We start from the raw sequence: 139,954 nt of genomic DNA on the forward strand, positions 1-139,954 counted from the left end.
ATAAATATTTGTTAGATGAGGAAAGAAAAATCCCAGCTAAAGGCGTGGATGGCCGCCTTATTCTCTCTGCCCGTGGCACCTGCAGCCCCCAGTTTAAGGTTGTTTACTAGGGCCTAACCATATCCACGAAGATGTGGGGGTGTTCATTACCTTAATACTGCCTCAGAGAAGTCCTGTTCCCCTTTAGTGATTTAGGGTCCCAGCCTCCAGGGGCTCAGAGATACTCTGGCTGGTAGCCCTCTGAGGGGAAGAGTATATTGTGAAGAGATCCACCCAAGCGGACTGGATACTCACTTTGTGGTCTAGCTGCTTTCCCACCCCCATGCCTCAGTTTCTCCCGTGATTTCCTGTACCTAGAGGGATGAATCCGTGGGAAGGAAAGAGCTCCTCTGACAGCATGTGATAGGATCCAAAGTGTGATAATTATAATTATAACACAGGATGCTCCCCCTCCCATCCCCCTGGCCCTACCCCACCCCTGCCACACTGGATCTCAAAGCAGCATCGGGGTGGGGCTGTTCCCCTGGCATAGGCGGGGACCTGGGTCCTGAAGAGGGGAAGGGGTTTGCCAAGGCGGAGGTGGAGAGAAATTAAGGAGATTTGGCATCCAGCCTGACCCTTAAATCTGCCTCTGACCCGCAGGAAATAGCCCTTGAGGAAGAGGCCACTATCCTAATCACTGCTGAGAGGTAGGGTCCAGAGAGGGGTCTACTCTATGGGCAGCGTTAGAGCCTAGATTGCAACCCAGGTTCAGGATGGGAAGATGATCATTCGAGATCTCTGCCTGCTGACCCTCCGTCACCATCTTCTCCGGACTGACACTGGTTGATTTAGACATGCAGGCCTTCCTAAAACAAATGCACTCACTCCCCATTGGGGTTGTGAGCTGCCCTAGCATGGCTGACTGGGCAAAAGTATAAAACGAGCCCGACCTTTAAGTACTTCACAGAGGGCAGCTGCCATCCTTTCCCTCGGTTTAACGAGTTTACTGTTAAATCTCGGGCATGCAACAGGCCTCAATCAATGGCTCTTGAATTAAAGCTTACAATTTAGTTAAGGAGATAAGATGTGCACAAATTATGAGTGCACAAGCTATAATAAAGAGACTGGCAAGGACCGAGGAAGACGAGAAGAAATGTGGGAGGAGCCAAGAAAGCTTCAAGGGAGATATGGCCTTTGAGGTCAGTTTTGAGAGATGAGCAAGATTGACAGGTAAGGGGACTGAGGAAGTGGCTTGGTGGTAGAGAGCTTAGCTTGTATGCACAAAGCGCTGGTCCTAAGCCTCCGCCTAAAAAACAAACAAACAAGAAAACCAGAACAAGTAGAGTTGGGGAAAATCTCCTACATTAATAACCTCCTCCGTTATTGATACTTCTTTCTTCTTTTCTATGCTTCTGGACACGAGAACTGTGTAACCTCTCTATTCTCTTCCCCTGGGTTTATTTCCACATGCATGTGTCTTTTTAAAGTTATTATTATTATTATTTAAGGTAGAGCCTTATATAGCCCAGGATAGCCCAGAACTCTGCGTAGTCAAAACTGCCTTCACCTCCCAAGGGCTGGGCCTGCGGAGATGCACCAGCATGTCTGGCTTTTACCTGTCTGTGAAATTCCAGTCTGCCAGCGATCCCGCCTCCCTCTTTCAGGGGATAGATATGTACCCCTTCTTCCGGCTCTCTAGCTGTCCCTTGGTTACTTTTATTCACCCAAATTGGAAATATGTGATCAGATGAGCATAAGAGTTACAGGGGTACAAGGATAGAGTGAAATCCTCGCCAAGTCCAGACACAGTGTCCTCCCCATGACCATGGGGGTACACCATAGAGAAGGAGGAAAGCCCCCCTGTTTGGGTTGCACTGATGCACTTTTAAAACTCCTGCCATGGGTTAAGTTGTTGAGCGAAGGTTCTGAGAGGAAAAGCAGGAATTCACAGGGCTAATCTCCTGGTCAGCCCCTCTTCCTCTCCCATGCAAGGGTGGGCCAGAGGAAAGCAGTGAAGTTGTTTCTCAGAGGGTTCTCTGAACTAACTTTCTGCTTCCAGAAAATCACTAGACTAACTTGACTGTCCTCTAGCAAGTCCATCCTCCTATTTAGGTCTTCTGAAGCATGAGGTAGATGGGCCAGCAGACCAGGGACCTCCTCAGTTCTCTGATTCTGTGGCTCCAAAAGTTGAATCCTTCAGGAGTTTGAGGAACTTGTCAGGGACCCCAGGAAACAGCTGACCTGGCTGTCATATGAAACGGTTGGGTGCTTTTTCAGACACATCTGGTGCTTCCGTCTTTAAGACACCCAGGCCTCCTTGTTCCACGCCCCCTGCTAGAGGCTCACCACCACCCTCACGCTGCTGTCCATGGCCTCACAGGTAAAGCCCCTGTTGCTGATGAGATCCCACTGCCCGCACCCAGATTCGTCCCTTCTTCCCTCCCTCCTTGGCGCCCATTAGCTAGCCCAGGCCGTGGGGGCGGTGGCTGCGGAGTCTCCTCTCTGTGCCAGGCCCGGCCCCCAGAGACGCACCTGTTCTGACCTGCTTAGCAGGTTCCCAGGTTTCTGCCTTCGTTGTTGGCCACGGCGTGGGAAGCAGCTCTGGGGGAGCTCAGGGCTCCCGATCACGGCTTCTTGGGGGTAGCCACGGCTGGGTGGGTAGAACTGGGGCCTGGGTCCCCTAGTGGAGACCCAAGTGGGATAGGCAAGCACGTCAGTGCCTGGGGACTCCGTGACTTCTTGCCTTCTGGGTCAGAGCTTTACACAGCTCCAGAACCGGCTCCCAGGGAGAACTCCGTGGAACTCAGAATCACTGGCCAGGTCTGCCTTTCAGCCAATGCCCCTGTCCCTGGGAGCCGAGATGTGGGGCCTTGAAGCCTGGCTGCTGCTGTTGTTCCTGGCATCGTTTACAGGTAGGACTTGCCTGAACCGTCAGGACTCTTGCTTCTGAGCTCTACCTGGCAGAGACAGGCACACACACACATACACACACACACACACACACACACACACACACACACGAATGTACCACATACCCAAACATTCCCTTTCCTTGGACTCCGGATGGAGAAGACAATCTCTCTCTCCTGTTCATTCCACTTGCCATCAGTGCCCTCAAAAGAACCAATGTAGCTCTTTCTTCTCAAGTCTCCTCTCTGTCCCAAGACCAAGCCACTTAATGTCTGCAGTCCCTAACTACCTCTGCTAAAGCCTTGCTTGCCAAGGCCTTTGTAGATACACACGCACACGCACACACGCACATACGCACACAGGGCAGGTGGGCTGAAAGGTGGACTCCGAGGACCCTGCTTACCCCAGGGTTTCCTGAAGGCTTTGTGGCCTACCCACTGGGCTTCACACCTGCCTCAGCATTCACCAGGAGCAGGAAACCTGGTGTCTGGGGAGTGGAGGGGCATTTCTGTCTCCTTCTCCTCTCATAGTAATATTCTGAGCGCAGGATTGGGGTGCTCATTGTGGGATTACAGGAAAGTCATGAAACTCCTCTCACCCTAGCGCCTCTCCCTCCCTGGCACACACTAGTAGGTGGAGAATAATGGTGTGTGTTTCTTACACAATGGGGGGATGTTAAAGGGTAAAGGGTCTTCTAGATGAGATGCGGTCCACTTTTATTCATTTATTATCTTTCCATTTCCTCTGTTGAATGCCTATACTTAGACTTTCTGCTTGCCTAATATAGTCAGAACATACATAAAACATCAGAATGTATCATTGTCAGAGCGAGAGGGACAGAATATGTGTGCAAGGAGACCAAAGTAGGATGCTATTGGCTGTTGCTGGGGAAGGAGTAGCTAAGAGCTCTTTTTCCTTAGAAAGACAGGGCCTTGTCTGCAGAGGACAGTAGGGTCCTCAGCTCAAGAAACAGAAGCAGGGACTCTCAGTTGTCCAGCAGCACTTGGTGACTCTCTCCCCACCTCCATTCTCAGTTGAAGCACACACACAAGGCATAGATGGAGAACAAGGCATAGATGCCTGGATTGGAAGGCTTGAGGTTGCCCTCACTCTGGTCTTGTAACAGAAGAGTCAGTGGGTCACTCTCCCACTAACTCCCACTAACGCTAAGCTCCAACCTCTGCCACCTGCCCTTACCCTCAGCCCCTGCCCTTAATTTCCATTTTCCAGATAGCCCTTTTCCCTGGGTTAAGCCAAGAGGGTGGGGCCTCCTGCTGGGCCAGGGAACCCAACTGACACTTTCCTGGGGAATCTACCTACCCCTGAGGAATGGAGTCATGCTGTCTCCGGACTTGGGTAGGATCAAAGAGATCACTACTCCAACTCCTTCATTTTAAAGATGGGAAAACCAAGAGAAACAGATGGGCAGGTGAGAGCTGCAAGATTACTCAGTGTAAAAAGCAGAACCAGGGTTAGGGCCTTGGTCACCCGACTCCTTGTTAAAAAAAAGAAAAAAACCAGGATAGTTGAGAGCATGTGGTACTAGAGGCTGGCTACTAGATACTAGATACAATGGTAAGGGTAGTACTTCCCGCCTTCCTTCTCCATGAGGCAAAGCTGGTCTTTCTAGTAGAAGCCCAGAGAAGAGGGAGAGAACTCCTGGCTAGAAGATTGCCCCAGACTTCACCCAGGTCTGGGAGAAGCTAAGCTGAGGAGAAAGGCTGGCTCCAGGATTGCCCAGGATGCTAGTAGCTAGTCGGGTGTCACTGAACTTCTGCTGCCATGACCTGTGCAGAGATGAAGGCTGTTCCCAGGAATCCCTGGAAGCTCGCACTATGGGGCCACAGCCCAAGGACTAGAGAGTCCCATCCCCTTCATTTTGGCTCCCTTGTGTGTATGTGTAGGCATCTCGTTCATGGCCCTAGGAACCTAGACTCATTTTATATCTCTGAACACCCCTCAGATTTGGAAATCAAGAGCCTTGAGTTCTGATCCCATTTCTTCCATTAATTTGTTAGGTATTTTTGAACAGCTGAGAGACTGCATCAGGAGACCGAGAAGGACTGGAGGGTCTCTGCAGACCTTTTGACTCTGAAATACTAGGCTTCTGTGATTGGTTGTCCAGCTCCTGGCTTGAAGTGTTGTGGTGGCTGAAGAATTGATCAGTCTCCCTGTGGCTGAGAGGACCCTTCCCAAGGACACAGCCTTCCTGGCCCAATTGCAAAGTGACACCTGCCCCCCAACTCCAGGACCATTAGAGCACTGAGCCCTAGGGCCCTGCCCCACCCCTGACAGGGAGAGGAGCCCAGGCTTGGGAGGCGCCTCCAACACCACAGCTCTTTGTTTCTCCTTAATGGGATGAGTTTCCGGGTGAGGTCCCATCCCTCCTCCCTCCCCCATCTCTTGCCCTGGGGCTGAGGGGCCTGAGTCTGCAAACTGTTTTCCTATAGGTTCCCAGTTTCTAACTCTTTGAGTCTTGCGGGGCCCCTGGGAGTAAGCTGGTCCATGGATTCTAAATTCTGTCTTCTGACGGTTAGGATCAACTTTCTGTTGAGATTAATTTCCTAGAAAGGGAGGGGCCCCATCCCTGCTTTTCTGCTCCCGATGACAGAGGAGGGCAGGCCCTTTCCTGTAGGGCCTACCCAAACCCAGAGAAGCCAGAAAGGGAGGTTTGCTTCCCCGCCCAAGTGTGGAGAACCAGGAGAATCCCAGGGAAGCCCTTGGCCCCAGTGACCCTGGTTCCATCCTAGCATTTTGTATTGATGCAGCGGGTGGGGAGGTGGGGGTGGGGTGGAGAGACCCCCAGCTACAGAGATAGCAGTGATAAGGTTAATGTGCACAGTCCCATCTTCTAGAGTATAGCCTCAGACTCCAGGGGTCCTGGGGCCACTGAGGAGAGCAAGTCCTGTAGGGAGAGAATGCCTGTAGAATCTGGACTCCAAATCTTGAAAAGACTCGGCAAAGAAGGGATGGAAATGAAAAGTGGCAAATTGAGTCAGGAGCACAGAGAGCAGAGGAACTTTGGGGTCCAGATCTGGAAACAGAATCTAAAGCAATTAAGTTTTAAATGGGAGGTACCCACCTGTTTTCTGGAGGAGAATGGGGGTACCATACCCTATCCTTTCACTGGAACAGGAGCCAACAGGGTGCCTGTGGCCTGAGGACCTGTTCCCATGGCTTTCTGTGCCACCCCCGCCCCCAACACGTCTCTCTAAAACTGTTCTGAAAGCTAAGGTTAGGGCTGTGATGTGGAATGAAGCTGGCTAGACACAATGGGAGAAGGGATAGGCAGAATTTGGGTGTTGGTGGGGGAGGCTAGATCTCAGGGGTTTGAGAGAAGTTGAATTCTAGGTCTCCCACCCACCCACAGCGGTGACTCAGCAGGGCTCAGACTCTGGCTCCTGGGGGGTTTAGGGGACTTATCTGTGCTGAGAGCTGTGTCTAAGGCAGAGCCGCCTGCCTCATGAACTGTCCGTCCTCCCCATTGTTCCTCTTTCCCTCTGTTACTTACGTGGCCCCCCTCCCTAGACACTAATCTGTGGGTGGGCGCTTTGCCCAGCTTGGGAAGCTCTTGTTAAGCTGGGGGGCTTAGGAAAAATGAGGGGTATGTAAGGGAGGTGGGTGAAGGCGAAGGGAAAGTTTTTGGTTTTCAAAGTCCCTCAATTCCAAGGCCAAGGTTATGGGCAGAGGAAAGTCCAAAATAACCATTTGCTTTGTCTGTGTCACCTGTCCTGGGTGGACGGGGACTAGAAGCTTCCCTCTCATGTCTTCTCTTACCTCTAACACACCTATGCCAGCCTTCTCTGGTGAAGCAGTGAAGGGAGGGAGGCAAGAGTTAACAAAAAATATGAGACCCTAGACAGCCTGGACCCCTCCCCCTAGCCCCAGGCATACCCCCCCCCCCCTGCTTCCCACCGAACCTGCACCAGACAGCTCTTACCCCAGGCCTGGAGCCAGAGCTGGTTTTTCTGGTGGTAGCAAGTAGCAAAGCCCTGACAGAGATTCCCAGGGAAGAATCTCTGCTTGGGGGGTCAGAGTCCTGAGGGGGCCCAGGGGTGTGGCCATAGGGGGTAAAAAGGGTGGGAGTCCCTTTGTAGGAACCCAAAGAGAAAAAGAGAGGGAGTCTTTATTTTGTTTGTCAGGGAGGTTCGGTGGCAATTTCCCATCACCTGGAGGGACAGTGACCTCATCTCTGGTTACCTCCACCTTTAGCCTGAGATGAATCTGCCCTGAAGTCTTGGGGTGAGATGGAGAGGGAAGCCAGGGGCAACATTAGAATGGGCAGAAGCCCAGAGCCACACGCTGACCAAATGCAGCTGAGCCAGACGTGCGGAAGCCAAGATAAACGCCATCAAAATATTTACTATGTGTGTGGAGTTCCGTAGTAGGGTGATGTGGACTGTGTGTTCAGAGGGTGAGATGTATATGTCATGGTGCGTGCATATATGTTCATATGCTAACACATAGCTCTTCCCTCTGGGTACAGAAAAGTTAGGATGTAGATTTCCCCGAAGAGAGCTGTGAACACATATATGTACGAAACACCCCCAGGTTCTTGCAAGGAAATAGTTTCACATTCATACGAACTAGAAAAACTGGCCTAGCCCTCATCCAAAGATTCAGACACAAAAGACTCGACAGTTATTACCTTTGTCACACAGACACACCTCAAGGACCCCAATGTGTGTACATCCTCTTATGCACCAAGAGAAGACACTGATGGATAAAAGTCCCTCAAAAAAAAAAATCTCATTCTCAAACACATTGCTAAAGTTGGGTATCTGCAACTGCCAGCCTCAGTTTCCCCTTTTGAGCTTAAAGGCCAAGACTTACACAGAAAGGAAAGTAGGAGCCAAGGGAACAGAGTAGGGTGTAGCCAGCTAGCCCAAGCCAGGAATGGAGGACCTGTCTGGGAGCGGGCGGGGTACACAAAAGGCAGGGCCCCAAAGAGGCCTGAGGGGGCCTGGCCAGGGGTGGGGGAGGCTGAGGGCAGGGATCCCGTCTGGCCAGTTGGGCCTGTTCTCTCCCTTGCGCAAGGTGGTGGTGGCTGTGGCTAGGTCTGCTGCTCTGTGGCAGCTTCTGAGTCACTAAGGCTCCTGACCAGCGTCCTGGTGCTCCTTGAGAGGAGGGGTGGGGAGAGTCAGGAGGAGGAGGAGGAGTGCCCAGGAAGCTAGAGGCCACCAGCCTCAGCAAACTACACATGCAGCAGTAGAAGGGTCTGTGGGCTTGGCCTGGCCTGGCTACTGCATGCCCATAAGGTGACCTCACCAGGCAGGCGGTGTGTCTCCTTCAGCCTGGTGACATCATCATGCTGACGCCAGGCAGGCACTGGGTGGGGGAGAGGAGGAAACAATCCTGGCTTGCCCTGGCTTGGAAGCCTGGGTTCTTGGGTCCATTTAGCTCAGGACAAGGATCCTTGGCCCCAACTTCTCTTAACTCATCTCTTTTGATTTAGAAGATGAACTGAAGGCCATTGGAAGTGGGGATGCCTCAGCCTAAGATACTTTCACTAAATAGCGGCTTTAGGACAGTGTGGGTTTTGTAGGAGCAATTCCAAAGGAACTTTCCTGTCCCATTAGGTTCCTCAGTCTGCAAAACTGGGGCTTGTACCTTCAGGATGAGGATTTCGGACTCACAGGTTAGGGACATTATGGATGGAGACGCAGGCATGTGATGGGTACCCAATTCTTACTGTGCTTTAAGGAGGTATTTTGGGGGACAGAATATGGATGACTTGTAGTGGGGGCAGGGGCCAGTGTAAGGGCTTGAGAGATGATGGTTAAGAGCACTTGTTCTTGCAGAGAACCTGGGTTCAATTCCCAGGACCCACATGGCAGTGACCAGCCACCTGTAACTCCAATTCCAAGACATCAGATGCTCTCTGCTAACCTACATGGCCACCAGGCACATAGTATACATATATGCAAGCAAAACATTCATACACATAAAAAAATAAAAAAGTAAGTAAAAATTTAACGATGGAAATATGGGATCTGCCAATGTCACAGAAATGTCTTTGGAAGGATTTCTATCTCCCGGTGGGCAGGACTTGGGGTCCCTGTGACCTGCATCCACATTATTGTGACTTAAACCTACATCAGTGTTTTGCAGCAGAGTGAGCTGAGAGCCCATATTGCACCCCACCGCCAGGCTTTTTTGACAGCCTTACTCCCTTTAGTGCTAGGAGGAGGTACCTGGGAGGGGTGCAAGCTGGACTCCCAGGCTGGGCTGGGTGGGACCCATGTCAGCTTAGGCAGGTCAGGGCCCTGGTATCTGGCCCTGCAGGTCTGTCCCGTCCAGTCTGGGGCCCTCCCAACTCCCAGCAGCAGCATCCTTCCCTCCACCCCTCCCATCAGGGCCACAAGACCCATTCATCAGTCTCCCTGGAACCCTCTGCCCTACTCCATGCTTCGTTTCCTCACTACATGCCTGCCTGTCTCCATCGCCTTCATCCTTTGTCTGGTCCAGAGTTGCTCCCTCTGGCAGTGAACCCAGACTGCCAGTTTATCTTACCCCCGCCCCAAGGTTGCCATGCCAACACTTTCCCTGCCTCAACCAAATAAGGGACTGTGCCTTCCTCTTGGTTCTACTTTCTTTCTGCTGCCTCTTTCATGCATCTGCTCACTCATTTGTATATTCTTTTTGTTTTTGATTTTTGTGGGGATTGAGACATTGTTTCCCTTTTGCTCGGGATGATGGCCTTGAACCCAAGATCTTCTTGCCTGAGCTTCCCCAAGTGTTGAGATAAGAGGTATGGGCTACCAAGCCTGGCTTTGTTCACTCATTCATTGATTCACTCAGTCAATAAACATTCATCAGCGTCCAGTTATGTGACAGGAAGGAGACCACATACCACTGACTGAGCATGAAATCAGAAACCATGTTTTTAATATGTGATACATGACCCTGTTTCGACTCTTTTGAAGCTCAATGCCTTGGGGAAGGAGAACACGAAAACAGAAAGTCTGATCTATAGGTTAAAGCGCTATGATTGAGGCTAAAGCAGAGTGCTGGCAGAGCACAGGGGCAGGGCACTCGAAGCGGCTTGAGGTGGGGGAAGGGAGGGAGGACTCAGGAGGAAATGATGTCTAAGCAGAGTCTTAAGGCGTGAGTAGGTGTTCTCCAGACAGCGATGAGTAGGAGCAACCAGACACAGGGAGGAGAGCATTCCAGGCAGGGGTACAGTGTGAGCAAAGGTGACAGACAGCAGGGTGTGGGGGGTACTGGCTAGAGGCAGGGATTATCAAAAGTTGGATGCTCTAAGTGGAAGCTCTGGCCATCCCAGAACACTCTTCTGCCCTGGCCCGGCCCCTGACCCTGGGTTTTGTTTATTTATTTACTTATTTTATAACCATAGGCTTTCCCAGGCCCAACCTTCTTTATAAGCTACTCATTCTAGATATCCAGTTACCTTTTCCTGTTCCCCATCTCTCTCTAGTCAGTGACCAAATCCCCACCAAATGCCCCCTTTTATCTGCCCAGTACCACCTTGCCAGGCTACGGCCTCATGGTATCTGCCTCGGTCTCTTTCCATGACCTGTTTTCTGGTCAGACTATATGTTGTCACCTGCTTCATGCAACTTGCTAGCTAGGGAAGCTTTGGTGACTCTCCACTTCCTACTGACCAAATTTGAATTCCTTTTCCTGGCATGGGTAGTCTTGGGCTATTCGGACCCACCCTACCCCAGCTATGGTTTCCCTGCTGCTCAACACACACACACCCTTAGGTTGGGTCCTCTTCTCTTTGCTTCCTGAACCAGCAACCAGCCTTTCTACTTCCTTAGGTGTTTACTTACTTGATCCTCTATTATCAATGCCTTTCTAGGTCTCCCGGGCCTCCTGATCCCGCTCAACTCACTCATGAAGCCTTCCCTATGACTCCCACATGCCTCAAACAACCTAGGACCCAGACACCAAACACTAAACCAGAAACTACCATTGCAAGTCAGGTGGGGTGGTGTATCCAGTAATCTAAGCACTCCGGAGGCTGGGGTGGGAGAACAGTGAGTCTGAAGCCAGCCTGACAGGCTACATAGTTAGACTGTCTTAAAAAGAAAGAGGAAGAGGAGGAGGGTGGAAAGAGGAGAAAGAAAAAAAATTATCATTGCACGATTCTATGCCTGTCTGTTAGTAGCTAGATGATAGATAGATAGATAGATAGATAGATAGATAGATAGATAGATAGATAACAGATGGATGGGTAGATGGATGGATGTCTATCATTTGTATTTCTTCCTCCTAAACAGACCTCGAGTTCCATGAGGGCAGGAAATGGATCTTTATTTGCCAGTAAGGTTATGTAATGGACGTATCTAAATTCAAAATTTCCAAATGCTTCCTATAGCTGCTCATCAATTACCAAAGCACTAGTCCTTCATCCCTGGTCCTCTGATTCTGGCTCAACATTCTGACAATTGCTGTGTACCTGCCCTGACCTCATCTCTCCAGGCCCCTGACTTAGGGGCCCTTTTTGTCTTCAGTGACTTGCTGGTTCCTGCCCCTAAGCCTGTTCATGCCATTCCTCCCACATGGAAGACCTCCTTCTCTCTGGGAATCCAGGACTCTCATCTTCAAGCCATGGGAAAAAGCGTTCCCAAGGGCCTTATCCTTCCAAAATGGCCCATCCCAAGCCCCAAACATTCTGAACATTTTCAACCGCTCTTCACCATTCCTTCCAAAAGCACTTGCTTTTACTTTTACCCCACTTCGTAGACTGTGCCTCCTGTGAAATTTGTCCTTGGTTTCCTGTTTCTCTGGGCAGAGATTCCATTTCCTGGAAGGCTGTGAGCTCTGTGAGGGGCAGAAGCTAGGTCTCTGGACCTGTTATAGTTTCTTTGCTCAAATAGAATTCTAGACGGCAACAGGGTGAGTCTTCCATAAATCATCTGTGTGGCCTTAGGGAAGCCACTTCCCTCTGGGTCTCAGTTTCCTCCTCTGTTAAATGGTGATAATAACGCCTACCCTCTTGGGAATGTTGAGTGGATCTAATGAGGTAATGGCTAGAATGCGCTTTGCAAGCACAAATTGCTCCTGGAGTTCCGGCTGCCTTTGCTGTCATTATCATTTTGATTGCGTTCCTTTGGTTCTGGCAGCCCCCCCCCCCCACTCTGACTTACTGTCTACCCCCTGCAGGCCGATGCCCGGCGGGTGAGCTGGAGACCTCGGACCTAGTGACGGTGGTGCTGGGCCAGGACGCAAAATTGCCCTGCTTCTACCGAGGGGATCCTGACGAGCAGGTGGGGCAAGTGGCGTGGGCTCGGGTGGACCCAAACGAAGGCACCCGGGAGCTGGCCCTACTGCACTCCAAATATGGGCTTCATGTGAGCCCCGCCTATGAGGACCGCGTGGAGCAACCACCGCCCCCACGAGACCCTCTGGACGGCTCCGTGCTCCTGCGCAACGCTGTGCAAGCAGATGAGGGCGAGTACGAGTGCAGAGTCAGCACTTTCCCCGCTGGCAGCTTCCAGGCACGGATGCGGCTCCGCGTTCTGGGTTAGTAGAGCCAGCTGGGCACAATCAGAATTCGTGGGTGTGTGGAGGGGAACGGAGACAGGACGGGACTGCAGAGATGGATGGGGCAGAGGCAGAACAGGCAAACATAAAAGATAAGGCCATGTAGGGGTGAGGGAGGAATACCCAGTCCCTCCCACCCAATCCATAAATTCTCTCCAAAATCCGCCAAAGCTGGGGAATAATACATATTTTAGGGAGCTTGTCCTTCCCACGGTCCGAATTTCACTCTGTGCACCTTTGTCCTTCTGGAACATGGGCTTATTCTTTCGAATAGCTTTTCAGAGAGCTGAGAACTTCTGGCAGACTCCACTTAAATGCCCTCGTTTCCAAGTTGCACTTACTGGTTCTAGGAAAGACACCAATGCACCAATGCAAAGCTTTCTTCACCATCCTAGGTGCTGCGGTTTTACAATGTGAGAGTCACAGATGTGAATATGACGCCCAGCTGTGATGTGATATGTGAGCAGGGGAGCGGTTAATAGGTCAATACGCTCCTTGATTGGGACTTCAGTGGACGTGATCTAAGACCACGATCACGTTTATTATCTATCTATCTATCTATCTATCTATCTATCTATCCATCCGTCCATCCATCTATCGGTTTTTCGAGGCAGGATTTCCTCTGTGCAGCTTTGGAGCCTGTCCTGGAACTCTCTTTGTAGACCAGGCTGGCCTTGAACGCACAGAGATCCTCCGCCTCTGCTTCCCGAGTACTGGGATTAAAGGCGTGCGCCACCACCATCTGGCTCACAATCGCATTCTAAACCACTGCTTTGCATTATGGACAGTGGTGCTGGTCAACCTGTTCCTATGGTCAAGGTGTCTTTTCAATTTTGTGGTTGGGCTATTTTGAAGCTAGAATTTTTTTTTTTAAAACAATTGTGCTTTGGGTTATTTTGAAGTTAGAAATAAAAAGCCTTCATGTTTTTGCTTTGGATGGAAGTTAGTAGCCTAAGTCTTGGAGGGGAAAAAAAAAAAACAAAACTTGAGTGAAAAAAAAAAAGCTGGGCATAGTGATAAATATCTATACTTACACTGCTCCAGAAGCTGAGTCAGGAGAATGGAGAATCTGAGGCCAACACACACCCCAAAACAAAATCTGTGACTCTAGGCTTTGTCACTTAAGAGATGAGGACCTGGAGCAAATCCCTAACCCTCCTTGAGCTTCCTCATCTGAAGAGCAAAGCATAATAATACCACCTCACTAGTGTGTTAGCAGAATCAAATGAGATAATGCATGAAAGCACTTAGCATAATAGTTGACACATGGTAAGCAGTGGTTATTATTGTTATTATTACATAGATAATATCTAATTAGTTCTAAAATTATTTTATTTTTTTTTAAAAAATAACCTATGCACGTTGTAAAAAATTCTAATAGCGAAGAAAGATGTAAAGACACTTGAAATTAGACCACTGATCTAGCACTTTTCTTAGTAAGATAAGAAAGGGGGACTGGAGCTCGCTTCGGCAGCACAGATACTAAAATTGGAACGATACAGGGAAGATTAGCACGGCCCCTGCACAGGGATGACAAGCAAATTTGTGAAGCGTTCCATATTTTTAAGACAAGATCTCCTGAGTAAACTGGGAGCATGGGACCATGGGAGAGGGTTGGAGGGGAGGGGAGAGGAAGGAAGGGGAGCAGAGAAAAATGTTTAGCTCAATAAAATCAATAATTAAAAAAAGGGGGGGCTGGAGTTTGCAGCTGGGTAGGACTGAGAGAGGCCTCCTGACAGCGGATCTTTCATACACTCCTCTCCCCATCCACAGTGCCTCCCCTGCCTTCACTGAATCCTGGTCCACCACTAGAAGAGGGCCAGGGCCTGACGCTGGCAGCCTCTTGCACTGCCGAGGGCAGCCCAGCTCCCACCGTGACCTGGGACACAGAAGTCAAAGGTACTCAGGCCAGCCGCTCCTTCAAGCACTCCCGCTCCGCTGCTGTCACGTCAGAGTTCCACCTGGTGCCTAGCCGAAGCATGAATGGGCAGCCACTTACCTGTGTGGTGTCTCACCCTGGCCTGCTCCAGGACCAGAGAATCACCCACACCCTCCAAGTGGCCTGTGAGTATTGGGATAGATGGGTAAGATAACCTATGTTCTGAAAATAGTTCTGAAAATAGTGCTAAGACACTGTGACCCTGAACCACGCCAGGAGGGTCAGCCTGAGAACAGAAGACTTGGGGGCCAACCTAGATGCCCTGGGAAAACCACTGTGGTCTCTGTGAACTATATTTCAAGTGCTGGGATTAAAGGCAAGCCCCACTGCCGCCTGGTGTCTCTGTGAACTTTGTAGAAGAGACTGCCTTATTTTCACAGTGTTGATGGGAGAATAAAATATAAATATGATACTGAAGGTATTTGCATAATATACAGTTTTAGGGTTTGGAGGCAGACTTGGGACAAGCCGCCGTTCTGCTATTTACCAATAGTTATTTAATCTTGTTAGACTTCATTTTATTCACCAGAAAATGAGTGTAATTATACCAACTCTACAGGATTTTGATGAGAATTAGCGTCCTTGAATGCAAAGCATCTCACAGATTTGAAATCCTGTAAGGGTTCAGCAAATGATAGTGTGCTCCGAGCGTTAGACTGCAAGCCCAGATTACACCGCCATTTGGCACGAAGTAGGAAATCAACACACGTCTGTTAGGAAAATGAACAAACTGGCGGATTTTTAGGCCCTTAGTGAGCACCTGCTCCGTGAGTTAGCAGTATGCTAGGTGTCACCCGAGAGTCAGAAAGACTGTGAAACTCCCTTACTCCTAGGGACGTGCGGGCTTTGCAGCACAGGTCAAACAAAATAAACTCTGAGCTTGGGGCGGGGGTGGGGAGCACATGACAATGTAGTCAGGAGCTGTGGGTGAGGGGAGAGGGAGGTTGTTTGTGTAGGACAAGAGGGGATTCATGGATTAAAGCATCTTCCTCCTCCCTCCTCCCACTCCAGTCCTTGCAGAGGCCTCTGTGAGGGGCCTTGAGGACCAAAACTTGTGGCATGTTGGCCGAGAAGGAGCTACACTCAAGTGCCTGAGTGAAGGACAGCCCCCTCCCTCATTCAACTGGACGCGGTAAGAGCCTATGCCTGCAGAAAGGCCTAGCATGGGACTAGCATTCTTTTCTTTTCAGGATGAACCCTATATTAGTTAGGGCATATGTTCAGACCAATATAAAAATATGCAGCCGGGCGATGGTGGCGCACGCCTTTAATCCCAGCACTCGGGAGGCAGAGGCAGGCGGATCTCTGTGAGTTCGAGACCAGCCTGGTCTACAAGAGCTAGTTCCAGGACAGGCTCCAAAGCCACAGAGAAACCCTGTCTCGAAAAAACCAAAAAAAAAAAAAAAAAAAAAAAAAAAAATATGCATAGTCAGCAAATATTACTGGTGCGGTCCAGGGAATGTGTGATTACCCATGGGAATATGTAGATATCTTCTTGGCTTTTCAAAACCCCTTAGCTTTAAACTATGAACTAAAACTATGGTAGATATGAATCTTTTAACTATTTCTGAGTGCTAAAAGTGCAGTAGACAAAAAGACAGCTGGCTATAACTGCTGTTATACCAATGCTCCTTATAACCATCATGTTGCTAGCACCCCAGAAACACCCACCCCCTTCCACCAGCTCCTTCAAGAGCCCTTGTCTTTTCTTCCAAAGAATTACAAAAGGGCAGGATACCCATGTATGTGAGCCTATGATAGACATGTTCTTACATGTGGACATATGAACGATACATGTGGCCTTGTGCCTAGGGCTAGGTTTGTTTTCTCTGCCATGTAACATCATAGGTGTTGGAGCATGCAATCACAGTTTCCAGGTACCTCTGAGGCCAGCTAGGAGTGGAGTGTCCTGTTGTGTGGACTTTGTAGCATGTATTCCTGTTACCTGGTGCTAGATGACGTGATGCCTGTGGGAGCATGTGGGATGGCACGCGTGTGGATCTTCCCCAAGTGTGTGTGGGGGTGCCCGGGTCAGGCTGGGCGGCAGGGAGAAAGGACCTCTGCCTAGACCTGCCTAGGGTAGGGAGGGGCACCGTGGGAACAGCCTGAGGCTCTGGATGACGTCATGGGGGAGGGGGATGAATAGCTGCCTGGGCACGTTGGATGGTGGCAGCCTTAGCCTGCCCCAGCCAGCACCCTTCAGCTTCCCTGTCCTTCAGGCTGGACGGACCTCTGCCTAGCGGGGTGCGAGTGAAGGGGGACACTCTGGGCTTTCCCCCACTGACCACTGAGCACAGTGGCATCTACGTCTGCCATGTCAGCAATGAACTTTCTTCGAGGGACTCTCAGGTCACCGTGGAGGTTCTTGGTAAGCACAGTGGTTGGGGAACAAAGACAGGGAGGCTGAATCGGAGCTGGGGATGGGCAACAAGAAGCAAGACAGAGAAAGAAATGGGAAGGAGTGTCTTTGGGGATGGTAGATGGGGCTAAACTGAGTGGGTAGCTGAGGATGTCTTCTGTGAGGATAATATTTGGGTAGCAACGGGGTCTGGGGTAGATCCAGAAAGGATCTGGGCATGCGCCTCAGACACAGCCTGTCTCCAGCAGACCCTCAAGATTCAGGAAAGCAAGTGGACCTAGTGTCGGCCTCAGTGGTGGTAGTGGGCGTGATTGCTGCACTCTTGTTCTGCCTCCTGGTGGTGGTGGTGGTACTCATGTCCCGGTATCACCGACGGAAAGCACAGCAGATGACCCAGAAATAGTGAGTACTGGCTACATCGAGTGGGTGGAGCCGAGCTGAGACCAAAGACAATGAAGTAGGAGGTGAACCAGAACAGAGGAGAGAGGACACTGGGTAGCCTATGACTGGACAGCTTGTCCACCAGAGATGGGCAAAGCCTTTGGGGAAGTGAGGAAAGCCTGGGGCCTGGACCACAGCTGGATGAGGAGGCATAAGCCTGAGAGAAACCCAGGTCCATATTCTCCGGTGTCATCTACTATGTGTACTTTAGCACTATGTGGCACACGTATGCTCCAGCTATTGTACACGGGCTCAGCCAGGCTAGATTCGCCGTAGGAGGCTGTCATTGCTCTCAGGTCCTGACAAGGGGGTGTCTTTCCCAGTGAGGAGGAACTGACTCTGACCAGGGAGAACTCCATCCGAAGGCTGCATTCTCATCATACAGACCCTAGGAGCCAGGTATGTGCTAAGGACGGGTGCCTGTGTGGAGCACGGGTTTGCTTGGGTCTGGGCTCCTCCATAGATAGGAACATAGCCCTATACTGGGTCTGGCTGCTTACTCATAGCTGGAGCTGAGCCGAGGCTGGGATATTAGCAGGGGTTAGATGCTTTGGGGCTGCTGGGACTCCTCCTTGCAAGGCCCTTTCAGCACTGGGTTGGGGGCTGCTCTAGGAATCCACCACCAGTGCTGGTTCCAGGGTGGGTTTTTGGGAGTGAGTGTGGGAAGGGGGATGTTTGTGTCAGAGAGACAGGGAACTACGGGTTGGGGGAAAGGTGATCAGGGAGGAGGCTGGTAGAGGGTGAGAGAGGTGAAGAGGCTGAGGGGAGGAGGCTGGACTCTCTTCTGACTCCTCCTCCCCTATGTCTGGGCTCCTGCAGCCGGAGGAGAGTGTAGGGCTGAGAGCGGAGGGCCACCCCGATAGTCTCAAGGACAACAGTAGCTGCTCTGTGATGGTGAGGCCCCCGGCCCCACCGGTGTCCCCAACACTCTCCTGGCCCCAGATGTGGTGTGACAGCAGCCCCCTCTACCAGTCCCTGCCTCTCATCCCTGGCTCCCATGTGAGCCCCGCCCCGCATTTCTGCTGTGCCTTCGTTCTCTGTCTCCCCATCCCTATATATAACACCTGCTCTTGCCCTCCCCACCCCCAAATTTCCAAGCCCCATGCCTCCGGGACAGCCATTACCCTTGCTTTACCTGACCTCTGACCCCACCACAACCCATCCCTACCCTACTGTGTCTGCCTGTTTGATCTTGACTGCTGACTTATCCTCTGCCCTCGGTCTCCAGAGTGAAGAGCCAGAGGGCCGTAGCTACTCCACGTTGACCACAGTGAGAGAGATTGAAACACAGACTGAACTACTGTCTCCGGGCTCTGGGCGGACAGAAGAGGAGGAGGATCAGGATGAAGGCATCAAACAGGCCATGAACCATTTTGTTCAGGAGAATGGGACCCTGAGGGCCAAACCCACAGGCAATGGCATCTACATCAACGGGCGAGGGCACCTGGTCTGACCCAGGCCGGCCTCCCTCCCTAGGCCTGGTTTCTTCTGCTTCCATGGGGGATTTCAACTCTTCTTAGGGGAACCCTCCTTAAAAGCCTGCGTTTCTTTAGGAAGATACTTCCCACCCCACTGACTGCTCCACTTTTACCTCCAATCCTGGTCATCAGGAGGGCTCCATTGATTGAGTGTCTCCTATTTGTGTGTGTGCGTGTGTGTGTGTGTGTGTGTGCGTGCGCGTGTGTGCGTGCGCATATGTGTGGCATGCATTGTGCTGTCATGTTAAGAGTTCCAGCGAATGGTATGTGTGCCACAGGATTTGTGGCTGTGCGCAGAACATTGCTAGGGTGTGGCTCGTGCCTAGCATGCCTCATGTGTGACCTCTGCCTGCAGATGCAGGTATTATCCTCAGACCCCAGAGCAGTATTAGTGATGCAGAGGTTGGAAGGGAAACGTGGAGACTGTGGGCCAGATCCAGGTGTGCGGGCATAGCTGGAGCTAGAATCTGTCCTCCAAAGTCGGGGAGCTGTGTTCCCACCCTTGGGGGGCAAGTGTGAAGCAGGCCTCCAGGGGTCTGCCAGAGGCTTGAACTGTTACAGAAGCCCTCTGCCCTCTGGTGGCCTGCTGCACACACACCATACTGTCTGTAAATTAACCTCCAAGGGAGCCTCCTGAGGTCCCCTCAGGCTCCCTTAGTAAGAGAAAAAGAAACTTAAAAAACAAACAAACAAACAAAACCCTTTTTGTTACTGTGCATGCTTCTTGCTGGGCTTAAGCAAGGCCAGCCCACATAGGCATCAACAAGACTTTTTAGCAGACCCCACGGCAAGAGGTAATTCTTATGGTTCTGGAAAGTTCTCCTCCTAGGGCATCTTCACCCAAAGAGGCTCTGGGAAGGAAACTGACAGCTGGCGGAGTCTGGAACCAGTGGTGTGAGGTATAAACACGGGGAGAAGAGGGTAGAGATAGGGTGTTTGGCTCCCATGCCTTCAAATCTTCCCTGAGTTGTGTCCACAGTTCAGACCTTCACAGAGTTGGGACCTGGTGTCCAGGGCCCCTGGTTCAGTTGTGTAGAGGGCAGAGGGTAGCAAGGGAAGGGAGAAGTTCAGGTGAGGTTTGAGCTGCTGTGGGCGAGGGTGACAATAGCTCCTTCCCCAGGGTTTCTGAGTCATTAATTTGGGGCTCTTCTGGCATTTTCTATGTGTGGGGCTTGGGATTAGATGTTTTTCTTTAGCCTGCCCAAACCTACTCAGCCAGAATACTGAGATTTACTATTCCAACCTTGTTTGGCCTGCAATCTGGTCTAACGGAGAGGCTTTCATCCCATTCCCATGGACTTGTGGACCCCGAGGATCTGGGGTCCTAGTATGTATATTTTATGTAAATATATGTATATTTGTACATAAAATGATATTCTGTTTTTAAATAAACAGATAAAATCTTTTCTGTCTGATTCCTGTCTTGCCCCTTGACCTGGATAAGTCACAAGTGCGATCTCAGTGTCTTCCTTCCTATGCTCCTGGGCAGGGTGAGGACCCAGGTACTTGCAGCTAAGAAGGAACAAATAGCTTTCAAAACCCTTTTAGCCATTTCTGAGTGCCCTCAGGTAGGAGAGTGTAGACGTGACCTCCTTTAGGGGAAGCCAGTGCCTTAGTGTGCAAAGTGCTTCGAATTTGACTGTGCTGGAAACTTCCAACAGCTGTGTGGGGTGGACAGCCGTGTAGTCTTCTACAAAGAAACTGAAACTCAGAAGGCAGCTGGTCTGTGTACTCATTTTCAAAGGTATGGCAACCGAGGCACAGTGAAGAAACGTGGCTTGACCACGATGACAAAGCCACCAGAGGCATCCTCCATCCTGAGTATATTCTGCCTGGTCCTTTCCCCGAATTTGGGTCTCTGGAGATGCCAACCACCTGCTCACACCCCAGGCCCCATTACTCCACCCAAGCGTCCTGACATCACCTCCCTTTGTGACCAATAGATGAAGTTCCAGCAATGATGAGGATGTGAATGTCAGCTACCTCCCCCACCGCAGGCTCTGTGGTTGCAAAGATGCTCTAACAGGAAGCGGGTTTGAGGAGCTGCACAGCTTCCTGCCCCCCTAGAGCTTCACAGTGCGAGAAAGGGCCAGGGCTCAGCTTGGCCACGAGATACAGCTTCATGCCAGGGTTCTGGTAGCTTCCTCTTCCATATCCACTTCCGTGTGGCCCCGAGTGGGCCCCAGAGGCAAGTGCTGCTGTCCGTTGCCCAAGCCACCCTCCACCTCCAGTTTGGAGCCCTGCCCTTCTAGGGCTGGGCCAAACCAAACTACTGACTGGGATTCCATGGGGGACTGGTAGGTCAAAGGTCTTGGGGAACAGAAGTGGTGGGGCCAGATCCTGGGGGCTCTGGCCATGAAGTCTCGGCAGAAAGTAAAGAAGAAGGGCTGCTCCAAGGAACGAGTGTTTGGGTGCGACTTACAGGAGCACCTACAGCACTCGGGACAAGACGGTAAGGAGGCCAACCGAGCAGGGGGCAGCGGAACGGGTGGGCGGACTGGCACGCAGGCACCGAGCTTGTCTTCTCTGGCTTGATTTGATCTGTTGGGAAGAATCAACTCCTAGGGCCCCGTGGCCCAGGATCACCATCCATGAGACCTGTGCCCAGGAAAGACAGGAAATGCAGCTCAGAGGAGGCAGAGAGGTTCGCTTCTGTAATAGTTGTGGGGCAGGTCTCTGAGAGGGTGAGGATAAGAACTCCAAGGGGACGCGAAGTGGGGGATGGTGGTATTTATAAAGTCTAGAGATGCTGATGAATCAGGTGAGGAGACCGAGAGGGGGACAGAGGGTAGGAATGGAGGTCCTATGTCAGGAGAGTGGCTGAAGGGATGGTTGATAGAAAAATAAACGGAGGTGGGATTGGGCCCAGTGGGTCTGAGGACATAGCTTGAGGAGAGTGGAGGGAGGCATCCTAGCTGGAGAACAGCACCAAGGGACAAGGACCTGGACCTTCTGCACCTTTGCTGGGCCGCGGGAGGGTGTGGGGGAAGGAGAGACCGTCTTCTTTAGATTGCTTGCAAAAAAGAAACAGGTTTGCAGTAGAAGGCAAGGGGAGAAGCCGCTGATGTAGGGGACACAGAAAAGTGAAGGAGATGGTTTAAGCCCTGGTGTGAAGCTGGGAGTAGAAGCTGCAATAAAGATAGGTGTGGGCACTGTCTGGAGCTGCCTCAGTTCCTTGCCTGGCTTACTACGCGGTGGCCTTGGAAAGCCAGCCTACCCAGGGACAAGCCCTGGCTCAGTGCTCTGCCTAACATGCGCTCAGAACCATGTCTTATTTGATTTGAAATTGAGCTATCTTGACTATACTGGCCAGCTTGTTTTCAACACACTGAGAAACTTACAAAAAAGGGCATGATTCTGCCCCCCCCCACTCCACCCCACCCCAATCTGTCATTTCCTCTTTGTCCCCTTCTCTGGTTGTGGTGCCTGCAGAGAAGGGAGGGCGATGGTGGTTCCCAGCTCATTTCCTGCTCTTAGCCCCGCCCCTGTGTCCCCAGACACCTCCTTCCCCTTTTCTCCTCCATCAGAGGGCCCCATCCCTACCAGCCTCCATTAAGGGAAAGTCCAGGCCCCAAGAAAGAGTGTTTGCAGCCGAGGTGGACTTTTCTTCTCTCTGAGCACACCTGGCTCCTTACTATTATTCCACTGGCCATAATGATTCTTTAACAAAAAAGTATCACACCATTTACTTATATATTTTGTATGCATGTTGGGAAGGGGCAAATTGGTTCCCCTGCAGGTATGGAGGTCAGAGGACAACCTGAGGGAACCAGTTTTCTCCTTCCATCATGTGGGTCCCAGACATCAAACACAAGTCATCCGGCTTGGTGGCAAGTACCTTCATCCACTGTACCACCTCACAGGTTGTGTTTCGTTGTTGTTGTTGTTTTTCAAGACAGGGTTTCTCTGTGTAGCCCTGGCTGTTCAGGAACTTGCTCTGTAGACCAGGCTGGCCTCAAACTCAGAGAGATACGACTGCCTCTGCCTTCCGAGTGCTGGGGGTTAAGATTAAAGGTGTGCACCACCACTGCCTGGCAGGCTATATTTATTGGTAGTATTAGTGTCAGTGTGTGTATGTGTGTGTGTCCACATGTACCACGGTACATATGTAGAAGTCAGACAGCAACTTTTGTTTTTTGTTTTTTGTTTTTTTCCGAGACAGGGTTTCTCTGTGGCTTTGGAGCCTGTCCTGGAACTAGCTTTGTAGACCAGGCTGGCCTCGAACTCACAGAGATCGGCCTGCCTCTGCCTCCCGAGTGCTGGGATTAAAGGCGTGTGCCACCACCGCCCGGCCAGACAGCAACTTTTGGAAGCCAGCTCTCTCTTCCCATCATGTGGGTCCCAGCGTTGAACTGAGGTTTTCGGGCTTGGTGGCAGGTATCTTTTACCTCCTGAACCATCTCACCGGCACTAAAGGATTTTCTTTTTAATTTTGAGATTTTTTTTAAAAAAATTTATAGGCATGAGTTTTGTCTGTGGATGTGTGTTTCACATGTGTGCAGTGCCTATGGAGGCCAGAAGAGGGTATCAGATTCTCATTGGAACTGGAGTTCCCATCGGTAGCTGCCAAGGGTGCTCTGAAGAACAGTCAATTCTCTTAGCTGAGGAGCCGCCTAGCCAGCACTAGATAATGATTCCCGACAGAGAGCCGTACATCTTCATTGGACTTCATTGGGGATGATGTTCTTGTAGTTCCTGGTAAACCCTCAGTTCAGCCTCCTTATCCTGGTTCAGCCCTTCCCTGTGGTTCCCATCCCCCACAGACAGCCCAGACTCCCCTTCTGGGACTCTCAGGGCCACCATTCCCAGCTGGTAAAGATTTCTTTCTAGAGATCCAGGGATAATGAAAGGCCAGCGGCTCTTGGTTGCAGGTGAATTCAGAGCAAGTGAGAAATTACTTGTCCCTTACCAGAACTTCACCTGCGCTGCAGACTTGAGAGATGACTCTTGGGTATCTCGGGTATCAGTGAGAACTCCTCCCCTAATCCAAAACATCCTGGTACAGAGAGATGGAAAGTGTTAGGGAAGAGTGAGGCCGGTTGATTGCAGCTTCTCTCTTTAGCTCAAGATCCAGCAAGAAATTGAAGGTCCTGGTAGGCGAGATCCATCTGCTTCTGGTGTACTGATTCTCCCAGGTCATCTTAGTTTTCTCTACTCTTACACCCTTGCTTGACTTTAGACCTCTTCCCTAACTCTTCTCCCCTAAATGGATCTTTCCCTGTCCCTGAGCCCTGCATACACTCTGATAACTTGCTTGTGTTTCTGATTCACTGTCGGTGCTTCTTTGACTCCACCCATACCCTCCGCATCATGTTGACTCCATCACCCCAATCTTGTCTCTAGATTCCATCGTCTTGTCTCTGACTTCATTTTTCTGATGTCTATCTACAGCTCCACCAACTCTCTGACCCTGTTATTTTTAGACCCATTTCCTTTATGACTCAGGCTCCTTAAGACCTTCCATCTCTGTAAAGACCTACTCCAGAGGTTCAAAATCAACTGAGAAGAATAGGGCAGGAAAACCTGGTTTAGATGAAACCTAGGAATTTGGAGGAGAGAGGGAGATTGATGTTTGAGGTGCAGTCTCGCTATGTAGCTGGGATTACAAGTGCGCACTAACCGGACCCAGCCGGCAGCCTATTTGTGAGTCAGTAGAGCAATATGGTGGCCAAAAGAATGAATGCAGCATTTGGCACCCAACGGCGGAGCAGCAGCTTCAACAAGCAGGGCAGCCTCATCTCTTCATTTAGTGCCGAGAACTAAGGACAGGGGACCATGGAAAAGCGAGAGCAGGACCCGAAGGCATGAACAGTGGCTAGGCTGGAGTGAGGTGAGAAAGGTGACAAGAGCCCAAATTTTAGGAACCACTCACTCCAGAGACATTGTGCAAATGTCCTGGGTCCCTCATTCTAAGGATTAACACACACACAACCCTGAAAGCAAAGACTTCCTTAAATTTTTTTTAATCCTCCATGCTTTTCTTGTTTTACCCAAGTTCCGGGTATGAGCAAAAAGACAAAGGATCTGAAAAGCAGGTCACAGGAAGAAAGATGAAAACCAGTGATCGGTGGGATTATTATCTATACCTTTCGCCCTGGTTTTCTGTCATATTTGTTCCACAAAAAGCTTGGGAAGACAGCTGGCTCTCTGTGCGTTTGAGGTTAGCCTGGTCCACAGAGTGAGTTCCAGGACGGTCAGGACTGTTAAACAAAGAAACCCCCATCTCAAAAAATGAAACAAACAAAGCTCAAACAAAAAGCTTGGGTTGACTCCTGAGAGGCAACACAACAAACAAATCAATGACTGAGGAACTGAAGTGAATGGAAATTAAGAAGAGTAGGACCCAGAGACGCACATCAGATAGTTCTATGTGGCTGCTAGGGGTGGGCCTTAAACTGCGTAGTAGTTAAAGTCATATGAAACTCACAAGCCTTTTAGGGAACAAAAATTTAGGTAGCTGAGAAGAAGCACAACTTTCCCCGACACTGATAAATGCAAGGAACTTCTCTGGTGACTTCCAGTCAACAGGACTCAGTGCTCTGTGAAAGGCAATGTTCTTTATCAAATCTCTAAGGGACTTTAGTGATTCAGACGTAATTCTGAATTAATTCATTGTGTAATCTAACAAACATTTGAATACCTCATGTTCCACCACAGTGAGAGATATGATTCTCTGACAAGAGAGTACCATTTGTCAGGAGGTATAGATACAACCACTTACAATAAAGTGTAGTAAGTACTGTAAGATTGGGGGCTGGAGAGATGGCTCAGTAGTTAAGAGCATTTGCTGCTCTTGCAAAGGACCTGGGATTAGTTCTCAGCGTCCACATAGTCTCACAACTGCCTGTAACTCCAGTTCCACCCTAGTCTGACGCCCTCTTCTGGAATCCTCAGGTACCTGCATACATAAAGTGCATGTACAAGATGCTCACATATATAGATACAAAAAAAATTGAGATGAGTAAAGGACTGTAATATATATACATATGTATACATACACACATATATACATATGTATATACATATATACACATACATACAAAGGGTTCAGAATCAAGTGATTTTTTTTAATTTATTTACTTTTTTTTATTGAGAAAAGGAGAAAGAAAAAAAAAGTTTCCCCCTCCTCCCAGCCTCCCATTTCCCTCCCCCTCCTCCCACCTTTCTCCCCCTCCCCCCACTCCTCTCCCCCTCCCTCTCTAGTCTAAAGAGCAGTCAGGGTTCCCTGCCCTGTGGTAAGTCCTAGGTCCTCCCCCCTCCATCCATTTCTAGGAAGGTGAACATCCAAACTGGCTAGGCTCCCACAAAGCCAGCACATTACGTAGGTTCAAAACCCAGTGCCATTGTCCTTGGCGTCTCATCCGCCCTCATTGTTCGCCATGCTCAGAGAGTCCAGTTTTATCCCATGCTTTTCCAGTCACAGTCCAGCTGGCCTTGAGCTCCCAGTAGATCAGCTCCACTGTCTCAGTGGGTGGGTGCACCCCTCGTGGTCCCGACTTCTTTGCTCATGCTCTCCCTCCTTCTTGTGTGTGTGGATACATGTGTGTGGCTATTTGAGGTTAATATCTGGGCTCATTCTCCATCACTCTCCAGCACATTATTTTTGGCAGCGTCTCTCAGTCAAGCCCACAGTTTGCTGATATGGCTGTATCACCAGCCTGATTGCTCTGGGACATCTCCTGTCTCCACTTTGTGAGGACAGAATTGCAACCCATTTGCATGAATTCACATGGATTCTGGGGACCTGAATTCCAGAACTCTTGCTTTCCAGGCAAACACTCTTAATTGCTGAACCACCTCTCCAGCCCTTGTTTAGTTCATTTAGTTTAGTTAAGGTTTTTTGTTTGTTTGTTTTCTTTTGTTTTTTTAAGATGATCTCATTATGTTGTATGTTGGCTCTAAATTCCTGGGCTACAGTGATTCTCCTGCTTCAGCCTCCCAAAGAGCTAGGACTATAAGCATGTGCTACTCTGCCCAGCTAGGAGGCTATGCTTGAGATATTTTGAGTAACAGTTTACCAGGCAATTGGAGGGGAAGGTATATTCCCAGACAGGAGAATAAAACAAGTGCCTTCGTCAGTTCTGGGTTGCTCCAGCAAAACAGCTCAAATGGAGAAATTATGGAGAAGTTGCTTTTGCTCATGACTACAGTGGCTGAGGTTTTCAGAAAGCTTATGCTAGCATCCTGGCAAGGGACGCCTGGGTATGTCACAATATGGTGAGGTGGAAAGAAAACTATCTGCATACAGAAGGACCAGGAGCATGGAGTGGCATTGCTTTTGATAACTCACTTTCTGATCCAGTCATGAAAGACCCACTCCCGCCCAAAGAGGTAGCATTGTAAACCTTGGTGGCACACTTTTTTAATCCCAGTACTTGAAAGGTATAGGAGCATCTTCAAAGGCCTGTCTGAGCTAGTAATAAAGACCATCTCTCAAACAAGATTATACACACATTAAAAAAAAAAGCCAGGCCAGGGGATGATGGTGGCGCATGCCTTTAATCCCAACACTTGGGAGGCAGAGGCAGGTGGATCTTTGTGAGCTTGAGGCCAACCTGGTCTACAAAGCTGGTTTCAAACAGCTAGGGCTGTTACACACAGAGAAACCCTGCCTCAAAAAACAAACACAAAATACCAGGCAAACCCCCCACAAAATTCAAGAGACAGTAATAATTCATTCATGAGGAGAGAGTCCGATGACTTGATTATCACTCACTAGATCCCATTTTCTTGACTGTTTCCCATCTCAACACCACCACTCTGAGATGCTTCCAGCACACAAACCTTTGAGAGAAAAAGCATGTCCCAGCCACATCACTGAAGAATGGTACCCAGGCTTGCTTATGGATTAGCAAAGGGCTCAGTCATAGAGTTTGTCAGGACCTGGTTTGTGAAGGTCTTCTATCCCAGGCTGAGGAGCTCATATTTTATTCTGTGTCTTTAAGATAAACACTGGGTACTCGGGTAGGGTAGGCTGGGTGTTTCTGTAGCCTAAGATTAAAGTGTGGAAGGGGGCGTAGTTTGTAGGTTTGAGTTAGGTTGCATTCACAGCTATCTTTGTCTGCATGGCTTTCTTTTTTCTTTTTCCTTTCCTTTCCCTTTCTTTCTTTCTTCCTTCCTTCCTTCCTTTCTTCCTTCCTTCCTTCCTTCCTTCCTTCCTTCCTTCCTTCCTTTCTTTTTTTCTTTCTTTTGAGGCATGGTTTCTTGATGTAGCCTTGGCTGTCCTACAACTTGCTTGGTTGACCAGGCTGACCTTGAACTAAGGGAGATCTGCCTGCCTCTGCCTCCTGAGTGCTGGGGTCAAAGACATGGGCCACTACCGCCTGGCTACATGGCTTGCTTTCTTTTATTTTTCTTTTTTTCTTTTTTCTTTTCTTGGTTTTTTGAGACAGGGTTTCTCTGTAGCTTTGGAGCCTGTCCTGAAACTAGCTCTGTAGACCAGGCTGTCCTCGAACTCACAGAGATCCGCCTGACTCTGCCTCCCAAGTGCTGGGATCAAAGGCGTGCGCCACCACTGCCTCGGCTAGCACGGCTTTCTATAAGGGATTCAATACTTGTTTTTGAGACACTATCACAACTGCTACTCTATCAAGATAACACGAGAAATACCACGATAATCTTTAAGGAGATTAGTCTAATAGCACAATATTGGCCCAAGGTCAGGAGAGATAATATAATTTTTTGCATTCTTTAAAAAAGGTTTATTATTTTGTTTGTATATTGTGTGGACACACATGTGCCATGAAGGGCATGTGAAAGTCATAGAACAACTTGTGGAAGTCGGTACTCTCCTTTTACGCCTGACCACATGATCAGGCATGGTACTTTCCAACGCCAAACTGAGTAACTGCAAGTTTTCTTACTGGAGAAAGTGCCTGAAGCTAAACCCCTTCAGCTGCGTTCCATTTCAGCTGGGATAACCAGGGTTCATTTGTTCATGGCTGGCAGAGTGTTACATAAATGCAATTTGGGTGCCAGTCTTTTACTTTGCCTTGTCTACCCCACAAAATTGCTGTTCCCTTTAAAAATTCTGGGGTATGTCACAGGGTGGTGGGACAAACCTTTAATCCCAGCTCTTGGGGGCTGGAGGCAGGTGGATCTCTATGAACGCAAGGCCAGACTGGTCTACAGAGCAAGTTCCAGGGCATACAGGGCTACACAGAAAAACTCTGTCTGGGAAAAAAAAAATCTGGGGCAACAAATGATGACAAAGAGAAGTTTCAGTTCCAAAGCTGCGGACCTGTTCTTCCTGTAACTACAGCACTGACAGCTGAGTGCAGGGCAGGAGGGAGGCTCGGCAGTTAAGAACACAAACTGCTCTCGCAGAGGCCAGGGTTTGGTTCCCAGTACTCATGTTGGGCAGCTCACAATCACCTGTAATTCTAGCCCCTCGGGGATCCTGGGATGTTTCTGCACTCATAAGCACATGCACGCGCACACACACACGCACACACACAAGACTATTAATGAGATGCCATTGGTCTAGTCAGGCATTGGTGACACAAGCCTTAATTTCAGCACTCAAGAGGCCCAGGGCTACACAGAGAAACTCTGTCTTAAAAAACAAAACAAAACAGTTACCATTTATCTTATTTCTCTATTTTATGTTGTGATTTGGCCTAATAATTTTATTTGTGTTTTCTTGTGTTTTCTAATACAGATACTGATATTTAAAGTTAGATTGAGGTGGTTTTCTTTTGTATTTCTTTCTTTGGGGGGCGTTGTTTCAAGACAAGATTGTGTGTGTGTGTGTGTGTGTGTGTGTGTGTGTGTGTGTGTGTGTGTCTGTGTAACAATCCTAACTTTCCTGAAATTTGTTTTGTAAACCAGGTTGGCCTTGATCACAGAGATCAGTCTGGCTCTGCCTCCCCAGTGTTGTGATTAAAGTCATGAGCCACCATTGCATGGCTCTTTTGTGTTTCTTTTTTCTTTTTAATTTATTTATTATGTATATAGTGTTCTGGGCACCAGATCTCATTACAGATGGGTGTGTGTCATCATGTGGTTGCTGGAAATTGAACTCAGGACCTCTGGAACAGCAGTCAGTTCTCTTAACCTCTGAGCTTTCTCTCCAGCCCATCTTTTGTGTTTCTTAACGATTTATCTGTTTTTGTTTTGTTTGAGGCAGGTTTTCTCTGTGTAGTCTTGGCTGTTCTAGAACTTGATTTGTAGACCAGGCTGACTTCAGACTCATAGAAAGATCAGCCTGCCTCTGCCTCCCAAGTGCTGAAATTAAAGGTGTGTGCCACTATGCCTACCTTAATTTTTTTATCTTTAACTTTTAAGGCTTTTGTTAACTGGATTTGTATATAAGATGTTAAATATCTATAAACTGTTAAAATAGAATGTAAGGTTATTGTAAATTATTTGATGTTCTACAACCATAGCCCATCATTTTCTGTGTAAATCTAAAACAATAAGCTATAACACTGAGTACATATCATAAAAAGGGAACTGGGGATGTAGCTTGGTCGGCAGAGTGCTTGCCTAGCGTGCATAGGCCGGCCCTGTGTTTGATCCCAGTATCACACAGACCAAGTATGGGGGCACATGCTTATAATCTCAGTATTCAGGAAGCAGAAGCAGTAGGATCAGGAATTCAAAGTCACCTTCAACTACACAGCAAATTCAAGGTCATCCTGGGTTTGGTAAGACTCTCAAAAACGAACAAATTGAACGTAATGGGCACACCTGTAATCCCAGTACTCAGGAAGTAGAGGCAGGAGGATCAGAAACTCAAGGTCTTCCTCAAGTATACAGCAAGCTGAAGGCCAGCCCAAGATCCGTGAGGCCCTGTCTCAAAGCAAACAAATGAACAAACAGAGGTAGAGCTGTGTTATGGAATATTACTTTAACCAGGCAGAGACGTGTTAATATTTGTTTATGCTGCATTTGTTTAACTATGTAAATATATGTTACATTTGTTTATGCTGCATTTGTTCCAGGATGTAAAGACGTGTTGCTGTTTCACCTTGACTGCCTGAAGGCACCTGATTGGCCTAATAAAAAAACTAAATAGCCAATAGCTAGGCAGTAGAGGGATAGGCATGGCTGGTGGGCAGAAAGAATAGGTGGAAGGAGAGGGAAGAGAGAAAAAGAGTGAATGAGGGAGAGAAAGAGGGAGACACCCAGGGCCAGCCAGACAGCCAGACACAGAGAAGGACATACAGAATGAAAGAAAGGTAAAAAGCCCCAAGGCAAAATGTAGATGAAGAAAAATGGATTAAATTTAGTAATAAGAGCTAATGGGACAAGCATAAGATAAGGCTGAGCATTCATAACTAATACTAAGTCTCTGTGTCATGATTTGGAGGCTGGTTGGTGGCCAAAATAAAGCCTGTTACAGAGCTGGGGCTCAAGAGATGGCTCAGTGTTTAAAAGCACTTGCTGCTCTTGCAGAGATCTGAATTCAGTTTCCCAGCATCCATGTTAGGCACCTCACAAGCCCTACAATTCCAGCTACAGGGATATCTGCTGTCTCTGGCCTCTGCAGGCACCAGTCCTATATGCAAATTCCCTTGAGCAGACACATACACATAATTTTTTTTAAAATCTTTATCTTTAAAAAAGAAATAGAACTAAGAGGGTCAATATTAAGTAGCAGTGAACTCTTCAGTACAGGAGAGACTTCAGGACTATGGGATAAAAATATTATACAAAGATAGGTGAGTTGGGTCTGATCACCTGTAAGAATCTTTCTAGTGAGTTTTTTATTTCACAAGCTTTGCACTTAACCTTGATGAACCCTCTTCCATGATGCTGCGTCTCTCAGACCCCTTATAGTCACTAGCTTTTCAGATTTTCTTTTCTCTGCCCATCTGTGTCCCCAGTGCCCCAGGTGCTAAGGAGCTGTGCAGAGTTCGTGCAAGAGTATGGAGTGGTGGATGGGATCTACCGCCTCTCAGGGGTCTCCTCTAACATCCAGAAGCTCCGGTGAGTCAGACAGAGTGGACAGGCTCTGTGGGCCAGACAGTCATGGTAAAAGCTGCTGGGGAGAGCTGGAGGAGGGGTAAGGGAACGTGGGAGAAGGAAGCACAGAGGTTAGGTGCTATTCCAGCGAGAGGCTCTGAAGTCTGGTCAGGCAAGGTGGGGACCCCAAGCTCACTCCCCCAGCAGACATACTCTCCCCGTTCCCACATATGCAGTCTGCTTTTAAAACACACACACACATACTTGCATGCACATACACATGATTTGCATACTATAAAATTCACTATTTAAAAATGTTTGCATCAGTTATATTTAGTATAATCACAACACTGCAATCATTACCATTAATTCCAGAACATGTCACCATCCTCTCTACATTTCCCCTTCACCTAACTTGACTTTCTGTCTGTATAGATCTGTCTCTTCTGGACATCTCATAAAAAGTAACAATACAATGCATGTTTTCACTGTCTCTTCACTCTGAGTCCTTTCAAGGTTCACACATGCTGCAGCATGTACTAGTATTTTATTGCTTTCTGTAGATGAATACAATTCTCCAGCATGGCTATGCATTTTTTTCTACCCTTTTATCAGTTGATGGCTCAACAGGTTGTTTCCACCTTGGGCTATTATGAATAATTCTACTACAAACATGTACAAGTTTTCATGGCTGTATCTCACTTATTATTAATGTAAACCTGAGTGGGATGGCTGGGCCATATGGCAACTCATGTTAAACTTTTCAAAGTAACTGCCAAACTGTTTAATATAACAGTGTATCACTTACATGTCTGCCTGCCCTATATGAAGGCTCCAGTTTCTCCGCAGTGCTGGCAACATTTGTTACTGTCTTTCTGATTGTAGGCTTCCTAGTGGGTGTGTATGATATGTCATTGTGATTTATGTGTGCATCTCCCCAGCTACAGATGAAGTTGAACACCTGTCGTGCCTTCCTTTTGGGAAACGCCTATTCAAATCTTATGCTTCTGCTTAATTTTTTTTAAATCATTGAGTTGTAATAAATTATATGTTCTGAATGTCAAAGGTTTTTTTTGGTTTTTTTTTTTTGTTTTTTGTTTTTTGAGACAGGGTTACACTGCGTAGCCCTAGCTGTCCTGGAACTCACTCTGTAGATCAGGCGGGCTTTGAATGCACAGAGATTCGCCTGCCTCTGCCTTCTAAGTGCTGGGATTAAAGCGCACCATCATGGCCTGGCAAAGTACTAGGTTTTAATCAGATGTATGATGAGCAGTATTTTCCCCTCCCCATCTGTGGTTTGTGGGTTGTTCTCTTCCTCTTCTTCTTTGTGGTAGCGGGGATTTTGAACCCAGGGTTCTTTTTATTGATAGTATCCTTTGACACATAAACGTTCCTTTTCTTTTCTTCTATTGTGTATGGTATATGCACGTATATGTTTGTGTGGTTATGTGCATTTGTGTGGAGGCCAGAGATCAATGTTGCCTGTTTTCCTCAATTGCCTAATTTTAAAAATGAATTTATTTTTATTAAAGTATCTTTATTTTATGTGCATGGGTTCTGTGCCTGCTTGTATGCCTGTGTACAACGTGTGTGCCTGGTGCCCAGAGACGCCAGATGAGGCCCAGAACTAGAGTTACAAACGACTGTGGGGCATCATAAGGGTGCTGGGAACGGAACCTTGGTCCTTTGGAAGAGCAGCTAGTGCTCTTAACCGCTGAGCATCTTTCCAGTCCTCTCCACGTTTTTGTTATTATTAATGTTGCTGTTGTTTGAGTCAGGGATCTTGCTGAACTTGAAGCTTTCAGATTTGGCTAGACAGAATGGCCAGCAAGCTCCTGGGATTCCCCAGTGCTGTTCTTACAGGTCTCTGCTGCCTTGCCTGGCTTTTCCTGTGAGTGCTGGGGATCCGAACTCAGAGGCTTAAGCTTATGGGGCAAGCACTTTATCAACTGAGGTGTTTCCCTAGCCCCTTGTCTTGCTCTCTCTCTTTTTCCCCCCTTACTCTGTAACTTAGAATTTATTACATAGCATAGGCTAATCTCAAATTCACGGAAATCTTCCCGTCTCGGGAGAATTTGTGTCATCCATTTATCTATCTTCTTTTGGTTGTTGGCACTTTGGGTGCCATATCTGAGCACCTGCCAGCTAATCAAATCAAGATCATGAAGACAACACCCAGGCTAGGCAAAGTGGTATGTGTTTTGAATGCCAGCATTTAAGAGGCAAAGTCAGATGGATCTTTGTGAGTCAGAGCTCAACTTGGTCTATATATTGAGTTCCAGACCACCCAAGAACTATATAGCAGGACCCTTTCTCAAAAAAAGAAAAGGAAAAAGGAGAGATGCATTTAGGTCCATCGCCTGTGTCTATTGAGTCCGCTCTACCTCTTCGCTGCTAATCATAGATCCCTAGTTAGTCATGTGCAGATCCACTTACTTGTCTCTACTCATCTTTACATTCACGTCTACATATCCACATATGCAATTCCTAATATTTCCTGACATACATAGAAAATATATGTAAATACTCCAGTGAACGTATATAATGTATATACATGTGAATATGCATACATTCCAGCATTCTCCCTCCAAGTCTCACCCATGTGGACCATGACCTGCCTGCAGCTGACCTCTATGGGTCCTGCTTCTCCCTACATATCCCCCCGTCTGACCTGTACCACGCCTGACCACTCTGCCCCTCCCCAGGCAGGAGTTCGAGGCCGAGCGGAAGCCGGACCTTCGGCGGGACGTATACCTCCAGGACATTCACTGCGTCTCCTCCTTGTGCAAGGCCTATTTCAGAGAGCTGCCAGATCCCCTCCTCACTTACCGGCTCTATGACAAATTTGCCGTGAGTTGAGAGGCAGGGGGGTGGGAGACAGGGTTCAAGGGCCACAGCTTCCGTTTCGACACCCCAGTTGTGTCACGTGCCAGGCACGGTCCTGGGAGCCTGACAGTTAAGCATTACTGAGGAGAAGAGCCCTCCTTCCCAGACCTCGTCAACCCCCTGCCACCTCTGCCAGCCTCTGTCCCTCTTGTCTTCACTCTCTCCCTATCGTGTTTCCCCTAAGACCTGCAGACCTCACAGAGCACAGCGGTAAGACTTGGGAGGTAAAGGGCAGGCTGTCAGAGCTGGGAGGCCTTGGAAAGCACCTAGACCAGAGTTTCCCTACACTTAAGAGAACAAAAATGCTGTTTACATAACAAAAAAAATATTTTCAGGAATGTCCCTCCAGTTACAGCTATAACTGTATTTAAATCTTAAACAGTTTTGGAGGAGAAAACACATGACAAAAATGGTGTCCTGATTTGAGTAATACTTTTTTTCCCCCTTTTCTTTTTCTTTTTTTGGTTTTTTACACATGGTTTCTCTGTGTAGCTTTGGAGCCGGTCCTGGAACTTGCTCTGTAGACCAGGCTGGCCTCGAACTCACAGAGATCCTCCCAAGTGCTGGGATTAAAGGCGTGCGCCACTATCACCCGGCTTGAGTAATACTTTTAAAGTAAAGTTCTAGCTTCTTCGGAGGTTGAGGCAGAAGGATTGCTGGAGCCTAGAGTTTGAGCATAGATTGGACAACATAGCAAAGTCCCATCTACTTGCCAAGAGCTTGCATTTTATTGAGTGCAACAACATTGAGACTCAGAATAGCAACCGCAGCCTGCTCAGTCCATCCAGACCAGCCTGGGTGGATCACCTTCCCAGACACCTTTCAAAGGTCTAGCTCCACAGCTGTACCGAGGTGGACACTGAGGCAGGGGAAATGGCAGTGAGTTGCTCAAGGTCACAAGACTACGCGTAAATAAGATTCAGCAATCAGCTGCGTGGTGGTGGCTCCTGCCTTTAATCCCAGCACTTGGGCGGCAGGTGAATCATTGTGAGTTCGAGGCCAGCCTGGCCCACAAGAGCAAGTTCCGGGACAGGCTCCAAAGCTACAGAGAAACCCTGCCTCAAAAAATTTTTAAAAAATTCAGTAGTCATTTGTGCGCCCAAAGGTCCTAAGCTTGATTTCTGTGGTTTTGGGGATTGAACCAGTGCTCTTCTGCATGGCAGGAAAGCACTCTACCACTGGGTTACATCCCGATCCTTGTTTCCTGCCTCCTGCCTCTGCCTCTAGAGTGCTGGGGTCAGAGGCATGTGCTACCATGCTCAGCCTGAGGTGTTTCCACTGTTTTATGGTGCCTTGAAGATCTAGGCGGGGCCATTGTGGGACACAGCAATAGATGGTCCCTGAGAGTTTAATTTGGACCTCTGCGAAGCAAGCAGGTCATCTGTGAGTCAATGTCTCCCTCTTATACCCTGGTCCCCAATTAGGAGGCAGTGGCTGTGCAGCTAGAGCCAGAACGCTTGATCAAGATCCTTGATGTGCTCCAGGAACTCCCTGCCCCAAACTACAGGTGTGTGGGGTTCCGCCCTCTGTACTCCAGAGACACCCCAGCCCCGGCCCTCCCTACAGTCCCAGCCTTGCTGGCTCTCCCAGCTCTCAGGTCAGCCCACCCCTGCCTTGATGTTCTTTTGGGTGATTCTGTTCTTGATTTCTGCAGGACGCTGGAGTTCCTTATGAGGCACTTGGTCCACATGGCCTCATTTAGTGCCCAAACCAACATGCATGCCCGAAATCTGGCGATTGTGTGGGCCCCCAACCTGCTCAGGTGGGTGTATGTGTGAGCAGTGTGGAGCTGCTCGGAGACTTGGTGTAGCAAGATACACTCGATGTGGTTGTGAGGGTGCACTGGAGAGGATTTGGGGGTCTCATAAACCCAGCAAGACAGGGAAGTTCAGCAGTGGCTAAGTAGTATAAAGTCCACCAACTTGGGCCTTCACTGAGACCAAGTGAATTTCTTAAGAGCAAGACTTGCACTGTGCTGTGGAGGCTGGAGACTAGAATATTGGTCTTTGCCAAACATTTACTGAGAGAACATCTTACAGTCTGTTCAGGAACTGGCCTGTCTCTGACTCATTATGGCACAAAGCATTATTAATTATAACAATTCTTGGTCTTCCTTTTGCGGTACAGTGCAAGGAGTATGGCAGGACATCGCAGATGGCTTTCTCGGGGGAAGTGGTATTTGAACTTGAATCATACCTGTGGCTTAAGAGGTAGTTGTGAAGGTAAAGACCAGGGGCAGAGGTATAGAGCATTTCAGAGGTTAGGCATTTGTAATATGACTTTGACACTAGCACTTGGGAGACGGAGGCAGGTGGATTTTTGTGAGTTCAAGGCCAGTCTGGTGTACACTGACAGTTCTAAGTCAGTTACAGCCACAGCTACGTAATGAGACCTGTCTGTCATTTGTGTGTGTGTGTGTGTGTGTGTTTTCAGGAAGACTTTAGATAGGGAAGTGTTTTGAGTCTTGGGAGGGACTGATTCCACATCTTTACAGGTCTAAGGACATAGAGGCCTCTGGCTTCAATGGGACCGCAGCATTCATGGAGGTGCGAGTGCAATCCATTGTCGTGGAGTTCATCCTCACCCATGTGGAGCAGCTCTTTGGGGGTGCCTCCCTCTCTGGTTAGTGTCCTTTCTGCCCGTTACCCATCACCACTCTCTGCTGGGAAGAGCTTTTTAGTTGCTTTATGGTTTTGACTAAGATCAGCTCTAGAGAGCCTCACAAGTCGCTTCATTCAGACCCCTCATTTTGTGGGTAGGAAGACTGTGTCTCTCACAGAGGGCAGTACGTGATGAGCACCTGCAGAGAACACTGGAGAAGTGTTAGTACAGCTAGGGCTTGGGCAGGCCTCTTCCGTGGGCATTCTAGCACATAGATCAGTCTCTGCAGCACCACCTTGGAGGACAAGGCTAATGTCTTGGGATCTCCTGATCCTCTTCGTTCTTGAGAATACCCTTCTGAAATGGATAGAGAGGATCTATCTCCAAGAACCTCTGAATATATCCTTAGCTTGGTAGTTTGTTGTGGGGGGGATGGACTGGGGACTTGAGGTTCCTTTCTTGGTTCTGTTATTGGCTGGCCAATTCTTTTCGTTCTCCTAGCTGGTGCAGATGTGGAGAGTGGATGGCTGCCAGGGGCCCGGGCATCAGGCAGCTCTGAGGACTTCATGCCCAGGCCTCCTCCCTACCACTTGCCTAGCATCTTACAGGCTGGCGATGGACCACCGCAGATCCGGCCCTACCATACCATCATTGAGATTGCAGAACACAAGTAAGGCCTGCTTCCCGGGACTTCTTCCCTTGCACTGAGTCACCCAGACTCCACTCCTAATTATATCTCCATTCTCTGCAGGAGAAAGGGATCTTTGAAGGTCAGGAAATGGCGATCTATCTTCAATTTGGGTCGCTCTGGCAATGAGACAAAACGTAAACTTCCACTGCGGGCTGAGGACAGGGGTAGGTCTGGGATGATGAGGAAATGGGGCTCTGGTGAGGGCGTGCGAGGTCTTGGTGCTATGCACATTCATCTTTTTCAGAAGAAAAAGCCAACAAGGGGACACTGCGGCCCGCTAAGAGCATGGACTCACTGAGTGCTGCAGCTGGCGCCATTGATGGTGAGGACAGATGTTAGTGGCTATGTGTGTATGCGCTGTGACAATTACAGCACAGGCTTGGGTGTCTATAAATGTGGCCAAGTGTGTCTAGTAATTTTAAAAGAATCACAAATAATTATATATCAGTCTTGGATACACACGGCAAGTTTTACAATAGATGAGCCTGTTGTCTAATCTCTGGGTATGTTCATGAGTATTTGTACATGGAGACTCTCTGTGTGTGTGTGTGTGTGTGTGTGTGTGTGTTAGTGGTAGCTAGTGACTGTATCTACAGAGAGGGAAGAGGATCCATCAGGTATGTGTGACCTTTAACCTGCTGACTGGGTGGATAATTTGCAGTAGAGGCCAAAAGAAAGCTGGGTCTGGTACCTTCCAATTATCCTACCTCTAAAACCTAAGAAAACAGAGCCGCTGAGTCTGACCTGAGCTGTCAAGACCCTTTGGAGCTGAGGCTGCTGAATACCTGACCCTCTCTCTCTTCCACAGAGCCAGAGCGACTGGTGGGGCCCAGCAGTCCTCAGTCAAGCTCACTGATATCTGAGAGCTTGGAGAATAATTCTATGGATGCAGCAGAGGGTGAACAGGAACCTGAGGCGGAGGCACAGGGCAGTGCGAATTCTGAGCCGGGAACTCCACGAGCTGGGCGGTCAGCTATTCGGGCCTCGGGGAGCAGTCGTGCGGAGCGTTGTGCCGGTGTCCACATCTCAGACCCTTACAACGTCAACCTCCCGCTACACATAACCTCCATCCTCAGTGTACCTCCAAACATCATTTCTAACGTCTCCTTGGTCAGGCTTACCCGTGGCCTTGAGTGTCCCGCCCTACAGCCCAGGCCAAATCCCACCTCAGGTCCTGGCCCCGGCCCTGGCCCTGGCCCCCCAGGTGAGAACTTGGAGATTTCCCAGGACTGGAAAATAATCTAGAACTTTAGGTTGAAGCTGTGGGTGCTGAGGACGTAGCGTTGGAAGTTCAGAGGTCAGAGATCAGAGGCTTCAGCCCTTAGGCTTTGAACACAGTCTTACGTTGCCTGCCTAGATTTGGGGTTTGGGGATCCAGTGATATTATTAGGTTATATGAAGTGCACAAAGAAGGGATCTCTGTCAGGCTTCAAATCACTGATTTACCCCCAAGAATAGGGGCCTGTGCCAGACGCAAAAGGGATTTAGTAAGGTACGAGTAGGGGTAAGAACAAAAGTTGCTGTTAAGAGTCTCAGCAAATTAATATTAAGAGCTAAATATCACTTATCAATTCATGCTGAGGGCTGTATTAGACACTTCACAGGTATTAGCTCATTTTCTCATAACATGAAGATATAAGTATTGTTATTCTTACAACAGTAGAACCTGAAAGTTATCTTCAGCAATTACTACTGATTTAGGTAGCAAGAGCTAGGATGTGATTCATCCTCAGATTCCTATGCCCAAAGTGTCACTGATGAGAAAGCTGGGGTTGTATAAGGTCGACGTAAATAGAACAGTTAAGTGGACGGAGCTTCAGATTGTATAAGGTCGAGGTAAATAGAACAGTTAAGTGGACAGAACTCAAATTTTGTCTGCGCCACTTATTAGCTGCATAGCCTTGGACAAGCTGCTCTGAGCTTCAGTTTCGTTAAAGCCAACGGAGGATGAAGAGTTGGGGGCGTAGCTCTGTTGGTACAGTGCTTGCCTGATGTACAAAGCACTGGATTTTATCCCCAGCACCACATAAACCTGGTATGGAGGCTTATGTAATCCAACACTTCGGAGGTGGAGATGGAAGACTGGAAGTTTGAGGTCATCCCTGGCTCCATAGTTTGAGATCAGCCTGGGATACAGGAGACCTGTGTCAAAAAAAGGGTGTGGTACAACATCCTCTATAATATTTCTTTATTTTTGGAGGGTATTTGTGTGAAGGGGAGTTGCCTGTGCAGGTGTGTACATGAATATAGGAACCAGAGGACCACCTTAGGTGTTGTTCTTAGATGTCCACATTTTTTTTTCTATGACAGAGTATTTCAATGACCTGGAACTCCCCAAGTAGGCTAGAGTGGTCAGCTCCAGGGACTGACCTGCCCCTCTTGCCTAGCACTGGGATCAGAAGAGCACACCAACTTTCTGGGGATCCAACTCAGGTCCTCGGGGCTGGAGAGATGACTGCTCTTCCAGAGGTCCTGAGTTCAAGTCCCAGCAACCACACAGTGGCTCACAGCCATCTGTAATGAGATGTGCAGGCACACATGCAGATAGAACACTATACATAATAAATAAATTAAAAAAACAAACATAGGTCCTCATATTTGCATACACTCATTATGAACCAAGCTATCCAGCCAGCCCCTATAAGTAACAGTTTATTCTGTAGGGAAAATATAAAGATTAATTATAAAAATATCAAACACAGTCAGACAGTGGTGGTGCATGCCTTTAATCCCAGCACTCAAAAAGCAGAGACAGGTGGACCTTTGTGAGTTCGAGGCCAGCCTGGTCTACAAGAGCTAGCTCCAGGACAGGTTCCAAAGCTACAGAGAAACCCTGTCTCAAAAAACAAAAAACAAAACACACACACACACACACACACACACACACACACACACACACACACACATCAATGCTTAGAGCTGGTGGTGCATGTCTTTTTAATCCCAGCATTTAGAAGGCATAGATATCTTGATCTCTGGGAGTTGAGGCCAACCTGGTTTACGTAGTCAGTCCAGGCCAAGTAGTGCTATGTAGTGACACCTTGCCTCAAAAACAAAGAAATACACAAACACCCCACAATGCTTGGCACTTGAGTGAGAATAAAGAGAGCTGTCAGCAGTGAGCCATTCTGGTCTGAGAGGAGAAGCCATGTTGACTAGTACATACCAGGAGTGTTGGGCCCCTAGAGTATCAATGTGAGGAATACCCATACCTGAAAGCATTGGGGCTGACCTTGACTTTTGGATTTCTGAAACTACTTTTCTTCCAACAGATGAGAAGTTGGAGACAAGATCAGCCCCAGGTCCCCTGGCTGACTCAAACCCAGCAGACATGACTACTGCCCTGGAGGACTCCTTGTCCCAGGAGGTGCAGGATTCCTTCTCCTTCCTAGAGGACTTGAGCAGCTCAGAGCCTGAGTGGGTGGGGGTGGAGGATAGGGAGGTGGCCAAGGCAGAAGCCGCAGGAACAGCAGGAGCAGCAGGAGCAGCAGGAGCAGCACCTTTCTCCCTTGGGGAGGATGACCCTGGGATGGGCTACCTGGAGGAGCTCCTGGGAGTTGGGCCTCAGGTAAGGAGGAGCTGTGCTGGGTATTTGGGTAGTGTGTAGCCTAGAGAGTGGCTAGGGCTACCTGGTCTTAGACACAATGTTTTGCCTACAGGTGGAAGAGTTTTCTGTAGAGCCACCCCTGGATGATCTGTCTCTGGACGATGCACAGTATGTCCTGGCTCCTAGCTGCTGCTCCCTCGATTCTGCTGGTCCCACACCTGATGTGGAAGAAGAAAATGGGGAAGAAGTCTTCCTGAGTGCCTATGATGATTTGAGCCCCCTTCTGAGCCCTAGATCCACGAACTGGGAGGGTATAGGGAGTCTGGAGGAAGAGGCAGCAAGATGTGGGAAACAACCTCCAACACAGGCTGAACAGAAACAGGCGTGCCGGGAAGCTGAAGAGGACAAGGAAGCTGGGCCTGGAAGCACATCGGCTAACAGGGAAGATGCTGAGGCAACTCCAGAGGCTGAGATGGAAGCTGGGGAAGCTGATGAGGAAGGAGGGGAAGGGGAAAGAAGTCAAAAGGTGATGGGTAGTTTTGAAAAGGGGAATAGTGAAGAGATAGAGACCGTGGAAGGAAATTCCAAAGGTCAAGAGGTTGAAAGTATAGAGACCAAAGATACGGAGAAAACAAGAGAAGAGGATAAAGACAAGCAGGAAAGAGAGAGTGGGAGAAAAGAAGGAGCTGAGAAAGGAGAGGACACCCCCGTAGAAACTGGAATGGATCCAGAGCATCCGGTCCAGGAATACCTGCTTCCTGGAGAGAGCTGGGAAGTGGTACACAACCAAGAGACTGAGAAAGGCAACAAGGATGAGATCAAAGGACTGAGTGGGAATACTGACCACCAGTCAAGAGAAGACCAAGGACATAGTGCAGATGGTAGAAGTCCAGTAGAAGATAATGATAATGGGGAGGAAGAGGAGGTCAGCAAGGAAGAAAAAAGTATAGATATAGAAACTGAAGGCAAGAGAGCTGTTGGTGACCACTTAGAAGAGGGGGCCCTCTCTGAAGAGCCAGGTGTAGAGTTCCTGGAGGTTGACAGTACAGAAGAAGTCAATGAACAGTCTTCTGAGATGGAACAAGGCCCTCCACAGCCATCTGAACCAGAGGGGATGGAGGCTGAGGGACAGCTCAGTTCTGAGGCATGTGACTTGAACTCTTGTCCCTGTGGTTCAACTGGTGGTGTGGGCATGCGTCTGGCTTCTACCCTAGTTCAGGTCCAACAGGTCCGCTCTGTTCCTGTAGTACCCCCCAAACCACAGTTTGCCAAGATGCCCAGTGCAATGTGTAGTAAGATCCATGTAGCACCTGCAAACCCATGTCCAAGACCTGGTAGGCTTGATGGGACTCCTGGAGAAAGAGCTTGGGGGTCTCGTGCTTCTTGGAGGAACGGAGGTAGTCTTTCCTTTGATGCTGCTGTGGCCCTGGCCCGGGAACGCCAGAGAACTGAGGCGCAGGGAATTCGGCGGACCCAGACTTGTACTGGGGGTGGGGATTATAGCCTCAACTCCAGAACCTCTCCCTGTAGCATGATTCCTGCCCATTCTTCCCGGCCCCTTAGCTGTCTGGAACTCCCACCTGAAGGCACAGAAGGGTCTGAGCCCAGGAGTCGGCTTAGTCTGCCCCCTAGAGAGCTTCACCCCCCTGTCCCTCTTATGTCCCCTCAGCGTCAGACATATGCCTTTGAAACACAGACTAACCGTGGGAAAGAAGGGCTGTGATTAGGATGGGACAAGAGGAATCAGAAATTTATCGTCAATCTCTGGAACCCTCACCTAGCTGTCGTTGCACCCTTGGCAGCTGAAGTTCCAATTCCATAGGCTTGGGTCCTCTAGCTACTTGTTTTGACCATGAGAGGCCTTGGTGGGTTTACTTGAGTTTGTGTTAGACACAAAGCACTTATCTCTTAGCAGAGTCTTAAGAAATATAAGAAGATTTTATTCCCATGAAGTTGTGATTATTAACCAAAACATAGGGTAGGTAGAAACTTATTATTTTTCTTAAATTTAAATACATGGCGGGGGGGGGGGATTCCAGTCAAACTCCTGCCCTCTTCTGAGGCTGTGAACATCTCTTCATAGAAGCCCAAGGCAGATGTGGAAAATACAGGGCCAGATACAGAATTGCTTGCTTCTGTTTTGTTCCCAGATCCTTAACTATCTCCTGACCCTTTTAGCTCCAGATTAGGGGAAACACATCCAAGAAGCTCTTTAAAGTCCTCAGTGTTCACTGAAGGAAATGGATGGCATCTTCTGTTTTCAATTATTTGCAGAGGAAGTCCTGTACAGATCTCTCTGGTCTTTCTTTTTCCCATTAGAATACCCTCCTATTTCAGGAACGGGATGTCTGGTCATCACTCTGGCCCTGGCACTGTTTCTCTGCACAGGCAGGAGCTAGAAGCCTCATTTAGCCATGGTGGCTGTTTGATAATAAAATTGAATTTTTTATACTTAAATAGTGTATGGACTTACTCTTATTAAAGTCTTGGGAGGAAAGGTATCACATTTGAATGTTGCCAAAATGTATATATCTTGTTTAGATATTCTTTCTCGGTTGTCATGGGAACCTGGAGCTAGAAAGTAGAACTAAGTTCGTGGTGGTCAAGAAATGAGGAAGAGAAACCTGTATTTACATAATGTTCATCTAATGCCAGGAACTGGGCTAGATTTATGTGCATAAAAACTTTGCTCTTGAATTTATTTAATCTACTTAATTTGGTAAAGTTGGTATTAGTATTTCCATTTACAAATGAGAAAATTAATCTGTAATTAACTAAAAATACATGCTTATCAAAGATCTCAGAGTGAAGAAGCAGCAGTTTCCAGTGACACACGCCCTTAAACTTAGGCACTCAAGAGGCAGGGGCTGGGGAATCTATGTGACTTCAGAGACAGCCTGGTCTACATAAAACAGTTCAGAAAGACATAGTGATCCTGTCTCAAAAAAAAAAAAAAAACCGCATCAGTTGAGGATTTAAGATCGGGGTCTGAAATGGTTTCAGAATCTGAATTCTAGCTATTATACGTCACTATTCAAAAACCATCATGGGTATCACCCTGAATGAGAAAAAATAGTAATCAAAATTGTCACACATGATCCTTAGAAAAACTGGAAGCTATGAAGTCTTTGGGGGGATTGCTGACGCTAGTACAAAGGAATATACCCAGATCTACGTATGCCCAGGAATGTCCCAATGTCCACTTGGAAATCCCTCAAAATGATGCCCTGATCCAAGATGGCGTCCCAAATTGCCCTTGTTAAAGATGGCGCCGAAGAACGCCGTTTCTCCCCCTACTTCCTTTTAGCGGAACTAAAAAGGCTCCGCCTAGCACCAAGATGGAAGTACAGTTTAGACTTTTTTCTGGTTCTTGTTGAAAAAGCTGGAACTCTAGAGACGTCCCCAAAGATACTGCTTCTCTTCGGGGCCCGTAAAAAACTCGCATCCCCACGCCGGCTTCAGCGCGCCTCGAAGTTCGAAGCGAACGGAAACCGGGCGGTCGTGGGAACCCAGCGGTCGGCTGGGCGGGTCGAGGAGATACTTCCGCCCCTCACCAATATGGCTGCAGGCTGCGATTGCGCATGAGCAGTTGTCTATGGAGAGACCTAGATCCAAAGAGGGAGAACGCTGCCGGGGGAAATTGGCGACTGAAGCGGCCTGGGTCGGTGAGTGCCTGGGAGCCAGCCGGCGTCTGGAGACGAGGTGGAGCGGCCAGGCGGGGCAGCTTTGGTGTTGCTTCATTGTGTCAGGCCAGGCAACGCCTGGGCACGGAGCCTTTGTTTTGGGGGAGGGGGCCGTGGCCAGCTCTTTATCTCCTGCCCTGCTTTGTGGGCCGAGCTCGCTCCCCGCGCCGGAGTGCACACGTCCCACCCTCTCCGCAGGCCTGGAGAGGTCCCCGGCGTCCTTTTCCGTCTCCTCTGCGGAGCAGCCGGGGCGCGGGGCGAGCAAGGCTGGGCCGGCGGGGTCAGCGCGCGGGCTTCGGGGCTCGCGCCTGGCGGGTGCTCGGCTCCCCAAGCGCCTCCTACTAGTTGGTGGGCCTGCAGGGTGACGCCTCATTCTCCGGCCAGGTTCTGGCGCCTGAATTCTTTCGGAACTTTATCTTTTTGTTTGTTTGTTTGTTTGTTTGTTTTGCCTTTGCGTCCATACTTGGCGAGGGCGTTTGCTGGGCCCGCCTTTTGAGCGTGCCAACCACAACACCCTATGCTGATTTCCGTGTCACTTATTCTTAATGCTCAGGAAACGCTTCCGGATGTCCAACCAAGGTTTGAGTAAGTAGCCTAACGCCGTTGCTGGGTGGCCTCAGAAGTTGCACTGTCTGACAGTTGTGGGTTATACAGTTACCTCCTGTGCCTGGCCTTCTCTCTGGCCGCCTCCTGCAAGCCATGCAACTAGCTTCGGAGGTGCCCTTCCTCCTGGCGTTTGAGGATGGAGACCTAGTGGTCCCTAAACACTGGCGCTGCCTCCCTTTGCAGCCTTACTTTGGACGGGCAGTTTCACTTTCAGTTCCTCTTTGTTGTTGTTATTGTTACCATTTTCTTTGCACGCGGGCTTTCTAAAGTGATTCATCCGCTAAAGATTTTCTTTGGATTAGCAAGGTTTGGAGGACCTTATTGGTAGAGAGTTTACAAAAATCTTGCCCTTTCTTGCTGAGATTATTTTTATTGCGTTGTACTGTGCAGCTGTTTCTGGAGGCATCTGTCTGCTCAGTTCTTTGTTTTTCCGGTTCTCTGGCCGGGTGTCAAGAGTTCTAAGGCAGAAACATTGTAGATGGATTCCTCCCCCATTGTCTTTTCTCCTTCAGAACCCTGAGCCTGGATTCTCCCCCCCACCCCCCAGGCTTAGTTGATTTGGAGTTGTCATGGCAACATTTTTAGCAACTGTGTTTCTCTACAGGAAGTCTTGATGAATAAAATAAAGAAGCCTTGAATATGTTGCACTTGGGCTTTAGAGCTGGTAACAGATGCTGTAAATCTGGACTCCCCCAAACCAACAGCCCTGACAGTAGAATGGTGCCCAAGAGCCAAATCTAGGTTTTGTGGTTCCTGATGATTTTCCAGTGGCAAAAAGAGGTTCTGGTTTTTCCTTTAAACTTGAGGACTGGAATTTCTTTTTTCTTGTTATTTTATTTTGAGACATCTCACTTTTGATGATCTTCACATTTTGGAGGCTCTCACTATATAGAGCCCTGGCTGTCTTGGAACTCAGTATGTAGATCAGAATGTATTGGAACTCAAAGAGATCCACCTGCCTCTGCCTCCTGAGTGCTGGGACTAAAGGCGTGCACCAAAACGTGTGGTGTGGACTAGAATTTCTTTAGTTTTTCCAAGACAGGGTTTCTCAGTGTAGTCCTGGAACTTACTCTGTAAACCAGGCTGGTCTTTAACTCAGAGATCTGTCTGCCTCTGCCTCCCAAGTGCTGGAATTAAAGGTGTGTGCCATCAACACCCAGAATCAGGGAACAGGGTGGGTGTTATTTGATCGTGGTGGTCTAATATGGCCCTGCTATTCCTATGAAACTGCTGTCGTAGCAGACTATAATAGCTTTAGTAATAATCCATAATTGCTTCAATAATGCACCTTGAAACACATTATTTCTCAGCCTTCCAGTATAATTATCTCCTTCCTCTCAGAGTTTGAATGACTAAGGAAGAACAGCCAGGTGGTGGTAGTGCCTGTGTTTAATCCCAGCACTCTGGGAGGCAGAGACAGATAGGATTTCTATGTTGGAGGTCAGCTTGGTCTACAGAGTGAGTTCCAGGACATCCAGAGCTAAATAGAGAAGCCCAGTTTTAACCAAAACCAAAAGAAAAAGAGCAAAGAATATTATTTTAAAAGTTGCTTTTAAAAAAGTTCTGGTACGCTGGGCTGTGGTGGCGCACGTCTTTAATCCCAGCACTAGGGAGGCAGAGGCAGGCGGATCTCTGGGAGTTCGAGGCCAGCCTGGTCTACAGAGCTAGTTCCGGGACAGGCACCAAAACTACAGAGAAACCCTGTCCCAAAAAAAAAAAAAGTTCTGGTGTGTGTGTACATACATGCATGTGGTCTGTGCACCTGTGGAGGTCAGAGCAGAGCTTTCGGGACTTAGTCTTATCTTTCTTGGTTTTTCAAGATAAGCTTTCTCTGTAGCTCTAGATTGTAGTAGGTTTTGACCGCCAGCCCCCAATCATGACACAGAAATTTATTATAAGTTATGAATGTTTGGCCTTATCTTATGCTTGTTTTTACTTTCTTTTTAATTACTTTGTGTGTCTTTTACATCATGTATCTTGATCCCCTTTATTTCCCTATCCCTTTGAATCTGCCCTCTGCCCCGCACCCCTCCACAAATAAAACAAAATTTCAGAGGAAAAGGGGGAAAAATTAAAAATCTCATCATGAAAGCTTCAGTGTAACACAGTGCGTCACACAGTACACCCCTTTCCCAAGTATCATTGCTTCACTTGCAAGTGTTCATTGCAGAGAGTCATTAGTCTGGTGCCCGGCGTCTGGTTTCTGCTATGCTCTTGATGCTGGGCGCCCACTGGAACTTATCCTGCTGTTGCTCTGTGTTGTGGAGATCCTGCAGTTTGGGGTCTGCAGGTTAGGTCCCTTTACGTGCTCCAGCAGATCATAGATGAGGTGGATGTTGGGCTTATGTTTGTTTCTTGTTAGCTCCTATAATTTATAGTATCCTGTTTCTCTTCATCTATGTTTTGCCTTGGGGCTTTTTTTTTAATGTTGTGTATCTTATTTTGCTTTTTCCTCTGTGTCTGGTTGGTTGGCAGTGCCTGGCTTCTGGCCCTGGGTGTGTCCCTCTCTTTCTCCCTTATTCTCTCTTCTCCAAGCCTAGATTCCTCTTCCTCCTTATTCTATCATCTGCCTGCCAGCCCTGCCTATCCCTCTACTGCCTAACTATTGGCCGGTCAGTCAGGTCCCTTAGGCAGGCAAAGTGAAACAGCAACACATCCTTACATAATTAAACACATGCAGCATAAATAAATGTAACACATCTTTACATCATTAAACAAACGCAGCATAAATAAATGTAACACATCTTTGCCTAGTTAATGTAATATTGCACATCAATAGATGTCCTGGAACTCACACTGTAGCCCAGGCTGGCCTCGAACTCACAGCAATCCTGCCTCATTTTACCTCCCCAGTGCTGGGATTAAAGGTGTGGACGTCTACTGCCCAGCTTGCTAAGCCGTCTTAACAGCCTGATTTTTCTCTTTGGTTCAGAGGACAACTTTAGGGTGTCGGTCCTTGCCTTGCTACCTTGTTGGAGACAGAGCCTCTCCACTGCTGCATTCGCCCCCCCGGCTTCCAGGGATTCCCTTACCTCTCCTGCTTGTCTGTCCATCGAGGCGTGCTGTGACTTACAGGTGCTCACGACGGCCTCCCTGCTCTCACCGCTGCGCCCTTTTCTTGTGTAGGTTTAGGTTTCCATTCCAAGTGCTTTTGTCCCTGAGCCATCTCCCAGTTTATGGTTTTTTGTTTGTTTGTTTTTGTTTCTGAGACAAGTTCTTGTAGCTCAACCTGGCCTAAGACTTGCTTTGCAACCCAGGATAGCCTTAAATTCCTAATTCTTCTGCCTCAACCTCCTAAGTATTGGGATTACAGGCATGGGCAAGCACACCTGGTTCTTTCCTCTCCAAGGTCTCATTCTGTAGCCAAAGCTAGCCTCAAACTTGCACCAATCTTCCTATCTCATTCCCTTGAGTGTTAGGATTCTCAGAGCGAGCACCGTGTCTCATGAGAATTGTTTTTCAATCACTGCAGGCCAGCCCTTGCCATCAGAATTGGGGAAATTGGCTGTCCTTTGCAGATAATTAGTTTATTTTCCTGGCTGTGTCTTCTTGGAGCCTAGGTTCCAGAACTTGGAAAACTGTTCAGTTGCGTGGCCTCACTGTTAACTATAATTTCCACCAGGATTTAGCTCTCAGACCTTTCAGTCAGGAGATACGAAGATTTCCAAAAGGAGACCAGATCCTCGGATGAGCTCCCTCACAGAGAGATGAAGGGGTAAGTGGACAAGTGGTGTCTGGGGTGAGAGAAGGATGACCGTGGGAATGCAAAGTGGCTAAGAGTTTAGATTCAGGCAGAACTGGATTTGGGTCCCCCAGCTCCATTACTCTGTGATTTAGTTTTAACTGTAAAGTAGGTATTATTATTGATTTCATATGTTGTTATTAGTATCATCCATTGGGCGGTAGTGGTGCATGCCTTTAATCTCAGCACTTGGGAGAGACAAAGGCAGGCTGATCTTTGAGTGTGGGGCCAGCCTTGTCTACAGAACAAGTTCTAGGACAACCAAGACTACACAGAGAAACCCTTTCTTGAAAAACCAAAAAGAAAAAAAAGTTATTATAGCCTAATTCTATGTACATAGCAAACACTTAGTTCACTAGTTTTTTGTTGTTGTTGTTTATTTCATTTTGTTTTTGAGGCAGAATATATCTCTACATAACCCTAACTGTCCTGGAACTCACTATGTAGACCAAGTTGGCGTCAAAAATCACAGAGATCTGCCTGCCTCTGCCTCCTGAGTGCTGAGATTAAGGGCGTGCGCCACCGTGACTGGCAGCAATTATCTGTTGTTTCCTGGCAGTAAACACTGTCGTTCTCTAACCTGACCTAACATCTGTTGTGGATGCTCCTGAGTTTGGGAGCCGTGTTACTAAGTCAATGAGCTTCTCACATCTTCCCTTTGTTTTTGTTTCACCACAAATAGGCAGCAGAAAACAGCTGAAACCGAAGAGGGGACGGTGCAGATTCAGGAAGGTGAATGCTAAAATCAAGACCACGCACCCATTGTAGCCTCCCTCCCTCCCTCCTCAACTGACTGGCCCATCTCCTGTGTACCACGGGTCTTTTAAATGCAATGCAAGTAGAACAGGGAGAAAGGCAGTTAACTCATAGATCTTTCTTTACCTCTTTTCTTTTTTTAAATTGATTTTATTGAGCTCTACATTTTTCTCTGCTCCCTTCCTTTCCCTTCCTCTTCAACTCTCTCCCATGGTCTCCATGCTCCCAGTTCACTCAGGAGATCTTGTCTTTTTCTACGTCGCTCTTTGCCTCTTTTAATTTAGGTGCAGTGGCTACTGGAGAGGACCCAACTAGTGTAGCCATCGCCAGCATCCAGTCAGCTGCCACTTTCCCCGATCCCAACGTCAAGTACGTCTTCCGAACTGAGAATGGGGGCCAGGTAAGGGAGGGGGCCAGGTGACTGCAGATGTTACCTGGGCTTGGGCTCAAGGGAGGTGCCTGGACACATTTGGGGAGCTGTGACTTGGAGAATGAGATGGAACTGTACTATTGGGGTGGAATGTTGGTAGGAGGCTAAGATAGAGGTTGGTGTGGGGCTTGGATATGCGAAAGCCTCAAAATGAGGAAAGAAGGGACAAATAGCTGAATCTGCTTTTGAAAGGTCCCTGGGACTCAATCCAAGAGGCACTTTTTTTTTTTAATTTTTAATTTTTTTTTTTGTTTGTTTTTGTTTTTGAGACAGGGTTTCTCTGTAGCTTTGGAGCCTGTCCCTGGGACTAGCTCTTGTAGACCAGGCTGGCCTCGAACTCACAGAGATTGGAGTGCTGGGATTAAAGGCGTGCGCCACCACTGCCCGGCCCAAGAGGCACTTTTTGAGAGGGCCTAGGATTCTGGATACTTACTCTTGTCTTTTCTTCCCACCCCTCACCCCTCTTCATTGCTTCTAGGTGATGTACCGGGTGATCCAGGTGTCTGAGGGGCAGCTGGATGGCCAGACAGAAGGCACTGGTGCCATTAGTGGCTACCCTGCCACTCAGTCTATGACCCAGGTATGGGGACAAGCTGTGAGAGGACTAGAGAGCTCAGCACTAAGAGAAGCTACGGAGCCAATAGGAAGGAGGGGTGGGGTTAGAACAGTGGGATGCATCTTGGGTGGCTTTAACTTTAGGAGTGGATTCAGATGTATTCAACCTTCTGACTACAAATTCCCAAAATGATTGTTTATAAATGTTTGTTTTCATTTAAAGGGAGGATTAATTATAAATGGTTAATGGTCACAGTTAATCTCTTTTAAGAAAGGGGGGAATATAATATAGAAATGATACATTACATTGGTATGGACTTTGGTTTATTGATACAAATTTACGGTCAATTTTGTTATATGTATATTTTGACTTGTATTAAAATTATAAATCCGCCGGGCGGTGGTGGCGCACGCCTTTAATCCCAGCACTCGGGAGGCAGAGGCAGGCGGATCTCTGTGAGTTCGAGACCAGCCTGGTCTACAAGAGCTAGTTCCAGGACAGGCTCCAAAACCACAGAGAAACCCTGTCTCGAAAAACCAAAAAATAAAAATAAAAAAAAAATAAATAAAATTATAAATCGTCATTTATATTAGTCAAACTTGTCATTTAAGTATTGTCATTGAGACATGTCCCTGTCATCTACAAAGATCATGCCCATGAACAACGCAGTTGAGGCTGGAGAGATGGCTTAGCAGTTAGCAGCAGTTCTGAGCACTTTTTGCTTTAAAGAGAACCTGAGTTCAGTGCTTAATATCTGCATGGTGGATCACAGCCATCTGGTTTCAGGGTATCAAATATCCTCCTGCCTCCTCGGGCAAAAGGCAACATATAGTTTACATACATACATACATACATGCAGGCAAAATACTCCTACATATAAAAATAAGTCTTAAAAGACACAATTGAATTAAACGATTCATATTTTAAATAAGGATAGTTTTGTGTTGGGTTGCATTCATAGCTATCTTTGGTCACATGTGTTTCTCCTTCCTTCTGGTAAGGGATAGAAACTTCAGGGTGATAGCGTGGAAATATGTCCCTGACTGACTGGACTCTGCTCTCACTTCCCTTCTCAGGCAGTGATTCAGGGTGCTTTCACCAGTGATGATGCAGTTGACACGGAGGGAACAGCTGCTGAAACACACTATACTTACTTTCCCAGCACTGCAGTGGGAGATGGGTCAGGGGGTACCACGTCTGGGAGTACCACTGCTGTCGTTACCACCCAGGGCTCAGAAGCACTGCTGGGACAGGCAACCCCTCCCAGTACAGGTGAGAATGGCAGCCAGAGGGGCTACTGTGGGATGTGGCTGGGGGATCTGGGCCCTAGCACTTGACTTAGTGATTCTAAGATCTGGGTCACTGGGTAGTGATCGCACACACCTTTAATCCGGGCACTCAGGAGACAGAGGTGGGCTGTTAGAGAGTTTGAGGTCAGCCTGGTCTACAGAATGAGTTCCAGGACAACCAGGGCTTCACAGACAAAGCATGTCTGAACCTCTCCCTCTGCAAAATCAGGGCATATAGTGAGTCTGAGCTGCTTTACCAGCAGGTGGTAGTATGTTCTCAAAAGGGTCCTAAGGTTTTGGTGAGGCTCCTGGCCCTAGGTCCTGACAAAAACCTAACTCACGCCGTCACAGGTCAGTTCTTTGTGATGATGTCGCCACAAGAAGTACTGCAGGGAGGGAGCCAGCGTTCAATTGCCCCCAGGACCCACCCTTATTCCCCGTGAGTGACCTTATCTCCTTAGTCGTTTTGAGTGATTTTAATGCCTGCTAAAGATTGTGTAATTCTTCACCCTAAACAGTCTTTTTTGCTTGTTTATCTTTAACTTGGTCTGGTCACCCTGGTCTCTACCGTCAGGAAGTCAGAGGCTCCCAGGACAACTCGGGATGAGAAACGCAGGGCTCAGCATAATGAAGGTAGGGAGTACCCAGCTGTGAAGCTGGGCGCCACCTGAGTAGATCTGGGAACTGCAGGGATGTGTGAGGGGGGCAGGGCTGCTCATCTTTCATGGAGTCACTATGTCCTCCACTTTGCCCCACAGTGGAGCGCCGCCGCCGGGACAAGATCAACAACTGGATTGTGCAGCTGTCCAAAATCATCCCAGACTGCTCTCTGGAGAGCACCAAGTCTGGCCAGGTCATGGAAGGCCCTGGTAGCAGGGAGGAGGCCAGAGTTCTGTCTTTTGGCATTATTTTCAGAAACGGTGGCGAGTAGTGTTCACGGCAGTCCACTTTTCCTCATACTCTCTGAGACGATTGTCACCACTCTGAGGGACATAGGCTGGAAGTATGAGTGTGCTCTTGGACAGAAAGCGGGGTGTGTTAAGCCTTTGTCCTCATTTTGTTGACTTTGCCTTGCAGAGTAAAGGTGGAATCCTATCCAAAGCCTGTGATTATATCCAGGAGCTGCGGCAGAGCAACCACCGGTTGTCGGAAGAATTGCAGGGGTTAGATCAGCTGCAGCTAGACAATGATGTGCTTCGGCAACAGGTCAGACAAATGCCAGGGCAGGCCCCCTTGGCAGCCCTGTAGCCACTGACCCAGTTTGGGTTCCCTAGAAAACACTTCACATTGCCGCCCTCCTCAGCACTGGGTGTGTGGCTGAATTTCTGCTTAGCAGTATCAGTTTTCCTTTTTTTTTTTCCCCCTATCCATTCCCCTTACTGCCTCCTTTCTGTGCAGGTGGAAGATCTTAAAAACAAGAACCTGCTACTACGAGCTCAGTTACGGCACCATGGATTAGAGGTCGTCATCAAGAATGACAGCAACTAACTGTGGGGATGCAGGGGCTTTGGGCCCTAGAACTGCAGAGAGCCCGGGAGCAACAGGCTGATCCCATGCCCCTTCCCTTCACTGCCGACTTCTGGCGTGTAGGGGGGAGTCTGGCAAGCGTGTGTGTTAAACACGAAGTGGACCTGTCCTGACAGCCTCGCCTGCTCCCGCTGTGTGGTCCCCGGGCCCTGTGCTCCTTTGCACACTGCATGTGCCGTATCCGTGGACACTGGACACACGAAATCTGGGCTTGCCTTGTGCTTGCTTAGAGTGCCCAGCAGAGGGTCCGTGGACACTCTGTGGGTTTAGCACTTCTACTGGTTCTTCCTTTCCCTGGAGCAGGAGCTAAGATATGCACCTGGTTACTCTGGGGAGCAGGCTTATTCAGAGATGGGGGAAGGATGCTAGGTGGCTGCTATCCCATGAGTAGTCGAGGGGCCAGTGTACAGCTGGGGCCTCTGCAGAAGTCTCTGAAGCCAGGGAGAAAGATAGGCAGGGGCTCACTGAGAACCTTCCCCTTCTGGGGGTGGTTCTTTTTATTTCTTTTCTTTCTTTTTTTTTTTTTTAAAGATAAAATTGTTTAGAGCCACAGTTGTCTGTTTTCCTTCTTTTGTGGGGCTCTGGGGGAAGGGAAAGTGCATGTTACCCTTTGACCAGTAAGGGTTGGGTCACGCTTTGGGTGGGGTGTTAGTATTCCTATATTCATTACCCAGAGCATGGGTACCTGTGCCAAACCTGGATGTCATTTCCGGCCTACACTGGGCAGATTTTAAAGGTTTCAAGTGTGGACTGGTTACAGTTCACCAACAGGTGCTCCTGGGGCTCTGCGGGTGCCAACCAGGTGCCGCGCTTTGCTTCTATTTCCTGTCTCCCTGGTTGGACTCAGGGAGGGAGGGGGTATGCTGCGGGTTGCATTCCTGCGTCTCTGTCACACAGTTGCTGCTGGCACCATGACTGGAGGTACTCGAGAAGGATATGGGGGTACCTGGGATATGGGAGTGGGGCTGTGTATGCTGGTCCCCGAGAGGAGTGTAGGGGTGTGACCACAGCTCCACTGGGTTCGGAAGCTCCCAGGGAGAGGGCACAGACCACAGGTGTCTTGTGGTGCCCCAGCCCTTGATTCTTTCCTGTCGTCTTTCTCAGTGCCTACGGTCTCGTTATCTGAACTACGGTCACTCCTAGCCACAGGCAGGGCTCGGCTCTTCGATGTTCGATCTCGGGAGGAGGCAAAAGCTGGTACCATCCCCGGGGCACTCAACATCCCTGGTATAGGATTTCTTGTATTGGCAGAGTGACAGTCTGAGTTGGTCTTAGCTAAAGGGGCCTCACTCAGGGTAGGGATGATGCTGGTAGAGATAGAGATGGCCTTATATCTGCTCAAGCCAGCCCTTGGGTTCCCTAGAGAAAAACCGAGTGGAGAATCCTGGCAGTGGAACTAGCTTATCCAGTTTGAGGGGGCAGCAGGCAGCCAGAGGGGTAGATCAGCCCCTATATACATGGCTTGCCTGAAGCTGGATTCCCTAATCATCTGATCCTCTACCGCCTCCTTAGGACCCAGAAAGCGGCTGCATTGTTGGCCTAACTTCTGCAATGGCAGGCTCTTCCTTGTCTTTGAGGTTGGGGTGGGGTGGGGGCCACCATATGTGGACAAACTCTGCAGACCGGCCAGGACTCCGCTCTTGAGGTCCACATTGTGAACCCCAATGTGCCACTGGCTCTCCATTTTGTCCTCTCTCAGTGTCTGAGTTGGAAAGCGCCTTGACCATGGACCCAGCTGCTTTCCGAGCTTTGTACAGTGCTGAGAAGCCAAAGTTTGAAGACAAGAATCTCGTTTTCTTCTGTCAGCTGGGCAAGCGAGGCTCCCAGGCCACACAGCTGGCACAAGGTCTTGGATACACAGGGTACGACAAGGCTTGAGACTTGCTGACTGGGGACTGACTGGGGACGGCCTACAGGACCTATTCCTTTCTCAACATTCTTTTTCTTCACAGGGCTCGACACTATGCTGGGGCCTATAAGGAATGGCTGGAGAAAGAGGGCTAGGTAGAAGGCTTAGGGGTCGTGACCCTTCTCATAACCACCTTGCTGGGTTGCACAAGCCCTTATAGTGTCTTGTACATGAAAAACTCAAATAAAGAACATTTAATCAAGTATTACAAGCATTTAATTTGGTAGGTGGACAAAAATGGTTCCAATGTTAATCTAGTTCTGAAAGTTTATTGTAGGATCCTTGTCTATTCATTTGTCTGTTATCTGCTACCCAATCCAAGCAGTTTGCTAAACAGCTGAAGTGGACCAAGGGCAGCAATGTTCAGCCCAGAATGCATATCAAGTAATCACCTAATAGCTTTAGAGTTTTGAAGCTAGGTGTGTTCAGTCCCAGCTACTTGGGAGGCTGAATCTAGTTCAGTTCCTGGCCAGTCTGGTAACAAGCAAGACTGAAGAGCTTGTTCTGGCCCAGGCATGGTGGCACACGCCTTTAATCTCAGCACTCAGGAGGCAAAGGCATGTAGTGGGAACAGCAGGCTACGTTTCTGCCGCCCGGCTCCCGGCCGCCTGGTTAGCTTATGCCCCGAAATAACAACACACAAATTAACTGTATTCATTTAAACACTGCTTGCTCTAGGCTCTTACTGGCTAACTCACATCTTGATTAACCCATATCTATTAATGTGTGTAGCACCATGAGGTGGTGGTTTACTGGGAAGATTCTAACCTGCGTCTGTCTCTCGGGTCAGAGAAATCATGGCGACTGCCTCATTTCCCTTCTTCCCAGCATTCTGTTCTGTCTACTCCACACACCTATGTTCTGACCTATCAGGCAAAGCAGTTTCTTTATTAACCAATGAAAGTAACACATAGACAGATGACCCTCCTACATCAAAGGTGAGCAGATCTCTAAGAGGCCAGCCTGGTTTACACAGTGAGTTCCAGCTCAACCAAGGGTCTGTAGAGAGAGAGAGCTAGTTCCAGGGATCTGATGCCCTCTTCTGACCTCCTTGGGCACCAGGTTTGCAAAAAGCAGAGATACATACATGCAAGCAAGATAGTCGTACACATAATTTTTTTTTTTTTGGTTTTTCGAAACAGGGTTTCTCTGTAGCTTTAGAGGTTGTCCTGGAACTAGCTCTTGTAGACCAGGCTGGCCTCGAACTCACAGAGATTCACCTACCTCTGCCTCCTGAGTGCTGGGATTAAAGGCGTGCGCCACCACCGCCCGGCTCACAAATATTTTTTTTAAAAAGGAACTTTTTAGCTATGTGTGATAGAACGTGTCTAATCCCAGTACTTTGGAGATGGAAGCAGAAGGATTATAGATTTAAGGCCAGCCTAGGCTTCATAGTAAAAAACTTAAAAGCTTGGACACTTTTGATTTTATGGGCTCCTCTGATGTTTCCAATATGCAGCTACAAACAACAGACTGCTGTCTTTACCAGTCCTTTTTGTTGTCTACATGGGTAGGACATGTGCCTTTTGTACAAAATTAGCAGAATCGTGTAACAGCTACATGTCTTTCAGAACCTAAAATGGCACTTTATAGATAATGCTTGCCCATTACTGCTTGAGATTTACAGCTCTTCAGCCCCAATTCCACCTTCCTCAGATTCTAGAACTGGATTAAGGTAATGAAGTTACCTATGGACTAATGGTAGTAACATATATATACAACTCTGAATTCAGAAGGGTGGCTCACGCCTTTAAATTCAGTACTTGGGAGACAGAGACAGGTGGATCTCTGAGTTAGAGGCCAGCCTGGTCTACAGAGCGAGTTCTAAGACAGCCAGGGCTACACAGAGAAACCCTGTCTCAAAAACAAAAAGAAACCTAAAACACAGAAAAACTCTCTGAATTCAATTCCCAGTATCACCACAAAAAACAAAATAGCAACAAAGAAGCACTGGGGATGGGTAGGAAGTGTGCCTGTATCAAGCTGTTTGGGAGTTTGAGGCTAAGTCACTGTGGGAAATAATCTTCAGAAAATAAGTACAAAGCCGGGCAGTGGTGGCGCACACCTTTAATCCCAGCACTCAGGAGGTAGAAGCAGGCGGATCTCTGTGAGTTCGAGACCAGCCTGGTCTACAAGAGCTAGTTCCAGGACAGGCTCCAAAACCACAGAGAAACCCTGTCTCAAAAAACCAAAATAATAATAATAATAAAAGAAAAAGAAAATAAGTACATTTAGACCAGGACTGGTGGTGAATGTCTGTAAGGTAGGAGACTGAAGCAGGAGTATCACATTCAAGGTCTGTCTAGGATACAGACTTAAGTTCAAAGCCAGCCTGGTCAATTTAGTGAGAAACTCAAAAATTTACAAAGGACTTTATACAGAGCTCAGCGGGAGAGCACTTGCCTACACCAATAATAAGTCAATATATGTATATGTCAGATACCTACCAGTCAGATATGGTGACATACACCTTTAGTACCAGCCCTCGGGAAACAGGCAGATCTGAGTGCAAGGCCAGCCTGGTCTACAGAGCTGAGTTCCAGAACAGTCAGGACTATTGTAGAGAGCTCTTGTCTCAACCCAAATAAACTATCAACAAGGAGCTTAACAGCAACTTGCAAATTCTTACTGAAATAAGTCTCACTGAAAAGACTGAAAGTCTCACTGAAATAAGTCTTACTGAAAAAAGTCTCACTGAAAATTTGGATATTCTTTTGAGATACTGAATTTTTTTGTTGTTGTTGTTTTTGAGAGATGTTTCTTGTAGCTTTGGAGCCTGTCCTGGACTAGCTCTTGTAGACCAGGCTGGTCTCAAACTCACAGATATCTGCCTGCCTCTGCCTCCCAAGTGCTGGAGATATTAAAATGTTTTTGTGGGGGCTGGAGAGGTGGCTCAGAGGTTAAGAGCACTGGCTGCTTTTCCAGAGGACCCGGGTTCAATTCCCAGCACCCAAATGGCAGCTTACAATTGTTTGTAACTCTGGTTCCAGAGGATTCGGCACCCTCACAGACCTACATGTAGGTAAAGCACTAATGCACATGAAATTTTTTAAAGATTAATTTAAAATTTGTGTGTGTGAATGTGTTAATTGCCTTAACTGTTTTCCACCTTTAGTTTTTGAGGCAGTCTCTTACTGAACCTGAAACTCAAGGATTTGGCCAGGCATGTTGGGCAGGCAATGGAGCTTCAGAATTCACCTGTCTTTGCCCCCCAAGGGCTAGAGTTACAGGCATATGCCATCACCTCTGGCTTTTTTTTTTTTTTTTTTTTTTTTTTTTTTTGGTTTTTCGAGACAGGGTTTCTCTATGGTTTTGGAGCCTGTCCTGGAACTAGCCCTTGTAGACCAGGCTGGTCTCGAACTCACGGAGATCCGCCTGCCTCCCGAGTGCTGGGATTAAAGGCGTGCGCCACCACTGCCCGGCCACCTCTGGCTTTTTACATGGATTCCGGGGATCTGAATTCAGGTCCTGAGGATTTTGCAACAAGCCTTTTCCCCAGTTCTAATGGAAAAATAGTTTAGCAGATGTGGTGGTACACACCTGTAAGCCCTGCTCTGGGGCAGATGCAGAGGCAATGCTAGCAGGATTTCTTTAGGTTCTAGTCTGGGCTGAGCTACTGTGAGTTCTGTGCAGCCACAGCAACATACCAAGACCCTGTCTCAAAAGGAAAAAGCTGCTGGTTGTGCACACCTTTAATCCCAGCAGTGGGAGGCAGAGGAAGTTGAATCTGAGTGTTGTTATGGTTTTGGTCCCTTTAAGAGACAAGCCACACCCATTACCCTCCCCATTCGCTGAGGCAGGCTGATTTTCAGCTTCTGGCCTGAGCTCGCTCTTTTTTCCATCTTCCTCTCGGAGAGGCAGCTTCGCTTCTGCCTCTCTCCCACTTCTCTGCTTCCCCCCTTCTCTGTCTCTTTCTCCTTTTCCCTCTGTCTCCCCCCCTCTCTGTCCCCCCCTTTACCCTTCCTCCTTCCATAACCCCCTGAATAAACATTCAACCTCACCCTGCCTGTCGTGTCTATCCATGTTTCTGTATTCTGCCCGCCCACCATGTGTCTCCCTGCCTGGGACCAGCCATTGCTCGGGGACCAGCAGCCTACTCTGCCTGGGGCCCACTGCCTGCTGCCACATGGCCCGCCACCACTGCTCTGGGACCGGCAGCCATTTCTGCCTGGGACTGGCTGCTCCCAGAGCCTGCTGCCTGCCACCACTTGGCCCCCGCCACCATTTGGGACCTACAACATTTCTGCTGCCTACTGCTACGGGGATCTTGGAGCATTTTTAAAAAAGAACAACAAGTGTGAGGCCAGCTTGGTCTGTGTGGTGAGTTCTAGGTCAGCCAGGGCTACATGGTGAGACACTACCAAAAACAAATCAGAAGATGGACAAAATCTACATATGATGGGTGAGATGGGTCAACAACTAAAGGCTCCTGCTGCCAAAAGGTAGAAAGACAGACCAACTCTGTAGATTGTCCTCTGATCTCACATGTGTGGCATGTGCCCATACCCAAAACATAAATACTCATTTTTATAACCACATGAAGTATTCCTTGGCTGGTGAAATCGTTCAGCAATTAAAAGCACTGATCCCTGGCTCTTCTTCCAGAATGCCTGGGTGTGATTCCCAGCACCCACATGGGAGCTCATGACCGTCTGTCACCCCAGTTCCGGGGGGGTCTCCTCAGTCACCAGGCACGTGTGTGGAAAGACTGGCACGCAGACAGAACACCCATATGCATACAGTCAAATGAAAATTGAAAATATTTGCAGGGTGGCGGCGGTGGCACCCACCTTTGACTCCAGCATGGTCAGCCCCGCCCACAGAGTGAGACAGTCAGAGATACACAGAGAAACTATTTCGAAAGCAAAACAATGTCCCTCACCAAAAAAAAAAAAGAAAGAAAAGAAAATTAAAGGACTTGTTCCTTTAGCTAGAAAAGCAGACTTGCTCAGATATGTTTCCAATTTTCTGATTTTTTTTCAAGTGCTTAAAACAATTTATCAGACATTTCCTGTTTTCTTTGCTCTTTTCCTTCTTTTCCTCTGCTCTCCCACCCACCTGGATTCTCCGTCGCTGACCCAGCCTACTTTCTCCTGGACTACTTGAGTTTAGTTTTTGTTTGCACATGCTCACCAGGTTCTCCATTCCTCAGTCACCTGGCTCCCAGCCCAAGTCTGGAGATAAGAGTGGTATTCACCTTTGGGTCAGGTAAACGGCAGGTGTCAGTTTTTCCCCCAAAATTCAGTCTCTAACTCTGCAGTAGATTGGGAAATCTCTCCTGGGTGTAACTTTTCTTTCTTTTTTTTTTTTTAAATTTATTTATTTATTGTGTATACAACATTCTGCCTCCATGTATGCCCGCACACTAGAAGAGGGCACCAGATCTCATTACAGATGGTTGTGAGCCACCATGTGGTTGCTGGGAATTGAACTCATGACCTCTGGAAGAACAGTCAGTGCTCTTAACTCTGAGCCATCTCTCCAGCCCGGGTGTAACTTTTCTTGTCATGAGTGTACACATCCCTCCCAATACCTTTATTATGGTTCATAGTATTTAAGATTATAATTACTGAGACATAATTTATTTGCAACAAAATACAGTAGTGTGTGGACAATGAGGACTACTGAGAACTCAAGAACAATGGCAATGGGTTTCTGATCCTACTGCACGCACTGGCTTTGTGGGAGCCTAGGCAGTTTGGATGCTCAACTTACTAGACCTGGATGGAGGTGGGGGTTCCTTGGACTTCCCACAGGCCAGGGAACCCTGATTGCTTTTCGGGCTGGGGGGAGACTTAATTGGGGGAGGGGGAGGGAAATGGGAGGCGGTGGCGGGGAAGAGACAGAAATCTTTAATAAATAAATAAATTAAAAAAAAAGTTAAAAAAAAACAACAAAATACAGTAGTGTGAATGCTTAGTTCATTGAAGGATCTTGTTTGTTTTTGACAAACCAAACAGGGTCTTATATACTTTAAACTTTTTAATTTAATACAGATTTTACAGACAGGGTCTCATTGATTGAGTTGAATTTCAGATATTCCTGTCTCCGCTCCTGACTGCTGGAACACCCTAAGTGGTGCCAGGGATTGAACCCAGCCCCAAAATTTTTTGTTTAGTTTTGGTTTTTCAAGTTCAGGCTTCTCTGTGTAGCTCTGGCCATCTTGGAACTCAGAGAAACCCTGTCTTGGAAAGAAAAAAAAAAAAGAGGTACACCTGCACAGTGCCACCACCACCTGATCCCAAGATTGATGATTGAGTCCTCCCATCCCTCCACCCCCCATAGGGTACCCCTGGCTGTCCTGGAACTCCCTCTATCGACCAAGCTGGTTTTGAACTCACAGAGATCTGGCTGCCTCTGTCTCCCAAGTGCTGGGATTAAAAGCGTGTGCCACCACGCGAAATTTATTTTAAAAAGTCTATTAGGCTGGTAAAATGGTTCAGTGAACAAAGGCATTTGCTGCCAAGACAACCTGAGTTCAATTCCCAAGATCTACAGGGTGGAAGAAAGAGAACCTACTATTGAAAGTGTTCTCTGACCGCCACACACACATAAATGTAATTTCAAAAAGTGGGGGTAGAAGGGAGGTGGGGGGAGGGAATGGGAGGAGAGGAGGAGGGGAAACTGGTTGGTATGTGAAATAAATGGTCACTGGGGGCAGGGGAGATAGCTTAATGGTCAAGAGCATTTCTTTCTTTCCTCTTTTTTCGGGGAGGGGGGCATTGAGAAAGGGGGTTTCTCTGTGTAGCAGCCCTGGTTGTCCTGGAACTCGCTTGCTAAACCAGGCTGGCCTCAAACTCAGAGGTCCGCCTACCTCTGCCTCCTGAGTGCTGAGATTAAAGGCGTGCACCACCATGCCCAGCTGCAAGTCAAGAACATTTCTTGTAGAGGACCTGGTTCAAGTCCCTGCACTCACACAGCTGACCAGAGTTGTTGGTAACTCCAGTTCCAGGGGACCTGATGCCTTCTGACCTCCCCAGGTATCGGACACATACATGGTACCCAGATATAAACACTCATATGTAAGACTTTATGACAATTCTGAAGCCATTTCTGACAATTCTGAATCCTCTCAGCCTCTGTGCCATAGTGCTTCCCCTCCTCCCCTGGGAACCAAGGACCTAACAGCTACACATGCACGTACTCAGTTCCTGAACAATTACCCATATACGTATGATTTGATTCGGTCCCCTGAGAAACGGGGTCAAAATGACCTCTTACCTCATCTGATCTGGCAACAGCTCTCCAGCCAATTATTGGTAATAGCCCTTTTGAATAAGCCAATCACAACCCTCCTTGCTTCTGTGGCCTTCTCCTTTAAAAGTAGCCTGTGCCAGCTATTCGAGGTCTCTCGGCTTCCCGAATGCTTAGGGACCCTGTCATGACAGAATTAATAAAATCCTCATGCTTTTGCATCGGCTGTGGTGTGTGAGGTGGTCTCTGGGGGTGACTCCTCCTCGGTGTTTGGACACTAGAGTCCAACACATACACATAAAAAGAGTAAACCTAAAATAAAAAAAAACTTACTAAAATAAAATGAGTCCTTTTTTTTTTCTTTTCCTTTTCAAAACAAAAAATTCTAAGCGGGTGAGACAGGACCTTGCTATGTAGTCCTGGCTGGTCTCCAGCTCGCAACAATCCTCCTGTGTTGTTCCAAACGCTGGGGTTACAACTGCGAGTCAGTATGTCTTTTTCCTTTTTTCTCTGTGATGCTGAGGGTTGAACCCAGGTCTTCGTGCAGGCCAGGCAAACGCTCCAGCAACAGAACTACATCTTCAGCCGAACCTGTGATTCTCCTGTCTCAGGCTCCCCAGAGTGCCGGAATTGCGAACATGGAGCACTGTGCTTTGTGCTCATTCATTTTGCTATGCATTTATTCACTTGTAGCCACTTCCCCTACACAAGGACTGACAAGCTGAACCTCAATGCTTCTTCTGGGTGCCTCTATTCAGTTACCCCATGTACACGCTACACTCTTGGGCTCAGATTTGTAATCCTCCTGTTTCAGGTTCCTAAATGTTGGGATTATAGCTCAGCTATTTTTTCCCCCTCACTACACAGCTCGAGTTGGTCTCGAATGCATGAGCCGTCTACATTTGCTTGGGCTTACAGGCACACTTGGTTTCTAGGCAACAACTTTCTTCTATCAGTGTAAATTAGTTTTCTAGCTGCCCTCCTGGACAACATCTTTCATTTCCTGTGGCTTCATAGCTGAGGGTTAAAGGGAATCCTAAGGGGAAACAGACAAGGCCTTCCACATGGTTGCCCTCTGGTTTGATCACTGAGAGAAAATTCCTTCCCCCTCATTAAGTAGCTGGTTCATAACCTTGGTACTTGATAGGCTGTTTTAATCCATTACCCCACCCTTTAAATTTTTCTTTTCCTTTACACAAAACTTTCAGGTCGGGGGCTGGAGAGATGGCTCAGAGGTTAAGAGCATTGCCTGCTCTTCCAAAGGTCCTGAGTTCAATTCCCAGCAACCACATGGTGGCTCACAACCATCAGTAATGGGGTCTGGTGCCCTCTTCTGGCCTGCAGGCATACACACCGACGAAATAGTGTATGCATAATAAATAAATAAATGTTTAAAAAAAAAAAACTTTCAGGTCTTTTCTTTCCTTTTGGTTTTTCGAGACAGGGTTTCTCTGTAGCTTTGGAGCCTGTCCTGGAACTAGCTCTTGTAGACCAGGCTGGCGCCTCGAACTCACAGATATCGGTCTGCCTCTACCTCCTGAGTGCTGGGAGTAAAGGTGTGTGCTACCACTGCCTGGCACATTCATGTCTTTTCATCAGAACACAAGGGCTTACCAGCTATACATTTTTACCATGCCATTTTTCTTTTCTTTTCTTTTCTTTTCTTTTTTGAGACAGAGTTTCATTGTAGCTATTGAGCCTGTCCTGGACCTAGCTCTTGTAAACCAGGCTGGCCTGGAACTCGCAGAGATCCGCTTGCCTCTGCTTCCTAAGTGCTGGGATTAAAGGTGTGCGCCACCACTGCCCAGCACCTTGCCACTTTTTGCCTTCGTTTTCATATGGAAGTGGACCTCCCCAACGCTGTCATCCTATTCTTCGTCAGACTGGTGTTTACCACGCGTCTGGATCACTGTATCTACCAAACTCCATTTTTGTTGCTCATCTCCTAAATAAGTGTCTTAAAGGCAATCACTGAACCCTCTCATGTCTCAATCAGTGTGTGGGGGTGTTTGTTTTTTGTTTGTTTTTTGATTTATTTATTTATTTATTTTGAGATAGAACTTCTGTGTGTAACATCCCTAACTGTCCTGGAACTAAAGACCAGGCTGGCTTTGAACCTAAGTGCTGGGATTAAAGGAGTACACCACCATGCCCGGCCTTCAACACCTTGAACATCAGTTCTCAAACAGTGCTTATTGAGCCTTGCTAATCTACTGGCCTTCAGAATCTTCTAATTCCAGCCCATCTGGAGTATGGCTGCCTGTCTAACCTTGAAATAACATTTTTTTTATCAGCCAGGGAGTCGATCATTTACAGCAGCAGGTCTTTGTTGCCCAGTGGCTGGAACATGTCTCATCCTGACTCTTGGAGCAATCTGTGGTTCAGATTGGCTTCACCCTGCCTTACCAAACTATCCTGCCAGTGCTTGCATCCACCAGCCTGGTATCCTCAGTGACCCAAACAGACTATAGTCCTTTTTGATCCTGGCCTTCACTCATCATCTCTTCTGCTTGAGAAGCTTCCAGACTTTCAAACCCTCTGGATTTCATAAGAATTAGGAAAATGAGCCAGGCGATGGTGGCACACGCCTTTAATCCCAGCACTCGGGAGGCAGAGGCAGGCGGATCTCTGTGAGTTCGAGACCATCCTGGTCTACAGAGCTAGTTCCAGGACAGGCTCCAAAGCCACAGAGAAACCCTGTCTCGAAAAACCAAAAAAAAAAAAAAAAAAAAAAAAAAAAAAACAACAACAACAAAAAAAAAAGAATTAGGAAAACGTGGGGCTGGAGAGATGGCTCAGTGGTTAAGAGCATCGCCTGCTCTTCCAAAGGTTCTGAGTTCAATTCCCAGCAACCACATGGTGGCTCACAACCATCTGTAATGGGGTCTGGTGCCCTCTTCTGGCCTGCAGGCATACATACAACAGAATATTGTATACATAATAAATAAATAAATATTTAAAAAAATAAAATAATTAGGAAAATGTATTTGGCAGGAGTTTTGCGGTTCTCCTCAAGAGGGTTTTAGTCCTCAGGAAGGATGATTAGCAGATAAATATGTATAACTGGATTTCATGAAGGACACAGATGCAAAACAGTATGTCTCAAGCACGGACTTCTTGGTAACCCTCACCACACTGTATAATCACTTGCTTTTTTCTCTTTAGGCTTAGCTCTTTTTTTAAAAAAAAAGTGTATATATAATATATACATATATATATTATTTATTTTAATTTTATCTACATTGGTGTTTAGCCTGCATGTATGTCTGTGTGAGGGTGTTGGATCTTAGAGTTATACAGACAGGTGTGAGCTGCCCTATGGGTGCAGGGAACTGAACCCGGGTCCCCTGGAGGAGCAGTTTTCTCTTCGCCACTGAGTCGTCTCTCCTACCCCTAGCCTTAGCTCTTTAGAGAAAGGGATCTTTATTTCATTGTTATAACTAACCATGAAACCCAAACATGGCATCCATTCAGTAAGTGAGCTTAGAAATTCCGAGGGGAAAGCTGGGAATACTAATGAGTGGGGAATGGCTTATTGTGGAAAGGGAATGTTGGGGTCTGGGCCTGCTAACCATAACTGAGTAGTTACCACGAGGCACTTTTAGCTACTCCATCACCTTCACTATTTGTAAAATGGGAATTATAAGGTTTATGGCCCTTCCAGGTATGGTGGCTCATGTCTAGATTCCCAGCACGTGGGAGGCTGAGGCAGAAAGGTTGCCATGAGTTCAAGGCCAGCCTCAACTATAGCAAAATTTTCTCTGTGGCTTTCCGTGATAGTTTAATCCCCATGAAATACCTGTCACAGAGAGCATATGGTTTGTTGCTGTAGGAAGACCTTCAGCTTGTAAGTACTTGCCTACTGGGGCGTGGCCTCTTATACTATATATGCGGATAAAAAATCCAGGTCTGTCCCTTTTCTTCTTCCCCTGTTCCTTTTCCAATCGGTCAAGAGGAGGATTCTTTTTTATTTTTTTTATTTTTTTTAGTTTTTCGAGACAGGGTTTCTCTGTAGTTTTGGAGCCTGTCCTGGCACTAGTAGACCAGGCTGGCCTCGAACTCACAGAGATCCGCCTGCCGCTGCCTCCCGAGTGCTGGGATTAAAGGCGTGCGCCACCACCGCCCGGCAAGAGGAGGATTCTGATTTGTGAGTTTACCCCTAAATAAATAACTATTGCTCAATTCTGAGCCAGTGTGGGATTTCTTTTAAGTGTCTGTTCACTGCTTCAGTTTGTATACATGTATACCAGTGTAAGTAATAAACATTAAGAAGTCAGGTGGTGGTGGCTCACCCCTTCAATCCTAGCACTTGGGAGGCAGAGGCAGGTGGCTCTCTGAGTTTGAGGCCAGCCTGGTCTACAGAGTGAGTGCCAGGGCAGCCAGGGCTATACAGAGAAATGTTATCTTGAGAAATCAAAGTCATCGCATGCATGCAGATGACAGCGTTTTACAAATGAATGTACTCATTTGACCAGTACTGTGTGGGACAGAAAAATATACACCATATGGTTTAATAAAACATGTTGAGGCTTGCCTTGTGGCTAAGTTTTGTTCATGGACCATGGCTATGTAAAAGAGGGTATGTTGTCAGATATAGTGGCACACACCTGTAATTCTAGTAGCGGGGAGGCTGAGGCTACAGAATCCTGTTTCAAGAGGGGAGGTAGTGATGGTTAATCTTGATGCTAACTTGACTTAGAATCTTATAGGAGACAGACCTCTGGGTACATCTGTGAGACTTAACTAAATGTGGGCCCCTGGGCTGGTCCAGGACTGAACAAAAAGAGGAAGGCGAGCTGAGTGCCAGCCTTCATCTTTCTCTGCTTTCCGACTGTGGAGGCCACGTGAGCAGCTGCCTTACCCTCCTGCTGCTGCAGCTGGAGCTGTTCTCTCTGCCATGCTCCGCCCCCCACAGTAGACTGACTCGAGCTGCAAGGTTACTCTTGTCGGGTATTTTCTCACAGCAACGGGAACAGTAACGCACTCCTTAGCACAGGGTAAGCGGACAAACACACTCTATGCATCATATAATACATGATATATACTTCTGTGGATCAAAGGTCGAGAATATGGAAACCACCAAGAACGGTGTATCATCTTGCGGTAAAGACATCCCTATAGCTATGACTCAACACTAGAAGCCATAGAACAACCTGACGATACCAGGCGTGGTGGTGCACACCTTTAATCCCAGGACTCGGTAAGCAGAGGCAGGAGAATGAGTTTGAGACCAACCTAGTAGCCTATGGAGTGAAATTCACTCAAAAACAGAATGTGGTGTGTTGCAAGGAGCGGGGCCTGCTTGTTCATCCTGGCCGCCGGCTAGCTTAGCCCTGAAATAACCACACAGAAATTAAATCACTGCTTGGCCCATTAGCTCTAGCCTCTTATTGGCTAACTCTCACAACTTGATTTAACCCATTTATATTAATCTGTATATCACCACGTGGCAGTGGCTTACCGCCAAAGATTCAGCACGTCTGACTCTGGCAGCGGCTCCATAGTGTCTCTCTCTGACTCTGCCTCCTTTCTCCCAGCATGTCATTTAGTTTTCCCCACCTACCTAAGTTCTGTCCTATCAACAGGCCCAAAGCAGTTTCTTTATTAACTAATGAAAGCAACACAAAGACAGAAGGACCTCCTACACCAGTGGTGCAGTGGTAGCACATGCCTCTCTTTAACAGGCACTCTGATGAAGAGGGACGAAGATCTCTGAGTTTGAGGTCAACCTAGTCTACAGAGTGAGTTCCAGGACAACCAAGGCGACACAAACCCTGTCTCAAAAACAACAACAATAACCACCAACCAACCAACCAACCAACTAACGAAAAAAAACCCACCAAAAATAGATTAAGTAAAATCTAAACAATCAAGCAAAGCCTTCCGCATGATACACGGCTGCACTGGTAAACAGGTGCATAGACACACAAGTCAGAAGGAACAGCACCTGGGAAATGTTCAACTGATAGCATACATAGGAGGGCTAATTCATTTCATATGGAAAGAACACTTACAAATCTGTAAGAAAGGCCGGGCGATGGTGGCTCACCATCTCTAGGGGGATCTGATGTCCTCTTCTGGCATAAGGGTGTACATGCAGACAGAGCACTCATTCATAAAATAAGTAAATTAAATCCCCCCCCCCAAAATAGAAAGAAATGAAAAGAATTGAGCTGATGCCTCTGGAGGAGCCTCAGAAATTCCAGGTTTTAGCCGAGCGATGGTGGCGCATGCCTTTAATCCCAGCACTCGGGAGGCAGAGGCAGGCGGATCTCTGTGAGTTCGAGACCAGCCTGGTCTACAGAGCTAGTTCCAGGACAGGCTCCAAAGCCATAGAGAAACCCTGTATTGAAAAACCAAAAAAAAAAAAAAAAAAAAAAAAGAAATTCCAGGTTTAACACTCTGGGTTTAACAGGCCCCTGTGGCGTCAAGGATTTTGTAACATCGAGGAAAAGCTGACGGGTATCTTAGCTAGGGTTTCTACTGCTGTGCTACACCTCTATAACCAATAGCACCTTGGGGAGGGAAGGGCTCTTTTCAGCTTTACTGTCAGCCAGTCTGGTGGGGCACTTTCCCAGTTGAGGTCCTCTTTTCCCAAATGACTCCATTTTGTGTCAAATAAAACTAGCCAGCATACTAGCATATATTCCAATTTGAAAAAGAAAACTGAAGCAAGGTGTGGTAAAGGAGGCTGAAGAATAAGGATGGTCAAGAGTTCAGGCTAAGCTAGACCACATAATGAGAGGCCAGGACAAGCCTGGATAATACAATGAATCCCTGTTTCATCCTGTTTCCAAATAAAATAAAAATAAAGACTGTGATATAGATATAAATTATTTGCATTGGTATGGATCTTGGTCTAATGATACAAATTTAAGGTCAATTTTGTTATATGTATATTTCTGCTCTTGATTAAGGTATTGTGTTTGTGCAGCTCATTTAAAAATGTAATGTATAGGTGGCTGGAGAGATGGCTCGGAGGTTAAGAGCACTGACTGCTCTTCCTGAGGTCCTGAGTTCAATTCCCAGCAACCACATGGTGACTCACAACCATCTGTAATGAGATCTGGTGCCCTCTCTGGCGAGTAGGCATATATGCAGACAGAACACTATATATGTAATAAATAAAAATCTTTTTTAAAAAAAGAATATACCTTTAAAAATGTAATGTATAATTAAGAAATACAGTTAATAGATAGGCATCTATAAAGGTCAAGCTTGTAGTCATGTTAGTTAGGTTTTCTAGATATACAGAGATATATTTCAGCTGGGTAGATATTCCTCAAATCTTTCAGAGACCTTCAGAATATGGCATTTAAAATGTTTTAAGAATTTAGGATGCCAGGCAGTGGTGGCACACGCCTTTAATCCTAGCACTTGGGAGGCAGAGGCAGGTGGATCTCTGTGAGTTCAAAGCCAGCATGGTCAATAAGAGCTAGTTCCGGGACAGGCTCAAAAACCACAGAGAAATAAAATAAAATAAAATAAAATAAAATAAGGACTTATCATGACAATGACACATCTGTTCCTGGCAGCACCAATATACTTCAAAAAGAAGATGGGCATCGAAGAGGCTCCTTATGGAGTTTGATAGCCATTTGGGCAAGAAACTGTTTTTGCCTGGACTGCTTGATGTTATGCTGTGTGAACTGGATATGCAGGACCCACAGAGAAATGACTGCTAAACTTGCCTAAAGGTGAGACAGTCCTTCAGTGCTCCTGCTTCATGAAAGAGTCTGCCAGACATTCTGCAGGACACAGAAGAATGCAACTGATGAACTTTACCATTACAAGGTAAAACAGATCTTTAAATATTCTGCTTCATGGAAAAGTCTGCTGGATACTATGGGCCTGTAGGCTGAAGATGGGTGCCCCAACAATACAGAAGAACTTTGGGTGACTGTCTAGGTAGTGAGATGTCTCTGTCAATTCTAGAGTTTTGGAAGTTGCTTACTTACAATGCACTTCTTGTTAACTTAGGTAATATTATATCCTTCTGGGGTCTCTGTTGGAGTTGAAGAATAGATAGTTATAACTATAGTTTTCCTTAGTTATGATAAAAGATAAAATAGATATAAATATTGCAACTATAATTCTTGCTTGATACTTGTTTGTTATATGTAATTTTACTATGTTAAAGTTAAAAAACAGAAAAGGGGAAATGGTGTGGAAAGTCCCTTTGTATATGTGTTGCTTTTATTGCTTAAAGAATAAAAAAAGCTGCTTTCAGCCAATGGCTTCACAGAATATAGCCAGACTGGAAGAGATATATAGAGAGAGTAGGTGTAATCAAAGAGACACCATGTAGCTGCCAGGGGGGAAAGACGTGAGCTGTCAGCTGGAATCTTGCTGGTAGGCCACAAGCCTCATGGCAAAATATAAAATAATGGAAATGGGTTAATTCTAGATGTAAGAGCTACCTAGCAATATACAAACAGTACTGCAAATAATATAGTTTCTGTGTAGTTATTTCAGGGCTGAGCAGCCGGGAACAAACAAGCAGTCTTCTATTACAGATGGGTGTGCCAAGGTAGGACTGTTTCCACGTAAAACCTGAGAAAGCTTAAAAAGTAATTCTAGCCGGGCGGTGGTGGCGCACGCCTTTAATCCCAGCACTCGGGAGGCAGAGGCAGGCGGATCTCTGTGAGTTCGAGACCAGCCTGGTCTACAGAGCTAGTTCCAGGACAGGCTCCAAAACCACAGAGAAACCCTGTCTCGAAAAACCAAAAAAAAAAAAAAAAAGTAATTCTAGAAAATAATAGAAATGGGTTATAGGCCAAGCAGTGATTTCTTTAATACAATTTGTCTGGTTATTTCGAGTCTGGGCAGCCGGGAGTGAACAAGCAGCCTCCTACTAGAAGACTGGGTCTGCCAGGGTTGGTGGCGCACACCATTAATTCCAGCACTTGAGAGGCAGAGGCAGGCAGATCTCTGTGAGTTCGAGGTCAGTCTGATCTACAGCGCTAGTTCCAGGACAGTCAGGGCTATTACACAAAGAAACCCCGACCCAGAAAAACAAAAACAGAGAAAGCAACAACAAAACACCAGTATGACAGGCTGGAGAGATGGCTCAGAGTTAAGAGCACTGACTGTTCTTCCAGAGGTCCTGAGTTCAATTCCCAGCAACCACATGGTGGCTCACAGCCATCTGTAATGAGATCTGATGCCCTCTTCTGGACAGCAAGCAAGCATACAGACAGAACATTGTATGTATAATAAATAAATAAATAAATAAATATTTCTTTGAAAAAAAAACACCAATATGACTAAAAATTCAGTGGGTCCTCTGAAAGAACGGTATACACTCTTAACCACTAAGCCACCATTCCTGCTCCTAATATTTATTTATTTAGATTTTTGTTTTGCTTTTTGAGACAAGCTTTCTCTGTGTAACTTTGGAACCTGTCCTGGAACTTGTTCTGTAGATTAAGCTGACCTTGAACGCACAGAGATTTGCTTGCACCACCACAACCAGGCTTATTTTTATTTTATTTTATTTTTTTTATTTGTTTATTTATTTATCATGCATACAATATTCTGTCTGTGTGCATGCCTGAAGAGGGCACCAGACCTCATTATAGATGGTTGGGAGCCACCATGTGGTTGCTGGGAATTGAACTCAGGACCTTTGGAAGTCGAGACAATGCTCTTAACCACTGAGCCATCTCTCCAGCCCCCTTATTTTATTTTTTTAAAGGAAAGACTACCAGAAGAAAAGAATAATTAAACATTTTGTGCATTGCCAGGGCATAGTAGCTGGAAATTAAAAAAAAAAACACTTTCACATATTTATTAGGTATAGTGTTCACACTATAATCTTGGTTTTTAGAGAGGCTGAGACATCCTGAATTCAAGGACATTTTGGGCCATGTACATCCTGAGTTTCAGACCAGCCTGGGCTAAAGGAAGACCACCCCAAACAATCCCAAACTGTGTAAGGTCTCACCTTAGGACTTTAAATTTGTTTGAGAAGGAATAACATAGTTTGCACTTGGCAGGTACCCAGACATTTGTTTCAATTTAGTAGTACAAAGTTTTGTTCTTGGTTATGCATTGTCCTGTTTATTATGGTGCCAACCTTGAAGTCACAACTGTTTTTTGTTTGTTTCTGAGCAGAACTGCTGTTTTTATTTATTTGCACTTTCCTATCTCACCCAGTCATGCTTGGTAAACACGTCGTTGTTGTTATTACTGGCTTTTTGAGAAAAAGTCTCCCTTTGTAGCTCTGGCTGTCCTGGAATTCACTATGTAGAATAAAGGGGTGTGCCACCATGCCCAGTGCAGCCGGCACTCTTAACTGCTAAGCCATCTCTCCAGCCTGTTTTTATTTTATTATTTATCTTTAACCCCCCCCCCCCTTGCCCCCGCTCGAGACAGGGTTTCTCTGTGTAAAGGTTCTGGCTATTCTAGATCAAGCTGGCCTTGAAGTCACAGAGATCCACCTGCCTCTGCCTCCTGAATGCTGGGATTAAAGGCGTGCGTCACCACTATCCCAGCTATTTATTTAATTTTACATACCAATCCCAACTTCTCCTCCCTCCCATCAGCTCCTCAGTGAGGGTAAGGCCTTCTCTGGGAAGTCAACTAAGTCTGTCCCCCTGACCTTACTGAGGCAGGACCAAGGTCCCTCTGCCCCTTCCTAGGCTAAGCAAGGTATCTCTCAAAAGAGAATAGGCTCCACAAAGTAAGTTTTAGGGTTAGATCCTGGTCTCACTGCCAGTGGCCCTGTTGTGCCTGAGTCCTAGGACCCCCAAGAAGACCACCACGGAGCCACACTTCCGAATGCAAAAGCAAGGTTTCGTTTATTAAGTACGGGCTAGCACGGGTCCTCTGCCTCCTAGTCTGACACAGCAGATGGAGGGAGAAGGACCCCGTCTACTATTGTAAGGGGTTTATAACGACGAAAACCACAAAACAGTCATAAAGTTACAGTCTCAAAAGACAAAATTACGTATCCTATATTATAATTGGTTAAAGATTAGGTAAAGCTCAGCTGTTAGTTCCTGATAGGCTATTAGTCTAAGGGGGATAGCACCCCTCCCCTTAAGTCCTCCAGACATCTGCTGACCCTTTGCTAACCACAGGGACTGGTTGAAATATTACCCAGCTGGTAGGGGAAGTTGGGTCGTCAACATTCTCTGTATGACTACAGGTGGGGGAATGGGCTGCAGTCAGCAACATTAATGTAACTTAGGTTTCTCCATTAGCTAATACTTCCCCTAAACAGGGGTCCCATGGCCTTCAGCTTATCCTGAGGGCTGGGGTGTTAGCCTTCAGCATTTCCTGGGGGCCCCAAAGGGCCCAGCACAGAAATGGAATCTTTTCTGGCCTTTCAGCCCCACATACTGCTTAATTCCCCCCCCCCCCCGCATTGTCACCTGCATTCAGGGGCCCTAGTTCAGTCCTTTGCAGGTTCCCCAGCTGTCAGTCCAGAGTCAGTGAGTTCCCACTAGCTCCCGTCAGCCGATTCTGTGGGTTTACTCATCACTGTCCAGCCTGTTTTTTTTTTTTTTTAAATGGGGTCTCTTTTAGCCAAGGCTATTGTCAGATTTACTACCTTGTCAAGGATAGCCTTAAACTCTTAATTCTCCCGCCTCTTCCCCCCCCCCCTCGCCCCCCACAGGGTTTCTTAAGTAGCTTTGGAGCCTTGGAATTTATCAGGCTGGCCTTGAACTCATGGAGATCTGCCTGTCTCTGCCTCCCAAGTGCTAAGATTAAAGATGTGTGCCACCACTGCCCGGCTTGTTTTTAAAGTGCTAGGTTACAGGCACAGACACTATGGTTTTGGTTATTTCCTTCCCTCTGCTGCCTCCTCCTCCTTCTGTTCTTCCTTCTCCTCCTCCTCTTCATTTTTAAATTTTGAGACAGGGTCTCATGAAGCCCAGGCTGATCTACAGTTCACCAGGTACCTAAGACTGGCCTTGAACTTCCAATATTCCTGTAGCTATCTCTTGTGTGCTGCAATTACAGGCAGGTGCTGCGGTGTGGGATAGCCTTTTCTACAGGAAGATCCACAGCTCGAGGCCAGCTACAGCCACATAGCTAGCCCTGGTCTAGGGAAACAAAAACCAACCCAAATGTAAGGCTCAGCAATGGAGCTATTGACTAATCATACCCATAAAAAAGACAAATCTCCTGTCATCCAGGGAACTGTAGGTCAGCTTTTATAAACTGAATGTTTTGTGTTGTCTGTGTATTGAGTTTCTTTTTGAAAGAATGTAACCAGAAGGACAGAGTAACCCAGTTTGGGGTAGGTACTCAAAGTATCTCTCCTCCTTTCTCCCAACCTTCCCATATTAATATGTGTTTTTGCTTATCAAGGAAGGGAGGGAGGAGGATTGTGCAGCATTGAGCAATTTTAAATTAATGGGAAAAAAAATCCAACCAAACAGATTCTTAAATCTTAGAGGCCTGTGACCTTCCCCATCTCCTCAGAGATAACTATTAAGAGCCCGGCCAGTCAGAAAGGTCCTAGCTGCAAACCCTGCTGCCAATCGGGATGCCCTTACCTGTTGGAGGCGGCTTTGGTTTCCTTAAGCGACTGTCTTCTGGACCAACCAGAGGTCTCTAGGAAAGGAAGGCACCAATCGGACTCAAGAGGGAGGAAAGTTCGGGGCTGCACCTGCGTACGGTGAGTCACTCGTCGGAGGTCCCTTTCTCTTCACCAATCGGAACGTGGGACAGCCGGGCGCCGCCCACCGGGCGTGGAGAGAAAGGCGGGCTGGACTCAACCTGGCGGCTGGAGTCCAGTCCCAGCGCGGTGGATCGCGGAGCACGTCCCAGCCGAGTGGCTCGCCCGACGCGTCGGGGTTGTAACTGTAATGGGCACCGAGGGGAAAACCGGGAAGAAACTGCTGTTTCTCTTCACGTCTGTGATCCTTGGTGAGTTCCCGGAGTTTTTGGAGGAGTAGATGGGTGGTCCGGTCAGAGGTTGGACGAAGGCGCACCCCCACGCGCCCTCGGGAAGGGAGGAGTCCAGAAACCTGCCTGCTCGCCTGCCTCGCCCTAGGAGTCCACTTTTCCGCCCAGGTCTGGGTGCTATCCTTTCCCCTCCCCCACCTGGATACTGGCTTTCCCCTCCCCCAAGCGGGTGATCTGTGACCCCACCTCCTACACCGTGGCCGGGAGCATTAAAAATAACTGGGGGGGGGGGGTTGTCCACGGTTCTGGGTCTCCCCTTCAGCCGGAGGATCCTTCCCGCCCCAACTATCCAGCTACTTATTCCATTCCATATATACCTGGGAATTGCCGTCTTCCCCCTCTCGGAGGACTCAGAGAGACCTTGAGCCTCTCATCCGGACTCCCTTGGCTCAAGTGTCCTAGGAGGAAATGTAATGGAGGTGGGGGTAGGGAATGTTTCCTTTCCTGGCTTTTGCAGAAAGGGTGTCTCGCTCTTGTTAAATTGTGGACCTTCTGGGATTAATGCGGGGGGTTCAGCGTCTGAAGAAGAAATGAAATCTCTAAAATAAACTTCTCAGATCATAGCGTTCATAATTCCTTCCTTGAATAACTAGCGAGGAGTCCTTAATTAATCTTGTTGACTGAGTGACGATTCCCTGGGGGAGACTGGGTCTCTTGGCTGGTTGATCTCAGAGCCAGAACTCTGCCCTCCCCCTTGTCCGGAATGAGAGTTTTTTGTTTCTTTGTAGCCTCCCTTTCCTGAGAAACAACCAGGCTCGCAAGCTGGGGCTTGACTGTCTCAGAGGTGTGTTTGGATGAGGCCGAGAGTGAGGTTGGTTGGTTTGTGCCTTGGTCAATGTGTGTCAGCACCTGTATATTTATCTGTCTGATTTTTCCCCCGCCACCACCCTTCAGAGTCGAGGACCAAACTCAGGGACTTGGGTGTGCTATGTCTGGTTCTCGAGTGTCATACACTACTGTTGGGTAGTTTTGTTGGAACATGTTCTTTATGAATCTGTTTCAAGGTTCCTGCTTTAGAGGAAACGAGACATTACAGTCAATGCTGGTGTCTTCTGAAGGTTTGTTTTGCTGCGTTTTTTGGAGAGCAGAAATAGATCACCCACGGTGGATAGATAGATAGATAACGCCTTTGTCTCATCACAAAGCTGTGAACCAGTTTTGTGGGTGGACTAGACGATGGGTGATCCTACTTCTCTTTTCCTACAGATAAGGAAACTAGTCTTGAGAGAGGAAATGACCTTTCCAGTTTACAGGGGGGTAGAAGCTGGGGCTGGACCAAAGTCCTCTGTCCTCCATTCCTGGAGAGCCAGCATCTTAGGGATGAGGCACTATCTGAGTGATTGCTTCAGAATTTGCTGTTTTATAAAACAAAAAACAAAACCAAAACAACCTTCCACCAGATCTTTCTTGTCTCGCTTGAACTTCTCAATCTGCTCATCCATTTCTGCTTTTCCTCACCTTCCTTTCTTTGCCCAACCATCACTTATTTCATTTTAATTTGTATCTTAGAAATGTTAGCCACACCCATTTTCCTGTTTTGTGTTCAGTTTCTTCTGGATCACTGACAGCAGTTGTTAGGCTTGTAAACTTCCTGAAGCTGCTTCCTTCTAACACCGTCCCGCCTTCCTTTTCTCTTTCCCTAACTTCCTATCTTGGTTCTATAGCAAACTACCGCCCAAAGGATTGTGACAGCGACGTTTTGAGCAAGCTGCCACGTTCTTAGGAAGCCTGAGGTGTTGCATTTGCTTGGCGGGGCAGTGGTTCCTATGGTGGGGCTGGGGTATGGATGGTAGGGTGGAGGAATTCACCAGGCAACTTTTAAATCAAGGCAGACCTGGGGGAGGGGAGTGGTTTGCTTAGTGCAAATGAGGATGGAAATGGTAGCTTGGCCACTTCATCAGGCATCCTGGCTTTGCTTTTTTCTCTGTCTTGTGACCTTAAACTCAGCTCTTGAGCTATAAAACAGGTGTAATAATACTGGTCCTGCCCTTGCCGTGAGGATCAATGGAGGTAATAGCTACATCCCAGGACATGAAGGGATTTCTGCTGCACAGCTATTACTTACCCCTTTGGATTTTGTGAGGTTGTAAGAATGCTGTCCTTACCAGAGTAGTTCAAAGGAAGCAGGGAAATTCCCGCTGGCAAGGCTTTATTTTAGCATTAAATTGAAGTATGGTCTTTTGGGGGGGGGCGCATCTGGTGTGAAGCATAAACAAATGGCCACTGTGTCCTTTTCTTTCTGAGTCGCTCTCATTGTGGTCTCCGCTATCGGGGAGGGAGAAGAAAGAACAAGATAGTGTGAGCAGCTGAGTGAAAGACAGCTCCAGCCTGAGGTACTTAGTGGGCAGGGACACACAGACACTCCGCGAGGGTTGAACTTGGGGGTTGTAAGACTGGTGACCCAGAATGCTGCATTCCATTCCCTCGAGAACCTGAACTTGGAAAAAGTTCAGCTACGAGCACTGGCCAGTGGATGGGCCAAATTGTATTGTATCCAGAAGGGAGGAAAGCAAGCCAGGGTTGGGTGGAATGCTGACATTTTCGCTGCCTCCTCTTACCTGGGTGTGGGGTTCCCTTGCTAAGAGGGGTGGACAAAGGCCATGGCTTTTGGTTTTTCTGGTGTTTCTGAAGAAGTCCCCTTTGAGGATTTCCAATGTGCTGTTCACGGGGCAGACTTTCCTCAAAACTGTGGATTGGTGAGTCACGCCTACTGCTTCATCCTGGGGAAATGATTGTTCTCTTGAAACTAGAAACTGGTGAGTGGCCACAGCTAGGAGGAAATTGAGCGGTGGCGGTGCTCCAGCGGGCTAGGCTTGGCTCTGGAATGCTTTCACCTGTGATATTTCACTTCCGCTTGTGAGCTGGGCTTGTTCAGGGCCTCGAGCGTAGCTCTGTGGGCAGAGCTGCTGTGATTCTAAAAAGTGTTTATCCAAAGTGCATTGGTTGACAGGATTTGAGATTCAAAATATATCGAAGGGGTGGAGTGGTTCCCTCCCACTCTGTTCTTGCTAAACTATACCTGGCAGAGATTCTTTCTAGTATTTTGTTATGCAGACACATGTGTGCAAATGTGTATTTGTTTTCTCACCATTTCCTTACACAGTAGAGGCTTACAGTACAGTATGCATTAGATCACATCTTGTTTATTTTACTTAATATAGCCTAAAATCAATCAATCAATCTTTCTTTCTCCTCCTCCTCCTTCTCCTCCCCCTCTTCCTCCTCCTCCTCTTTTTTTTTGTTGTTGTTGTTATTTTGAGACTGAGTCTTACTGTGTAGCCTTAGCTGGCCTGAAATTTGCTATGTAGATTAGGCTAGTAGTCTTGAACTCAGTTTCGACTGTGTTTTTTTTCCGCCGTGCTAGCTAGCATTATTATAGGGGCTATGATCTTGGCTGCTTGGATCTGTCCAACCTCCACACAGCTGGAATTCAAGGGGAAGGGTGCCGACATGTCCCTCTCCCAAACCCCCAAAGATGGATTGAAATGCGACATACTTTTTATGTGGTAAATGAGGAAGTAATGGGGCTTGATTTGAACATCTGTTGGCTTTGAGACTAGGAAATCTCAGAATTCATGCCTATTTCCCTCTGCACAGGCTCGGCTAGGTGTGAAAAGCAAATATGAAGTGAGAAAGAGGTTTCTCAGGATTGGGAGGAGGGTAGGGGATGCAGTATAAGCTGATGGGCATTGGGGTTTTCCAGGCTTTGAAACCCTGGAGTTGGTTTGCCTGGGACTCCCTGATAAGCAGAGTTTCTGTCCAAAGTCCAGCTCGTGTCATTTGTTTTACAGGGGTGGGATTAGAGGAAGCAGCTGCCTGGCAGGAAGTGTGATGCCAGGTCCCTGGGTGAATTCCGTCCTGGCAGGAGTCACTGTCCTTTGTGATGGGGGAGGGGGCCGAACAGGTCAAACTGGAAAGTCTACAAAGAGAGGGCGGGAGGGAGCGTGGAGTGAAAGCCCCCTCCTCCCGCCGCCATTGTTGATCTCTACCGTCTTCAGAAGTTCGAGCCTGCTCTGTAGTAGGACTCACACAGCCTTCCTATCGCCCAGGCGTTCTGTACCCGATCACTTCAACCTCCAGAAAGTGTGTGTTTGTTCATTATGTCCAGAGCGTCTTCTGAAGTTCGTCTGCCTAGATGTGAAGGACTGTGTTCTTAGAGAAAACCAGAGATTGGCCGGCTGACTTCCTTCCTTTTTAAAAATCAGACTAGTGGCATAAAAGCGTCTTGAGGAATATTCTAATAGTTAACCGGATGTATATGGAGAGAAAACAAAGGACTTCCTATTAGAACAGTAGAAGGAAGTAGCTGCTCTGCTGTGGGCTGGACCCTCATGTTAGAAACCGGGTTGTGGGGGGGGGGGGACTTCAGGGAGGTTTAGGGAAGTTCAGGGAACATCTACAGCTAAGGACTGAAGCCAGCTTGTTTCTTTGTTTCCAAGAGCTGCAAGTAGGATCCCCAACTTGGATATGGGGGGGGGGGGGTAGGTGTCAACAAAGCACAGAAAGTTTTGGGAGCAAAAGGCAGGAGATGACTCTTGTGATGGATGTGGTGACTTGTGTCAGTAATGCCAGCATGCTGAGATCTTTGACAGCGCCATTGTATACACTGTGTTCTGGTTATGCTCACACGTGCCTCCTTTATCCCCCTTTCACTCCTACCCATCTCCCTCCCTCAAAAAATTCCCTTCTCACTTACACATCTTTCTTTCCTTTTATTCTTTTAAGGACCACATTTTTTAGATTTCATTTGTGTGTGTGTGTGTACGTGGAGGTCAGGAAAGACCTTGTGTGAGTTGGCTCTCCTGCCATGGAACTGAACTCTGGTTGTCAGGCTTGGTGGCGGGCATCTTTACCAGCTGAACCGTCTCTTTGGCCCTTTGCTTGGTTTTTGTTTCTATTTTGTGATTCACTGAGTTTAACCAAGGCCTTGGGTGTGGTGCTATAAACTAGTGGCCCTTGCGAAACTCAGCTGTGGCTACACCACTGTAGACGGTGACTCCTCCCCGGTAGCCATCTTGCCAATTACTGGGTGAGCAGGAGGGACCCAGAAGCCCCGCTGCCAGCCCGGACTGAATCTCTAGGGCCCAGTCGTGTGCCGTCAAGCACAGCTGCTCGGGATATGAGTGCAGCAGCTGTTCTGTGCCCAGATGACAGCCTTTCGTTACCCTCCTCCACATCCTCCGGCTGTTACAGCCTTTGAGAAACAATCTGTACAATTCTGTTTGTTTATTGCACTGTATGTATGTATACGTGTGTCATGTGTGGAGGTCAGAGGCCGACCTCCTGTCGTGTGGGACTTGGGGATCGAATTCAGGTTGTCAGGCTCTTACAACCCCCTCCCCATCCCCCCCATCTTGTGAAGTTCTCAGAGCCTTGGAGGGGTGATACAAATGTCCCACGTAGAGATGAACATTCAGTAATCATTTATTTCCAGCATCTTGATTGGTTCTAAGTCATTAACCACCATCTGCAAAAAAGAAGCTTCTTTGACTAATATAAATATTTAGAAGGCAGTTGAGTGGCATGTCCACTTAGGAAAATAAAGCAGTGGGGCTCATGGCCTATGACCTATGACCTCCAGCCTATGCTTTGACCAGGTCCATGGTACTGTTCATAAATGCCCTCTTGTGGAGTAAGCCTCCGATCTACTCGGTATGCAGTTGGCTGTTCCTCTAACAGTCATGCTGTTACTGCACAGTGGGCACTGTTTGCTTGGCAGGTTGGTGTTATAGCTTGTAAGATCCACAGTTGAATAACAGAACTGATTGCTTTGCTTTCCAATTGCCTAGATAGCACCTTCCAGCACTGTGAAGTCAGCCAGCCCCGGGGAGGAAGCTTCTAGCTCAGTTCCAGCTGGATTTCTCTATATCCTGCAACTAAAGTATATTGTATCTTTAACAGTAGAGTCTTACCATCTAGTTCTGGGCGTTGTAGAATATTACTTGAACTGTGTATAGGTGTGTTGCTTTGGTTTATGCTTCATTTGTTTATGTAAAGGTGTGTTGCTGCTTCACCTTGTCTGCCTAAGGCATCTGATTGAGCTAATAAAAAGTTGAGTGGCCAGTAGTTAGGCAGTAGAGGGGTAGGCAGGGAGAAGAGAACAGTGATGTTTGGGTTAGTTGGCCAGGCAGCCGCCAGGCAGACACAGAAAAGACATACAGAATGAATGAAAGGTAAAAAGTCCCGAGGAAAAATGTAGATGAAGAGAAACAGGTTAATATAAATTATAAGAGTTACCAAGAAATGCGCATAAGGCCAAATATTCATAACTAATAATAAATCTCTGTGTCATGATTTGGGAGTTGGTTGGTGATCTAAAAGAAAGCCCATTATAGGTAGAGAGCTAAGAGCAATGGGTAATACAATATCCTCTATGTTTTGGTACCTCTGGTACTACCTGACCAACATTTATAAGGAAGTATCCTATACTTGGCACTGAGGAGATTCTTTTTCTTTCTTTCTTTTGTTCATTCTTTCTTTTTTTGTTTGGTTTTGTTTTTTGGTGAGACAAGAGTTTCCCTGTGTTACAGTCTTGACTATCTGGAACTTGATTTGGAGATCAGACTGGCCTTGAACTCATAGATGTGCACCTGCCTTTGCCTCCTGAGTGGTGGGATTAAAGGTGTGCATCACCGCTACCTAGTGAGATTTTTATTTAATAACCCATGGCTTCTGGGGTGGGCACTACCATCTTTGTGGGGTACCTCTGTTCAGTTTTAAAAAAAATTAATTCATGTATAAATGTAAGTATGTATGAACATATGTTTGGGTCCCTACGGTGGCTAGAAGAGGGTATCCATTCCCTGTAGCTGGAGATACAGTCAGTTGTGAGCTACCTGACTGGATGCTGGGAACTGAACTTGGGCCCTCTTCAGGAGCAGTAATTTCCTAATAAGCCACCTCTCCAGCCCCTAAGCTTGCAGGTGTGTGTGGGGGGGGAGGGCAAAGAAAGGAAAGATTAAAATAAAAATCCTACTGAAGAGATATGTAGTAATATGAGGGCGGCAGGGCTGGGTCCCCAAAACCCCAGCCGCCTGGCTCGGCTAGCCTATGCCCCGAAATAATTACACGGAAACTGTATTCTTTTAAACACTGCTCTGGCCCATTTCTAATCATCTGTGTAGCGCCCCTAGGTGCGCTTACCGGGAAGATTCTAGCCTAAGTCCATCCTGGGTCGGAGCTTCATAGCGTGCGTCTTCCCTGGAGCAGGTAGCATGGCGTCTCTCCTGCGTCTGCTCCGGAGAGCAGAGCTGTGGAGTCTGACCTCACTTCCTCTTCCTCCCAGCGTTCTGTTCTGTTTACTCCACCCACCTAAGGGTGGGCCTATCAAATGGGCCTAGCAGTTTCTTTATTGCTTAACCAGAGAAATCAACAGATTGATATATGACACTCCCACATCACTTCCCCTTTTTCTGTTTAAACAAAAAAAGAAAGGCTTTAACTTTAACATAGCGAAATTACATATAACAAAACAGTTATCAAGTAAAAGTTACATCAGAAACATTTATACATATAACAAAATTGACCTTAAATCTCTATAAATAAAGCAAAATCTATACTAATGCAAATTATTCATACCTATATCATATCCCCCTTTAAATGTAAAAGAACATTTATAAACTATATTTGGGAACATGGGCGCAGTTTTTTCTCTCCAAACTGCTTCCTGCTGAATGGGGGCGTCGTTAATGATTTTAGGGTGTAACCTGTGTGCCAGGTTTATCTCAGTTGGCAGTTGAGCAAGGCAATTTTCTGAAGATGTTCACAGCAACCCTTCAGGAGGACGTGGTCCATCATACCAAATCGGAATAGAAGAAATCCATAGAGTCTCATCCTCTGTGAAAACAAAAGAAGAATCTCTTTTCCAAAGTATCATATCCTTAGATCCAAATTCTGAAATCATACCCTCATGATATCCGTTCTGGTTCCACTTGGCAGTCCATATAATGAAATGTCTGTCTGTACTTAGCTCCTTCACAGTCAAAAATTTTAAAGAAAACACAATAATACAAAGAATCCAGACTCTATGTGAATTTTCCATCTTTACGCGGCTTATTTTTATTTATATCTATAACTATCTGTACTCTGTCTCTTTAAAGACTTTACTTTTACTTTTTTCTTTTTAAACCATTAACTTTATTCTCTATATTCTTTTTCTTCTCTCTCCCAAGCCTACGTACATTCATCCAACAGTGTGACTCATTTAGTGGTCTGAATCTGTCCTATTGTGAATCTGCAATTTTTTACTATCCAGGAACACTTTTGATTTGCGCCTTTAAATCATTAGGCGCTTAAGAATCTAAGCTGTGACATTCCTAAGTTAACTTTTTGCTTTTTGAGCGCATATCTGTAGACCAGGCTGTCTTTGAACTCTCAGAGATCCTCCTGTCTCTGCCTCCCAGGCATTGGGATTAAAGGTGTTTGCTACTATACCTTGAACTCACAGAGATCTGTTCGTCTCTGCCTTCTAGGCACTGGGATTAAAGGCGTGTGCTACCACGCCTTGAAGTCACAGAGTTCAATCTCCCTCTGCCTCCCAAGTGTTGGGATTAAAGGTGTGTATACACAACAACTCTCTTCCTTTTCTTTTTTACTTTAAGAACTTCAACTTTTAGCTTGCGTATATTTTTAACACACAGTAAATCATTTAAAATTTTTCTTTGTCTTTGACGCTCTCTTTACTGTATCTCTCTCTGTTTTTCTGACCACATGAGTCTTTTATTTACCAAGCAATATCAGTAGGACTAAAGGCGTGGCTTTGACGGCTGGATCCAGCCCATTCCTTAGCTTTTCAGCCTCATGGCTGAGGTACTGGCTGAGGTACTGGCTGCAAGGTCCCTGCCAGCCAGCAAGCTACAACAGACAACACTCAAGTCCTCTCTCGGTAGCCGGCCCTCCTGCCTCAAACAGTCAGAGTTTGCCCTGGCAGGATGGCCCAGAAAGCCGGCATTTTTAAACGCGCAGCTTTTTTCCTGCTACGGCTGAAAACCGAAAAGCATGCGTTCAGCTTTTCGTCAACACCGTTTAAGTGTTTCGTGGCAGGACCTCTTAATGAGCTGCAGGGTTTTGCAGCTGAAGCTGAGTCAGGAAGCCTCTTGGGGCTACCAGGTAGGAGCGGCACTCAGCACTTTAATTCTGAGACTGAGCGTGCAGCACAGAAATTCTTTTCATCCAAGTAACATCCAAATCTGACAGGCAGAGCACTGCGCAGTCTAAAAACACGTCTCTGTATGGCAGCAGGAATCCGCCATGCTCTTCTGCCTGCCTAAGCCTGATTCTGCCTTCTGTCCAGGAGCAGGCGGGGAGCTCTGAGTCATCGTCAAGGTCTCAGAGCACTCTCCTTCCAATCCCAAGCGGGAAAACAAACATAAAGCCAGAGTTTGCACTGGCGGCACAGTCCCGGGAAGCCACACTTTAAAATAACGCAGCTTTTTTTCTGCTGCTGTTGCTGAATCAGGAAATCTCTCTACAGCACGCCACCAACAAACAGCAAAAATCTGTGTTAAATGATCTCTCCCTTATTTTTAAGCCTTCTCAGGTTTTTTAAGTGGGTTTAGTTAGCCACACGTCTGGGCGTCATTTGTAGTAATATGAGGCGGCGGCGGGGCTGCGTCCCCAAACACCCCAGCCGCCAGCCCTGCCCAGCTAGCTTATGCCCCAAATAATTACACGGAAACTGTATTCTTTTAAACACTGCTCTGGCCCATTTCTAATCATCTGTGTAGCGCCCCTAGGTGCGCTTACCGGGAAGATTCTAGCCTAAGTCCATCCTGGGTCGGAGCTTCATAGCGTGCGTCTTCCCTGGAGCAGGTAGCATGGCGTCTCTCCTGCGTCTGCTCCGGAGAGCAGAGCTGTGGAGTCTGACCTCACTTCCTCTTCCTCCCAGCGTTCTGTTCTGTTTACTCCACCCACCTAAGGGTGGGCCTATCAAATGGGCCTAGCAGTTTCTTTATTGCTTAACCAGAGAAATCAACAGATTGATATATGACACTCCCACATCAGAGATAGAGGCACCATGGTTGTGCTGTTCCCTGTTTGTAATCGCAGCATGAAGGACCCTGAGAGGAGGATGGTGAGGATGGTGAGTTGGAGTCCTGTCTAGACTACAGAGTGACTCACTTTCGAAGCAGGAACAACACAGAGAGTGACACCTGTAGCCAGACTTTCCTTTGGGCCGCCAGCTCACAAATAGCAGCTCAGAGACTTCCTGGTAACCATGAAAGCTCAGCCTCGGCTTAGGCTTGTCCCTCTTGCTCTTCTAACTTAAATTAACCATTTATATTAATAGAGATTCTGCCACGTGGCATTACCTCTCTTTCATCTTCTGTTTCTTCTCTGTGTCTGGCTGGTGACTTCATCTTTCTTCTTCCCAGAATTCCTTCTCTACTGGGAAGAGAGAAATTTAGTCCTGCCTAAATTTCCTGCCTAGCTCTTGGCCATTCGGCTTTTTATTACACTGATCACACCAATACATTTTCACACAGTGTACAGATATTCCACATTTCCCCCTTTTTGTCTAAATAAAAAAGAAAAGTTTTAATTCTTAACACAGGAAAGCTGTATACAGTAAGAACAGTTATCAGGTAAGAATTGCGTTTACAATGTCCAGTTCATTGGCATTTGGCAAATTTGGAGAAAGTACTGTATTGTCTATCCTATCATAGTGAGTCCAAAGTTTTATACCTAAGCCACTTATCACTGTATTACCAACATAAAAACATTTTCTTAGAAAAACAGTTTAAGCTTTTAAATTTCTCAACCTTATGCAATTTACATCTCTTTTGTGGATTTCTTTTCTGAATTTGGTAACAAGAAAACAGTAACTATAACTAGTCTTCAACCCCATCAAAGACCCAAGAAGGATATAATATTACCTGAGTAGAGAGGAAGGGCAGAACAAACAACTTCCAAAGCTATAAAAACAGGTTCCTGTGTAATGTTGAAGCATCCCTCTTTGGCCTACAGGCCTAAAATATTTGACAGACTTCTGTAAAGCAGGGATTTAGCTAGAATGACCATCCTACCTTGTCTTGACAAAGTTCGGCAGTTCCCTTTTCTTGTCCTGCTTATCCAGTTTGGAAAGCATTCCGTCAGCAGTTGAGGCAAGGGCAGTCTCTTGGCCAGATGACTAGCTTTGCCACATTGAAAGCAAACTCCATATGGAGGTTATTCAATGCCCATCAGTCTTTATTGAAGTCAATTGGTATTTCCAGAAGCGTACGTGTCTCACTGTCATGAAAAGTCTTATGTTATTAAAGCATCTTAAATGCCATATTCTGTAGGTCTCCGAAGAGTTTTAAGACCATCTATCTAGCTATAATATATCTCTTACTGACCTTGAATACATATTTAACATGACTATAGGTTTTATTGTTATAGATGACTAACTACTAACCTGCATTTCTTAATTATCCTAAACAGTTTATAATAATAGCCTTTAAGAAATGAGCTGCACAGGTACAATATCTTAAACAAGAGTAGAAACATATGCAGTATAACAAAAATGACCTTAAGTTTGTATCAGTTTGCAAAAATCCATGCTAATGTAAAACATTTGAGATTCATAGTTTTTTAAATTTAAAAGTAGGTTAAATAATTACCCTTTTAGTCTGTCACTTTTATATCCCCCTTTTCTTTTTAGAAAAATCCTTGAATCTAACCTTTTTTTTTCTGTTTAGTATTTTTATTTATTTATTTTTTTGATCATTACCAGTAACAACTTGTAACTAATCCCCCAGCCCCAAACAATGAAAAACATACATTAATGGACCAGAAGCCACCCACTCCACCTCTTGGGTATGCGGGCATTGTGTTTACTCTAGACTGCTTCCTGTTTTCTGGGGTGATAGCATCTTTAGGGGACCCTGAAAAAATTGGGATATTGGTCAAGTCCTGGGAGAGCTAGCTGTATCATTTGTTGTCCAGTCTCAGTGTGATGGGATAGTGTAGAGCTTATCCATTTGAATTGCTTATCCAAAGTATAATATAAATGATGAGGACCCTGTAGCCAATAAGATGTCTCATCTAGTCTCAGAGCTGTTCCCTTGTTGAAGGGTCAGCATATATGTTACCTGCCCTGTAGTCTTTCTTGACTTTTTCCCCTCATATCTGTAAGCCAAGATCCTCAGGAGGTCTTTCCTGGTCAAATCTGATCTTTATTAATTTTGAAGGAATACCTGGCTTTTTGTTTTGCGCGTGCGCGCGTGTGTGTGTGTGCGTGTGTGTGTGTGTGTGTGTGTGTGTAAGCACAATCTTTTCCTCCAGTGCAACACATTTCCCAACTTCATTCTGATGCCAGATTATCTATAAACTGTATGGTCTGGTTTAATTTAGCAGTCCCTTTCATAATCCAGTGTCTCTCAGCAGCTGTTGTTCTATGTTCATTAGCATCCAAATAACTCAAAATTAACAAAACTCCATAATAAGGTCCAAACTCCCTGTGTTATAACATTTCCTGTCTATGTGACTCATTTTTCTATTACTTTACTCTCTTCAAAGTCTTTACTTACCATTTTTTAATTACCTAGTTTTATGACCGACTGTATCCATTTTCTTTTTCTAAAGCACCTTTTAGAGCATATTGTACCTTTTCAGAGTTTGTGTGTTTATGCGTGTCTGTACCTGACTCTTTTTGAGCCTGCAGCCGTACACTTGCTGTGCTCTCTAACTGTGAGAAACACATCTTAAACTGCTAGGTTACTGCCACAGAGGGGTGAGGTGGCTGGCTCCGCCCCCTTCAGGTCCCTGAGAGCCTAGCCTCATGATGGCTGTCCATCATATATCATCATCCATCCGGGCTGCCTGGCTCTGCGTGGTATTTACCTGCTCTAGCTCTGGAATTTGTTGTGTCTGTCTGAAGCAGGAATTTGTACCCACTGTCTGCTGCTCAAGTGCTCAGCTGCACAGTAGGGCCTCTTAAAAGAACCACACCTCCGAGCCTACCTGACAGACCACTTTCCCAGGCCCTATGTAGATTTGAGCCTCCAATTTGAATGCCATATGTAGTTGGATTTCTCTCTGGACAGCCCGCTCACAACAATATGGAGACTTATGAGTTATGAAAGCTTGACTTTAGCTTATGCTCTTATAACTTAAATTAACCGATTTATATTGACATTTTGTCATGTGGCATTATCCCTCTTCCATTTTGCACCTCCTGTTTCTACCCCATGTCTGGCTGGTGACTCTGCTTTCCTTCCCAGCATCCTCTCTTTGCTGGGAAGTCCTGCCTAATCCCCCTGTCTGGCTGTTGGCAATTCAGCTTTTTATTATACCAATCCAGCAATACATGTTCACACAGTGTATAAATATTCCACATCAGATACTTGCTCCAGTTTAAAAAAAAATGGGATAATATAGGACTATAGAGAAACCTAATCACATGTATTATATCTATAGCCTAATACTTCTAGGCTTCTACAAATTAATGCAATACATACAAATACATTAAAACTTAAAGTTAGGCTTGTTAGCACATGCCTTTAATCTCAGAACTTGGGAGGCATAGGCAGGTGGAGCTCTGGAATTCAAAGCCAGCCTAGTCAACAGAGTAAGTTCCAGAACAGCCAGGGCTACACAGAGAAACCCAGTCTCAACCCCCTTCCCCTAAAAAAATCTCTTGTGTTGTATGACTATGCTATGCTAATTTAACCATTTACCTTTTGGGGAGCATTTAGATATTTTTTTATTTCCCATGCCATGTAACAGTAAGTTATTTTATAAATTAATCTTTAAATTTACCTTTAATTACAGGGGAAAAACCAGGAATAAAGGGACATTTGAACAGGGCCTTGAAGAGTAGATGGGTTTTCTTTGCTTGGAATTGGACTACAGCGTAGTAGTTTTGGAGCCTCAGAAATGGACAGACTTGGCAAGAGATGACTCAGAGATTAAGAACATTGGCTGTGATGCTGGAGAAATGGCTCAGAGGTTAAGAACACTGGCTATTCTTCCAGTTCAATTTACAGCAACCACATGGTGGCTCACAGCTGTCTATAATCAGATCTGATGCCCTCTTCTGGTCTGCAGGTAAACATGCAGAGAAACTATTGTATACATAATAAATAAATAAATGTTAAAAACCAAAACAAAGAATAAAAACCACTGGCTTCTCTTCCAGAGAACCTGGGTTTGATTCTCACCCACATTACAACTGAAAGCCCCGAACTCCACTTCTAGGGGGATCTGGTGCCCTCTTCTGACCTCTGCAGGCACCAGGTACATAATCTGGTACAGACATACATGCAGACAAAATTCCCGTGTACATAAAATTAAAATTAAAAATAAATTAATAATAATAAAAAGAAATAGATTTAAAACCCGAATGGTAGCTCAGTAATAGAGCCCTTCTCTTAATCTGCACCATGGCCTAGATTCGATTCATAATACTGCCTACATAAACACAAAAGAAAACAGGAGTTCAAAAAAGAATTAGAGGGGCTGGAGAGATGCCTCAGAGGTTAAGAGCATTGCCTGCTCTTCCAAAGGTCCTGAGTTCAATTCCCAGCAACCACATGGTGGCTCACAATCATCTGTAATGAGATCTGGTGCCCTCTTCTGGCCTGCAGGCATACACACAGACAGAATATTGTACACATAATAAATAAAATATTTAAAAAAAAAAGAATTAGAGAGGCTTATGACCCTTGCCTTCTTATGCAGCAACTGTTCTAAGCCTCAGTTTCCTCTTCTATAAAATGGGATGAGGGTCTGGGGAGGTGGCTCAGTTGATAATAAATATACTTGCTGTACAAGCATGAAGACCTGTATTCTCAGAACCCTTGTTAAAAGCAGGGCACAGCCAGGCCCGGCAGTGTGCCCCTTTAGTCCCAGTGCTCAGGAGTCCTGGGAGCTTGCTGTGTAGACAGTCGTTGAGCTTCAGGCTCGGGAGATAACTGAAAAAATAGGGTGGAGAGTGAGAGAAAGACACTGAGAGTGATCTCTGGATTCCTCGAGTTTGTGTCCAGGCAGGTATCTCTCTCTCTCTCTCTCTCTCTCTCTCTCTCTCTCTCTCTCTCTCTCTCTCACACACACACACACACACACACACACACACACACGACATCTCTGCTGGTACAGCCCCTTTGGATATCAGTATGGCAATTTCTCAGAAAATTAGGACAACCTTCCTCGAGACCCAGCAATACCACTTTTGGGTATATACCCAAAAGACGCTCAATCGTGCTACAAGGACATGTGCTCAAGTATGTTCATAGCTGCTTTGTTTGTCATAGCCAGAACCTGGAAACAACCTAAATGCCCCTCGACCGAAGAATGGATAAGGAAAATGCGGTACATTTACACAATGGAGTACTACACAGCAGAAAAAAATGACATTTTGAAATTTGCAGGCAAATGGATAGAGCTAGAAAACATTATTTTGAGTGAGGTAACCCAGACCCAGAAAGACAATTACCACATGTACTCACTCATAAGTGGTTTTTAAACATAAAGCAAAGAAAACCAGCCTACAAACCACAATCCCAGAGAACCTAGACAACAATGAGGACCCTAAGAGAAAAATATATGGATCTAGTCTACATGGGAAGTAGAAAAAGACAAGATCTCCTGAGTAAATTGGGAGCTTGTGGACCATGGGAAAGGGTTGAAAGGGAGGGAGGGGAGCAGAGAAAAATGTATAGCTCAATAAAATCAATTAAAAAAAAGACATCTCTGGTTTCCTTAAGTGTGTGCATAGACAGGCATCTCTCTCTGCCCCCCCCCTTCCCCTAGTGCTGAGATTAAAGGCATGTGCCACTATTCCTGGCTTGTTTTTTTGAGAATTTAATAAGAAAATAGCACTAACGTTAATGTGAAGATTCTGTGTATCACTCTTGGCTCTTACTCAGTAGTCATAGGACTTTGTCTACACCGAAGAGCACTTAGACTCTGCCCTAGTCCTAAAACACGCACGTGGGAGGTGATAACACTAGATAAATTGGACCATTTTGGAAAAGCCATTTACCACATTGTATTATTACTCAGATACACTGTGATTTTCCGTAGTTACACAGTCAGGGTTACAGATTTATATAGTTTGTCCCTGATTCTTGTTCATTTCTGCATTTTAGTTTACCTATGGTCAGTCTGGGTTTGAAAATATTAAAACGAAAATTCCAGAAACAGTACACGAATTTGGGGTGGATTTTGTTGTGGTGGCTATGGATATAGTCTCGTGTGGTCAGGGTTGCCTTTGCCTCACTTTGTGACTGATGGCTGATGCTTGTCTTGAGGGCCTCCTGCCTCCACCTCCCAAGTGCTAGGATTACAAGCATGTACCACCACGCTTGGCTAGTAATAAATAGTACGTTACTTTTAAATAACTTTATCACAGTGTGTTGCCATTATGTTATTATGAGTTACTGTTACTAATCTTTTATCATTTCTAACTTATGCATTAAGTCTTATTAAATGTAAGAAAGACTATCCAAAAGTTTTGGGTTTAGACTATCTTTGGTTTCATGTGAGGGCAGAACATGTTGGAATGCATCCCGAGGATAAGGAGTGGGGTGGGGAGAGCACATTAATTAGCTGAGTACAAGCGCCAGCTCTCTTGAAAAAAGTCTCTTGGGCTCAGCCTGGTGGCACATACCTATAATACCAGTACTGTAGAAACAGAAGCAGGATTGTCAAAGTTCGAAACCAGTGTGATATACTTACTGATTTCGGACAAGCCAGGGGCTGCATACTGAGACTGTGTCTCCAAAACCAGGGCATTGGTGAGAGGGGAGTAAAAGAAATCGTATCTCATGAAAATATGTGGAGATGACTGACTTAGTTGTTAATATTTTGTGATTATTTTCTGTTCCCTTGTTTTCTCTTCCACATCCTCCTGTGCATGTCCTTCTGCTTTCCTGCTTTCTGTCCCCCGTCTCCAGGACGTCCGTGTGCTGGTGCTTTTGTACCCTGTCCTCCCTCACACAGCCTTCCCTGCAGCTCACATTTCTTCCTCGCCTGTTACCTCAGTTCACCTTTAACATTTATTTGAACATTGTTCACTTTCTGATACAGTATACCACTGATAACTGATATCGGATACTTCCCCCTCTCTTTCTCTCCATCTGTCCTCTCTTGTTTTTCTCTTTTTCTCCTTTTGTAGTGCTGGACATTAAACCCAGAACCTGGCGCAGCTAGGCAAGGGCTCTACCACTGGGCTGCACGCCCAGCCCCATGCCTTCTAGTTTCTGGCTATGTGTTTGCCTCTCCTATTTATTTGGCTGTGTTTCTTCTTGTAGTTTATCTGATTTACCCCCCTTTCCCTTCTTTCCCTCGAGTTGTTTTGAGACAGGGTTCACTCAGTAGTCCATGTTGGCCTCAAGTACTGACACTACAATAAGGGTGACCGTTCCTTTCATCTCCTCTTTCTTCTAGGTTATGATACTTCAGATATACCTGTTCATTAACGAAATACAGAACATGGGCAGGAGAGATGTTGGCGACTGCCAAGTGGGGTCAGTCTGTGCTTGGGCTATTTTTATTATTTATAATTTTTTAAAAATTATTTATGTAAGCCAGGCGGTGGTGGTGCACGCCTTTAATCCCAGCACTCGGGAGGCAGAGGCAGAGGCAGGCGAATCTCTGTGAGTTCGAGACCAGCCTGGTCTACAAGAGCTAGTTCCAGGACAGGCTCCAAAACCACAGAGAAACCCTGTCTCGAAAAACCAAAAAAAAAAAAAAAATTATGTAGATTGAAGCATACTTTTAATTGTAGCACTCAGAAGCCCCAGGAGTCTGACCTCTATGAATTTGAGGCAAGCCTCTTCTGCCTGTTCCGTCTACATGGTGAGCAAGTTCAGGTCAGGCATAGCGAGACTCAAAGAGGGTGTGGGTATCACTTTATATATTAACCTCATATTTTGGAGATATTTATATGTCAGTTCAGATTGGTTTAAATTTTTTTTTTTTTTTTTTGGTTTTTTTCGAGACAGGGTTTCTCTGTGGCTTTGGAGCCCATCCTGGAACTAGCTCTGTAGACCAGGCTGGTCTCGAACTCAGAGATCCGCCTGCCTCTGCCTCCCGAGTGCTGGGATTAAAGGCGTGCGCCACCAACGCCCGGCAGATTGGTTTAAATTTGCTTTGGATGGCACCGTGTTTTGTTTTGTTTTTTGTTTCTCTTAAGGGTAGGAGTTTCTATAGCCCAGACTTGCCTGTAACTATGTAGCTGAAGATGGGTGACATTGAACTCCTGAGGCTCCTACCTCTCCGCCCAAGTGCTAGGATTACAGGCGTGTGCCAACTTGCCTGGTTTTGTTTTGTTTTACATCTGCCACTTCATTTCTTGTTTTCATTTGCAGAAGGAGGGGAAGTAAGTTTTGAGGGTTATCTTTCTTTCCAAATCGTGAGTCCTGCCGAGGAGATTCAGGCCAGCCGTGGTTATGCGTGGGATTTTTAGCTCACGAACAAAGGGCCTGCAAGATGGCTTAGTAGGTAAAGATGCTTGCAACGATGCCTGTCAATTTAAGTTTGGTTTCTGGGATCACATAGTGGAAGGAGAAAAGACTCCCACTAGTGTTCTGCTGAGTTCTCACGGGCACACTGACATGTACATATTTGCGTGCACACACAAGTATACGTGGTGTGTGTGTGTGCAGGATATATTACAGTAGTTGATTCAGTTTTGTGTACTAGGACCATATTATGTGAATTACAAATTTAGCTTTGCCACCCACTAGTTTTGTGACCTTGAACAAATTCATTTCTGTGCCCTGCTTACTCAATAAAGATGAGAGCTATAATTGTATCTGTCTCGTAGCATTAGTCTAAGAGTAAATGAATTATAAATCACTAAAGGCCTTGGAGTATCTGGCAAATAGTGGATATTCAAAAAATGTTAGGGGTAGTTATTGTGTTAGCCAGTGGCTTCTTGATTGTACTCAGTGTCTACAATTCAGATATGATGAATTCACTGTGTAGAACAAGCTGGTTCTTTTTTTTAAATGATTTTTTTTAAAGTTTAATAATTATGTATACAGTGTTCCGCCTGCATGCCAGAAGAGGGCACCAGATCTCATTATGGATGGTTGCACCATATGGTTGCTGGGAATTGAACTCAGGACCTCTGGAAGAGCAACCAGTGCTCTTAACCTCTGAGCCGTCTCTCCAGCCCAGCAAGCTGGTTCTTCTTTGTGTAGTGTCCTCATGCCTTTTTTATCTATGTGGCATGCAGATGTGGGGGCACAGATAAACCAGGGGACCATTGTGTTAGTGTGTTTGGGCCACTGTAACAGATGCCACAGGCTGGGTAGCTTGTCCAAACTTTTCTCACAGTTCTGGATGCTGGAAGTCTAAGATGGATTACTGGCTGGATTAGTTCCCTGTGAGACCTCCCTCCTTGGCTGGCAGATGGCTCTCCCCCTTGCTGTCTGTTCACATGCCACACACTCCAGGTGTGCCTCTGTGTGTGTGTCTTTATTGTAAGGAGACCAGCTGGATTGGATCGAAACATCCAGTAGTAGCCTCGCCTTAACATCATTGCCTCTCTTAAAGGTCCTGTCTCCGAGTACATGCTGAGGTATTGGGAGTTGGGGCGTAAGTATGAGAATTTGGGGGCATCAACACAGTCCATAACAACATAAACAGTTGTGGAGCTGGCCTTAAAAGCAATGGCTTGGCGGGCAGTTTCCTTTTCTGCTGAATTGAGTTTATGTAAACTTTCATTGCTGCTGCTGCTTTTGTGGTCATGAGAATAATGGTGGTGTTGGGAATGGACTCGCCTCTTCTATTTTTCCCCCAAATAGAACCCACATTCTTTGGGAGTAGGAAAGCAAAAATTCTCCTTTGCGGTTGGTCCTGTTTTGTTGTCTTTGCCTCGTGAATGCAGGCTGGTTTCAGAGTTACCAAGTAGCTAAGTCTGGCCTTGAACTCTTTCCTTATCCTTATCTGCCCACCACTACATCCCAAGTACTGGGGTACCAAGTCTTTGCCAGTGGGACTGGCTTCCAGTTGATACAGAACCACGAACGAATGAGGGAGACCATGTGTTTTACTGGTACCGGCTTTACCTGAAAGACCAAGTAGCTGTGTCTGACTCTGTTCTGAGTTCTTGGTGAATTTTCCAGCCCTCTCTTCACTCTCATCCTTCCCTTCTCTTTCCATTCACTTGACAGGGGTTTCTCCCACTTCTTGCTGTTTTAGACCCTGCATTAGAGGTTTTTCTGGCTCTTTTTCTACTCGTGGCTCTTTGTTCTTCCCCTGGAGGTCTTCAGGTACCAGTGTACACAGCCCAGATGGAGAAACCAGCCTCTTGTCAATGTATATGCAACACTCACTGCATGCCAGGTGCAGAAATCAGCCCCGTTTATAAAACAGTAAGCAGGAATTATGGGTAGAGAGAGTAAACACTGTTTTGAGACAGTTGAATTTAAGATCACTTTGTTAGCGTGGTGTGGTGGAGCAGGCACGTAATCTCAAGCATCCACTCCTAATCCCAGCACTCAAAGGGCCCTGGGGCAAGACAATTTCCATAAATTAAAAGCCAGCCTGTTCTAGGCAGCCAATTCAAGGACAGTCTGGGCTACTTAGTGAAATCTTATCTCAAAAAACCAAAATATCAGAATTAAGCCAAAACCACTTTGTTTTTAAAGTACAGAACTAAAAGAATTGGAGAGGTGGCTCAGGGATTCAAAGCACTTGTTCTTCTAGAGGACGGGGTTCAGGTCCCAGTACCCTCATGATAGTTCATTACCATCCATAACACCAGTTGCAGGGGATCTAACGCCCTCTTCTGACGTCTGTCTAAGTTTTAGGACTTGAGAGAGGGTTTGGTAGTTAAGAGCTGAGTTTGGTTCCTAGTACCAGCATTGGGAGGTTCACAACCACCTGTAACTCCAGCTCCAGGGGGATCTGCTGCCCTCTCCTGGCCTCTGTGGACACCCACACACATGCACACAAATAAAATCTTAACAAAACAACAAGGCTAGGTTTTAGGAGCTGGGAGTGTAGTTCAGTTGGTAGAATGCTTGCCTAACATGTATGAAGGCTTAGATTCAATTCCCCCGTGATGCATAAAACTATGGATGATGATGTACTCTTGTAACCCCAGCATCCAGGAGGTAAAGACAAAAGGAACAGAAATTGGCTAGCCTAGATTACATGAGACCCTGTCCCAAATAAAACAAAAATACTAATTTTAGTTTTCTCCCCCCAGAACTAAAGCTTAAAAATGAATTATGATAGTATTAAAATATTGCATAGATTGGATTTTGAAGGAAGTTTGGTTTTGTTTTTTTTTTTTTTTTTTGGTTTGGCCATACTGCCATCTGTCCTGCCCATGTAAAAACTGAACTTTGAAGATAAACCTCAACAAGTAGGTATTAGAGTCTGCTATGACTTAATTTGTTTGTGTTGTGCGTCACTCAGCAAATACCTGATACATAGTATCAGGCACTATGCTAGGGGTTGAGTAGTACTTAGAATAACAAATGAGACTTGGTTTCTGCTCTCTGGGCATTTGCTAGAGAGAGCATGGGAGTGTTTTTATATAATAGCACATAATTTGGTAAACACTTTAATGGTGTTTTTGCAGGGGCTAATTAATGAAAGTCCCGGAAAGAGGCTTTAAGAGAACTGGGGTGTGGTAGGTCATTTCCCGGAAAAAGAAAATCATGGAAGAGATGGGTGCCAACCAGACAAAGAGGGGAAAGGGTGTTTTCCATAGCACAAGCGGCTTGAGCAAAGGCAGAGATTGGGAAACAGCTGGGAAGTGGTTTTGCGGTAACAGATCGTCAGTTGCTACAGGAGAGTGGGTGAAAAATGGGGAGCTTATCGCAGCTCAGATAGTGCTGGAATTTTCTTAGCTTGCTGAAAATTTGCATTTCACCACGCAGGCAGCTTGGAATCCACCAAAACAGGTCGCAGGATTGGATCAGCCTTTGACTGGGTGGCTGTAGCCTGCCTTGCCATTGGACTGTATTTGAAACTCTGTTACCACTCGCTGCTTTTAGTTTCCTCCCAGGGTTTTTTTTTTTTTTTTTTCTTCTCTTCTTTAGACAGGGTTTCTCTGTGTACCTTTGTTTGCCTGGAACTTGCTCTGTAGACCAGTCTGTTCTTGAACTCCCAGAGGCCTGCCTGTCTTCGCCTCCCAACTTTTTGTTTGCTTGTTTGTTTGGTTGGTTATTTTCTTCGTTTTTTTGGAGACAGGGTCTCTCAGACAGATGTGAGTAGGGCATATAGAATGAAAGATAAAAAGCCTGAGGCAAAATGTAAATGAAGAGAAACAGGTTAAGTTACAAGAGCAAGTGGGGCTAACATAAGATAAGGCAAAGCATTCATAATTGATAATATGTTTCCTTGTCTTGTTTTGGGACCTGGTTGGCAGTCCAAGGAAGTCTACTAAAACCGTCTCTGAGGATTTATGCATTTGTGTGCTTGCAACACTGCCTGGTCCATTCTAAGTGCTCAGTAACTGGGGTATTTGCACACTGTGAAGATACACTGCTGTGATTGGTTTAATAAAGAGCTAAAAGGCTACTAGCTAGGCGGGAAGTATGGGTGGGACTTTGGGGGAGGGGGAGTAGGAGATGAATTGAGGTGCCTGAGAAACACCAGGAGACACAGAAGAAGCAGAATGGGAGGTACATAACAGAACGTTATTAATAGAAATGGGTTAAGTTATAAGAGGTAGTTAAAAACAAGCCTAAGCTTTCATAATTAATAATAGGTCTCCGTGTCATTATCTGGGACCTGACTGGCAGGACAAAGAAAGAGTCGTTAAAATGGATTTTCAGTTTATAGACTCACAATTTAAGGAGGCCAAAAGGCTAATCTTTAACTTTGTGTTGTGAGTTTCAGTAAGGGAGGTGTATGTGGTAACACACACATGTAATCCTAGTACTGGGGAAACTGAGGCAGGAAGTGTTTGAGTTCAAAGCTAGCCTGGGCTACATAGTAAAACCATGTCTCTTTTGCACACAAAAACCAAAACAAAAAGCAAGTGAAACTGAGCTGGAGAGATGATCCAGAGGTTAAAAGCACTGACTGCTCTTCCAGGGGACCTGGCTTTGATTCCCAACATTTACATGGCAGTTCATAAACTATTTCTAAGGCTAGTTGTAGAGACTCTAACTCCTCTTTCTGACCTGTATGGGTGCGGCACACACATGGTGCACAGATGTTCATGCAGACAAAACACTCATCTATATAAAAGAAAAATAAGCCTGGCGATGGTGGCACACGCCTTTAATCCCAGCACTCGGGAGGCAGAGGCAGGCAGATCTCTGTGAGTTCGAGACCAGCCTGGTCTACAGAGCTAGTTCCAGGACAGGCTCCAAAGCCACAGAGAAACCCTGTCTCAAAAAACAAAACAAAACAAAACAAAAGAAAAAATCACCAGAAAATAGACTTTTTGTTTGTTTTGAGGGTTTTTTTTTTTTAATTTATATATCTTTTTTTTCTTTTTTCCTAGACAGGGTTTCTTTGGATCCTGTCTTGGAACTTACTCTGTAGATCAGTCTAGCATTGAATTCACAGAGATCTACCTGCCTCTGCCTCCCAAGTGCTGGGGTTAAAAGCAGGCACCACCACCGCCCGGTCCTAAAAATAGATTTTTTTTTTTTAGATTTTTTTTTTTTTATTTTTGAGACGGGGTTTCTCCGTAGCTTTTGGTGCCTGTCCTGGAACTAGCTCTTGTAGACCAGGCTGGCCTCGAACTCCCAGAGATCCACCTGCCTCTGCCTCCCGAGTGCTGGGATGAGAATGGAATTTCCCTGTTTGATTTACTCTGTGCATTAGTAAGAGTTTGTAGGAGGGTCAGAGGTTAAATTAAAAAAGAAAAAGAGGGGCTGGAGAGATGGCTCAGCGGTTAAGAGCACTGACTGTTCTTCCAGAAGACCTGGGTTCAGTTCCCAGCACCCACATGGCAGCTCACATCTGTCTATAACTCCCAGATCAGACAAACATGCAGGCAAAGCATTAATGCACATAAAATAATAAATAAATTTAAAAAGAAAACAGAAAAAAAGAGAGCTGTGCTGAGGCCAGGGAAAGAGTAGAGGTGAGGCTGGCCGCAGAATGATTCTTCCAGTTGTAGATGGGGTCCATGAGGGGATCCCTAATTCTGCGTCCCTACCCATGAAAGTTAGAAGGGGATGCCCTCCCGAGGCAGTTACAGTGACAAAGGGGGATGATTTGGTGGGTTGGGATATAAGCCTTCCTCATGTAGTACTTACTGCTTAATTTAAATGTCCCATTGGGCTACAGTGGCCTGCCTGGGCACACAGTCAAGTAGGGAACAGAGCTGGGATTTGCACACAGTTGCACATAGGTCGTCTGGTTCCAAAGGCTTGCAAAGGAATGAGAGGGGAACGTGGGCCCCATTGGTTGCCTTGTGTTTGGCGGATGAATAGGAAGAGCATGGTGCAGAGGCTGGAATTGAATCGCGGGGGACATAGGCAGGCACCGTGGATGCTATTAGTTAATTAGTCTTTATTTTTAAATTGAAAATTTTCATTTCGTGTGTGTGTGTGTGTACATACACACCAGTGTGGAGGGAGGTAAGAGGAACTGGTTTTCCACTTTTACCATGTGGACTGGGGAAGCGATCTCAGGACATCAGGCTTGGTGACAAGTGACTATACCTCCACTTGAGCCGTCTCACCTCCCCGCAGTAGACTTTTGAGTCTTGGTCAGGTGGGTCTTAGCCAACAGGCATTTGCAGTGGAGGGGTTGATGCGGGTTCCTGTGTTTTTACAGAACATGAAGTAGGTTGTGTCCATTATGATTCTCAAGAGGGGACTGTGCCTGGAGCCCAGAGTTTTTATGTGTGCCTGTGACATAATCCCTGGATGTCTTTTTGATCTCAGTTTCAAAAGGCTCAGAAGACAGTTTTAGAGACTGGGGAGATGACCCAACGGGTAAACCTGACCAGAGTTCAGTGACCAGAACCCATGTAAAAAGTCTTTGGTCAGCTAGCCTGGACAGCAGCTCAGCACGGTGGCAGAGAGGAGAGACATGGTCTGCAAGGTGGAAGAGAGAAGTGATTTCCAGAATGTTGTTTATTGACCGTGCATTCTTACCTCAGCATGGGCATCCACACTCCTAATTAATCAATTAGTTGATTAATTAAAAACTTCATTCGACACCAGAAGTGACTGCGGAATAACTAACAGTCATACACATTGTGGCTTGTGTCTGTGTGTGCGCACGTGCACATATGAATTTTAGATTGTTTTCTGGTTTAATTAGATGCTTGCTCATGATTTGGGTGGTGTCATAGGTTGGGTTCTTGGGAAGCTGACTCTGAGATATCAATTATCATAAGAGACTCTTTAGTAGGGCGTGCCCTTAAGATTCACCCCTGTGGAGAGGAGGGGAAGTCTGCAGGATTGGGTGGAGAGGGGCTGAGGTGCACGGACAACTCCGCCTACTCCTCAGGGAGAGCTGGGAAGTACCCTCCTGTCATTGTCAGATAATGGCTTCTGGCTGCCCTTACCCTGGTGTAAAGCAGGTTCCGGGGCAGGGTGGTGCTCTGTAGCTGTGAGCCTGTGGGCTGCCTTTTGGCGGCACTCCGGTCGCTAGGACAGTGAGTTCTTCATTCCTAGTGAGGTATCTGGTTCAAACATCACCTTGTGCACATCACAGAAGGAAAATTGCAAAGCTTCGGAGCCTTTGTAGAACAAGGTTCCCAGCATTCAGGCAGCGATGATTTGTGAGCCTCCAGACCTGGCCTGGACCTCACTGTATAGACCAGGCCGGCCTTGAACTTGCATTAGTTTTCTTGTCTTTGCCTCTTCTTTTTGATTATTTTTTGTTTGTTTGATTTTGTTTTTTTATTTTTATTTATTTATTTTGTTTTTTCAAGATGGGGTTTCACTGTAGCTTTGGTGCCTGTCCTGGAAATCACTTTGTAGACTAGGCTGGCTTCAAACTCACAGAGATCTGCTTGTCTCTGCCTCCCGAGTGCTGGGATTAAAGCCGTGCGCCACCACCTCCAGGCTGTCTTTGCCTCTCAAATGATGGGTTCATAGATACATTAAAATTTTAAGATTTATTATTGGTGCGTATGCACATGGGTGGGGATGTCTGTTATAGGAGCTGCAGGCTGTGTTCCCGCTGGGCTCCCACATGGCTAGCTTATGCCCCGAAATAACAACACACAAATTGTACTCTTTTAAACATTGCCTGGCTCATTTCTCCAGTCTCTTACTGGCTAACTCTCACATCTTGATTAACCCATTTCTATTAATGTGTGTAGCACCACGAGGTGGTGGCTTACAAGGATCTTAACCTGCATCCATCTTGGAGAGGTGAGCTATAGAGTCTGCTATAGGACAACTGGAGTTGGTTCTCTCCTTTCACCTTGGTGTAGGTTCTGGGGACCAAACTCTGGTGGCGATGCTTGCGTCATCAGGTGGGAAGAGCCTTTAACCACTGAGCTTTAATTGTATCCCCAGGGAGATTTCCCAGTTTAATGGGGGCTATTTGATTTCATTTCTAGATCTGTTGTTACACTTGAGTATGAATTCAACATTAAAACTAATGAGCCAGGCGGTGGTGGCACACACCTTTAATTCCAGCACTAGGGAAGCAGAGGCAGGTGGGTGGATCTTTGTGAATTGAAGGCCAGTACAGCCAGAATTGTTATACAAAAAACCCTTCTCAAAAAAATAAAATAAAAAATAAAAAGTCCATAATGAAAAATATGCGAAGTGATAGTATTAGAAATAACTTAGAGATCAATGTATGACTTTTTTTTTTTTTTGGTTTTTCGAGACAGGGTTTCTCTGTGGCTTTGGAGCCTGTCCTGGAACTAGCTCTGTAGACCAGGCTGGTCTCGAACTCACAGAGATCCGCCTGCCTCTGCCTCCCGAGTGCTGGGATTAATGTATGACTTTTTAAGAGTAGCATCTGAGGGGCTGGAGAGATGGCTTGGAGGTTAAGAGCCCTTGCTGCTCTTGTAGAGGACCCAAGTTCAATTCCCAGCAACCTACTTGGCAGGTTACAGCTGTCTGTAACTCTAGTCCAGGGGATCTGATACCTTCTTCTCACTTCCTGGGCAGTACATACATGCAGGCAGAGCACTTATGTATCTGTGATGTCAGTTTATTAGGGAGTGCTCTCGGGATCCACACTTGTGGAAAGAGGGAGGGTTGCCTACTGTTACGTGGAGATTTGAAACAGGAATCTTTCAGGGATTCCCCAGATCTGGATGGAGTTGGGAATCCCAGCATTTGGGACGAAAGGAAGGATGATTAAGATGCTCCAGGCCAGTCTGGTTTACAGTGGGGTCCTTTCTCAAAAACAACAACAAAAACAAAACCCAACTGATTGTGTCTGGTTGAAATCAATGCATATAAAGATACTTTGTAGGCCTAGCTGGGGGCGTGGCTTGGTAGTAGAGTGCATGCCTGTGATGTACAAGGCCCTGTCTTTGATCCCCAGTACTGCAGAAACAAAGTACTGTTTTAACAGTGGTGCCAGAGAGTAGGAGAACAACAGGACTCTGGGGACCGTCTAGTGCAAACTCTTACCTTTCAGTTAAGGAATGAGACCTCAGAGTCCAAGACTGTATTCAGTTCTGTGGATACATAAATAAAGGAAGGCGTACTTGAGTATGGTAGCTATGCTGCTCCCAGTGTACACGTCTTTCTGCCTTTATCTCAGGACTCTGACTTAGAGCTATAAATAAGCACATTCTTTGTAGATTTGGACTTTGAAAGCACAAAGGAGGGTGTGTGTGGGTGTGTGTACGCAATCCTCTGTCACTAGCTCGAGGACTTGACTGTGAACTCCGATGGTTCCCCTGCTCCCCTGTTACTATTTCGTTAGCGTCCTCCTATCTCCACCCCCGCCCACACTACCTTTTCTTTCTCCATTTGGCAAGTGTGTGACTCCAGCTCAATTCTAGTCGGTCTCTTTTCTTCTCAGGCTCTTTGGTACAAGGCAAGGGATCAGTGTACACTTCTCAGCCCGACGTCCAAGTTGCCGAGAATAACTGTGAGTGGGCCAGAGCTATGAGGTCATCAGGGTGGGGGTTGGGAGGATGTAGCTTGTGGTTTGGGGCTGCTTCTTTCTCTCTCTCATTTTGGTCCTGTCTGTAGCTGTCAAGCTGTCCTGTACCTACTCTGGCTTCTCCTCTCCCCGAGTGGAATGGAAGTTCGTCCAAGGTGACACTACCACGCTTGTTTGCTATAACAGCCAGATCACAGGTAAATTGTCCCACTTGTTAAGATTGCAGCGTCATTGGCACTGCCCAGCCTGGGTTCCTGGGGTGGGGACATCCCCGGAGTTCTGAGTATTTCCCTTTAGTGGAGAATGAAGGATGTACCTTGGGTCCACCTTCCTCTTTTCTTTGCTGCCCAGTTTACTCTGTCTCTTCTGCTCCTGTCTCTTTATAGCTTCCTATGCAGGTCGTGTTACCTTCTCGTCCAGTGGCATCACATTCAATTCTGTGACCCGGAAAGACACTGGAGCATATACTTGTATGGTCTCTGAGGACGGTGGCCAGAACTATGGGGAAGTCAACATCCACCTCACCGTGCTTGGTATGTGCCGTGTAACTTCGTGTAGGCTTAAAACCAGTTGCTCCCCTAAACCTGATAGTAGACTGACTGCTAAGCTTTAGGCCTTGCAGATGGGGAGACTATAGAGAGGGTGAGTGCCCCTCCCCTCCCTCACCCCGTTTAATAGGAACTTGGGGCATACAGGTTGCATCTCTAGCTGATGGGTTGAGAGTGTCATCCTGGTTTGTTACCTACACTTATGTAACCCTATTGTTCTTGCATTCCCTCGCTAGTGCCCCCATCCAAGCCGACGGTCAATATCCCCTCCTCCGTCACCATTGGGAACAGGGCAGTGCTGACCTGCTCAGAACAAGATGGTTCCCCACCTTCTGAGTATTCCTGGTTCAGGGATGGGATAGACATGCTTACAGATGCCAAGAAAACCCGTGCCTTCGTCAATTCTTCATACACCGTTGATCCAAAGACAGGGGACCTGGTACGAAAAGGGAGAGGTGAAAGGTAGGGGGGCAGCCGTAGAACCCCTGAGAGTGGGAAGGCTCAGAGAACTAATTGGATAGATGCTTGATTTATTCGAGCAAGAAGCCGGTGTATTCTCTTCCCTCTAGATCTTTGATCCTGTGACAGCCTTTGATACTGGCGAATACTACTGTCAAGCCCAGAATGGCTTTGGGACAGCCACGAGGTCAGAGGCCGTACGCATGGACGCTGGTGAGTGAGAAGGTGACTGCGGCCTGAGGTTAGAGCTGGGGTACAGTCAGAGGCCAGTTTTCATGTGCTTATTGACAGCTTTGTCAGTGCACAGTTGTCTGTCAGGACACCTCACCTCTTAATTTGTGTCTCACAGTGGAGCTGAATGTGGGGGGCATCGTGGCCGCTGTCCTGGTAACACTGATTCTCCTTGGAGTCTTGATTTTTGGCATCTGGTTTGCCTACAGCCGAGGATACTTTGAAAGTAAGTGCCTCCCTCCCCTTCCCCACCCCTGCCTTGTTTGTGATAGCCCAGGCTATCACAACTCACAGTGATCCTCCTACCTCAGCCTCTAAGTGCTGAGCATAGTAGCAAGTGCTACTGTACCCAGCTGGATGTTCTTTGTCTTTGCGTGGTTTGTGGGTAGCATCTGAGTATGGACCCTGATACCATGCTCCATGTGCTGGTACCATCTGCCCAGGGAGCATGGATAAGTTGATTTAGTTCCTATCAAAAACCACATACTACTTCCCCCTAATGCCCTTCTCATACTGCATTCTGTTCTGATAGTAATCATGGTCTCTCTTTTTCTCTTTTTTCTTTTTCAGGAACAAAGAAAGGGTGAGCGGTGGTGCTGTCCCACAGGGTTCTCTCGTTAAAGCATGGGCAAGTGTGGTTTGGAGCTGAGCTGAGTCCCAGGAGTGGGGTGGAGAGCTAGGTGGAGGCAGCTGTTTCAGAGGGAATGACCCTGCACCTTGCACTCGGTTTTTCTGCAAAGGTTTACCTTCTGAACCCCGCCCCCCCAATCCTGGCAAGGATACATTGTTACCAGGGTCTGAGTGTTTTCCGATTTCTGCTTTTCCCTTAGGACCGCACCAAGTAAAAAGGTGATCTACAGCCAGCCCAGTACTCGAAGTGAGGTGAGTGTACCTGGCCTGAGGAGGGGAGGCCTGAAGTGAAGTGTCTAACCTGCTTGTGTGTTGATGAGCAAAATGAGACTGGTGTTTACTGACGTTTTATTTCCCTAGGGGGAGTTCAAACAGACCTCGTCATTCCTGGTGTGACCTCCTGCGGCTCACCTGTCTCTTCTCCACTTGTCTTACTCAGGTGCTACAGGTTCCAGCCCCTGCTGGCTGTAGCTGCACAGGATGCCTTCAGTGTCTTCTAGATCTCACAGGACCCCTTGCTTTTATTTTAGCTAGGATATGGTTTTAATAAGGTCGGCTATTTCTCCCTCCTCTTTCCTGCCCACCATGGCCTGAGACTAGTTACAAAGTCTCATTCCCTCTTCTGATGTGGAATTGGACAAGAGTCCTACATTAGGCAGCAAAAATGACTGGACTGACAGGAACCTGAAACCAGTACCTGGCTTTAATGGCCTTTGAATAAGAACTTTTAAGCCTAATTCCCCAGTTTTCTCTTCGCTTGATGAGGATGGTTGCCAGCTGCTCTAGAGTGGGAATTGGAGAAAGGAGGGACTGAAGCATTCGGTGGTGACCTCAGCTCTTTGGTCTCTGGAGCCTTCTGTCCCCACAAAATGTGCCACTGGGATTCTTCTCCTGGATACAAGCAAATTGCCACCACATCCGTATGAGGTGGGAGAACTCAGCACTCTCCCAAGAGGCTTGGAGTAAGAGAGATTTAAACTACTAATCTAAAGAAAAGGCTGGGACTTGTAGCTGGCAGTCACTCTTCCCTTGACTGGAACAACTGCACAGACCCTTGTAAGATGTGTGTGGATTCTGGAGATGTGTGCATTGTAGTCTTGCCCCTTTGGTGGACTGTGTGTGTGTGTGTGTGTGTGTGTGTGTGTGTGTGAGTGTGTGTGTGTGAGTGTGTGTGTGTGTGTGTGTGTGTGTGTGTGTGAGAGAGAGAGAGAGAGAGAGAGAGAGAGAGAGAGAGAGCGAGAGAGAGAGCGCGAGTGCGAGCACGCTGGGCTTCCCCAGCTCTTTGGCAAGGTTGTGTTTCTGTGTGTTTATATTAGACAGATGTTGGAAATAAAAATTTGGTTTGTCAGACTTGTTTTTGTTGAAGTAAGGGAAGGAGATCTTTAAGGGACGGCTTCTTTGTATGAACAGGAAAATACATGAAAGTTCTGCTTCCCAGCAACCTGTGGCTGGCCCTCAGGACTGTTTTCTTAGCTAAAGGCAATACTTCAGGGACGTCAGAACTTCCTCGCAGCCTCCTACTGCTGGGTGAAGCTGGAACTCTGCTGGCAGGAAGTGGGTGGGTTCTCCTTAGCCCTTTAGTCCAGTGGGGAAGAAAGCGCCCTGCACTGTCCTGCCTGCGGGCATAATGGACCAAGGCTTCTAAGGGGGCGTTCTTTGATCATTTGAAGAACTGCTTTAATGTTTGAGACAGCAGAAATGACAAGATAGCTCTGGGTCATTGCTTTCTTCGCTGTGGGCCCCTTTCAGCCGCTGGAAATTAAACACTCACCTAAGGGTCTTCCACCAATAAAGGATTTTCCAATGGAAATCAAATCCAATTGAACAATAAAAGAAAAATTTGAAACAGTTCAGTAAAGATAAGACCTTTTCAAGTATGTTTCAATTTGTTGTCATGGTTGGGGGAGGGGGTAGGGGGGCTGGGGGATGAGGTAGGGGAGGGTAAGGGTAAATTAAAGGGCCTAAGGTCCTTTACCCCTTGAGGTAAATAATTCCCTCAGGGGCTTCTGATAAGTATGAATCAATTTACAGTCTTGGAGTTTATCTTTCCGGGTTACAACAGCCCTTGGAAATGCCATGTCTACTTTTATTTCCCAATGTCAAAATTAATTTTTGTAATAAATGCTTATTTTTTGCATCGATTTTGTTTAAATCCTGAAGTTCTGCAATAAGAGAATTGGGACTCCCGGATGGAGTAATAGCTAATAAGCTGATAAAGGGCTTGCCTAGCATGGCAGAAGCCCTTGGTTGGATCCCCAGCACCGCACACAATCAGGTGTGATTGCGCACATCTGTGATCCCAGCCTTTGAGAAGCAGAGGCGGGAGGTTCACAAGTTCAAGGTCATCCTCAGCTAAACAGCAAGTTTGAGGTCTTGTCTCAAGACAAAAAAGAAACAAACAAAAAACTAAAAATGAGAAGACGGGTGAAATTAAGGGGGAAAAATAATTATGACTTCAGAAGTGGCTTGAACATCTAAAATTTTCCTGGTAATCTTGTTGTTTGAAATTTCGGATGTCTGTTCATATGTCTCTTAAAAACATTAGTTTTTAATTTTAAATAGGCGTATGTGTGTGTGTGTGGGGGGGTGGAGTATATGCAAGTGCCCAGGAGGCCAGATTAGGCCTTGGATTCCCATTGACCTTGAGGTTGAGGCAACAGTGCTGGGAGCTAGACAGGTCCTGTGGAAGGAACAGCAAGTGCTCTTTGTTACTGAGCTGTCTCTCCAATAGCTACATTTTAAAAATAGATTCATTTGGGGACTGGAGAGTTGGCTCAGTGTGGTTAAGAACACTGGCTGCTCTCCAAGAGGCCCTGCGTTCAATTCCAGCAACCACATGGTGGCTCACAACTATCTATAATGAGATCGGGTGCCCGCCTCTGGTCTGCAAGCATACATATATGGAGGCAGATCACCGTCTACATAATAAATCTTAAAAGTAGATACATTTTAACTTAGCTTCTTTTTCATAGGCTTGTGTTTGAATGAGAATGACTTAGAAATTGCTACTATATTAAAGATTTGGGCACGGGGGATGGGCCATTCCCATGGGCATTGTTTCTGTGAGCTAGGTACTTTGAGCTAGTATAAAACTGTTTAGGATGCATCTGTTTGTTGTTTTTTTTCTGGTGAAGGTATGATTTGGCACGCACACTATTGTGTTATGATTGTCACAGTCACGTTAACACTTTATCTAAGGGATTGGCCGTTATCTAAGGGTAGTTCAGGAGCAATGTCCCTGTGTAGCACGCTTGAGCCTGGTTTCAGCTTCTCCAGAGAGGAGGAAGGATGAACGTGTCTTCCATAACCATGCTGCCCTTTAGACACCTCAAACTTTGACCAACATGACTGTTGCTGGTTTTGACAGGATCTGTAGATGAAGGCCAGTGATGGAGGAAGCGGAAGGAAATGGAATGAGGTGACAGTTTAACAGAGTGGCTAGAAGAAGAAAAGATACAATTGTTATCTTCAGAAATGGTCTTGAAGGACTGGAGAGGGGGCTCAGTGGGTAAAGGCACTTGCCACGAAACCCGATGACCTGCGTTTGATGCCCTAGATCCACAGGATAGCAAGAGAGGTGACCCCTGCAAGTTGTCCTCTGACTTACACGTGTACTTATGTGTACACAGGTATACACAAAAATAAATGAATGTAATCAACTTGGGTTTTCTATTGCATCAATGAAACAATGAAACACAATGACCAAAAGCAATGGGGAGGAAAGGATTTGCTTGTTCATTTTATTTTCATCTTTATAGCTGAGTAAAATTTCATTTTATATGTGAGCCATATTTTCTTTATCTGTTGGTAGATATCTAAGCTAGTTTGAGGAAAGGGTTTGTCTTATATTTCCATATCACTGTTCATCGTTGAAGGAAGTCAGGACAGGAATTCAAATGGCAGGACCTGGAGGCAGGAGCTGATGCAGAGGTGATGCGTAGTGATGCTTACCAACCTGCTCCTCGAGGCTTGTTCATCCTCCTTTTTTTAACTTTAAATTTTCGTTTTTTGTGTCTTTCACATCATGCCTCTCGAGTCCACTCATCCTCTCCAAATAAAATTTAAGAGGAAAAAGGAGAAAGGAACAATCTCATCATAGAAGCTGCAGTGAGACACAGTGAGTCAGGCAGTAAACCCCTTGACCTCTGCTTCACCATCGATCCTGAACCCTCACTGGGACCCCTGGACATGCTGTTGGCTGCCCTGTGTCGTGTAGATCCTGCAGCCCCATGTCCACAGGACCAACGCCCACCGCCACCACCACTCTGTGTCCCAGCAGATCACAGATGGGTTGGATGTTCGGGCAGGTCAACCTATAATCCTGGTTCTTGCCTGAATAGCCAGCCGGGTTAGCCTTCCTGCCATTCAGGATGAGCTCTCCAGCATTGCCCTGCCTAGTTCATCCCTTGCGGTGTTTTGTTTGCACTCCCATACCTACCCGTTCAGAGCCAGCTCTACTGTGTTGCCCAGGTGGAGGGGCCGTTCTCCCGAGTGCTGCAGCTGATGAGGTTCAGGAACAGCTCTTCCAACTGCCTTAGGCTTTGATGGGGGGGGCATCTCTACCCCCCCCCCCATGCTGCTCCATGTCAGATGAATAATGGGAACAGCTTTCACATGCTTACAGTGTCTCCTGTACCCACACCTTCGCGAACCAGGTCAGTTTTACTGTGCCTCAGGCGAGTGCTGCACAGGTGGTGGGGGTGGGAAAGGTGGGGGGACATCCTTGCCTCGCCCTCACCACCGCACGGCAGATGACGGGGCGTGGCCAGCTGTCCCACTCTCACAGCCTAAGGGCTGTCTCACCTGAGCCTCTGCCAACAGGGTCAGCTCTACTGTACTGCCTAGGTGAGGAGCAGGGCCCTCTTTCCTGTGTGCTGCAGGGAGGGGGTCAGCTTGTCTGTCACAGGTGGTAAGGGGCAAGGGGAGCATCTCTGCCCTGCCCATGCATGACAGAGTAGTGGGGACAGTTCTCCCACGCTCACAACTTGAGGGCTGGCTCATCCACACCTCCACCGACAGAGTTGGCTCTTTTGTTCTGCCGGGAGAGGTGTAGGACCTGCTTTCTCAAGTGTGCAGCTAGTAAAGGGGTCAGCTGCCTCACCAGCTGGAGGCAGGAGGGGCAAGGGAGGAGGGCATCTTTCCCTTGTACCCACCACTACACTGTAGACGTGTTGGTATCAGCTAAGATCGCTCTCACCACCCTCAGAGCTCGCTCACCCTTGCCCTTATCTACAGGGTCAACTCTAGTGCTGACTAGGTGAGGTGGAGGGCGGGCGTGTTTTCCCTAGTGCTGCAGCTGTTGAGGGGTGGGTCAGGTACTCCACGTGCTGCAGGTGGTGAAGGGAGTCCTGTCGGCTGCTTGGCATGGAGCGGAGCTGTTGCTATATCCAGGTCCTGGGCTAGAGTCCCCGCCAGTCACGTGGCGACCGGGAGGTGTTGCTGTTACAGTATTTCTGCTCTCTAACAGAACCCAGGATCACTAATCCAGGGGTGACTCCATCCACAATAGGCTGGGCCCTCCACCATCAATCACTAAGAAAATGCTCTATAGGATAATCCACAGCCTGATCTCATGGAGACTTTTTCTCAGTCGAAATTTCCCCTCTCAGATGGTTATAGTTTGTGTCAAGTTGACATAAATGTAGCCAGCACAGTAATTTATAAAAAGTTCTTTTAATTCTTAGGCTTCTCCAATATATTTATTACCCCTTCTCTGGCTTTGGCTGTGGAAATCCAGTATGAAATGGAAGTGTTTGGGTTTATTTATTTATTTATTTAGGCACAGAGTTTTTCTGTAGCTTTGAAGCCTCTCCTGGAACTCGCTTTGTAGACCAGGCTACTCTCATGGGGATCCGCGTGCCTCTGCCTCCCGAGTGCTGGGAGTAAAGGCATACCACCACTGCCGGGCATGATTTTCTTTCTTTCTTTTTTTAAAGATTTATTTATTATGTATACAACATTCTCCCTCGATGTATGCCCGCATGCCAGAGGAGGGTACGAGATTTCAGTACAGATGGTTGTGAGCCACCATGTGGTTGCTGGGAATTGAACTCAGGACCTCTGGAAGAGCAGCCAGTGCTCTTAACCTCTGAGCCATCTCTCCAGCCCCCAGGCATGATTTTCTTAATGTATGTTTATTTTATGTAGATAAGAGTGTTGGGTCCAGGGGGGGTCACGCAAAGATGAGAATACCACCAAATCTAATAAACCAGAAGCAAACTTTATTCCAGAAACCAGATCCTAGGAAAACCAGAAGCAAACTTAAAAAAGTAAAAATAAAAAAAAAAAGAATTTATGGACTCTAAAAACAAATAAACAAACAAAAAAAGTAAAAATAAAAAACCACCACGGGGCACAGAAGCTTATCAGCTAGCTGAGACCACAGCCAGAGATGGTGTTTGTTAGGCCGTGTGTGGCAAAAGGCCAGTTTCTGAAACCATCTTTTATAGTTAGGGCACCAAGCATTAGGTCTGAACAAAGGAATTTTTACAATCTTACCCTGACCCTAAGGAGGGGAGTGAGTTCTAACGTCAATGGGTAACTAGGCAGCTATCATGAAATACGTTTTAGAGCAGATTACAGTGACAGTCACTAATTGTAAGAAAACAGATGCCTTTAGCAATTAGTCAGAAAAGGGACTGCTAGTATTACTAGAAGGTTGATAAATTAGAATAATTGGTTCTTAAGCTGAGAATTTAGGAGATAGCAGAAAGCTTTTCACACTATCTCAAGGTAAAACTCAGATACCAACTGCCATACTTTACGACAACTCCATTATCCGAGCTCATTAGTTAAACCAGGTGTTTGCACCGTGGTCACTGTTTCTCCTGGTACCTAAAGGCAGTGTATACTGAAGCCCCATGCCTCCCCTTTGATGGCGCCAGTTTCCCATAACAGAGACAGTGCCTCACCCAGAGGTCACACATCTCTGTCTCCTAAAGGTTAACTCAGTTCACATCTGTCTTTTATCAAGGATGGCCAGGACAGTACTCTCAATTTGCAGGGAGAAGCTCTGGCCTTGTAAATAAAGCGACCAGTTGTAAAATGAAATGACCTAAGTTGATGGAGGCTTCCCAAGCATCCGAGAAAACAGCTCACTGTGAATGATTGAGTGTTGATCTGCTGAGAAAGCTGCTGACAGTCTGTTCTCATTCTCCGAGACTTATAACTTTATATTTCCCTATTTCTACACTCTTATTTTTAGAATCTACATTTTTATTTTCTTATTCTTGGACTCTTCAAGAGCTTTGCACATGTCTATGTGTGTGTACGCTGCATGTATGCCTGGTGCCCATGAAAGCCAGAATAGTGTCAGATCCTCTGGAACGGAAGTTACAGGTGTGAGATGCATTATGGGAACTAAACCAGTGGATGCTCTTCTGAGCCACCTCTCCAGCCTCCACACCAACCCTCAAGTGTGCCAAGTGCACACACACACACATGCGCACACACCCACCATTTCCCTGTTTAGCCCTGACAAGGTCTGGAACTTCCCACCTAGACCAATCTGGCCTTGAACTTGTATCATTCCCTGACCTCTTAATGCCTCAGTGCTGGGACAACAGACATCCACCACCATGCCTAGTAGAACCTTTTTCCAAACGTGAATTACTAGGTGTTATTACTAACCCATTTCACAGGCACAGAATAGCCAAGAATTTGCCCAAGTTCACACTTCTTTGTATTTCCAGCCCTGAGTGGAGACATGAGTAGCTAGAAGGCTTTTTAGTAAAGATCAAAAACATACCCATTATCCCTTTCCCTAAGAGTTAATATAAATAGGCCTGTAAGTCAGGAGGCTAGGAGGGACTTTAAGAAAATAAAGGGCTGGGAATATAGCTCAGCTGGAAGATCACTTATCTGACAAGCTCTGAGTCCTGAGTTCAATCTCTGATACCTTAAGAACCAAAGAGAGCAGCCAGTTTTGGCCCGTCTTTGTAGGGAGGCAGGAGAATTTGGAATTCAAGGTCTTTTCCAGCTGTAGTGACTTTGAGATCAGCCTAGGCTTCGTTAGCCCACGTCTAAAATAACAATAACAATAATTGGGCAGTGGTGGTGCACACCTTTAATCCCAGCACTAGGGAGGCAGAGGCAGGCGGATCTATGAGAGCTGGTTCTACGACAAGCTCCAAAGCAACAGAGAAACACTGTCTCAAAAAAAAAAAAAAGCCAATCAAGGAGGCAGGAGGCACTGGTTAACTGCCTTTAATTCACAGCCTGTTCGTCAGCAAGTATTTCCTTCCTTGCCAACAATGTGTGGAATGTACTTGGCTCCTTATCTCAAGAGGAAAAAAAAACTCAAGCAGAATGTCTACACGGTGTTTGCAAGGATCTGTGTTTGTTTGTTTTTGTTTTTTGTTTTTTTTTTTTTTTGGATTTTCAAGACAGGGTTTCTCTGTGGCTTTGGAGCCTGTCCTGGAACTCCGTAGACCAGGCTGGCCTCAAACTCACAGAGATCTGCCTGCCTCAGCCTCCCGAGTGCTGGGATTAAAGGCCTGCGCCACCACCGCCTGGCCAAGGATCTGTATCTTACAAAGGAAAATCAAATTAAACCATCAAAAGAGATTTTGCTTTTGTTTACTTATTTATTTTTGAGGCAGGGTGTCTCACTGTGTACTTCTTACTATCCTGGAACTCATTCTGTAGACCAGGCTGATTTTGAACTCACAGAGATCTGCCTGCCCCTGCCTCCCGAGTGCTGGGATTAAAGGTGTGCATCATAAATAGATTTTTTTTTTTGAGCCAGTGTCTCTCACTTGCCTGGGACTGCTGGGATAGTAGGCATTCCCCACCACACCCAGCTAACTATTAAAAATACCATCCTTATGACTAACAAAACCTTCCAGACCTCAGACCACTCCAATAACCTATAAAGCGCTGCTCGTTTCTGTCCGCAGCCTGAATCTTTTGCAATCAGTCCCATCCCTCCTTTCCCCTGATTCCTCCCTTCCCACGAGAGCTTCGTGTGAATGCTCATACTCTGGTTCAGTTTTTCTTTCTGTAGTCGTTGGCATAAAAGTTTCCGTAAATCTGATGTTACTGTTCGTTTGCTTGTTTGAATAGGATCGCGTGCTTCCCAGGCTGGCTCCCAACTCTCTGTGTCACCAAGGCGGGCTTTACCTGCCGTTCCTCCTTACTCCACCTTCTGGGTGCTGGGATTGCAGGAGTATGCCTCCACACTGGGTTTACGCAGTGTTGGGGACCCAAGCGTTGGGGACCGAAGCGAGGGCTTCAGGCATGCGTGGCGAGTACTGAGTCACATCCCCACCCCAAATAAGACTTTTATCCTTCATCGTTTTGAATGCCTAATTATTTGCAATTTCTTCAGATTTGGAATGTGGCACACACTCCAACATGAGAGGATAGTTAAGTTTTAATGTGGGGCAATCATTGTTTTGTCTTTTGCTTAGCGAAGACGGGGTAAGAAATGAAGTATTTAAAGTGAAAGTCCAGTGCAAAGGCCCAAAAGCTGAGACGGAGCGTTTTCCTGCATGAATATGCTGCCACCAGGTGGCGCCAGACCACCCTGGCAGGGCTCTTTCAAACTGTAATGTTTGAAATCCTGCGGGTTCAGGATTTGCTGGGGATAAGTTTGCATGAAGAATTAAAAATAGCCTGGCCTATCTGATTGGCAGGAACTCAGGATCTTGACAGAAGACTCAATTGGCACGGTTATGAGAAACAAGCACCCACATAGAGTTTTGGAAGGAATACAAAAATGTATAACTCTGGTAGAGAACAGTTTGGCAATATCTTAGCAAATCTACATATGCATTCAGCCTGGGACCTGGCATCCCATGTCATTTACCCTGAAGCTATATCTCTAACAATACGAATATACGTATTCACAAAAGTATTTGATTGCAGCATGATTACACTTGCTAGAAACCATTTTAAAATGTTCAAGACACAGAAAATTGGTTTACTAAACCACAATGAATGAAATACAGCAACTGTAAGAAATGACAGGGGAAAAAAATCTCTACAAATTAGAATTGTTTTCCCCTCCCCCACCTCCTTTCTTTTATCTTACTTTTTTTCTTGAGAGTGTCTTATTCCGTAGTCCAACTGTTCCTTCAAGACTTCTCAGAGATAGACTTCATAGGATGTCATGTCCTGAAGGGGGGCCAGCCACCAGGAACCAACTGAGCACAAGCAGGGTGACTCACTCCTGCCTCAACCAACAGAGGCTTTGAGACCTGCTGGACACATGAGACCCTTTGCTACTGCCCCTTCCCTCAGTGACCCGCAGACATGCTTTGCCATGGCTGCTGTTGGCTCGCTGGCTGGCATAAGAACCCTCCGAGAACTTTCCAATGGGACATTGGCAGTCTTTCTGTTGGCACCTCTCAGTAAGACACCCCAAAGCTTGCTTGAGGACATAGAACTGAAAATAGTACCAATCTCTTTTGGTTGGCATCTGTCACCACCGAGGGTTGCAGAGTTCTTACTTTCCAACTCAAATGACTTCAACATGTAAAGTGGAAAAATGGATTCTTTCGCAGTTTGCTACTAAGTTATTAGCGTACTTGAAAGTCATTTAAGATGGAGCCTTCCTCATAATCAACAGTTTACAAAGCCAGTAGCTGGAACTCTAAGAATCTGATTACTACTCATAAGAATGGAATCTGAGAGGGCTGGAGTGTTTAAGAGCAATGGCTGCTCCTCCTGAGGTCCTGAGTTCAATTCCCAGCAACCACATGGTGGCTCACAGCCATCTACAGTGAGGTCTGGTGCCCTCTTCTGGCCTGCAGACTACATGCAGTCGGAACACTGAATACATAATAAACAAACAAACAAAGGAATGGGATGTGAGTTTAGCTACGGCTCTGCACAGAGACAGGACATTCTAAACTGTCCAAAAGATCATAAGATTACTTCTAGCTGGAAGTTTTCTGATAGAGAATTATACCGCTGTCCCCTCCCTTCACGGTCAACCCCAGACTGGATGTGGTGGTACATGCTTGTAAACTAGAGTGAGGGACCCTGAGGCAGGAGGATCTCTTCAGTCTCATCCTCTACACAAGTTTGAGGCCAGCCCAAGTCACATGATACTCTCTCTCAAAAAAGTGAAAGTTAGCTCGTAAGTGCCTGTGTGTTAGTGACTTCTTCCACTTGGGGAACTGTTGTGTCCTGAGGCCTTGGTGCTACTGAGATGCTTCAAAACTTGACAAAGAATGCCTGGGTAGAGATGGAAAACTCAGCAGGGAAGAAAGAGCACTGGCTGCTCTTCCAGGGGACCTGGCTCACAACCGTCTGTAACTCTAGTCTTAGGGTATCTGATGCTCTCTTCTTGGGCACTGCAAACCCATGGTGCACAGACTTATATGCAGGGAGAAATTTTATCTACTGCTATCTCTCTCTCTCTCTCTCTTTCTATATATATATATATATATGGAAATTAAAAAATTTGCATTGCCAGATGTGACACACACCTGTAATCCCAGCGCTCAGAAGGCAAAGGCAGGCAGATATCTGTGAGTTTGAGGGCTGGTTGGTCTATATAGTGAATTTCTGGATAGCCAGAGCCTCATGGTGAGATCCTCTCTCAAAAACAAAAGAAAACAAAACAAAAAACTATTAGCTGCTGGTAGCCTCACTGTCTTTGATAGGGAAAACAGAACATCCCTCACACCCAAAGCAGTTAGAATTTGTAAAAGGAATTGACAAAGCCAGATAATGCTCACATATAGACTGAGCTGTGCTACCTCCTCCACCTCCTCCCAGAGCGAGAGTGAGGACAATAATGCTGTTTTGGGGGGTGGGGTTCTGTTGCATAGTCCTGGTTCCGGGAGTCAGGAGTTTTGGGGGACAGCTTTTGCTTTTCTGATTGTAGGAATCTGGAGAAGTAGCTTCAGATTCTTTGGGGTTTTTTGTTTGTTTTTGTTTTTCAGATTCTTTGTTATAAGGGGCCCCATTTCAAGAAGATCAGAGTTCAAGGCCAGCCCTGACTTTTTATAGAAATCCTACACATAGAAAATCCCAAATCAGCCAGGCAGTGGTGGTGCACACCTTTAAACCCAACACTTGGGAGGTAGAGGCAGGCAGACCCCTGTGAGTTCAAGGCCAGCCTGGTCTACAGAGTGAATTCCAGGACAGCCAGGGCTACACAAAGAAACAAGGAAACCCTGTCTTGAAAAACCAAAAGAAAAACAAAATAAGTAAAAGGAAACCCCAAATCAGCTAGGGAAAAATGTGTATCATGGAAATACTTATGAAAGACACCCCTACAGGGGTTGGTGAGATGGCTCAGTGGTCAGAGCACCTACTGCTCTGTCATAAGACCTGGATTCAATTCTCAGCACCCACGTGGCAGCTCACAACTGTCTGTAACTTCTGTTCCAGGGATCCGACACCCTCACATGCACAATAAATAAAACCCCAATGCACATAAAATAAAAAATAAATTAGCCGGGTGGTGGTGGCGCACGCCTTTAATCCCAGCACTCGGGAGGCAGAGGGAGGTGGATCTCTGTGAGTTCGAGGCCAGCCTGGTCTACAAGAGCTAGTTCCAGGACAGGAACCAAAAGCTACGGAGAAACCCTGTCTCAAAAATAAAAAAATAAAAAATAAATTATTAAAAAAGACATTTCTATATCTGCATATGAGGTGGAGGCAAAAGGATCAGGGATTCAAGGCCAACCTTGGCAACATGAGACCCTAAATTTAAAAAAGAAAAAAAAAACATACAAAATAGTTGTATCAGAGAGCTGGAGAACTGGCTCAGTGTTTAAGACCACTTGTTGATCTTGTGAGGGATTCAGGTTCGCCTAGAGAGTAGCTTGTGTCTCCCAGTCATGGTGCTGAGATAAGCCGAATGACGAATCGGTAGCTAGCTAGGTCTGAGGTAGCAGTGATGGAGCCCTTAACACCGTGAGGGGTGGAGGGTCATCGTGATAGCAGCGGGTTCAGGGGGCGCCTGCTGTGATTTCTAAACTCTTCCGTTCTGAAATAAGGAGCTGGACAGAGACTCATAGTAAACAGCCACAGAGGGAGTTTATTAGGAAAGAAACTGAGTCAGCCGGGGATTGACTCAGCAGATATGGCTGGGTTGGCAGGTGTCTCCTTCCTCTATCACTTCCTATTGTTCCTCTTGAAGCCCAAGGACGACCTTCTCCACAGAGGTGGAAGAGTATCTGACTGGCTGCATTCTCTTACTAGACCCTCCAAACAAGCTCTCAACAAGAAATTCTTTCCAAGGTTCAGCCTTTAAAAGCATGGCCTGCTCTTCCAGAGGTACTGAGTTCAATTCCCAGCAACTGCGTGGTGGCTCATAACCTTTTGTAATGAGATCTGGTGTCCTCTTCTGGCCTGCAGGCGTATATGCAGACAGAACACTATGAGAGAGAGAGAGAGAGAGAGAGAGAGAGAGAGAGAGAGAGAGAGAGAGAGAGAGCCCGTTAAGGCAGAGCACACGCAGGCCGGGACTTCGGGGACCTTGTAGGCCATCTGCATATGGTGGGCTTTCTGGCACGTGATCAGTCTGGGTGGGAAAGCAGTGTTGGGCAGGCGGTTCAGTTTTTCCTTGGACTGGTTTCTTTCATATGTTAATTCCTAACCTTGGTGTAAAGTCTTTCAGACTTGTTCCGGTTCACTCTCCTGGCTCAAAGAGACCCCAACCTGAGGTTCTAACCAGCGCTCCTAAAACTGCCTCTCACCTGCCCCCAAGTAAGTGGTCTAGAAGATGCTAGGGTACCCAGGAGATAGGTAACTGGGAGTTGGGCCCCTTCATGGGTGCAGCTTCTGTGGGTGGCTCTTATGCCAGGGCTAGGACTTTTTAATGACAATGGCTGCTTTTGTGTCATCAATGTTCCTCTATGGAGCCCTAACAAACTCGTTGGCTCACCAAACTGTACTCAGATGGAATCCTTTTTGTTCTGTCTGTTCTCTATCTGGGGTGAATGTTTCTTTAGAATCTCGTCAGTTAAGTCATGAGATAGGATTGGTCATGCTTAAACTATGACACTTGTTAAAGGGAATTGGTCCATGTGACTAGGGCATCTGGGTGTGTGAACTGATCCTATCTAGGTAAAAAAAAAAGAACGCTTATTTATTTATTTATTTATTGTCAGTATGTTACACTGTAGCCCAGGCTGGACTGGAACTCATGTTGTAGCTTAGGCTAGCCTCAAAGTCCTGGCAATCCTGCGTTAACCTTTTTGCTGAGAACAGGGATCTACAGGCGTGAGACACCTTGCCTGGTTTATCTATCAGATGTAGGAGATACTGGTGATGGAGTTCAGTGCTTCGCTGCTGGGAGCTGCTGTAAGCGCCATTCTCTTTGAACTAGAAGGTTGGTGCCCGAGACTGTTTGGGCTCTTGAAAAGACAACACGTAGTGTTAAGATTTTAATCAAAAAAGGAGTAGAGAAAGAAAGTTGGCGTGTGTGTGTGTGTGTGTGTGTGTGTGTGTTGGAGATCAAAAGTTCTGGAAAACCAAATGTGCTGAGCCATATCCCCATTTATCAAGTAATCGCCCTGGGATCTACTAGGATGCTCTGGAACCTATCTTTATTAGCAGGCTTTGGTTGGCATAAACAGTCTATTTTCCTGGCAGCTTTGCGGGGAGGCATTATAAGGCATTGTCTAGGGCCAGCCCAGGGACATGCCGGAACTCGCTAGAAGCCATGCAAGAGTCTGGTCAACAAGTCTTTTGTGTGTGCATTGTTAACCTCTGGTGGTGTTCCTCAGGAACTGTACACCTTGTTTGAGGCAGGGTCTCTCACTGGGACCTGGAGGGCACCGATTAGGCTTCCTGGCCAGTGAGCCACTTCTCCAGTGCTGGGATTATAAACACACACATTTATGTCTAGTTTCTTACCTGAATGCTGGGGATTGGTCTCAGGTCCCCAAGCCTTCACATGTTGAGTTCTCCCCCGAGGAGCCTGCTGTTTCTTGGCAGTTAAGCAATCTTACCTCAGTGACTTAGAACACGTGAGTAACTTGCCTCACCACAGCTGAAAATGTGCATTGTTTTTAGATGCCTTGGGAAGAATTTTCTTTGCTTCCTTCCTTTTTTGTGTGTGTTGTTTTGAGAAAGGGTTTCACACAGCCCGGGCTCATCTCGAATTCACTATGTGGCGGAGGATGTCCTGAACATCTGATCCCCCTGCCTCCACCTCTCAGGTGGGACTGTAGCCCCACTTCAGACCACTTCTGGTTTTGTGTGGTGCTGGGGATCAAACCCAGGGCTTTGCACATCCGACACGGGCTAGCACTCTACCAACTGAACTAAATCTCCAAGCCTTTTGGCTTACGGAAGCATCCATACAAGTTGCTGGCCACTCATCTCCAGGGGAACAGGGCTGGAAGGAGGATCCGTGTGAGACAGTGTGCTTAGGAAACACTTAAGGAAATACTGCCAGTGTGGGGGTGGGGGGTGGGGGGAAGATGGAGCCTAGCGCTGATGTCAGTAGCCTGAGGAGTTTACGGCTGAGGGACCTAACTCAGGTCAAGGCGGTTCCCTGGCTACATCGCAGACAAGAGTTCCCAGGCAGGTCAGAGTGAAACAGAGTCACGGAGTTTACTAAACAGAGATAAGAGTACATGCTTGATACTGAAGCGTGGGTAGTTAAAGAGACTCAGAGAGGAAAAGGACAGCTTGCACCCGAGCATGGGTGTGGTTTTCAAGAGAAAGCCTTCACTCACAAGGGCTTTCCAAGTTACGCCACTCAGCGGATGCAATTTACATGGTTTAAAGATGAAGCAGACTTTAAATATCAAATGAGGGGCTGGAAAGCTGGCTCAGCGGTTAAGAGTACTTACTCTTTTCTTGTTTTGAGACTGTGCAACAGTCATCCTGGCTGTCCTGAAACTTGTTTTATAGTCCGGCTGGCCTCCGCTCACAGAGACCCGCCTGCCTTTGCCTCTCTAGTGCTGGGATTAAAGGCGTGCGCCACCACTACCTGGCAGAGTCTGTTGCTTTCAATATCCTCATTTGAGATGTTTGGCTGAAGAAAACTAGCGTTAGCTTCTTATGCTTTAGAATTAACATGCTTAATTAAATAAGAAATCATTTTGCACATTTAGAGATTAAGAAAGGAAAGAGCTCTTTAATAATAGCGGGAGAATTTGTCTACCTAATACACAAGAGGGAGCCAGTCTGGAATAGAAAAAAGTTCCAATTTATATAGGTCTTGGGCTTATACACTTCATATACACTGGCTATCATCCTTAAATCCCTTTCAGGTCCCACCTCCCGGGGACCTTACACTCTGAACAATTTAAACAGAGACAAGAGACTCAAACCTGACCACTTGGGGAGATGGGAAGTTCACACAGGAAAGATCATCAGAATTATTTTTCTTTCTTTCTTTCTTTCTTTCTTTCTTTCTTTCTTTCTTTCTTTCTTTCTTTCTTTCTTGTTTTCAAGTCAAGCCCTGGCTGTTCTGAACTAGCTCTGTACACCAGGCTGGCCTAGAACTCAGAGATCCACCTGCCTCTGCCTCCTGAGTGTTGGGATTAAAGGCTTGCACCATCACCACCTGACTTGAAGTTTACAGTGTGGGGGTTCCCCTGGGTTTGTGTGTATATGGTGGGGGGGGGTGAGACAGGGTGGTTTAGGGAGTAAAACCATAAAGCTGAGATTGGTCTTTTTCTGACTTCAGGATTGGTCTTCTGAAGGTTGTAAAACGGCTTCCTCTTCCTCTCCCTCTCCCAACAATGTCTTCTTTAGCCTAGGCTGGGCTCAAACTTGCTATAGAGCTTAGGAGAGTCTTGGACTCCTGATCCTCCTGCCTCCCTCCTTCTAAGGTTCCAGAACGATACATGGACAGCACTTGGCTGTTGTCTTAGGTTGTGACAGGGATTCCTCATCGCTGGGTGTCTACAGCCTTGCTTGTCCGAAGGAACCCGCAGCTCTCCATCGAAGAGTGGAACCAACGATGACCAAGCCACTAGTCAAAGGGGTTACTAGCTATTAACCATGCCATTTGTGTCAAAGGATGCCACCATTAGTTTTTGTACGTCTCATGAGGGGGTCACAGACAGGGTAGGCGATTGTTTGTTGTCTGCCTCAGAAAGGATCTCGCCAGTCCTGGTTCATGCCAATTGTAGGAGACAAAGCAGACAGTTGGCACCTGGGAAGCAGCTGGCTATTGACTTTTTATTCTTCTCTTCCTGCCTAGCATCCTCTATCAAAAGGTTGTAGGTAGACCTTGAGCTAAAATACAAATTTCTACAGCAACCTGTGACCACTCGTCTCCCTGGGGGGATGTGTATTTTGAACCTGGGAGAGACGCGGGGGCAGGGGTGCAGCAGCAGCATGCTGTCCCAGAGGAAGCACCCAGACGTGACTTCTCTGCAAGTGAATTCGCGAGTCTCCCGTGGGCCTTACATCTCACAGTGCTTCCCGAAGCCTCCCCTAATTTGACTCCACTGTGGCCCAATGGACACGTGGGGAATTGTCTTGAATGATTAATAAACTCCAAAATTTTGGGGTCCAGCAGAGCCCTGCATTGATTGGAATACAGCATAGGGGACACCTCTTGAGGGTTTTTTCCCATGTGAATATTCTAATGTATGCATGCCTCAAACGGGTGTGAAGAAATGCTTAAGTCCTGGTTCTACCTGTCAGCTTGGGTAGAACAGGAAGAAGCGAGACTTGAGGCTGAGTTGGAAGAGTCAAGCAGGGGGCACGCTGGGGTACTGCGTGAGCCTACGTGAGCTTGCGTGTGTGTGTGTGTGTGTGTGTGTGTGTGTGTGTACGTGTGCGTGCGTGTGTGTACGTGTGTAAGGGCGGGGAACTGTTATTCTTCCAGTCACCCAGCGCACCCAGTCTTTGCCAGCCCCGCCAGCTTTTCTGACGACTTCATTCCACCACCTGACAGTAGCTCCCCGCCAGACCGGTTCTGAGGTGCAGAACTAGAGAGGCCTCAACCGGAAAGTCACTTCTCACAGGGAAGTTTACTCAACCTAGGCAAGGCAGGGCAGTGGCGTGTGTGTTGCCAGTGCGGTGGGGCGTGGGAGGGTGGAGGCAGCCCTGCCGGCTAGGCGGGGTGCTGGCTAATAGTGGGTGAGGGGAGAAAACAGAGAAAAGGGATTGTGAAAAGCATTACTTAAGGCAAGCGAGATGGCATGGGGCGTCCTGACCACGGATTTTATCCTCAGAATCCACACACAGGTGGAAGGGTGGAAGGAGAGAGCTGACTTCCACAGCTGGTCTGTGATGTGGACACGCATGCGCACACACGCCTACTAGGACAGGCTAGTTTTGAACTCACAGGATCTCAGCCTCCAGAGTTTGGGCTTGTTTTTGTTTTGAGGAGGGATTTCAAGTGGGTCAGGCCTTGAACTTAGTCTGAGCTGGAAGAGTCAAGCAGGGGGCACGCTGGGGTACTGCGTGAGCCTACATGAGCTTGCTTGTGTGTGTGAGTGTGCGTGCGTGCGTGTGTGTACCTGTGTAAGGGCGGGGAACGGTTATTCTTTCAGTCACCCAGCGCACCCAGCCTTTGCCAGCCCAGCCAGCTTTTCTGACGACTTCAGACACCAGCATGTTTGTTGCAGAGGTTTAAGCCTTGAGCTTCCTTTAAAAAAAAATGTGTGTGTGTGTGTGTGTGTGTGTGTGTGTGTGTGTGTGTGTGTGTGTTTGGATGCGCAGGCACAAGTGTTCAAACACTCGGGAACCCTTAGAAATATCGGAGCACAACTTTGAGAAGTGGATTCTCTCCTACCTTAACGTGGGCTCTGCGGATAGAATAGAGGCAGTCAAGCAGCCCCTTTGTTATTTAAGCGACTTGGTTTGGGGCTGCAGAGACGCTCAGTGGTTAAGAGCTCTTGCTGTTCTTGCAGAGGATCCAGATTCAGTTTCCAAGCCCCACGATATGGCTCCATTTCTTACTGCAGTTCCCGGGGATCTGCTGCCCTCTTCTGGGCTCTGCAGGCGCCTCATGCACACAATCGCTATATGCAGGCAGAACACGCAATACATAAAATAAGAATAAATCAATAATTTAAGTATTTAATTGATTTTTAGTTACCTACATACACGTGTCTCTGTGTCTTTATAACTTTATTTTTTATTTTTTTAATATTTATTTATTTATTATGTATACAATATTCTGTCTGTGTGTATGCCTGCAGGCCAGAAGAGGGCACAAGACCCCACTACAGATGGTTGTGAGCCACCATGTGGTTGCTGGGAATTGAACTCAGGACCTTTGGAAGAGCAGGCAATGCTCTTAACCTCTGAGCCATCTCTCTAGCCCCTCTTTATAACTTTATAATGGTTTAAAAATTATGTATATTGGGCGGTGGTGGTGCACTCAGGAGACAGAGGCAGGTGGATCTTTGTGAGTTCGAGGCCAGCCTGGTCTACAGAGTGAGTTACAGGATAGCCAGAGCTTCACAGAGAAGCCCTGTCTGGAAAAATAAAACAAAGCAAACATAAAAAAATTATTTATTTGCTTATTTTTTTATTTTTGCAACAGGGTTTCATATGTCCAAGCTGGCCTCAAACTCAATATTACTGGCCTTGAACTCTTGATTTTCCTGGCTCCATCTCCTGAGTACTTGGATTCCAGGCATGGACCATGGTGCCCAGATATTTTTTTCCTGCGAAAATCTGTTCTTTAGGGAGCTGGAGAGATGGCTCAGAGGTTAAGAGCACTGGCTGCTCTTCCAGAGGTCCTGAGTTCAATTCCCAGCAACCACATGGTGGCTCACAACCATCTGTACTGAAATCTGGCATCCTCCTCTGGTATGTGGGCACACATCAAGGCAGAATGTTGTATACATAATAAATAAATAAATAAATAAAAATCTGTTCTTTAAATTCTTATTAGGTGGGGTTGGCTGAAGCCGTTGAAGCCTATTTGGAATCCCCCTATTATAGGTGTACCAGAGTTCCTGCTTACCTTTAGTAACACAGAAAGAAGACAATTGCAAGTCGCATTTAAAGTGAGGATCCAGTTTTTCCCTGTGTTAATGTTCAGCAGAAAAACGCCACTAACCTTGCCCACCCCAACTCAAACAAAAAACCAGACAGTAATACCTCTTCATTTGGGAAGTGGTAAGCTTTTGGGGACTCTGTGGATGAATGGGTGGGTAGTCACAGCCTTCCTGGGACCCATTAGAGCAGTGTGTTTCAATGGCCATAAAATTGTTCACACCCTGAAATCCAGCGATGGCTCTCATGGGAATAAGCCCTCAGGAAACAATTAAACAAAGCAAAAGACATATACGTATACGCGTGAAAGACATTCATTGTGGCGAGATTTGTAAATGTAACAAGCTGGATGGAGACCAAGTTCTCCACAATAAGCTGATTGTTAAAGTAGAGTACGCAGACTGGTGGACTTTTATCCAGTTATTGAATAATAATTACCGAGAGCGTGTAGAAACACGGAACTATTTATAATTTGGGGGTATACACTTATTAAGAGGAGAGTGAAAGCCCAGTATGGTGGTGCCTGCTGATGGCCCCAACACTCAGAAGGTAGAGCAGAAAGACGAGCTGGAGGCTAGACGGGGTTCTGCGGCTAGTCTGGACTGGAAAGACAGACTATATATATTTATTTTCCTCTTTTGCAAAGTCCTTTACTGGTTATTGAAGCTCAGCACTCAGGAGCAGCAAACTCTCTGGTGACACTGTGTCAAGGTTGTGTGGGTGGTCCTGCACTGGGATCCGGGCAGAGCTCAGAAGATTTTGGAAATAGTAGCGCTATACACCACCTGAAGCACGTGACCCTTAGAGGAAAAGGAGCTTCTTGAGGACTTAAGCCCAGTCCCTGCCTGGGTCTCTGTGGGCATCCAGCAACTGTGTATTGAGGCCAAGGCAGACAAAACACCCACACATATAAGTAAATCTTTTTTTTTTTTTTTTGGTTTTTCGAGACAGGGTTTCTCTGCAGTTTTGGAGCCTGTCCTGGCACTAGCTCTTGTAGACCAGGCTGGCCTCGAACTCACAGAGATCCACCTGCCTCTGCCTCCCAAGTGCTGGGATTAAAGGCGTGCGCCACCACCGCCCGGCAAGTAAATCTTTTTTTTAAAAAAAGATTTATTTATTTATTATGTATACAACATTCTGCCTCGATATATGCCTGCACGCCAGAGGAGGGCGCCAGATCTCATTACAGATGGTTGTGAGCCACCATGTGGTTGCTGGGAATTGAACTCAGGACCTCTGGAAGAGCAGCCAGTGCTCTTAATCTCTGAGCCATCTCTCCAGCCCACATAAGTAAATCTTTAAAAAAAAAAAAGAATTATAGGACAGGAAAAAGTTCCAGGAAGTTGAGATCAATTATGATACTCCATATAGAAGGGAAAAAATAAAAAAGAAGGAAGAAAATAAAAACTTATATCACAGATGACTGAAGATACTACTTTTTTGTTTTTGTTTTCTGAGACAGTGTTTCTCTGTGTAGCCCTGCCTGTCCTGGAACTCACTCTGTAGACCAGGCTGGCCTTGAGTTTATAGAGATCCACCTGTCTCTGCCACTGAGTTCTGGGATTAAAGGTGTGCATGCGTGGCTACCACCACTTGGTTGAAGATACTACTTAACATACGGTCTTCTGCCCGTGCCCCACAAACCGCTTTTCCTTCTATATATAAGAATCCCTTTCCTTTACCTGGGTTTCCTCAGATGGTCTTTTTTTGGGGGATGCTAGCCTCCTCCATCTTCTCTGCTTGTCAGTCCTTGAGTAAATCTGATTTCCTCCCGGCTATTTTTTGCCTCCCGAGCATTGGCTTTCCGGGTGACAGATGCATGTGCCTTGGATTACAGTAATGTTGGGTTCTATGTGTGTCTATACATCGTCCTTTCTTCATGTCAGCACCACAGAGGCCCTGACAGTCAACATGATGCTTCGGGTCCTGGAGCAGACCATCAGGGCCGTGTGAGGTTCATTATGCTACTCGGACCTGCTTGAGATTTGAAACATAATTCCTTTTAAGTTTCTAGAAGTTGGGCTGGAGAGATGGCTCACAGGTTAAGAGCACTGACTGCTCTTCCAGAGGTTTTGAGTTCAATTCCCAGCACCCACATGGTGGCTCACAACCATCTGTAATGGGGTCTGGTGCCCTCTTCTGGCCTGCAGGCATGGAGGCTGAACACTGTGTACATAATAAATAAATAAATCAATTAATTAAAAAAAAGTTTCCAGAAGTTTTGGATTGCAGTTTAACAGAGGTAACTGAAGTGTTTGAAGACAAAAATCATGGATGGAGAGGAAGCTGTATTTTAACTTGATATATACATGGCAAACAGCCAGAAAGAAAATTTCACACGGGAAACTTTGAATTTAGGTTTTTCTTTCTCTCTCTCTTCTCTCTCTCTCTCTCTCTCTCTCTCTCTCTCTCTCTCTCTCTCATCTTTGGGAGAAACAAAGGAGGCGGTGGTAGTTAACAGTATAATTTGCTTTGCAGATTTAAATCAGTACTTCTCTGGTGATGAGAAGTTGAATTACCCTCCCCTTCCTGGTGTAGAGGGGAGACACTCTTGAAATGGAAATTTCCTTTTCTAGGGGGGCAGCTTCTGCACTCGTTCCTTAGCAGTCTCCAAGGCTGGGAGTGTGGGTCAGTGGTGGGAGCATGCGCACTTTGCAGGTGCATGGCTCTGGGTTATCCAGTACCAGTAGGATCTAGAACTAAGTGCTTACTCCTCTGCCCATCCAGGGAGGGACAGACAAGCATCTGAGTGGTTTTGTTAGGAACTCATGAATGGAGGCAGTCTTTACTCCACAGAGAAGAATGGCAGCTCCTGTTGGACAGGGGCAAAACTGGGTTTTGTGAGAGAGAGACATGGAAACAGAACAATATGGAGTTGGGGAGATTTGCTTGGTAACAGGAGGTAGCAGGATTTTTTTTTTCCCCTTCTGTAAGGATTAAAGCAGGAGGTACTGCCTCCCTGTGGTGACTCAGGAAACTGGAATCTCTTGTTGGTAAGAAAATCCCTGTTTGGGCTCTGTGCGCTTCCTTTTCAGTCTGATTTATCCTTTTGATTTGGCCTGGTCACTCTTGGGACCCACAAATACCTCAGGTCACATCAATGGCTTCCCATCATTTCCGTTAACTACATCTTAAAAAAATATTTACTTACTTATTTATTAAGCATACAATGTACTGCTGGCAAGGAAGGCACCAGGTCCCATTACAGATGATTGTGAGCCATCATGTGGTTGCTGGAAATTGAACTTGGGAACTCTGGAAGAGCAGCCAGTGCTCTTACCCTCTGAACCACCTCTCCAGCCCATTAAAAAAATTATGTATTTATTTTATGTATATGTGTGTGTGTGCGTGCCTGGGTGTGTGTATGTGCGCATGTGTGGAGGAGCCCTTGGAACTCAGTTTATAGGTGGTTGTGAGCTACTATATGGGTACTGCGATTGGAGCCTCAAGTTTTGTTTGCTTTTGAGACAGGGCCTGCTATGTAGCCTTGGTTGTCCTGACTCACTCTGTAGACCAGGGTGGCCTTGAACTAGATCTGCTTGATAGTGCCTCCAGAGTGCTGGTATTAAAGATGAGGGACTCTACACCCAGCCACACCCAATTCTTGCTGAGAGGAGTGTTTGCATACATAGAAGAGGCAGGGACATTGTGGGTGACATCTTTGGATTCTGCTTCCACATGAGGTGAAACCTAATCGCAAGAGGAGTGGGGGCAAGGGTGAGGAGGCGCTCGATAGTTGACTAGTTTTGAATTATAAACTTCGAGCAAAATGGACGTATTTCATTCCCAGATGGAAGCGATGAAAGGGCTGCATGATCTGCAGATCTATGAGGCCTGTGTGGTTCGGTTCTATCCCGTTTACAGTTCCAAAGACCTCAGAGTGAAATTACCAAGCTGCTCCTTGGGGGATGGCTGCTCTGCAGAATCAGCAGGCCTGCAGTGACTTTGCTTTAGCAGGCACTAAAGTGCTGGTGTATTAAGTCATTGGGGTTTTGAGCTTGTCTGGGCTGCATTGTTTAATGAGTTCATCACTATTACAGCAAGTGGCTTCCGTTCTTACCGACACCCTAGCCCGGGTTCCTTCCTACACCCTAGCCCAGGCTCTGACACCGCCCCCTAGCCCAGGCTCTGACACCGCCCCCTAGCCCAGGCTCTGACACCGCCCCCTAGCCCAGGTTCTGACACTGCCCCCTAGCCCAGGCTCTGACACCGCCCCCCTAGCCCAGGCTCTGACACCGCCCCCTAGCCCAGGCTCTGACACCGCCCCCTAGCCCAGGCTCTGACACCGCCCCCCTAGCCCAGGCTCTGACACCGCCCCCCCTAGCCCAGGCTCTGACACTGCCCCCCTAGCCCAGGCGCTGACTTCTGGCTTCCTCTTTCTTTGACTTTGCCCATCTGCACGGTTGCCGCCGTCTTCTCTGGGTAAACTTCTGATCCAGTGTCGATACACAGTTCAGCCTTTGCCTCAAAGGTTTTTTTACTTGAGCCAAAGACAAAGCACCATGTTCTAGGAACATGGATTCGGGTTGCGGTGAATAACATGTTCTAACATGTCAGTAGTTTCATGAAGTTTTTTATAGTTCATGACATTTTTACAGTCGAGAAACAAAAGAGAACCATAAATCAAGACACTTTTCAAGCGTGTTGGTGGGAACCCCAGTGAAGGAGCCTGCTCCTACAAAGTCAGCTAGGGTTCCTGACTTGGGGGTCGTTAAGGCGCAGGTGGGTTACAGTACAGCAGGAGACTCAGCTGCGGCTGTTAGGTCATAGCTGGGTCTTAGTTTCTATGTTCGTGGAAGCTACTGGTTTGCTAAATTCCTGTATTCTAAGGCTTTCTCTCTTTTCTCTCTCTTTGGTAGCTGGAAGATGTCAGGTTATATACAAATATGGGCGATGAGGGTCTATTAACCCGGCCACAGATCATTTGGCTCTGGATCTGCAACATTCCAATTCTCCATAAGCAGGATGGTCTAGTAAGCCAATCAGCCTGGAAGGGTCTTAAGCTAGGCATGGTTTCTATGTGGGAACTTCAGCTTTTAACAGTCTTGCCCCAGAACCTTTGAGCCTGGTGCTACTGCATTGGTGTTGGACTCTGCTAGGACCTGGCAGAGAGAACACAAAAAATTTTTAAACAGGTAATTTACAGTTCTTGTGGCTAAGTAGGTAAAATAAAGCTGTCCCAAAGTTTTTCATGTGATTTATTATTATTATCATTATTATTATTACTACTACTACTGTTGTTGTTGTTTTTTTTTTTCGAGACAGAGTCTCACTCTCTAGACCAGGCTGGCCTTGAACTCACAAAGATCCACCTGCCTCTCCCTCGTACGTGCTAGGATTAAAGGCGTGTACCACTATGTCTGACCCTGTCCCAGGGTTTTAATGTGAAGAATAATTTGGAAAGAAATGAAAGGGGTATTTGAAAAACAGTTTGCTGATAGCAGGGTATAGAGCAAGGTGTGGGGTGAGTGAGGAGAGAGGATGGTCAGGGAGATGATCACGTAATTCTTTATATCAAAGGTGGTAGTGGTTAGATTTGTGTAATCTTCTAAACTAAACTTTCACCGGTCATCAATTATTAATCCACATAATCCGGTAAGATAAACCTTGTTCTTTGACAGCTTGGAAATCCAGTCCCCAGGCTGGTGATTGTAGTTACTCAGAGGCAAAGCAGGCATGTCGGCTTTGTTCACCTGTTCATACACACTCTTTTTCCTTTTTTTTTGTTGGTTTTTTTGTTTTTGTTTTTGTTTTTGTTTTTTCGAGACAGGGTTTCTCTGTGGCTTTGAGCCTGTCCTGGAACTAGCTCTGTAGACCAGGCTGGTCTCAAACTCACAGAGATCCGCCTGCCTCTGCCTCCCGAGTGCTGGGATTAAAGGCGTGCGCCACCACTGCCCGGCTCTTACACACTCTTATTTGTGTTCATTTATACGGCCTCTTTCTTTCTCCTCTTCCTTCCTCCCTTCCTTCCTTCCTTCCTTCCTTCCTTCCTTCCTTCCTTCCTTCCTTCCTTCCTTCCTTCCTTCCTTCCTTTCTTGGTTTTCTGAGACAGGGTTTCCCTGTAGTTTTAGAGCCTGTCCTGGAACTAGCTCTGTAGACCAGGCTGGCCTCGAACTCACAGAGATCCGCCCGCCTCTGCCTCCCTAGTGAGTGCTGGGATTAAAGGCGTGCACCACCGCCCAGCCATTTGGCCTTTTCTTAAGTCCTGCTATACTGAGGCTTGCAAATCTTTGCAATATATATATATATATTGCAATATAAAGGCTCATCTCCTTCTGGATCTGGGAGTGGTGTTCCTTGGTGTAGCCAATAAAATCCTGCCCTCTGGAGTGAGGGTGATGCCTGCAGACTTTGCCAAGAATGGACACAGGAAGTATAGAAAAGGATCCATTCAAATAATATTCAAGTACTGTGCCCCCCCCCCCCCCCCCCGCCCGCCCCAATCCCCCGTTCTGGTATTGAATTGAGGGACTTGTGCATACTAGGCAGGCGGTCTATTACTGAGCTGAATCCTAGCCTCTCGAGTGAGATTTTACCTGCTGCAGACTTTAAATGATCATGGGAACATTTTTGGGTTATGTGTTGCTATGAAAACTCATAACCATCAGCGTCACCAGGCATCAGCCCGCAGGAGATGGTACTTGGAACTTGGGGTCAGCAGCTGATACGTTCCTTATTGTTTCAGGACCGTCAGTAAATAAGAGAAGAATTTCAGGATGAGTCAATACGATGCCCAATCAGAGTTTATCTATTATTAATATTGGTTTTAAATTTTTGCATGTGTGTTTATGTGAACGTGTGTGCGGATGCTCTTAGAGCCCAGAGGATCCCTTGGAGCTGGAGTAACAGGGCGCCGTGAGCTGTCTATGTGGGGGCTGGGAACTGGACTCCAGGCCTCTGCAAGAGCAGCGAGTGTCCTTAACCACTGAGCAACTTCAAAGTATTCAGTGCTAAGTAACATTTGTGCCATGTTTTAGAATTTACAAAGAGTTACTCAAATTGAGCCTCAGCATAGCCGCTGGTGAGGCGGTTACCACCCCCACTTCACGATGCAGGATACAGAGCTTCCCCAAGGACAGCAAAGGCCTTGCTTTCCCAACCCACGTCCCTGTTACTGTCTCAGGCCGTTTCTTGTTCCTTGGGCTTATTCTGAGTATGGATTTGCCTGCATTCCTGCTTAGACGCTTGCATCGAATCTGGGACTTCCGAAGGGTGGGTGGGTCCTTAGTAAGGGCCAGGCCTTAACACGCTCCACTGTGCTCTCTGGGCAGAAGAGATTTTAAGGATCTTTGGCTGAGAAAACTTAGTATAAAATTGGGAAACAAATCTATCTGACGCATTGAGATTTTCTCCAGGAAGAGTGACAAGCATTTCTGGGATGCTTTAGGATTCTTCCTGTCCAATTCTTGGGATCCCTGTTGTATCCGTGTGAGTGAGCCTGGCATTTTCCTGAGGTGCTCTTCACTCTGCTTACCCTCAGAGAACAGTGATCCCTGAGAGGTAGGGTAACCATTCAGCCCATACACTTAGCCAGAAGCGGATGTGATTGTCTTCCCAAACCAACCAGGCAGCAAGGGAAATAGAATCGGGAGGTGAATGGATTCTCACGGCAATTTTTGTTTTGGAGCAAAGAAATGTGCTTTATTTCCTCAATTTTCTGGGCATATTTAATAATTTAGAACAATTAGGATTCCCCAGTTTTTGTCACAGACAACAAAGCAACCAACCATAGTGAGGTGGTATTGATATTAATAATCAAACATAGTTAAACATAATAAATGTGCTTAATAGAGACACGCATGATGTAACACTTTCTTTTTTGCTTATTATACAGTCCTTATTCCTTTAGGTTTTAAAAGTATTTTATATGGTAGAACAACCACATCGTTTTGATTCCTGTTCAAGTTTTATAGTAAAGGAGAACGATCTAGAAACAGATGACAGTACTCCATGAGAAAGCCTTGATCATTCATATTCATCAGACCAGCTGGTGATCCCCCTAATAAGACACTGTGGTACATGTCCGGTGGTGTCCTTGTCAGCTTGTCACACTCTGCGGTCATCTGCGAAGAGAAACCATTGAGAAAACTCCTGTATAAGATTGGCCTTGGCCGGGCGGTGGTGGCGCACGCCTTTAATCCCAGCACTCGGGAGGCAGAGGCAGGCGGATCTCTGGGAATTCGAGGCCAGCCTGGTCTACAAGAGCTAGTTCTGGGATTGGCACCAAAAAAAAAAAAAAAAAAAGATTGGCCTTTAGGCAAGTCAGTTTCTAGACTGACAGCCGATGTAGGGGGTACTTGCCTGTAGGTGGTCCTGGGAAGAGAGTTTCGAGCAGACCGCCGGGCGGGCGTTTCTGGCTTTCGAGGTAAGGACTTAAGTGGCAAGGTGTATTATACTGATAGTAAATTTACTCTTTTGGGTGTGTGTCTTTCCTGCAGCTGCAAACTTCAGCTCTTACCTTCTGTAAGACTACTAAGTGCCCATGGCAGAACCATCTCAAACGTTCCTAAGCCAGTCTGCTATTGAACAATATTGTTAGCCTTGCTATCGCAAGGCCTCAAAAAATTAGTCTAAGACTCAGAATTGTTCCTCTCCACGGAAATCTTTAGTAAAAGGCGAAAGATTTATACGATCTGAAGAGAAACCAGAGTATACTCTCGTTGCTTAGGTGTACAGTCCTCGGCCGACTGTACCTCCTAGTTCACCAATGGTAACTATTCTCCTCTAAAGACGGTGACTGTTTCATTCGTTTAGGGTAAAAATTTGATATATCCATCAAATTAAGAAACCAGGATGAATAAAAATGAGAACAATTAAAAAAGTACATTGTTTTTTTAAATGATGTAATTACCCGTGTGCACTGCATTGTGGGTATGCAAATGTTGCCGACGGGCCGCGTGGCCTCCCTCGGTTTCCGGAAGTACCTTGGATTTGTGGATTTGTCCCCGTTGCCGCTAAGCGTTGGGCCACCACCAGGTGTCAGAGCGAAAGCCAGATATGCAGGAGTGTGACTTTGGCTTTGCTTGTGCGCTTTAACTAGCGCTGGTACATAGAGGCAGAGGAAGGGGGAAACCATTGAATTTGAGGCCTGCCAGGGTTACATATGGGAACAAAACTAAAATCAAAGTATGACTTTTCTGGGCAGAGCACACTGTAGAGCGCGTGTCTAGCATGCAGGAGGGAATGGGTTCCATTCTCAGCCCCGTCACATAAATGCAAACAAAAAAGCTGAGAACACCATCTTGTCTGTAAAGGCAGGGGTACAGCTCGGTGGCAGAGTGCCTGCCTGCCGTGCAGCAAGGAGGTGGGTTTAATCCCATTGTGAAATCTTTCCAGCCTGGCTGGGGTGGCATATGCCCGACCTCTCAGCATTGGGAGGGCTGGGTTTTAGTAAGGTAAGACTTACCTAAAATAAAATCAAGTATCGTTTTTAAGGATTATTTAATAACACGGAAAAGTGTTCCACTGTTTTGTGAAAGTAAATAAACAACCTAGGACTTAATAAATCCGTGTTTATTTCCCGTGCTTGGGCTTGAACGTTGGCCATGACACCCTCTATCCCCCCCCTCCCCCAGCTACACCTCACCTCTACTATGATTGGAGAATAGTAGGACGTTCTTAGTTTATGAGTCTGGTCGGGAAATCACTAGGTCCGAGAGGGTATGGAACTCAGGGTGAGCTTCCTACCTTGGCCTCTTTCCAATGCTGGGATTACAGTGTGACCCACTCTTCTCCCTTCTTACAGCCTGGTGGCCCGAGGATCACCTATACTCCGTCGGCGCCAAAGTTCTCAGCCCCACTGGTTCTCTGAAAACAAGACAAAGCAACTTCTTCTGCAGTAAAAATTCAGGGAAGAGTAGGAAAGAAACACAAAGAGATTTTACATAATAAAAATTAGTATGCATATGTAAATGTGATATCAATGATTGAACTGGTCCTAAAGAGGAATGCGTTTAGACTAACAGTGTTGACACATGCCTGACTCTAGGATGCTGAGGCAGGAGGGCCGCTGTGAGTTCACTGTCATTCTGAGTTACACAGGAAGGTTGAAGGCAGGCTGAGCTAGAGACTGAAACCTTGTCTCAAATAGCAAAAATAGAGCTGGACAGGTGGTTCAGAAGCCAAGGGCACAGACTGCTCTTGCAGACCGCTGCAATTAGGCTCTCAGAATTAATATTGGGTAGCCCACAACTGCCTGGAACTCCTTTACCTGGGTTCAACGCTGTTAATATTTTGCTATATTTGTTTTTTTCCCCCTCTCCATTCACTGACACACACACTTTTTAAAATCACTGGAGGGACATTAATCCTGGCCTGTCACCTTAAATAATTATGAGTTTTCTAATGATAGGATCTCCTGCACACATTGATTGCTACAGAACAACTTCACATCATGAACGTCAACATAATTGGTGCTTTCCTAGGGTGGCTCACCAGCCTGGGGATCAGGCAGGGTTGGCATCAGTTGAAATCCCTCTGGCTTTCATCCTCTCCTATTGTAAGGAGGCTTCTGGTCCCCTTTGAAGTCCCCAGTCCCCAGGGGATATCTCGTGTGGGTGACAAACAGGGACTCTGTTCTTCTCATGTGCCAGCTGTGATGAGTGATCTTTATTGCCAAGGTGAGAGGATTGAAAGTCATCCAGGAGGCACTTTTATCACTCACCCCCTTTTATCAATCACTCGCCGCTTTGTAGCACGAACAATGAAAACCCTGAAAACCCAGAGACAGATACTGGGGTTCAAGCGGAAGAACAGAAAAGCAAAGCAGCCAGCCACTAGCTCCTACCTCTGCCTACCTCAGGGTGGTCCTGACTCCACGAATCCTCAGACAGAGACTGCAAGTGAGACCGGCTCCTCCCGTTTTATATTCTTCTCTAGTGCTGGGTTTAAAGGCGTGCGCCACCACTGCCCAGCCTCTATAGCTAAATAGTGTGGCTGCTGGGATCGAAGGTGTGTGCCACCACTCCCTGGCCTATAGTGGCTTAGTTTTGCACCCTAATCTTCAGGTAAGCTTTATTTATTAAAACACAAATAAAATGTCACTATACCCCTTGCCTTACAGCACGCATTCCAGCCTTGTAAAAGACTGGCCTGCAGTTCCCAGTGGTCTGGGTTATGCTCTCCTATCTTTAGATAGGAAACACTTGGGCGTTTTCTCCTTTTCTGGAGTCTTCTATCTCATCTTCCTCCTGACTTGTAGACAGCTATTTATTGTCCACTCAGTGCCAACTTTCTCCAGCAGGCTGCCCGTCTCTGTACCCTACGGTGGGCCTATCCCCACTCGTCCTCAGCTGGTGTCCTGTCTGTGATCTCTTGAAAAAATGTGTTAAATAGTCTCTGTATGCCCAAGGTCTAGGTAGTTCATATTAAGGATTTAAAGTTACTTGGCTGGAAGATTTCAAGTGCTCAGCCTGTTTTTCTTATAGTTGTTGATTTTTTTTGGTCAAGATCTCACTCTGTAGACCAAGCTGACCTTGTGCTCACAGCAGGCCTCTTACCTCAGCAAGTGTAGCAGCCGTGGCAGGCACGAGCCACCACAGCAGCACACCCTGCTTTGTTCGATTTTATTGTGAACCTCAGATGGTCCTCTCATCTGCACTTCAGGGTTTGATGGGAAGGTGTGGTTAAAGCCAAGTAGCATGACTAACTTCTTTTGTCCAGAGCACCCATTTCCCCCTATGCAAAGGGATACTTGTGATCAATATTGTATTATCTGAGTCTAATCTGTCTTGATTTTATGGTGGACTTCAAAGGAGCTGCCTTTCTTTTTAATATTTATTTTAATTTTATGTGCATTGATGTTTTACCTGCCTGTATGTCTGTGTGAAGTTGTTGGATTCCCTAGAACTGGAGTTACAGACAGTTGTGAGCCGCCATGTCGCTGCTGGGAATTGAACCCAGGTTCTCTGGAAGAGCAGTCAGTGTTCTTAATTGCTGAGCCATCTGTCTAGCCCCCGGTTGCCTTTCTTTCTTACCGGCTTTATTTACATTATACATTTGGGAAATGAGGCATTATGGACTATTCTGGAAGATCTAAGGGTCAGTTGTGTTTCTTTTCCACCACCTCCATGTTCCCTGTTGTTTCTCTGTGTTTTAATTACTCTTTACGTCACTGGAACAACACAAGGGAGAGGATCTTTTGGTATCACCAACAGGTGGCCTGGGACAAGCTACAGACTGAGTGCATCATGTGTAAGATGGGGGCAATAGGTACCTTGTCAGTCACCGGGACTCCTGAATACATAGGGCTTGATGTAGACAGGCAATGTCATGTTGCAACACAACTAATTTTGGTTTTGTTTGAGACAAGTTCTCATTATGTAGCGCTGACTCGTCTCAAACTCAAAGAAATCCTCCTACCTCTGAGTGCTGGGATTAAAAGCCTGTGCCACTATGTCCTACCCCCAATTATCTGTCTATCTATCTATCTATCTATCTATCTATCTATCTATCTATCTATCTATCTATCTATCTATCTACCTATCTATCTATCTATCTATCTACCTACCTACCTACCTAGACAGAGCATTGCTATGTGGCACCAGCTCAGTGGTCAAGGCCACCGGCTGCTCTTCCAGAACACCAGGATTCAACTCTCAGCACTTACATGGTATTTCACAACTGTCTGCAACTCCAATTCCAGGAGTTCTGTTGCCTTCTTCTGGCCCCCTTGAGCATCAGGCACACATGTAGTAGACACACATACATGTAGGTAAAATATTTATACAAATAACAAAACAACAGCAAATCTCATGGTAAGGTCTCGTAACTTTCCTTTAAATTCTATTAGTTCTTTTGATGCTGTTTTACTTTACTTTTGTTGTGTGTGTATAGTGTGTTTATGCGTGATTGTGTGTGCACGACTGTGTGTGCACAGGTGGTGTTCGCGTGTGTGTGTGTCTGTGTGTGTGTGTGTGGGGGGGCTGGAGGTCCTTCTGAGTGTCTTCCTCTTTTGTTCTTTATATTGTATTTTGAGATGGAGTCACTAACTGACGATGGCCCTAACAGATCGGCTAGAGTGACTGGCCAGCATGTTTTGGGAATTTGCCTGTCTCCACCTCCTCCATCCTCCATTGCTAGGGTTATAGATGCTCAACCATGCTGGGACGGGTATCTCAACACTGGTCCTTATGCTGTGTATCAGACACTTTATCCACCAAACCATCTTCCATTTGTAATTCTTTTAAAACACAAGGCATTTGTACACTAAAAGCCCAAATCTAAAATTTCAATTTTAAAATCAATGTTCAGTTATCTGAAACACAGCCCATTTTTTTCTTTTATTGCTTCTGGTACATCAAACATGGAATACTGGACTGAGAACTCTGCTGCCGAATGCCCTTTGGAGCTGTTACTATTTCTTGTTATTTCTCGTATTTTTGTCACATTGCTTTTTTCTGCTAACGCCCTAGAGCACTGGTGACTCCATTTAGGCTCTTTCTCTTTATTTTTATAATTTCTTTAGTTGGTTATTTGGGAGTCCCACATTGTTCATTCCAGTCTGCTCCTCCTTACCTTGAACCCCCCCCCCCCAAAAAAAAGAATGGAAAAAGAAAAAAAATAGAGAAAACAAAGCAAAACAAGTCCTTTTTGTGTTGTTTATATACTATTTGGAGTATGGTCAAAGTCTTAGTGGCCATCCCTCCAAGGAAAGGTGTATCTTTGTCTGTAGCTCCCATCAGAAGCCTTCTACTGTGGAAAGTCATGTGGGGCTGTTGAGGGGTGGGGCTCACTCTCCTGCGTTCAGGCCACCACCTGGTGAGGGGACCATTTATACTTTTTTTTTTAAAGACATGTGCCACCACTGCTGGGCTTTATTTATTTATTATGTATACAATATTCTGTCTGTGTATATGCCTGCAGGCCAGAAGAGGGCACCAGACCTCGTTACAGACGGTTGTGAGCTACCATATGGTTGCTGGGAATTAAACTCAGGACCTTTGGAATAGCAGGCAATGCTCTTAACCGCTGAGCCATCTCTCCAGCCCCATTTATACTTTTTTTTTTTTTGGTTTTTCGAGACAGGGTTTCTCTGTGGTTTTGGAGCCTGTCCTGGAACTAGCTCTTGTAGACCAGGCTGGTCTCGAACTCACAGAGATTCACCTGCCTCTGCCTCCCAAGTGCTGGGATTAAAGGCGTGCGCCACCACCGCGCGGCTCCCATTTATACATTTTAAACCAAATTATTTCTCACAGTTCTGAAGACTGAGACATCCAAGATGAAAGCACTGGCAGATTTGGATTCTGGTGAGTCTTCCTTATCCACAGCTCTTGTCTCGACGTTGCCCCATCTGCCTCATGAGGTATCTCTTTGGGACCTCTTTTAAAAGTTCATAGATCAAGCAGCTGGTGGTGGTGGTGGTGGTGGGAAGTGGGGGTCAGGCTGGGG

General features: G+C 46.6%; 5 protein-coding genes and 2 non-coding genes across 23 annotated transcripts; 6 read left to right on the plus strand and 1 right to left on the minus strand.

Moving 5' to 3' along the window:
- Positions 1-2,570: 2,570 nt before the first annotated feature.
- Positions 2,571-20,009, plus strand: Nectin4 (nectin cell adhesion molecule 4). 4 transcript variants are annotated; one of them, XM_075987542.1, is made up of 9 exons: positions 2,571-2,894; positions 12,025-12,384; positions 14,179-14,469; positions 15,356-15,476; positions 16,564-16,712; positions 16,949-17,105; positions 17,468-17,543; positions 17,964-18,038; positions 18,373-20,009. In XM_075987542.1, exons 1-9 carry the CDS (start codon positions 2,819-2,821, stop codon positions 18,595-18,597), a joined length of 1,530 nt encoding a protein of 509 aa, XP_075843657.1. In that variant the 5' UTR covers positions 2,571-2,818; the 3' UTR covers positions 18,598-20,009. The 4 variants fall into 4 exon arrangements, with proteins under 4 accessions (XP_075843657.1, XP_075843658.1, XP_075843659.1 ...); XM_075987543.1 differs by having other exon boundaries at positions 16,952-17,105; XM_075987544.1 differs by lacking the exon at positions 17,964-18,038.
- Positions 13,864-13,970, plus strand: LOC142859269 (U6 spliceosomal RNA). The gene has a single exon (XR_012912179.1). It is a non-coding gene; the product is annotated as a U6 spliceosomal RNA (small nuclear RNA).
- A 621-nt stretch (positions 20,010-20,630) lies between the features above and the next one.
- Positions 20,631-43,713, plus strand: Arhgap30 (Rho GTPase activating protein 30). Its single transcript, XM_075989103.1, has 12 exons — positions 20,631-21,074; positions 31,453-31,555; positions 34,237-34,381; positions 35,842-35,924; positions 36,072-36,179; positions 36,912-37,039; positions 37,520-37,688; positions 37,770-37,873; positions 37,954-38,031; positions 38,518-38,913; positions 40,982-41,277; positions 41,369-43,713. The coding sequence occupies exons 1-12, from the start codon at positions 20,978-20,980 to the stop codon at positions 42,977-42,979; spliced, it is 3,318 nt and encodes a 1,105-aa protein (XP_075845218.1). The 5' UTR covers positions 20,631-20,977; the 3' UTR covers positions 42,980-43,713.
- A 904-nt stretch (positions 43,714-44,617) lies between these two features.
- Positions 44,618-54,397, plus strand: Usf1 (upstream transcription factor 1). 10 transcript variants are annotated; one of them, XM_075989128.1, is made up of 12 exons: positions 44,618-44,921; positions 48,478-48,667; positions 49,168-49,260; positions 49,970-50,019; positions 50,328-50,412; positions 50,952-51,053; positions 52,106-52,301; positions 52,670-52,757; positions 52,893-52,951; positions 53,077-53,171; positions 53,396-53,524; positions 53,717-54,397. In XM_075989128.1, exons 6-12 carry the CDS (start codon positions 50,955-50,957, stop codon positions 53,804-53,806), a joined length of 756 nt encoding a protein of 251 aa, XP_075845243.1. In that variant the 5' UTR covers positions 44,618-44,921; positions 48,478-48,667; positions 49,168-49,260; positions 49,970-50,019; positions 50,328-50,412; positions 50,952-50,954; the 3' UTR covers positions 53,807-54,397. The 10 variants fall into 10 exon arrangements, with proteins under 10 accessions (XP_075845243.1, XP_075845240.1, XP_075845242.1 ...); XM_075989125.1 differs by having other exon boundaries at positions 48,478-48,620; XM_075989121.1 differs by having other exon boundaries at positions 44,625-44,921; positions 50,328-50,443.
- A 150-nt stretch (positions 54,398-54,547) lies between these two features.
- On the plus strand, positions 54,548-55,951 carry Tstd1 (thiosulfate sulfurtransferase like domain containing 1). Of its 3 annotated transcripts, none has more exons than XM_075989131.1 (4): positions 54,548-54,766; positions 54,950-55,072; positions 55,545-55,707; positions 55,798-55,951. In XM_075989131.1, exons 1-4 carry the CDS (start codon positions 54,706-54,708, stop codon positions 55,847-55,849), a joined length of 399 nt encoding a protein of 132 aa, XP_075845246.1. In that variant the 5' UTR covers positions 54,548-54,705; the 3' UTR covers positions 55,850-55,951. The 3 variants fall into 3 exon arrangements, with proteins under 3 accessions (XP_075845246.1, XP_075845247.1, XP_075845248.1); XM_075989132.1 differs by having other exon boundaries at positions 54,950-55,042; XM_075989133.1 differs by lacking the exon at positions 54,950-55,072.
- A 19,597-nt stretch (positions 55,952-75,548) lies between these two features.
- On the plus strand, positions 75,549-107,556 carry F11r (F11 receptor). 3 transcript variants are annotated; one of them, XR_012912107.1, is made up of 11 exons: positions 75,673-75,830; positions 103,731-103,799; positions 103,904-104,011; positions 104,201-104,347; positions 104,599-104,801; positions 104,932-105,034; positions 105,171-105,278; positions 105,623-105,635; positions 105,883-105,934; positions 106,043-106,790; positions 106,835-107,556. XR_012912107.1 is itself a non-coding variant. In XM_075989135.1 (10 exons), exons 1-10 carry the CDS (start codon positions 75,770-75,772, stop codon positions 106,076-106,078), a joined length of 900 nt encoding a protein of 299 aa, XP_075845250.1. In that variant the 5' UTR covers positions 75,607-75,769; the 3' UTR covers positions 106,079-107,556. The 3 variants fall into 3 exon arrangements, 2 of the variants coding, with proteins under 2 accessions (XP_075845249.1, XP_075845250.1); XM_075989135.1 differs by having other exon boundaries at positions 75,607-75,830; positions 106,043-107,556; XM_075989134.1 differs by lacking the exon at positions 105,623-105,635 and having other exon boundaries at positions 75,549-75,830; positions 105,171-105,282; positions 106,043-107,556.
- A 26,547-nt stretch (positions 107,557-134,103) lies between these two features.
- Positions 134,104-134,219, minus strand: LOC142859261 (U5 spliceosomal RNA). The gene has a single exon (XR_012912171.1). It is a non-coding gene; the product is annotated as a U5 spliceosomal RNA (small nuclear RNA).
- Positions 134,220-139,954: the final 5,735 nt, after the last annotated feature.

The sequence above is a fragment of the Microtus pennsylvanicus genome, chromosome 10, assembly GCF_037038515.1.
Source record: "Microtus pennsylvanicus isolate mMicPen1 chromosome 10, mMicPen1.hap1, whole genome shotgun sequence".
NCBI lineage: Eukaryota > Metazoa > Chordata > Mammalia > Rodentia > Cricetidae > Microtus > Microtus pennsylvanicus.

Excerpts from the sequence above, each read along its gene's own strand:
- Nectin4 (XM_075987542.1), top strand. The coding sequence starts at position 2,819 with ATGCCCCTGTCCCTGGGAGCCGAGATGTGGGGCCTTGAAGCCTGGCTG. Across the intron at positions 2,895-12,024 it reads GTTCCTGGCATCGTTTACAG|GCCGATGCCCGGCGGGTGAG; the intron begins GTAGGACTTGCC and ends TACCCCCTGCAG. Across the intron at positions 12,385-14,178 it reads GATGCGGCTCCGCGTTCTGG|TGCCTCCCCTGCCTTCACTG; the intron begins GTTAGTAGAGCC and ends CCCCATCCACAG.
- Arhgap30 (XM_075989103.1), top strand. The coding sequence starts at position 20,978 with ATGAAGTCTCGGCAGAAAGTAAAGAAGAAGGGCTGCTCCAAGGAACGA. Across the intron at positions 37,874-37,953 it reads ACTGCGGGCTGAGGACAGGG|AAGAAAAAGCCAACAAGGGG; the intron begins GTAGGTCTGGGA and ends CATCTTTTTCAG. Across the intron at positions 38,914-40,981 it reads CCCTGGCCCTGGCCCCCCAG|ATGAGAAGTTGGAGACAAGA; the intron begins GTGAGAACTTGG and ends TTCTTCCAACAG.
- Usf1 (XM_075989121.1), top strand. Across the intron at positions 52,758-52,892 it reads AGGACCCACCCTTATTCCCC|GAAGTCAGAGGCTCCCAGGA; the intron begins GTGAGTGACCTT and ends CTCTACCGTCAG. Across the intron at positions 53,525-53,716 it reads ATGATGTGCTTCGGCAACAG|GTGGAAGATCTTAAAAACAA; the intron begins GTCAGACAAATG and ends CTTTCTGTGCAG.
- Tstd1 (XM_075989131.1), top strand. The coding sequence starts at position 54,706 with ATGCTGCGGGTTGCATTCCTGCGTCTCTGTCACACAGTTGCTGCTGGC. Across the intron at positions 55,073-55,544 it reads CGGGGCACTCAACATCCCTG|TGTCTGAGTTGGAAAGCGCC; the intron begins GTATAGGATTTC and ends GTCCTCTCTCAG. Across the intron at positions 55,708-55,797 it reads CAAGGTCTTGGATACACAGG|GGCTCGACACTATGCTGGGG; the intron begins GTACGACAAGGC and ends TTTTCTTCACAG.
- F11r (XM_075989135.1), top strand. The coding sequence starts at position 75,770 with ATGGGCACCGAGGGGAAAACCGGGAAGAAACTGCTGTTTCTCTTCACG. Across the intron at positions 104,802-104,931 it reads ATCCAAAGACAGGGGACCTG|ATCTTTGATCCTGTGACAGC; the intron begins GTACGAAAAGGG and ends TCTTCCCTCTAG. Across the intron at positions 105,935-106,042 it reads AGCCCAGTACTCGAAGTGAG|GGGGAGTTCAAACAGACCTC; the intron begins GTGAGTGTACCT and ends TTATTTCCCTAG.